Consider the following 109282-nt stretch of genomic DNA (forward strand, 5'->3'; position numbering starts at 1 on the left):
ATATTGTGTGTGTGTCGCAGACCAAATTATTTGGGCAGTTTTTAAAAAGAGAAACACCATTCAGTTTTATAGTAAAACAACAAATTACATAACATGCATGAAATGAAATATTCTGTATAAAAAAAACTGAAACTGTTAAGTCCTATATCTTTAGTAAACCATGACATGTCTGTATATAATTGTGAATCCATAAGATTGATTGTAACATTGTCTTCAGTTTGTCAGTGGGAAATGTGTTTATTTTATCTTTTAAAATCTTTTTTTGCCACTTGTCTCAGGGAAAAAAAAATCTTCTTACAAAAAAAAAAGATTTTTTTCTGGCAAAAGTAAAAGTACTCTGGTGAAAAAAAGAATTTTGAATTTCATTGATTTTTGTCTTGAGGGGATGTTTTCGTTCTTGCAAAAAAATTAATAATCTGACGAGAAAAGAATTTGGACAGCCACCGCCAAGTCCTGGGGAGAGGTTTGCCCGAGACAGACAGCACTTCCTGGGGCAGTAGTGTGATGTACAGTACCTCTCTTACACTTTAATTGTTGATATCTCAGCAATTGTTGATATATATCTGTGAACGGGTGTTTTCCCTTATGAAGCTAAACAAGTCATACCTCAGAACAAGGCTGACAGATAATAACCTGCTTGCAGTGCTTCGAGTAGCCACCACTTGACTGGAGACCAATATCCCTCCGCTGGTAACTGAGAAGAACTGCAACATCTCCCACTGATTAATTGGACTGCACCCCAGAGTGAATGTAAGTACTAAAAACTTCAGTTCATTGTGAAAAATTACCATAGCTTAAACTGGTGTTAAATAATTATATCTAATATATATATACATATATATAGGCATTGCACTTTACAATGTGCATTTTGGCCCTTGGCCAGTTGTCTCTTTCATGATCTGGCCCTCACATAAATAAGGTTGTGCACCCCTGAGCTATGGTATCAAAAGCAGCAGTTAGGTCAAGGAGGACAGAGGGAGCATCAGCATCAAGCAGGAGATCATTTACAATCCAGAGCTGAGCAGTTTCAGTACTGTGATGCGGCCCAAGCCAGACTGCAGAGATTCAAGCAGATTGTTATCTGTGAGATGTTTCATCAGCTGACTGGCTACAGCCCTTGCAAGAGTTTTGGAGAGAAAAGGAAGATTGGATATGGGACGGAAGTCAGATAAGACAGCCGGGTCAAGGGAGGGTTTTTTGAGCACAGGAGTTACTTGAGGGCAGCAGGAACCAGACCTGAAACCAGGGACAAGTTGAGAGTGTGCATAATGGAAGGAACAAGGTCAGAAGCACAGGCGAACAAGATTTGTTGGCCAGGGGTCCAGGGAGAGAGGAGAGAAGGAAGAGAGAATTATACTTTTTATACTAACATAATTTATTAGTTTTTGTTCATGAGTGTGAATATCCAAAAAGCTAACAGTGTATTAAGTTTGATATATTAAGTATTTTAAATGGTTATAGTCAAATTTAAACATCCTCGCTTGAAAACTGTAGGGAGATGAAAAACTTTTGGCCATAGCTGTACTGCTAATTCACTGTATTCTAATAGATACATTACAACTGTACATGCATTTAGCAGGGCGGTAGAGAGCCCTGTACGTATTTATTTATTTTTAGTTAAGGGTCTCCCCCTGTGCAGTGTATTTTGTATTTGTTTTTGTTTTATTTATGTATTTATATGACGGCGAAGCGCCGTATGTTTTGTTATTGTTTTTGTATTTATTATTTATGAATTTGTGACGGCGAAGCGCCACTGGGTTTGTTTATTGTTTTATTTAAAGTGTGTTCTGGCAGAGGCGAGATTGGTGCTCGTCCTCTGCCAGGAATAATTGGAAAACCCGTGCAGAATGTGACCGGGGGATTATTAAATAATAGGTAGTTAATCCCTCAGTCACTAACTGTTTTATTTTTGCTCTGTGAGCAAGTATTTTTGTTTAAATATTTATTTTATTTTTGTATTTAAATAAAACGGCGGCCAGCCGCGTCTTTATTATTTGAAAATTGCTTTGCCTGGTGTCAGTCTTTCAGTTCCTGCTTCTGTCTCGACGTCACCGCCCAGTTATCCTGTCACACGTGGTGTCCTGCGTGGGATCACCAGCGCCTCCTGGACGCAGGCAGAGTAGGATACTGCAGTTTTTATTATTTTTATTTTTGTTTTTGCTATTTTTCATTTTTTTAAATTATTACTTGTGGAGAAAGTAGAATGGGAAGAAAGAGGAGGAAGAGCTGCCAGAAGCAGCGGCAGGAGAGAGGTGAGAGGAGATGGTGGTCACGGGACCCCACCCAGCTGGGACCCCCATACTGGGACACAGAACAGGAGCAGTGGAGAGCTGAAGGGGCCCCCCTGTGTGTCACCTGCAGGGAGTTTGGGCATGGCCAGGAGGACTGCTCCTATGAAGACCCCTGCTTCTGGAAGGCCTATTCAATGGGGAGGGTGCCCTGTGCGTCTGGGTGGTTTTGGCTGCTGGAGCAGCAGACCCCATCACCTCCACAGGCCAAGGGAGAAAGGAAGGTGAGGAAAAGGAGGCAGAGAGGGGACACAGACTTGGAGTGGGAGGAGCCCGAGCGTCCTGCGCCTGAGCGGGAGGAGCCCGAGCGTCCACAGCCCGAGCGGGGGGGGAGCCCGAGCGTCCACAGCCCGAGCGGGGGGGGGGGGGGCCCCGAGCGTCCACAGCCCGAGCGGGGGGGGGGGGATCCCGAGCGTCCACAGCCCGAGCGGGGGGGGAGCCCGAGCGTCCACAGCCCGAGCGGGGGGGGAGCCCAAGCGTCCACAGCCCGAGCGGGGGGGGGAGCCCGAGCGTCCACAGCCCGAGCGGGGGGAGCCCGTGCGTCCACAGCCTGAGAGGGGGAAGACCGAATGTCCACAACCCAGGTACCCGCCAGCAGAGGGAGAATATCTGCTGGTTCCACCTCCACCTCCATGGGAGGACTGTGTGTCGCTCCCACCTCCGCCAGCAGAGGGAGACTACCTGCTGGTTCCGCCTCCATCGCCGCCACCAGCAGAGGGAGCATGCCTGCTGGTTCCGCCTCCATTGCCGCCACCAGCAGAGGGAGCATGCCTGCTGGTTTCCCCACTGCAGCCAGGAGGGGAGGAGCCCCTGCCGCCTTCGCAGCCAAGAGGGGAGGAGCCCCTGCCGCCTTCGCAGCCAGGAGGGGAGGCGCAGGAGCTGTCTGCCTCCTCCTCCACCACCCGAGGGAGAGGAGCAGGAGCTGCCTCTCCCTTCAAGCCAGGACGGACCGGGACAAGATGCTGGCGGTCCGCAGCCGCCCTTGCATAGGCTGCTAAGCAGGGCAAGGGGAAAAACTGCTGGGTCGCAGCGGGTGAGAAGAGGGCCAACCCTAGCACCACCGCTGGTCCTGGCTCGCCTCCTGCAATCGCTTCCTGAGGGTCCGCTGCCGCCGTCGCCTCCTGAGGGACCGCTGCCGCCCTGTCGTGCATTGCCTGGAGATGCCAGTTTGCCATCGCCTGGGGCTGCCTGCTGCCCCGTGCCGGTTACAGGGTACGAGGGAGAAGTGGAGCTCCCGCTGCTGCCTCCATGGCCAGGGGCTCCCCTCCCGAGGGTCCCCAGTCGCTTCCCGAGGGTCCGCCGCTGCTGCCGTCGCCTGGGGTCGTCGAGGGTCCTGCTTCGCCTGGGGTTGCTACACTGTGGCCGGAGCCCCATGAAGGGGAGCTGCTGGCCCTGAAGAAAGGGGGGGGGAGGTCAGGAGACCAGCTCCCCCAGACGCACTTTCGTGGCCGGAGATCGTGTGGTCAGAGCCCCACGGAAGGGAGCTGCCGGCCATGAAGAAGGGGTGGGGGAGGTCAGGAGATCGGCTCCCCCAGCCGCACTTTTGCGGCCGGAGATTATGTGGCTGAAGCCCCGGAAGAGGGAGCTGTTAGCCACAAAGAAGTTGGGGGTGGAGGACATTCCACCATGTCCACCCCCTGAAACACCTTGCTTCCCCCTTTTCCGGGACTTTGGGACTGAGGGGAGAGGTGGCCGTTGGGCCATGTGTGCGTTGCACAAGGGGGGGGGGGGATATGTAGCAGGGCGGTAGAGAGCCCTGTACGTATTATTGATTTATTTTTAGTTCGGGGTCTCCCCCTCCGCCCCTGTGCAGTGTATTTTGTATTTGTTTTAGTTTTATTTATGTATTTATATGACGGCGAAGCGCCATATGTTTTGTTATTGTTTTTGTATTTATTATTATTTATGTATTTGTGACGGCAAAGCGCTGCTGGGTTTGTTTATTGTTTTATTTAAGTGTGTTCTGGCAGAGACGAGATTGGTGCTCGTCCTCTGCCAGGAATAATTGGAAAACCCGTGCAGAATGTGACCGGGGGATTATTAAATAATAGGTAGTTAATCCCTCAGTCACTAATATAGAAGCCTGCAGCTCTCTGCACTCGGGGTGGGAGTTCAGAGGAGTGTAGAGAGCGGCGAGAGAGAAACGAAACTTAAAAGAAAACATAACATACATACTGGAACAGTGAAGGCTATTGCCCAGTCTGACCTGTATTACTTATTATACTTTGTGTTCGTGATTATTTTTGCTTACTGTTTTATTTTCGCTCTGTGAGCAAGTGTTTTTGTTAAAACCTTTTGTTTATTTTTGTTATTTTTGCTTAATAAAACAGCGCCGCCGCGTCTCTTTATCATTTACTTTGATCTGCAGTACTGGTGTGTTTACTTCCTGCATCTGTCCTGACATCACCGCCCAGCCATTCCTGTCACAATACTGGCAAAATACAATAAACGTAGCCTCAAATTACGATGGTCTTTACTGTATAACGAGATGTGTTTTATATATTGGACCCATAATATTAATGTTATACTTTATTACATATGATGTAACTACTGCTTGGAACACTTTGCCTAAACAAAAGCACCACAATGCACAAACAGCATCCCCAAATCGCTTTCAGCCAAAAGCCAAAATCTGTTCATGCTCCACATCGAACAAGCTGAACGTGTCAGAGTCTGTCTGCCTCACAAAATTCCACCTTAACTAACGGATGGTCAAAATTCAGTGTTTTTGTGAAGAAAATATATAAACCTGTGTTTAGTGTTTAACATATATACACATGTGACGTGTTTAATCAAGTTCTAGCTATACATATATTCTCAAAAAGGAAGGAAATTCTTTGCAAAAAACTTTGTTAATGCATCAGTTAGGGATGATATTAAAACGACAAAAGTAGGGAAATGCGATGCTAGGGTTTTTAACCCTAACTCTCCATTCCCTCCAACCCCTTTACAAGCAGTGGAAGGGGCAAGGCAACACAAGCAACCATAGACAGCCATCATCAGTTAGACAAACAGCTCTCTGCAGATAACACAAGAGACATCCCTCTGCACTTCATAAGGATGGATATTTACAGAACACGTGTGTGTTATCTGGCAATATAGTCCTAAAACACTGGAGAATACAGAACATACTGGTGTTACAGCACAACGTACACAGCCCAACTGTGACGGTAAGGCCATCCTTCCCATTAAACTGTATTCTGTTGTTCATGCAGTATGACACTGAAAAACTCAAACTGACATGGCACAGCACATTCCACTCGCCCATGTAAACAATTTCATAACCATGCACCTGATACACTTCCATTTTTGCAGGTGACAATATTGTGTCATACATCTGTTGCATGAGTGTCCTGTTCTTAAAGTGCTCCCATTCCCCCTGTCCATGTTACTACGAATGCTAATGCTGGCCCATCATCCCTTCCTCCCTTGCAAAATACTGTATTATTCCATTGAACATCTGCAATTCCATACAACAGAAAGTTATGCTAGGACATAGATTCATATTACAGCACTATTGGTAGTCCTTCTGTCATGCACTTGATTTACCATACATATACACTTCCCCTCATGTTGCCCTGCATGCAGTTCCCTTCCCAACAAATTGACACACGTCGAACATGTGGATGCCACACTAGACATTGATCATGGCAGTGGAATTCATAGAGGTACAGTGTGATGTTGGTGCCGCTATTATGCATCTGTCTCCTACCAGACCTGTATAAGCAGTGCCCAGATATACATGACCCCCAGCACACTGTCATGGCAGTAGACCTCATACACCTAGTGGATGATGATAGATGTCTCGTGTTATCTGCAGAGAGTTGTATGTTGTTTGTCTTAACTGATGATGGCTGTCTATGGTTGCTTGTGTTGCCTTGCCCCTTCCACTGCTTGTAAAGGGGTTGGAGGGAATGCAGAGTTAGGGTTAAAAACCCTAGCATCGCATTTCCCTACTTTTGTCATTTCAATCTCAACCCTAACTGATGCGTTAACGATTTTTTTGCAAAGAATATACCGTATTCCTTTCTAATTTGACACGTTTTTTTTAAACCACTTTTTGTTTCTCAAATAGCCCGCGTCTTAAATTCAAGTAAAGTATAGTGATGTGTGTATTAAAATCGCCAACAAAAGACGTGACTATCTGAGTAAACAAACAGCAACGTGACTGACTGCTGAGAAAAGAAAACAAAGACGCCTGCTCGAATACACAAGCAGCAATGTGACTTACTGCTGATAGCTGAGCAGATGGGGCATGTTTTAGAGTGACTTAATGGACCATTGGCCACATGGCTACAACATGTACCAGTCCTGTTGTACTGTGCCACTGTGGTACTGTTTTTGTAAAAATTGGTTTAAACAATAAAATTACGCATGGAAAACATAAAAATTATGAAAATTACAAAACCTCTCTGAATTTACTCTTGGTCATCCTATTTTCACCAAAATGTGTATGGTCGGTTGTTGAAACATGATCATTTTAATTTGATACAATTTAATCCTTTTAAAGGCCTTAATCGTGAAAATATTCACCCCAAAAAAGAGGTAATTTTGACTATAAAATTAGCAATATGTGGCAATTGTTAGTATTGTATTGAAGACTGTTGAGAAAAATGCTTATTTCAATGTATAAACCTAAATACACAAGTCTTTCTGATCATATGAAAGACAAGCTGGGCATATCAGAGTCTCAGGTTAACAGCAGTGTGCCCTTTAATGTTTTATGTAACTCTTCCATTTTGCTCCCTAACATTCCGCCCTTCCAGAAGTATGTTCTACTTAATGCTGCATATTTCAAAAACCCCAAAACATCGAAAGAAAGTATGAACAACAAAAATGATCTTCAAAGTTAAAGCTTTCTAACCCTGTGTTTTGTATTACAATGTTATGCTTTTTACAGAAACTTAATATTGATATTATATTTTATTATATTATGCTTATTCCTAAACCACAAAAATAGTACAAACAAAGCTTGAATACAGCAGTGAACTATTTTAACTTTTTTCCATCTCAATCACCATCTCTTCTGATGGTAATATGTAATTTTATTTGGAAATACATTTAAAATAACTGCCTTTAAAAACTGGTTTAATTCAACAATATCTGACTCACAGCCATTGACTTATAATTTTAGAAGTGTATATATATTTATAACAGCAGTGAACATTCCTACACTGTAAAGCTTTGTTCAATTTCAGCAACCTGAAGTTGGATGCTCAAATGTTAGTTTATTATTAAAATAGTGAGGTATCTATTAATTCCTTTTAATAAGTACATATGATTTTTTAAGAGACTACTGGCAAAACTATTTAATTAAGCATTGTATTTAAAAATATAAATAATACATTTTAAAAATAAGTCCAAACAAAATAATAGGATGATAAAGCAGCAATCTTGCGCAGAAGTATTAGGACCCCATGTTCAATATCTGGTATCTCCACCTTTAATGGGCACACAGTAGTTAGTGAATGTAATATTATCAATATTCTGTATTAATTGATGGCATTTATTTTTTCAGTCATCCAATTAGGATCACATATAATGGATGTTCCTGATATATCCATGAGCCCTATAAAGCTAGCCCCCAAGACAAAAAGAAACGTAACTTTTGTAAAGCCTTTAAATCCTGTCAGTCTAGTTGAAGACACTGTCCACAGAGATTCAGACCGCCCATTGTGCACGCCTGCAGCAAAAACTACCAGGTCAACAAAACCAAACACAGATTGGACAACCTGTGTTATTTGCCAACAGAAGGCCCACAAAAAAGATACAAATCTTCATGTTATACAGTCTACAGAACGAGCATCTAGCTTTCTTAAAGCAGTACAAGGTCACAATGATGAAACCATGCTTTTCCGAATTGCAGGTAAAGACCTGTTAGTACAAAAAGCTGTGCACCACTCTGTTTGTATGACAACTTGCTTGAAAATCAAATCAAATCCAACCAATAGTGCTGATCCTTATTGAATTATTTTGTTGTACATTTACATAGTTTTCCAAATACAAATTTTTCATATCCAGTAAAGCTTTTGTTGTTGTATACTTTAAGATAAAGTTAAACAAATAAATAGTTCAACTACAAAAGAATACAAAACATGTTTTATCACAAGCCTTTGTGCTCTTGAGCAGCTGAAGCAAGGAATAAAGCAGGCATATACCATACACTCGTTGACCTTTAGTGTTGTTGGATTTGACACTGCTGGAAATAAAAATGTGGCTTTCCTTTACATAGGCAGCAGAGGGTGATGTTGTCTACCAATTGTTTTGTGCTTTATTTGTACTTAACAAGAATGCAGCTCTTGAAGCCTCTTCAAAACAACAGGCTTTTTATCGTGATAGTTGGCAGTGTAACTAACAGTACATTATTTGTGTGTTTAAAAAAAAAAAAAAAAAAAAGCTTTGTTGCTTTCAGTTAGTGTTTTTTTGTGTGTATATATTATACAATTGGTACTGCCATAGACCTTTAAGGCTGAGGGCATTGCACACGTGAGGTACCCTAATAGGTTAAGTTTATAACAGAAAAAAGACAACAGGCACCCAAATTGTACAGAGGGTTCCTCGTAATCTCTAATGTGTATAAAATCCCCAAACTATTGTATTATACTGAAATGCAGTCAGAAAGGTCAATGGGAGGTTATGATAAAGGTTGTGTAAAAAGAGAAGATGTGTGCAGTTATCGTGTTCACTATGACGAGTGTGACAGACGGAGACAAGGTCCACGTGACCCTAGTGCTTCATTTATTCAATGCCTCTTTAACAATATGTCAAAAACTAAGCTGAAACTCAAGACACATGATGAAAGCAAAAAGTAGGGTACTGCATTATTGGTTAAAGCAGTCATTTTATTTTACTGTAATGTGCCCCATATTACTTTTTTGGCTTTTCTGGTAAGGTTTAGAGTGAAATCTGCCTTTGATTTGTGTATTGTGGTTTCCATGATTAATCCACAATCCATAGTAGAAATAGTCACAATAAGAATAATACAAAAAAAAAAAAAAAAAAAAATGCTGTTGTAAGCCATACATGAACTGAACAGTAACATCTGGGGGGAAGAACACTGTTATCCTACTTTTAAAGATTTATCCTAAAGGGAAATTAAATTGCATGTGGAAACATTTTAACAGCCAGGCCACCCCAATGAAGAATAACTATACCTGCAGTTAAAGTGCTAGGACTGATATTTAAATGATCTTTAACGATAGCTGAGTGCTCTTTTTTTGTTTCACTCTGGAACTTTGGGTAAAGTAAAACATCATAATTTGAATCTGATCCTCCAATGGTCTCTTTGTGAAACACCTGGTATTAACCATAGTTCATCCACTAGATGGCAGTACATGCTACATACTGGTATATTAATACTGGGCAGCAGTGTGGAGTAGTGGTTAGGGCTCTGGACTCTTGACCGGAGGGTTGTGGGTTCAATCCCCAGTGGGGGACACTGCTGTTGTACCCTTGAGCAAGGTACTTTACCTAGATTGCTCCAGTAAAAAACCCAACTGTATAAATGGGTAATTGTATGTACAAATAATGTGATATCTGTATAATGTGAAATAATGTATAATGTGATATCTTGTAACAATTGTAAGTCGCCCTGGATAAGGGCGTCTGCTAAGAAATAAATAATAATAATAATAATGTCAGCCATCATTATAATATTCATTATTATTTTACCATAATATCAGGGTAGGTTGAAGTTAAAAAAACAAAAACAGAGGAACCCATTGTTTCATAAATACATTTATAGGCTACATTCCAGTCTTTCCCTATTTTTTACTGCTTTTATACTGTCAGCTTTATATGTCTCTCTCTCTTTTCTGTAAACATGTTTCTTTTTTGGTACTCTGTTACACCATTTAAATCTCAAAAGATGTATTGGCAATTGAACTTCCATGAAAGAACGGGTAGTTTATGAACACTATTGATGAACAAACCCTATTTTGAACACAAAGTGAATCCACAAAAAGCAGCATACATATTGTCACAGACAAATGCACAGGGCCATTAAAAATGAATAGACAGAGCTATTAGCTGATGTCTGGCACTAATTCAGTCTTTCATAGGTCAACCATCAAATGAAACAAGCTGACAATAGTAGTTATATTGTTTTGTGTTTTATTCTTTATGCTGAATTATTTGTTACATTTACTCACACGACTTAACCTCCTGATCAATAACACTGCTCCTTACTCAAATATCTATTGTTCTGAAAGGCAGGTAATTTTCAACAAAAAAATGTCTGCCTGACAGTACAGAAATGCAAATAAGGCCAATTAGCCCCAGTTATGATAAAAGATGACTCTATTTTTTTCAAGCTCCCAAAATGCTCATCTTTTGTTCTTAGCTAATTAAAGACATAATCAAACCTAGTATTAAACTGCTTTCAAATGCTGCATGGGAATTTTAGATACAAGGTCAATAATGTGTCAATATGAGTTACAACGTTCAACTCATTTGCATATTTAACTGTCTCTTGGCTACCCAAAGTGCTTGTGAAAGGACAGTTTGCTGTTAATTTGGAGAAGGAATTCATAAAAAATGTAAGCAATTGAGTAAGACGCTTCAAATTTCAATTTTTTTTTTCATTTTACCCCTATAATTTTATGATATTCACAATCATTGTGAGTGGTTCATACATTCTGGGTTTAAAAAAAATATATTTTGATAAGGGGCTGTGGCAGGGCAGGAGCCCTGTATGAAGATTTTTGTGTAAATGTATATTGTAAATAGTGTGTGTATTTAGCATCATTATTGTAAATAATTAATAAAGTACCTGTCTCTCCTTGGAGAGCCTGCTTGGTGTGTGTGATTGCCAGCTGTGGAATCTAATCAGCAGGTAGGCGTGTTCCAGCGGGGTGTCTGTTATAAAAAGGTCTCATTTGTTTATCTCAGGGTTGCTGCAAAGCCAGTCCCGACAGGCTGAAGATCGTCCACGCTACCTGGACATAGAGACCGAAATACCTTGCTGAAATACTCTGATCACTGTGATGGTGAACCGGGATCGGAGCCAAAAGAAGCAGCCAAAACCACGACGGTAGGATGTGTAGCCAGAGTCGGGGTTTGTGTCTATGCAAGTAAAGATTAATTCAGCGATGGTAGCAAGATGTGCAAACGGGACCTCCATGCATTAGGGAGTAGCACACGCTGTTTTCACTGCACCTTTTGTTTTATAGTTTTTGTGCAGCTTTTTATTTTGCCTTATGTACATTCCCCTGTATGTCCTCGGTGCGCTACCATCAACATCAGCCTCCGTCTCGATCTCTTGCCTGTCAATCAACAGCAGCTGTCACATATGGTGTTAAAGTGGGATTCGCTGCGTTTTGCCGAGACATCAGAGGAGATTGATGATCAGATGTGATTCAAGGGGGGGGGGACACCTGGGGAAAGAAATGATGCCCCAAACCCCTGAAATTTTTTGGGGGGAACAAGGGCAAGCCCGCAGGTGACGCTCAGCAGCCACCAGAGGTGCTGCTGAGGGAGCCAGAGAGGGGAGTCAACAGAGACGTGGGTGAAAAGCCAAAGAGGGAGGGGGAGGAGTTACCGTTCTCAAAGGTTAAAGTAGGAGGAGCTACTGTTCTCAAGGCCAGAGTAGGAGTGAGTGGCTGCCTGCCTGTCTGAAGAGCCAGAGGAGGAGCTACCATCCCGAGGGCCAAAGAAGGAGAAGCTACAGTCCTGACAGCCTGAGGAGGAGGAACTGCTGTCCCGAAAGCAGAGAAAGGAGAGAAGTGAGTAGTTTCTATGGCAGAGGAGTCGAGGAGACCAGATCCACCACAGTCCCTACCGCCACCCCTGTGCTCCAATCCGGCGCCCATGGCTCAGCTCCCTTGGCCCGTGCTCCAAGACACCCCACTGTCGTGTCCGGACCTCTCATCGCTGGGCCTGGGTCCCAGGTCGTGGCACCACCAGGCACGGTTGTTAGCTCAGACTCCTGTTCCACTCCCCTTGGTTGACCAGATGTCGCTATGCTGTCGCTGAGGCTCTCACCTCTGCCTACAGCTGCAGCCGCCCGGTCACCAGCCTGTGCTCCGGTCGTCCTATCCACGCTGTGCAGGTCCCCTGTCACCGGTTCTCGGTCTCTTTAAGGGGGTGCCGGGATGGAAAGAGCAGCCCACACAAAGACCCAACATACCGTCCCGCCCAGCTGTAACTCCCACCCACGCAGATAGGCGTCATTCAAGGGGTGAGGTGGCTGGGATTTTTGTGTAAATGTATATTGATAATAGTGTGTGTTTATTATAATTATTGTAAAGTAAAGATTAGTTCAGGGATGGTAGATCCCCATGAAGTATAGTGCATACGGGACCTCCATACATTAGGGAGTAGCGTACACTGTTTTCACTGCACCTTTTGTTTTATAGTTTTTGTGCAGTGTTTTATTTTGCTTTAGATGTATTCCTCTGTATGTCCTCGGTGCGCTATCATTGTTGGTAGTGTCACGTGAGCTATTGTCTGTGTGCACAATATGTAAATAGATTCTGTTCGCCTGCGTGGTGTATCAACGTCAACCTCCGTCTCGATCTCCTCGCTGTCACAAAACAGCGAATGCACACACCTACACACCAGCAGCCTGTCACAGGTCTGCTCTTCAGTTCTCGTTGCCAATCATAAATATATGTAACACAGACTGGATCAGATAATGTGTGTGTGTGTTTTTTTTTTTTTTTTTTTTTTTTTTTTTTTAATATATAGAAGTGAGCCATCTTGTGATCTACCACTTTGGATTAGGTTTTGTTTTGTTTTGATAGCAATTTTGAAAGTTTTTTTGGAGTAGCATTTAATGTATCTGAACTTTCACCTTAAGGTGTACAGCTATGGCCAAAAGTTTTTACATCACCTAGAATTTTAGGATTGAGACATACTGTGTGTGTATGTATGTGTGTGTGTGTGTGTGTATAATATATATATAATATATATATATATAATATATGTGTGTGTTTTTTTTATCAAAGAGTTGCGGCCACTGTGTATTAAAATCGCGGTTTCGGCGCGGTCATAAATATGAACAGTTTGTATGTATATATACTTGCCTTTCAAGCTGCTTTTGTTAATTTGTTCAAAAACAACAAGGAAAAAACATACACATAATTCTCCCTCTTTAGCACCATTTGAAATAAAACATTTTACACTGTGTTTCATTACAAGAGTTGCAGCTAACAATAAGGACGCATAACATACAGTATTTGGATAACAGTAAAAGCTCACTCACAAAATTGAACAGCCACTACAGTATTTGCAAAACGGCAATAAACATTGTCACAAAATTTAACAGTAAGTAAGTACACTACTTGCATCACGACCCAGTCTTCTTTCCCGTTGCTATGGTTAGCAACGGGAAAGATCAGTGATTGGCAAGGCATACCAATCCCCCACTAGCAAAAGACAATGTGAGAGTGACGTTACCTTTTCTGTTTATTTTTCAGCATAATAGAAAATTGTAGTCACATTATAAGTTGCGGCAACTATAAAAAGTTGTGGTTTGTGTTAAAAGTGTGGTTTCCACAACAAATTCATGGCCCGCGATTTTCTTACAGAACAGTATATGAACATAATTTAGATCATTTATTTAACATCATGTAATCAAAGAAAGTACAACATTGTAAGAGGTTCAATTTCTTCTTAAAAATAATGAATCTTCTTCAGGTAAAGTTAATCAAAAAATAGTTTATTCAGGGATCAAAATGCAAGCAGGAACAAAGCAAATCAAAGGACACATACAGCTTAGGTCTCAGAAGGTGTAGATGTTAGTTTCTGAGCTGAGCTGACCCAACCTGACCAAAGAAATTACTTCGTACAGCACAGATATACAGCTAACTTACGTAATTTCCTTGACCAAATTTGGTCTTATTTCCCTAGCATGAGACAAAGCACGTTTAAAGTTACATTTGCATTTCTTCTTCACTTTACCAATTTCAGGAGAAACCCAGATAATAAAAAGTTACATTTAAAAACAATGATATGAGTTTTGCTCAATTCTCACAGGCAGCAAAGCGCTATACCCACGCATCACAAGGTCCAACAACAAGACTTGTGATTACAAACGGCTGATGTACCAGCTATTAAACACAGGAAAACCACACAATGTTTACAGCCAGTTTCAATGATTTCTTTACCATTGAAATGGGAAGCATAAATAACGGTAGTATAATGGAAAAGAAACACAGGCTGATGAAACAATAAGGGCTTGTGCAATTTAACTGGAACAATGTGTACCCTGCCCCACACATGGTGCGTGTTTATTAGAAAAAGCCTACGTGTTCCAGTTATATAGTGTATTATTATGCGTTCTGTGACACTTACCTAAAGTTATAGCATGGCACTTTTAACAAAAGTAAATGGTTTGCACATAGGCTCAAAACAGCTTATTAAGCAGAAACAACTGATGCGAAAACAAAAGTGTTATCTATCCCAAGGCCACAGCTGCACTCTGAGTTATGAAAAGCCAGTCACTCCCTACATGGGTGTATTTCGGGCCACGTGCCAAGCTAAAGAGCTACAGCGTCAGGGAACTACATAGGCAAAAATCCTTACATAATGATATTGCTAACGTCTACCTGAAGCCATAATAGTAGTACAGTATTAAAATCCAAATGTCACATTTTTCACTTTTTGTCAGTTTTTTAAGTATATGGCAAACTACAAAGTGGTATGTAATTCAATATGTTAACATAACATTATACAGCAGATTTCATTTGACTTTATTAAGCAAAATGAGTTAATTCTATAGGGTGATGCAAAACTTTTGGCCATAGCGATAAGGTCAGTGGATAGCTAAATCAGTATGGATACATTTGTACATGTACATAATCCCTGTGTGGCACAATAATATATATGCCATGGACAGAGGGTCCTCTTCACAAGACTTTAAGGACTGTTTTTTTAAGAAAGTTTTTATTTTATTTTAAGGAATGTTTTTTGAAGATAGTTTATAAATTCTCTTAAATTAAACCGTGCTTTGAAAAATTAACTCCATAAACTGAAAATGTGATTATTTTAATTAAAACGGGCTTTAACAAAATAGTCCTTAACAAATGATTCCTTGAAACAGTCCTTAAGATCATATAGAGAACAGAACCCAGCGTGTCCCTTTTAGAGGTAATATTCAACTCTGCGTCATGTTCCTTTCCCACAGTTCAAGTAATTGGCACAACATGTGTGATATCCTAACTGGACATGCACTCTCTGTCAAGATATACTCTAAAAAGCTTCACTTCAGAGACTTAAAAAAGGAATAAAAAGCTAAACAAATAAAACCTTGAACTGCACAATGATGTCCCATGCAGTGAAAATGGTACTCAAGCTTATAAAGGGAAGGGCGAATTCATTTGTAATACCTTCGGGACTACACCTTTAACATTTGTATTTCATCAAACAAAATGAAAAACAGCTGGTACTGCAATTCACAGACAGTGAGCTGGATGTGAGGATGGATGGTAGTAAAGAGGTCAATGAGTTTAATGGGCTCTGGTCCAATGCGTGAAAGGCAGTGTAATTATAACCCCTTGCCAACCTTTTAAATTAGATTTATCATGATTTATGAAATGTGAAATATAGTCTATCTGACTTGGACATTTATTCAATTTCATTATAATCTACAATGTGCTTTATAATGCTTAGTTGGGCTTTACCATGCTTTCACTGTGCTTTGTTGCAAGTTGCTATGTGTATACTCTTGTAAACTTTGAAAAGGGTACATATATTAAAACAGAGAATCTATCTGTATATTTTTGTTATGATTATCTATTAGCATCCATTAACACGTTACTTTATTAATCACTATTACAATCTTGTAGTTTGACTATTGAAGTAATGTGGTTTTCCTTTTCTAGACTGTTGTAATTCATTATAATGTAACAGATCTTATTCAAACCTCAGTTTAACAACAAACAGAAGAAATACAAATGAAAAATATTTTTCCAAAAGGGGTTTTCATTTTACAGACAGCAACCCAGCTAATCTGAACAAAGAGTGTTAGTAATATCTTGATTGTTTTTCTTCAATTCACGTGGTCTTTTTCTATATATATAATGACTCATTTTTTCACCAATCATATTTTAGGAAATCCATACAACATAAATCTGATGAGATTTATCTGCAAAAGTATAATACATGATGCAGAAGCAACCCTGATCCCTCTCAGAGAAAAGTCGGGGTGTTTAAAATGACGGGCACAAAAGTGGACCACTCCCCTACCCAATGGGGCACAGAGGGCATGCCCCACAAAGTCAATGAAATTCAATGCTTAACATAAGTCACAAATTCCATATAATTCAGTCACAGAGTGTTGTACATATCTTATCTGTGTAACCAGCGGCAGGTTTTTTTCTGAGATCTTTCCATGCAATCACCAGGCCCAACCCCCTTCAATCTGCTTCATTCATGGATGTATGTTAGGAGGCCTTTTGTTTGGAAAGACACACCCAGAAATTCAGCATTTCAGTAACAGCTAACCTTTTTAAATCAGCTTTTCAACAGCAACAAGAGTATTTAAAATATCAAAATGAATGTGTAATGAGATCATTACATAGATGGCATATTCTTTAACATTATTTTTTTGTTTGGAGAAATGAATCTTGATTTGCCCCATCTTTAGAGAATTCACCAATGAAGCCCGTTTTATCACTCTGTTTTTGTCCACAGTGCTTTTTCGTCTTCTGTTACTTTATAGTGTACCCTCCCCTCTTTTTGACACGTTCTTAGGATAGCAACTGATGAAAAGCTCCCAACTATATAAAATCATACCAATACTTCATTATGGGATTAGCCTTTCCAACACACTAAAAGCCTGGTTCACATAGACAGTAATTACTAAGATGAAGTCAACAATGTAATGTACATACTTTAGAAAAAAAATAAATCAAGCATGTTAATACACCAAAGAATTCACAAAAGCTATTTGTACTTACAGAAAAGTGCAGGTCCCCATTTTAGGTTTTGGTATTTTGCAGATTAGACATAATCAAGAGAACTGTAATTACACTGCTGAAGGCTCTAGCTAAAACATTTTCTATGTAAGTTGGTTTGTTAGACTTAGAAGTTTTACCTCATAATTTATGACTGAGTGTTTTTGAAATAATGGATACCTTTTTTTTTTTTTTTTTTAAAGAAATTTGGACCTCATGAAATCCATTGCCCATTAAGTTTGCCGTGGCAATCTTCGAAGCGTTCTTTTGAGACTCTGCAGATATGCCTAGCGCTAACAAATTGTGTAGCGGCTTGCTATGTGGACTACTGGCCACTGATTGTTAGGTTCAGAGAACCAAAGTCAAAGGTCTAGGCATGACAGACTAGTATATTAATTACACCACTTAGCCCCCTTTTTTTTTTTTTTACATTTCACCTAACTCCAGACTTGCTGATTTGAAGGGCCTGTTAATGGCATTAAGTGTGGGTGAATGCATTGAAAAGGTGCACCTAAACAACCTGTCAAAAAAAAAAAATATGGAGACCCTTGGCTTCTTTTCAATTCACCAAACAAGAAGACGTTTTAAAAAATAGTGGTATTACTTATTTTATTTACATTTTAAAAATGGAAGGAGTAAATATGTATAAGTTGAGATTGAGTAGCTAATTTGGGTCACCTTGAAAACAACAAAATGATAGTTATGGTATACAAGATCTCCTTTTCACCCCATTTAAGATTGCCTACATTACCGCAAAGTGCTATTTGTTGTGTTGCCAGGCACAATGTCTTTAAAACTCATCATTTAACTGAATAACATTTTGCAAGGCAATATCTTTGTTGCCTTATTTGTCTTTACATGTACATCGAAGTAAACAGACTGATGAACCGTAGAGATGAATGTTATTTCAAGGTCAGTAACAGAGCTTCATGCTAAAGCACCTGAGTCCCATCCTCCCTGGAGAACCATCTGTTCCACCATAAAAGCTGCACCCATTCTGGCTTCCCTGGCAAAGACTGAGATGTGAACCAGTGACAAATGGGATAGTAGATTTATAATTAAACTCCCTAAAACCTTGATTCGCCAAATAATTAAAGTCTATTTACGCTTTAATTATTTGGAAGTATTCTGTGAACAAAATGCTGGACATTTTGGCTAAACATGACAGATTAACAAAATCGACTGAAGATTTGAGACATGATGATATTATTGGACAAGCTATTGTGATTTAAACTTGCTGTGACTTTTAAATACAAAATCAAACTTCTATGGGAAATGGAAAGTAAGCCTTAGCACTGGACTGTCCAATTAGATACTGGACAATTTGCATATTTGTATGTGACTGTATGTCCTTTTTATGGCAAAGAAAATGCGGAATTATTTCATTTTTAAAGACTCCTTTAAATGTATGTGTGGTTACATGGCAATTACGTTGTACAAAATAACTTAGCAACATCCTAATGTAGTTTCTTATTACCACACAATCATTAGTGTAATTACCATGCTATTAATAAAATGGATGTAATATTACAATATATAAATTCATATAATAAATAACAAATACTCAGTTAATTTGAACTTTAACAGTTGCATATAGTATATTATTGTTCAGTTTCCTTGTATATTAAAATAACATTTCCTCTCTCAAGGTACAACATTCTAGATTAATATAAATTTTGACAACACAGCAATTTTTTAATAAAACATTTATTACAGAATTATATTCAAAATTAATAAATAAATGCCTGTACTGCCCTGATGGTCCAGTGACAAACAAATAACCCAAATAGCCTCCAAAGAAGGCCCAGGTACTAAATCTTAGTATTATCCACAGCACCACCTGAAAATCGCCAGTTTTTTTAGCAATGTACATGTTTCAGTTGAAAATGCGAATGGGCACTAACCATTCTCTTATGTGCCTATTTCAGAGGCTGCAGGCAAGCGAGATTTAAATCGTTCTGCTATCTTTTATTGATCTCTAGAAAGTCAATAGATGCCTTCATTACCAAAACAAGGCATTGCTTTCTGGCCAATATGGTGATATACAGTTATGCAATTGAAATATCGTAGTAGGCTTCTGCCCTAAAGAAGATGCTTAAGGGCCAGTATTATTTGTTGAATCTCTGGAATACTGTCTTGGTGGTGATTGTTGAAATGGAGGATTAAATGTGATATAATCACTCTGGTTTTTCCCACTGTCAGTTTTGTATGAAAACATCAATTTTACTCTACTAAATTATTTATGCAACATTATTTTGAAGCTATGACTGAGATTGTTGGAACATCCCAGATGTATTTGTCAGCATTTACTATAAACAGATATCACCAAATACATGCAAATGTTATATTTCTATTTCTGTTAAATGACCAGTTCTATATGTTTATACAAACTATAAGAACACTCCTGACATAAATAAAGCAAAGTTAAATAATCTTTTCAGTAGCGACAAGAGTATTAAAATATCAATATCAAAATCAATACTGGTAATGAGATCATTGGAAAATGGCATGGTATACTTTTACAGTATATTTTTGTTTGAGAAAATGTAATCTTCTGCATCTCACTGAGAAGACATTGAAGCAGGATATATTCACTAATATTCAATTATTTCCTGCCCGTTTACAAGGATTGGGTAATTAATGCTTAGCTTTACCGCATGCTGTACTAGATTGTCTTTTCCATTTTAGAGGTGTGTAGGGGGTGCTGTAGTGTACAATGACTTTAAAACTACTAGTGCCTGCTGCAATTTCACAATATTTAGTAAGCCTGGTTAAAGAAATGTCACATACTCTGAATTAAGCTCCATTTAATGATGTTTAATTTATTAAATTAAAAAAGAGCGATGCGCATATAGGCACTACTCACATGTTTTCACGTCGAAGCCATGAATGAACTGTATTTATATTATTGTATTTAGGTAATAATACAAATAAGCAAAATACAATCTTAGCACAATGGCTGCCCAAAAAAATTAACTTGTTACACTTGCTTTTAGTCTAACACGTCAGTGTAACAATACAGTAAAGTTATTTTTAATCCGTTTGTGTTCAGCAAATCAGTAGAATAGAAGCAACACACCATCTGCTCTCTGTAGCTGTGACTGAAAATTTTGACAAGATCGGAGAAAGACAGCTGTGTAATGCTGTGTAGTGTGGCTGCAGCCCAGCCCTTCTCCGGTAGTCGTGTCAACAAGGGATTTACGAATTTTAGGACTGATTTCATACTGTTGGAGGAAACCCCGGCGTCTGGAAAATGAGAGGCTATTTTTTTGTTTATTTTACTTAGACAACATATATTTTGTTCTGAAGAGATGGGATGGTTAGTTTAAGGTATGGCTTATCTGGGTGTGAATGAGAAAATAATTTAAGCGAACCGGCTTTTGCGAGAAAGCTGTGAGCTAATATGCTGGTCTCCACAGAGCTTTGTTTCTGAAGTTGATTTTATCGGTATGTTTGGAAATGAAAACAGGTTTATTTATCATGCAGCGGGGAGGCAGTTGTGGTTGTAATTTGTAGATTTCTTGTTAAGAGAATTCTAAAAGGAAGCTGCTCTTTGCATTTCGGCTATACTGCAGTATTTAAAATGTGACACTTTAACCCAGCACTAGGCTTAAGTGTAAAATCAGATGTTGCAACATGTAAACAAACGTAATTGTTTTTATAAACTGTGTCGATTTTCCAAAAAATGTATTACATGAGAACGTGCGTGAAGCCTTAGAATCCACTAAATTAACCATAGCCCATATTTATAGATTTATATATATATATATATATATATATATATATATATATATATATATATATATATATATATTGTAACAATGATATGATTAACCATTGCAACCGCGTGGTCGCGGTGTTAGCATGTTGCAGGCATTCATAATTAATGTCTGTCTGTCTGTATGTATATATATTATATTGAGCCTAACTGTGAGAGTAAAAATGCTGCAGTTGATATCATTTTATTAGGGTAGTCCTACGTGTGGTGTGAAAATGCATTGGAGACTAGACACCAGTGACAGTTATTGTAAACAGTAGGCACTTCCTATGCAAAAAAGTCTCAGCATGTTCTTCAGTAGGAAATAATAATATAAAGTAAACAGTATCTGAACTCTGCGCTTATTTAGTTCATTTTTTCTAAAATAACGATACACACATCTCTTTGTATTTATGTATTTGTAATATTGGAGGAATAGTCTCTGCATCCTCATTTGTGTCTGCTATCCAAATATTAACTTCCACGGTGTTGCATTCAAAAGCATAGCTGACTCTTGTCGAGATAGATTTGTTCATTTGCAAACCCTTTTTGTTTCTGCGCCTCAAGTCAGACTCCTGTAAAGTGATCCTTATAGTTTTGTCCGTGGCGATGGGAGACAGCATGTCAAAGCGGCTGAAGTTGGTGACAGGACCTGAATCGGAGATGGTGGAGCGGTGTTTTTTGAATCCTCATCCAGACTGGGACCAGGGCGCTTTCACGCCCGGTACTGCTGGTTCCGAAAGCGACGGTGAGCACTTTGATTCCAACGGAAAGGTAAGTATAAATGATGTATGTTTCAATTTATGAAACGAAAGCAACGGGCTATGAAAATACACAGGCTTGTTTTGTAAACACAATCAACCAGCTGGGCCCATTACACTTATAATACTTTTTTTTCCTAATATAACTGACGATTATAATTAGGGCTTCTGATTTTCGGTTTTATCGGTTAAAACCGAAAATAAGAAGCCCTAATAAAACATCCACAATACAAAAAAATGAAATCGGTTGATAGCCAATAAACACCAGAAAACACCGAAAAAACTGTGGAAATGGTGAATCAATTTAAGTTGACTACCCTTTCTCATTTAAAAAAAAAACGTACCCTTAATCATTAAAAAAAACAAAAACAAAAAAAAACTACTACAAAAATAACAATAAATACATTTCCCAGTGCTACTGGGCAAAGACCCGCCTTCCTTCGTTCTGAATCTTTTAAACCCGTCCTAACTGCTGAGGACAGCACATTACTACATTTATATTGGAGACTCCGCTTGCGAGATTTAAAACGAGATTACAATCAGGAATGTCTTGTTAGCAGGAATTAAACTGTATTACTGTTAAGATACGGAATATTTAAAACAAAATGAAATGTACAAAAATGTCTACACACAAAAACCCCAGAACAATGTGCCTGTGACCATAGTGATTTTGTTGTTGAAGACATCAAAGACTGTACAACTTAAGTGTGCAAGTACTGTCAAGTTATTACTATACATGTTTTGACAGAAACAAACAAAACAAAACAAAAAAACGCTCAAGCATTTTGAAAAGTAACCGAAAACAGTATGTCATACAGTATATAAAAAAACGAAAGCCCCGAAAATAAAATATTTACATAAAACTAAAATAATAGCTACAAATAAGTACAGAAAATACAATTAATAAAAACCGAACAACAGAAGCCCTAATTATAATCTATAGTAAGGTACACATTTGGGTGCATTACAGTTCACAAGAAGTGTGCAAAATCACTTTCATGTAACCAAGACCCAACAGAGTGGGCAGTATTGGGCAAAACCAGACACAGGCCTTCAAGCCCATGGAAGGCCCGTATTTCCCAATACCGCCCACCCTGGAGGGTCTTATTGAGCTTAGAAAATGGGCAACTGTTACGAAAAAAAGAGAGAAACAAGTTTTGAACAGAGAAGTTTTATTTTTCTAAGGCATTTTAAATGTACCCAAAACACATCCTTAAATAAGCGAACATCTACATGATAAAAGTCAATTCTGAATTATTACATTTTTGCCACATACATATTTTGAATAACAATGCTCTGTTCAGGTAAATGTAGGGATGATTGATGTTGATAACTAGAGCCCCATAAAATTCCTTTTACTTTTTATAATTTTTACTTTTCGTTTTTACAAATGTAGTTTTGTTACAGATGTGCTTTGCTCCATTAAGCGGTTCAGTGACTAACTTTCTATTTAAACAATAACTGCACTCAGACACTCAATACAATGTTGCTGCGGCCGGGACTGAAGTACAGTGTGCTGAAAGGCTCAAACACAGCAGTGCGATTAACGCGCGTTAAAATAATTAATCTCTAAAAACATGTACGTGTTAATCGCAGAAGTTAACTGCGATTGACAGCCCTAATATATATATATATATATATATATATATTTTTTTTTTTTACACTGCCCTACTATCGTGCGGCTGTCATAATAATTGCACATACAGCAATCTACCCATTAAAACAAAAAAAATACAGGTGCAGTCATTATGATTTCCCCCGACAACGCGATTCTGTGCGTTGTTTACGGTACGTTGTCACTAGCTTGGGGCTTGTTAAGCGCCTTTCTGACCGCTAGAGGGCAATACCTAGTTAGAAACTGCTTTGACTATAGATTAATAGCAGGGTCGAGGTCACGTGCTAAAACTAACGAATAACAAAAGGGCAAAGCTAACTTCTAGTAAACTCTTTTGTGTAAGGCAATAGCCCAAAATAAATAAACTGTACAGGAGCATATATCAATAAGTTAAAGCATGCTGCTTTTTCTTAAGAAATGGATACATGCATTATGCACGTGAAGGTGGTTTTACGTTTTCCTAGTTATTATAAAAAGTAAGTTGTCGTTTTTTTTTTTTTTAAGAAAACAAAAATTATACGGTAGGCTACTAAAACCATTCCACAAATATGTGTTTATATCAGTAATAGCTAATAATACAAAACTCAGGTACCCTACAGTTTGACACGTAAAAAAAGAATTTTAATTATATTTTGCCAGGACACTTGGCAGCTTTAACTTAAAATAAACTTGTTCCGTTTACAGTTTGCTTTTCTCATGTGTACATTCAAAGTTATTAAACTTTAAAGTTGATAGTTGAGCTTTTATTTGAAATACAAACCAGCGCTTGGCGATTGCATAATTCAGTACGTTTACATGCCTGCATCACTCATTTTGGAGAGCTTGATTCGGATGCAGAAGAATGGAGACCCGCCCATTCTACAGTGTACCCAAGTTTGCCCTTGTGTCCTACATTGGATATGAACCGAACAAGACTGACATCATCTTGACTAAAGATATTGTTGGAACATTGAAGCAGGGCAGCAACGTGGTTCTCTGAAAGAAGGGAAAAGAGAAGGAAACATTTCCAGTGAAAATTATGAAGCTTGGTGGTAAGCGTTTTTTTTTTTTTTGCTCGCAAATTATATTTTATTGTTACTGGGAAGCTCTCATTTTTTGTTAGGTACTGATGCAATTCATTAATCTATCTTGTACTTTATATTGTACCAGATGCCGATAAATCAAAAGCAGAGTTAGAGAGACAGCAGATCAAAAATGACGTTCAGAAGAAAAGAAAAATGAAGCTTTGTAACAACAAAAGCTGCCATCCAGATAAAAAGAGGAAGCTTGTCAATAAGCCAAAGGTACGATATTATAGGCTACACATTTTGTATTTATTTATTTATTTAACCAGTAAATTTACCCGTTGAGACCTAGGCCTCATTTACAAGGGGGTCCTGGAACACAGACAAACAAACAACACATTAATACTTGTGTGGTACAACATTTTTAAAAGATACTAAAAACAATACAATATGTAGGCTAAATGTAGTGCTCAGGTTGTATTGGGCTACTTCAACTCCAAAATAAGTAAACTCAATTTTAAACATGAAATTCCCTTTCAAGTTGGTGCTATTTGGAAAGCGTGTGCTACTGCTTATAATAAAATACGTTTTATTTTTGTACACAGGCAAATGTCATCGCCACAACCGCCCGATCGCATTTCACCTGTGCAGCAGCGAACCCACATTGTACCTGCTGCTCACCCGGCAAAGAACTCTATTCTGAAAAAGCTTGTTATGTAGAAAAACAACGGAGAAGCATTAACAGCCCGAAGCTGCAAATTGTACATCTGCACGAAGCAGTCGGATCTGTTACCAAAGTTGCGAGAGACGTGCTTGAACGCATGCAGAGTCACTATGAGAATGAACCACTGGAGAGTACACGGATGTGCGAAGCAATACCAGAAGAGCGTGGTGCATACCCTAGGCATGACAGTACAAGAGGACTCAGTGCATTTCACACAAGATCCCATTGTGGCTGCCATACCTGCCCCTTTACCGGACGTCGTGCAAAACCAGGTACTATGCAGTGCCACCGTTCTGCCAGACATTGTAACCAACAGCATTAGCCTGGAAAAGGAAGTGGAAATCCATGTCTTGAGCCAAGGAAGAGTGGAAAGATCTGCTGCATTGTTGTTCAGGGAGCTCGCTACAACTGAACGGTGTCACGAGTGGGCAAACAATGTAAATTGCGATGGATCCAGAGGCAAAAAAGAGCCGCCTACGAACCTGAAGCACATTCTATGGGGATACTTACGCAGGCGGTTCAGAGTGGAACCACAGCACAACAAACTCGTAAGGGATAGAATAAACAAACAGCTCAGAATGCATAGAAGATCAGACATCATGAAGTGATGTTGTTAAACACTGTGGTGTTTATTGTGTAAAAACTTAAAGCATTTGTTTTTGTATGCAATTTGTTCAAAATAACATTGTATTCACAGTACATTTTTTTTACGTGTATTTATTTGGTTTACAAAATAATCCTTACACACCCCAATGTAACGTAGAACACATTTCTTAACACCCCTCCCCCACAACACATTGAATAAGTGTTGATCCGCCTCCACTGATTCGACAGCATGTGAATCACTTAAATTCCCTTCCTCCAGTGTGAATATTTATTTTTGGAGATTTACATGCACACATCCACAACAGCGAAATATCAAAAGAAAACAACACGTTGACAAAGTAATCCCTTAGATGAATCTAATTCAAAACAAGAAACAGCTATCTTCACAATCTCTTAAATAAACAAAACTAGATTTTTTTAGAACATTTTCTTTTACACAAAATAATACAAACGGGTTAACTGTAAACATGTAGAAAAAAATACATGGAGGCTACGGAGTCTGTAGCCTACATTAAAAAGAAAAGCTACCAAAATTGGTTTGTCGCCAGCTGGAACAGCACAAAACAGTTTAAATTAAAAAAAAATATATATAGGCCTACAATGTATTAAAAAATAATATTCAACACAAACTATACCGCAAATGAATAGGAATCACAGAGATGTTTTCGGGAATGTGCCAATTTAAAGCGGACGGGCAATAAAAATAAAAATCTTGCGGTGTCACAAGGGAATTCAGTGATAGTTTCTAAAGAAAACGGCAGGCATTTTTAGTAAAGTGCATGTGTTAATTCGATTTGTCAAATCCTTGTTCTAAAAAAGCTCCACATGTTTATTGGACCTCGGTATTGAAAAGTAAACAAACGGCACATTGATTAGGCTAATAAATTAATCTTTAGTGTCACTATGCAAAGGTGATAAGTAGGCTATGCTATAGCTTTATAAATATGGTTTCTCGTAAAGAAAAGATGTGAACGTGAGGACCACAGATTTGTCACAAGTGTAGCCTAAATGTGCGGAGATGAATAGCCTAAGTAGTATTATTACGATAGTTTATGTCAAAATGTGATTGATGACCTTTGACCTTGTTTGTGAATATATGAATAGATGCCTTGATGAATATCTAATGAGGGAGCATAAATATAGACACTTATGTGTATTGAATATAGATGGATATTTATGGTTTTTATAAGACATATATGCTCATTGCTTATTGAATGTAACAATAAGCAACGTTACATTCAAGTGCTGCAACAGTGTTTGCCACTCCTCCTATTTTTGTGCCATCTGCAAATTTAACAAGTTTGCTTACTATACCAGAATCTAAGCCATTAATGTAGATTAGGAATAGCAGAGGACCTAATACTGATCCCTGTGGTACACCACTGGTTACCTCGCTCCATTTTGAGGTTTCTCCTCTAATCAATACTTTCTGTTTTCTACATGTTAACCACTCCCTAATCCATGTGCATGCATTTCCTTGAATCCCTACTGCGTTCAGTTTGAGAATTAATCTTTTATGTGGGACTTTGTCAAAAGCTTTCTGGAAATCTAAATAAACCATAGTCGTATGCTTTGCAATTATCCATTTTCAATGTTGCATCCTCAAAAAAGTCAAGTAGGTTAGTTAGCCACGATCTCCCTTTCCTAAAACCATGCTGACTGTCTCCCAGGATATTGTTACCATATAGGTAATTTTCCATTTTGGATCTTATTATAGTTTCCATAAGTTTACATATAATAGAAGTCAGGCTTATTGGTCTATAGTTACCTGGTTCGGTTTTGTCTCCCTTTTTGTGGATCGGTATTACGTTTGCTATTTTCCAGTCTGTCGGTACAACCCCTGTGTCAAGAGACTGTTGCATGATCTTGGTTAGCGGTTTGTAAATAACTTCTTTCATTTCTTTGAGTACTATTGGGAGGATCTCATCCGGCTCAGGGGATTTGTTTATTTTAAGAGCTCCTAGTCCCTTTAACACTTCTGCCTCTGTTATGCTAAAGTTATTTAAAATTGGATAGGAACAGGTCGACGTGTGGGGCATGTTGTCCGTGTCCTCCTTTGTAAAAACCTGTGAAAAGTAATCATTTAATATATTTGCTATTTTTTTCTTCGTCTATGATTTTGCCATTTGTATCTCTTAGACATTTAACCTCCTCTTTTGAATGTTCTCTTGCTGTTATAATATTGGAAACACATTTTGGAATTGGTTTTAGCCCCCTTAGCAATATTGATTTCTATCTCTATGAGTTTGCCAGTGGTTCTCTGACCAGTTATTCTGTCTTCGTTATTTGAAAAGACTAAATCAAGGCATGCCTCCCCTCTAGTCAGTGCCTTGACAAATTGCGTTAGGAAGCAGTCATTTGTCATTTCCACCATTTCAATTTTCGTCTGTCGTGCTCCCCACCGGTTTTTCCCATTTTATATGGGGGAAGTTGAAATCCCCCATTAGTATGGCTTCTCCTTTGCTACACGCATTTATAATGTCATTGTATAACAGATTATTTTGCTCGGCATCTGAATTTGGCGGTCTATAGCATGCTCCTATTATTATGCCCTTTGAATTTCTGTCCATTATTCTAACCCATATTGATTTGGCGTTGTTTTCTTTGTCCAGATTTAACACCTGGTCTTCAAGACTGTTTCTTATGTATAGCGCTACCCCTCCGCCTCTTCTGTCCTGCCTGTCTTTCCTATACAGTGTATACCCACTAATATTATATTCATCTCCATCACTCTCAGACAACCGAGTTTCTGTAACACCTATCACATCGTAGTTACTTGTTAGTGCAGTAGCTTCAAGTTCTAACATTTTGTTTCTGAGACTTCTAGCATTTAGATAAATACATTTAATGGCTAAAGTATAAATTTGGTTTTATAAATCACGATTATCGTGATAATTTACAGATAATAATCGATTGGTGAAAATGTCATTATCGTCCAACCCTATAAGGTTGACCATCTTACTTGTCCATTAGTGGAATATGGGTTTAGCTTGTAGAGGTTGTTAAGGTGGCTGTCTACATGGAATCCAAGATATTTAATTCCTTTAGGCTTGATTTTGAATGGAAAGAGCAATTCTAGTTGAGAATAATCTGTACCTGTTAGGGGAAGGATCTCACTCTGCCTAGTTTATCTTATATCCTGAAATACTAGTAAAATCCTCAGTAATTTCAAGAAACAATAAAATATCATTAATGATTTTTGTCTCCTATTTCAAAACCCATAATAATTTTGTTAGTCCTGATTTTTTTTTAGCTAGGGTCTCAATTACTAATGCAAATAGTAAGGGAGTTAGTGGGCATCCTTGTCTGGTGCGCCAGGAAAGAGGAAATGAGTTTGAGATAATTCCATTTGTGCAGACTCTGGCTCGAGGATTGTTATACAGGGTACAAACCCAATTTATAAAGTAGTGACCAAATTTAAAGTATTCTAATACTTTTGCATGTAGCCCCTCTTCTCCACGTCAAGTGAGACCATGACAGCTGGATTGTCTGAGCGCTCAGCCTCATGGACAGTGTGAAAAAAAGCCTTAAATTAGTACTCCTGATTCTATCCCTAACAAAGCCAGCTTGGTCTGTGTTAATCAAAGAAGGCAGGATTTTTTTTCAAGTCTGAGGGCTATTGTTTTGGCTAGGATTTTTAGATCTATATTAACTAGTGATATAGGGCGGTATGATTCACATGTAGAGGGGTCCTTATCCGGTTTGCATATTACAGAAATGAATGCTTCTTGATGCGTGGGGGGTAAGATACCATTGCCTACAACATATTTATATAATTTAAATATGGGGTCACTTCACAGAATGTTTTAACAAAAATCACTTGTATATCCATCTAAGCCTGCTGCTTTACCCAGAGGTCACGCTAACCTTTCGTGGGTTCAATCCCAGGTGGGGGACGCTGCTGCTGTACCCTTGAGCAAGGTACTTTACCTAGATTGCTCCAGTAAAAACCCAACTGTATAAATGGGTAATAATAATAATAATAATTATATATATATATATAATTTTTTTTTTTTGGCCAGCAGCTATTTCACACACACTGCAGTACATCCTGCCGTCTCAATAAACAAGCCACGGATACTTCATCTCCCATTCAAAATTATAAGAACGTATTTTTCATTTGTGTTTTTCTGCATTACTACTGCTTGCAACTGCTTCGGTTACTGTAGTCCTCGTAGTCAGAAGTAGATAGCTGAGATGCAGATGGGTGGTCTTCTTTATGGCAATCCCCTGAAGATGCTGACTGCTTAGCAAAAAAACTTCTGATTGACAACTGACTGGTTATCAATGTACACTCTGCACTGGGTATTCATTTTTATGGTAAAAAAAATCTGTCAGAACATCCCTATTAAACTAGTGGGGAAAATAACAAAAGCACAATGTTAAATTAGACGACTGCAAAAATGATATGCAAGTTAAAAGTAGGATCGGGGATGAACAAATCACGTAATTTGTCAGCTCTGTTTGAAATAAAATTAAAGGGACCAGAATTAGGCTCAGGCAAGATATGAAGGTAAAAGCAAAGATTGTTTTGTAATTAACTGCTTTTTCTGAGTTTAATTATGAAACAGAATCAGCTACATTTTTTAAAGGGACGTCAGCTTATTAAAAATAAAACCCCAAAACTTCAAGCCCTACTTGTGTGTGTTCGCATTTACTTTTTCCAAAATAATTGTTTTATTTCTTAGCAATATGGACCTGTGTTAATATGGGGCATAATAACACATTATATTAAAATAAAATACAGTGCATGGTGGGATATCATATTAATTTCCACTGTTCAGTGCTCTGCTAGGGACTGTAACCAAACTATTTTAATTGTGTATATTGTGTGTACACATTACGCCCGACTAACATTTTTGAGTATGGTTCTCGAGATCAGTTATGCAGTGTGGACAGGGCCTAAAAGTAAATATCTTAATATTGCTGCGTAAGCCAAATATGAGGCTTATTGCTGCCACCTACTGGACTGGAGTGTACCTTAATGTTGTTATACAGTCAGCACTCACATATCCGACCCTATAACATTTTGACTTCAGTGACGGTTAAACGCATGTGACGCATATCTGATCATTTCATTTTGGCCTGTTACAACGCTTGTCTGTTTTTCATGGAAAAAAAAATAAAAAAATACAATATCAAAAATACACATCTGAAAAGATTGTGTTTTAAAATAAGAAGGCTTCTATTTAGATGTACTGTGTTGGTTTTGTTGGTACAGTACTATATTTTCAACAGAAGAAGTATTTTAATTCAGAACGATATGATTCTGACAATATCACTTGCCAAAACTAAAGAGATGACACATTAACGGCAATACATACATACTTTTAATTCCAGGGTATCGTAGCAGTATGTCAAATTTCCCATTAACATCCTAACAGCAAAATTAAATCTAAATGTTACCCATGCACAGAACTGCGTAAAACATAAAAGGCAATGCAATTTAGCAAAACCAAAAGATAAAAAAAAAAAACGACAACAGTTTCCAGAATTAAAACAGTATCCAAAGTCAGTATTCAAAATTGCAGAATATAGTGCTCGATAAGGCCCTAATGTCACAGTTCACTTGCAAATGAAGATGCACAAAAACAACTAAAGATCACAGATTTAAAAAAATATATATATACATCACAGTATCTAGAACTGTTTAATGATTAACTGTTAGCTTGTCTCGTTCGCTTTGTTTTGGCTGCATTTTCGTCAGGTGAAACTGGAGGAAGCGCTGTGTGGCTGCATCATATAAGACAGACTGATTTGGCATGAGAGAGATTATTTATTTATTTTTTTTAAATGCGGGCTGTGACTTATAGTCAGACAAATTGTAACATTTAAGAGATGGGCTTTGTATCAGAAAACTAGTGACGGAGTCGGAAATCGCGTGTGACGGATAAGTGCATTCATTTGTTACATATATAGAATGAGGATTGATTTTATTCTTAATACAAGGACGGTAAAACGTGAATAGATTACTGTGAATATGCATGTCTGCGTCCCTTTTCCATTCTGTGCATCCCGCGAACGCAAGACAAAATATTTTTCCGTCTAATGGATTTATTTTGCGTCTAGGACGCAAAATTTTGCGTTAATGCGACTTCTGTTTACTGGATTGTAATGTCATGAGGGCGGCTAATATTTCCCCCTTGGTTATAGGTTGTTCTAATATCTCTCAGTTAAGAAGTTGAAAGAGTTAAGAAATTTATCAATATTATCCTTTGTGTCTCCCCCTGTTGGTGTATAAGTTGTTATAAAAATGTTTGAAGCATAAATTGATTTCTTTTGGATTACTGGTCAATAATAAATATTTTTTTTAATTGCTTAATGTGGGAGTTTGTAGTTTGTTTTTTTAGTTGCCAAGATAAAAGTTTGTGGGCCTTATCTCCCAGCTCATAGTATTTTTGCCTGGTTCTAAGCAATACTTTTTCAATTGTGTAGGTACTAATGATATTATATTGGTTTCTTTTTCAAGAAAGTATTTTTAGAGGCCTATAGATCTTGTTTTAGTGTTATTGACTTCACTATTTAATCATATCCTGATGTAACTATCACTATTATCTGCTGTATTATTGAATTGTGGTTTGTCACACTGTACTTTGCTTGAACAAAAGTTATTGTATTTCTTGCTCTTATTGTATTACTTGTATTGTAACACTTGAAATGTATTTGCTTACGATTGTAAGTCGCCCTGGATAAGGGCGTCTGCTAAGAAATAAATAATAATAATAATAATAATAATAATAATTTGGATTCCAATTGACAGACACCATCTTAAGCTAACCAAACATGCTGCTGTTGAGAACCGAAAGAGACCAATAGATAATGGTATCTGCCATCAAAATTTAATGTGGGCTGTTGGGAGGGAGGTTAGGGAGAACCAAAATATAAAACTTTAGCTGATTGAAGAGAGACAAATACCCTATTCCTATAGTTATTTGTCTGGCTCCTGTCCTAAAAAGTGATTTATTTTTATAGCTTAGAATTTAGCGTTTTTCATCTGAAAATGTTCCTTGTGAATTATTCTAAAGTGCTTATGTAGCATTTCAGTTGGCTGCTACAGTACATGGTTGATGAGTGTTATGAAAATACAAATGACCACCTATTATAAAAAAAAAAGCAATGCTAAGTGTCTTAAGAGGACACTGGCTCAAGGACCTAACAAAACTGTTATTTGCAATTAATCTCTAGCTATGCAATTACTTTGGATTTAAAATTCAATTATTCACTCACTACTATCTAACTGTGCTTTTGGTAGACAAAACAAGAGTATGCCAGTCATAACTTTTTATGAATACACAGTGGGCTTATTATCCTCTTCCAGGGATGCATATCCTCGATGATGGCTGTAGTGGAGGGGGGCATATGTATGTCACACTTTAAAAGTGATAGTATAATTGTTGAATTGTACTGTAAATCACTGTATTTCTATGTAAATCTATGTTAAATTTGAAGCTTAAAGCCTATATTCAGGTCTTTGTGGGTTCAACATAACCAGAGTTACCCTATAACTGTATGTATGAATTAATGTACATCACCACGGTTTGTTAGGAATCTAAAAGTGCTTCATAGTTGCTGGTGTAAAGGGTCATGTGTACTAATATTGTTTTTTTAAAATGTTTTTTTTTAATGTGTCAAGCTAGAGCGGACGTGAGACTGCAACAACTCCACGTTAGGACAGGTTACAAGATTAGTGGTCTGCCACTGTTTGATCATTTAAATTAGACCCCCTACCTGGAATAGTATGTCCTATTCCAGTTTCTCCTATTAGATGATAATGGGCAATTTAACCAAGAAAAGTTATATTTAAGATTCATCAAGTGTGAACAAATGAAATGTGGCTATATAAAAAAACAACTATTGGGTTGATAGTATTCACGAGCAGCACTATCCCAGTTTTCTCCAGTAAAAGCTGACAGCAACCTACCCAGTTCCTCTGCATTCAGCTTTGCACAGTCATGTTTAATTTCCTTAGAGCCAGGCGCCATGTGTATTAAAAAGGACACACTGCAGCTTTTTAGGCTGCCTCTGACTAAATCACCTGATAGACACCATCATTTAGCAGAGCCAGACAATAGGCGGGGCAGTCAATCCCAGGCTCAGAAAGTCAGAGATTTTAAACTGCTGGTTTCTAGAACAGATACAAATGTAAACCCATTTTTCCAATTAATCTATACTGTGTTAGGTACTGTATACTGTGTTACTGTGTGTTTTAAACAACTATTGTATCACTGTTTATTATCACCCGAGTCTTATTTCCATCCTGCAGTGTGCTGTGTATAGCAATACAAATACAAAACATGACAATACTATAATAATATCATAATAAATCAGATTTAACTGAATATGTTACTAAACAGGCTGTAGGGTTTAATACACAACACATGACTTTCCTAGCTTTCTGCATTGTTGTTCGTATTCCTGCAATATCTTTTTCAACATAATCGTTAGATATGTTTAGATATTTTCATTACGGTATCCCTGGTCAAAAATCAGTTTCGAGCAGTTATTTTAGTTTCACATTGGGTCTTCCCGTTAATGTCTTCTGAATTCATAGCACCGACAATTTCATTCCAACCTGTTCAATCAGAAACAATTCATTGGTTCCCGACTCCTCTCCCAAATGTCATTTGACTAATATCTTACTCAGTTTAGTGAATATATGATAAAATTAAAATGGTAGCAAGGGTTTAGTAATGTAATATCTCCAGTGAAGTGTTGTGATCTCTATAAGGTTGCCAATTTGCATCCCAGTCAATGCATACTCTACAAGCAGAGTAGAACAGGGCAGCAGTGTGGAGTAGTGGTTAGGGCTCTGGACTCTTGACCGGAGGGTTGTGGGTTCAATCCCCAGTGGAGGACACTGCTGTTGTACCCTTGAGCAAGGTACTTTACCTAGATTGCTCCAGTAAAAACCCAACTGAAAAATGGGTAATTGTATGTAAAATAATGTGATATCTGTATAATGTGAAATAATGTATAATGTGATATCTTGTAACAATTGTAAATCGCCCTGGATAAGGGCGTCTGCTAAGAAATAAATAATAATAATAATAATAACATATTAGATTGGAGTAGTGGGGTAAGTGCTCAGTAAACCCTCAATGGCTAGCAGTTGGAAATGCTTTCTCTTTTTAGATCAGTGATGGCTTCAGGAATAAGGTTAACAAGAAGATCGATGACCTGCTACAGCAAATGGAGGAGGGCCTGAAGATGGCCGACCCACACGACTTCTCTGCTTATACAGGATGGACAGGTTAGTGACTGTTCGCTGGATCTGGTACATTTTTTGTTAACTAGAAAATATATCATGCTGAAATTGAATTTCCCACTGCTGTGGCTGATTTCCTTGTGTTTCCTTTTGAAACCTCCCTGTTTATGTAAATCTGCTGTCACTGCTGGCCATGTCAACACTACAGCCACTGTCATTACTACAAACTATAATAATCTCACTTTGACCTGGGACTTGTCATGGCTGCCATATGGTGGTCATGTACCTTTTTGGTTTCCATAACGCTTTGGTATATTGGCTGCTTCATACCCTGTCAAAACATCATATCTCAGAGACATTTTGAGGTAATGATTTCCTATTGCAGATGCAGCTCTCGTCACACTGCCATATTGAGGTTATATGACTTTTATAGGTTTTTGCTGTGTAGAGACAGTACACTTTGAGTTAATAAAGTGTACATCTCGCAAACTGCAATGTCAGGTTGCTATGCCAAGTGAAATGCTTACATTTGTGTTTTATGTTGTGCTGTTTTCCAGTTTGTATATCTGCTTTTACAATATTGACATCGGCATCTAGAAATGAATAAAACATGACAGAAACTTACAGAAACAGGAAACATACAGTAGTTTTTCAGATTCTGCGTTGAAATTACAGTTGCATTTGCAGATTGTTGCAGATATATGCATTTGGTGCATATATGTATTTTTTTATTTTCTTAGTATAGTTCATATACTTTATATTGTTATGTGGCTTTTTTCAATTCATACTGGAGGGGTTATCAGACTTAATATCCTGCTAAACCAGCAGTTGCTAAAATGTTTTCCTAAATCCTGGAGTGTTGTCTGAATGCTGTACGTCTGGATATCACTGTTCTCCACTTTAAATAAAGACATTGCAGTTTATGCACTTTACCTGCTGTTGTGGACTCGGTCTTTCAAAGGCTTGTTTTTTCAGAGTTTAGTAACAGTTAATAATTAAAATTAAAAGAAACTGCCAGGAACCGACTGTGGTAATAATAATACAATTTAAAAAAATATATAAAAAAATAATAGTTCACACACAGTTTAAACCAAACTTTGTCAAAAGGGAGTTCAACATAACTACAGAATAATTAAAATAAAATAAATAACTTCCACGTCATTCCGGTTCTTTTAGACACTATGAACAAACAGCACATTTGTCTTTTGGAATAAAAATGCAGTTACAAAACATTTTTTGAACAGTCTGTCACACTCACTTTAAGACTGTAGGTTAGAATACTAAATAAATAAATAAATCCGCTGTTGCCAACCTATATTTCAGAGTGGAAATCCATGCAATCGAAATCGCGCATGCTTACAGGTGGAAAATGTGGACATGATAGATTCTCTTTTTTTTCATTAGCCGTTAACTTTGATCTGCTAAACAAAGATTAAATAAGTATACATCGTGTTTTAGAGAATATATAATACCGTTAAAAAAATTCAAGATTGTTTTTTCTTACTTTCATTTTTATTTGTGCATTTCTGAGTCGTCCTGCTTACCCCCTATGACCCTTAGAAGTACCCCCAGGGGTACGCGTACCCCCGGTTGAAAACCCCTGCTCTTGATGATTCCATGCCGACAGCTGCATTTTTTCAAAGATCGTTGGACGTGAACGCTGGATGTTTTTCAACAGTATTTACATGTAATAAAATGAAAATGTGTTTTAAAAGAAATACAGTTTTATAAGGTTACTTTTAATCAATGGTTTGATTGAGCAATGCAGGAGGCTGAACGTACTGTATATCTAGACAATCAGTTAAATGTGCTGTTTTCTTTTGCTACAGAATTAGTTTGGTCTTGTTTTCAATATTTGTTGCAAACTGCAGCAGAACTCAATGGCAGTGCTTGAGAACACAACGGGACTCAGGCACAGGAATATTGTGCATCCACGTCCAGCTTTGAAAAACTGCATCTGCACAGGCATGGAATCATGTGGGGATACAGAAATCTATGTAACATCTGTCAGAACAATTTGATTTTGAGATACATGCCTCGGTTCGAATGTCAGTGAGGTTTTTTTTTCCAGTTTAGGTGCAAATCTGTATGTGTAAAAAAACAAAACAAAACAAAAAAACAACACGTTACTGTTTTGGGCCCCTCCTTGAGTTCGGGCCCTAGGCACATGCCTAGTTTGCCTATGCGTTAATCCGGCCCTGGGTATGTGTCTGAGAGGGGTGGCTAATGTGCAGAAGTGTCTTTTTGTGTTTTTCTGTAGTGTTTACAAATCGCTAAAAATACATTATTTAAGTGACAAAGTCAGGGTGACCTGAGTATAAAGGCAGCGTTTTTTTTTTTTTTTTTGGTATCTTTACTTGTTCTTCACCCAAATCAGCATGTCTACTTACTACTTAGTAATTTATTTTTGCAGGTAATTGGTCACTCAGTTTCATAGTTACAGCTGTACATCTGCAACTGTAAAAGCAAGATGTCTACCGTCCGATACTTTTCAATTCTGTGAGGCAGCGCAGTGATTTAGAATATGTGACAAGGCTCCAACTGTCCATATCCATCCAATATACAGACAGCTGTGATTGCTCGACCAGCCCTGGATTATAATATATATATATATATATATATATATATATATATATATATATATATATATATATATATATATATATATATATATATATAATTATTATTTTGTGTGATACAGATTTTTGTTAATCTAAAAACTACTACAGTTTAGACACATTTTAAAATGCTGCAACAGCGATATTACTAGTTCATTGATGCAACGTTATTAGTACTAAAAAAAACATCAGAGCAAAGCACAACAAACACTAACTTGTAACATGTAGGCCGTATTGTTTAAAACCCCTGTTTTATGTATTAACTTTGGTAATGCTCTTGCCTTGTTTGCCATGGTCTCTTGAGAAGTGTCTATTTATTCTTTTTAATTATTAAGAAAAAAGTTAGCGTGGGCTCCCGAGTGGCGCATCCAGTAAAGGCGCTCCGCGTGGAGTTCCAGCCTCCGTTTCCCGAGTCGGCGGGGGGTTGCGAGCGGTGAGCCGAGGATACAGATAATATTTGGGCATGCTAAATTGGGGAGAAAAACCGGGGTAAAAAAATTGGCGACGACTAAATTAAAAAAAAAAAAAAAAAAAAAGTTAGCACAACTAAGCACTTTTCAAACTACCAATTAAATCCACCCCATGTATGACTTGCCTTATTACTGCTTTGCATGGTATATGTTTTATTTTGGTTTTTAGCTCTTTGTTGATGGGAAACCGCGGGATGAGATTTTGTCAGTTTTCCAAAAGGACGCTGTAACGTTTTGTTTTAATTCGCAAAGCCGAACACTTGAACTTCGCACGGCTGTCATTTTTATCTCGGTAGCTTATCCGACGTAGCAACAGTATCTAGGGCACCGGTTCTTAAATTATGAGTCGCGACCCAAAGTGGGTCTCGAACATCTTTCTGGTGGGTCGCACCGTGGGGGAAAAATATGCTGCTTTAACAGGGCTACAGGCGGGCGCGAACCTGTGTTTCTCAGGAGAGCGTACTAATCCAACGTGCGTGCCGCCGCTAATCTGAGTGCGCGGGAACACTAAATTACCAGTAGTACAGTACACTCCAATCATAGTTTCATATACGATGAAACGAAAATACAGTGACAGTTTCTTGACTTTGGGATTTATAAAAGCCATTCGGAATGGAGAGGAGCATCCTCAGTGTGTGCTTTGTGGAGATGTCCTGTCGAATGAAAGCCTTAAAATAAATAAACTGAGGCGACATTTGGAAACGAAGCATGTGGAAGTGACATCGTGGGAGAAGTACAGTCGTGGACAAGTACAACGCAGTTAGAAGCAGTTTGAAAGCAGGTTGACAGCTGCAGAAGCTAAACTAAACTTCCAAAAAAAAATGGTCTTCAAGCCAGTAATCTGTAACAACTGCATGATGTGGGAAATCCGAGAAAACCCAACAGAGCTCAACCAAGTTTGTGTAAAGTGCCGCACGATCCAGGACTTGCTTCAGCGATTAAGCCTGCTAGAAAAGGAGCTGGAGGAAATGAGACAGCAACAGGAGTTTGAGGAGCTGACACACCCACAATTCATGGAAGTCTGCACCCCTAGCAGACTGAAAGGCACCAGGGAGATGGAAGAGAGTCGAAACAGCTGGGTTCAGATAGGCAGAAGCAGGGAAAAAAAGAAACTTCGTCAAACACAACCACCAGAAATCCAGACATCCAACAAATTTGAGCAACTTCAACATTTAGATGACCAAAACCAACATCAAGAGAATGAAAGAAACAACATCCAGAAACAACAGTGCTGGCCAGGCAGCAAAAAGAAGGGAGGTCATGATTGTTGGGGATTCCATATTGAGAAACACAGCAAGTTCAGTTCGCAGTTTGGACCCCCTTACTACAACAGTGTGCTGCCTTCCAGGAGCCTCTGTCAAGCACATCACTGAGAATGTGGACAGGCTCCTAGAACGAACAGGAGACGACCCGGTAGTAGTCATCCACATCGGTACAAACAAAATTGGAAGAGACAGACCAAGACCCCTGCAAAATAAATTCAGAGATCTAGGGAGGAAATTAAAAGACAAGACCAAAACTGTGGTATTTTCTGGGACACTGCCGGCACCTTGCAAAGGACCATATGGACAGCTGGAAATACAAAATCAAAATGCATGGCTGAAATCGTGGTGCACACAGGAAGGCTTCACCTTTCTTGAACAGAGGAGCACATTCTACAACAAGGACTATCTATATAGGTGGGACGGACTGCACTTAAACAGAAAGGGAACCAATCTACTCGGAGAAAGGATCCTTGAGGAGGTCCAGAAGCATTTAAACTAGAAAGGAAGGGGGGAGAAAACAAAAAAACAGAAGGGAGACCACATCAAAACAAGGGCAACAACTCAGATAAGACAACTATTAAATGTATTTATCTTAATGCTAGAAGTCTCAGAAACAAAATGTTAGAACTTGAAGCTGCTGCACTAACAAGTAACTACGATGTGATAGGTGTTACAGAAACTTGGTTGTCTGAGAGTGATGGAGACGAATATAATATTAGTGGGTACACACTATATAGGAAAGACAGGCAGGACAGAAGAGGCGGAGGGGTAGCGCTGTACATAAGAAATAGTCTTGAAGCCCAGGTGTTAAATCAGGACAAAGAAAACAATGCAGAATCAATATGGGTCAGAATAATGGACAGAAATTCAAAGGGCATAATAATAGGAGCATGCTATAGACCGCCAAATTCAGACGCTGAGCAAAATAATCTGTTATACAATGACATTATAAATGCGTGTAGCAAAGGAGAAGCCATACTAATGGGGGATTTCAACTTCCCCCATATAAAATGGGAAAACCCGATGGGGGGCACGACGGACGAAATTGAAATGGTGGAAATGACAAATGACTGCTTCCTAACGCAATTTGTCAAGTCACCGACTAGAGGGGAGGCATGCCTTGATTTAATCTTTTCAAATAACGAAGATAGAATAACTAAAACAGAGGTCAGAGAGCCATTGGCAAACTCAGACCACAACATGGTTTCATTTGAAGTATTTTTTAAAACCCCAAAAGTAATGACTAAAGCTAAGGTTTACAATTTTAGAAAAGCAAACTATGAAGGTATGAAACAGAGACTAACAGAAGTAGATTGGAGTAAAATAGAGAAAACATCCACAGAAAAAGGATGGCTGTTTTTTAAAAATGTAGTACTAGAGGCGCAAAACAATTACATCCCAAAAGTAGACAAATCTAAATCTAAAACAAAATGGCCAAAATGGTTTAATAGATCAATTTAAAAAAATATTCAGCGAGAAAAGGCACTTTACAGAGCGTTTTAAAAGGGACCAAAAACAAAGTACACAGAAAGAGTACTTGGAACTGCAAACACAAGTCAAAAAGGAAGTTAGAAAGGCCAAGAGAGAGATAGAAATCAATATTGCTAAGGGGGCTAAAACCAATTCCAAAATGTTTTTCCAATATTATAACAGCAGGAGAACATTCAAAGAGGAGGTTAAATGTCTAAGAGACACAAATGGCAAAATCATAGATGAAGAAAAAAAAATAGCAAATATATTAAATGATTACTTTTCACAGGTTTTTACAAAGGAGGACACGGACAACATGCCCCACATGTCGACCTGTTACTATCCAGTTTTAAATAACTTTAGCATAACAGAGGCAGAAGTGTTAAAGGGACTAGGAGCTCTTAAAATAAACAAATCCACTGGGCCAGATGAGATCCTGCCAATAGTACTCAAAGAAATGAAAGAAGTTATTTACAAACCGCTAACCAAGATCATGCAACAGTCTCTTGACACAGGGGTAGTACCGACAGACTGGAAAATAGCAAACGTAATACCGATCCACAAAAAGGAAGACAAAACCAAACCAGGTAACTACAGACCAATAAGCCTGACTTCTATTATATGTAAACTTATGGAAACTATAATAAGATTCAAAATGGAAAATTACCTATATGGTAACAATATCCTGGGAGACAGTCAGCATGGTTTTAGGAAAGGGAGATCGTGTCTAACTAACCTACTTGACTTTTTTGAGGATGCAACATTGAAAATGGATAATTGCAAAGCATACGACATGGTTTATTTAGATTTCCAGAAAGCTTTTGACAAAGTCCCACATAAAAGATTAATTCTCAAACTGAACGCAGTAGGGATTCAAGGAAATGCATGCACATGGATTAGGGAGTGGTTAACATGTAGAAAACAGAAAGTATTGATTAGAGGAGAAACCTCAAAATGGAGCGAGGTAACCAGTGGTGTACCACAGGGATCAGTATTAGGTCCTCTGCTATTCCTAATCTACATTAATGATTTAGATTCTGGTATAGTAAGCAAACTCGTTAAATTTGCAGACGGCACAAAAATAGGAGGAGTGGCAAACACTTGCAGCAGCAAAGGTCATTCAAAATGATCTAGACAGCATTCAGAACTGGGCAGACACATGGCAAATGAAATTTAATAGAGAAAAGTGTAAAGTATTGCATGCAGGAAATAAAAATGTGCATTATAAATATCATATGGGAGATACTGAAATTGAAGAAGGGAACTATGAAAAAGACCTAGGAGTTTATGTTGACTCAGAAATGTCTTCATCTAGACAATGTGGGGAAGCTATAAAAAATGCCAACAAGATGCTCGGATATATTGTGAGAAGTGTTGAATTTAAATCAAGGGAAGTAATGTTAAAACTTTACAATGCATTAGTAAGACCTCACCTAGAATATTGTGTTCAGTTCTGGTCACCTTGTTACAAAAAGGATATTGCTGCTCTAGAAAGAGTGCAAAGAAGAGCAACCAGAATTATCCCGGGTTTAAAAGGCATGTCGTATGCAGACAGGCTAAAAGAATTGAATCTATTCAGTCTTGATCAAAGAAGACTATGCGGCAATCTGATTCAAACATTCAAAATATGTATAGACAATGTCGACGTAGGGGACTTCTTTGACCTGAAAAAAGAAACAAGGACCAGGGGTCACAAATGGAGATTAGATAAAGGGGCATTCAGAACAGAAAATAGGAGGCACTTTTTTACACAGAGAATTGTGAGGGTCTGGAACCAACTCCCCAGTAATGTTGTTGAAGCTGACACCCTGGGATCCTTCAAGAAGCTGCTTGATGAGATTCTGGGATCAATAAGCTACTAACAACCAAACGAGCAAGATGGGCTGAATGGCCTCCTCTCGTTTGTGAACTTTCTTATGTTCTTAACATCAACAAAAACCTCTGGAGTTTTTCAAGACCCGAGCGGCCAACTTCACCAAGCAGTACTTCGACAGTGGAAAAGTAAGTTCAAATACGATTATCTTTGGATTTTTTTCATCTAAAATTATGGGATGGCACGCGAAAGCTTTGCTGTTTTAAGCATAGGGCCGTATTTAAAAAAAAAAAAAAACCTTGAGCCACCTGCTAATAGCAAACCACTAACCTGTAAGTTCCTGCATGTCTATTTCGGCTTTTGTCATAAGCTTCTTTCTTAAGTTCTATTCATAAATATTACAGCTGTAGTTTGTCATAACGGGTAGGTTCCTTGGGAACCTGGGTTGTGTAGTTTGAGCAGCTGCAGATCTGACGCTCATCACTGCACTGAATTGTGGACATTGTAGATTTCTGTAAAAGATGACTCATAGTAAAAAAAAAAAAAAGTGGCCGAATTCATAAATAATAGGCACGAAAGGAGGGGGGAGTTGAACGTTGTTTTATTCACCGATTGTTCCAGTGGCTGAGCCTCTGTGCTCACTGAGTAAATTGTTGCTAAAGTTAACGTGCCAAATCAGTCACAGAAAAAAGCCGGTGAGATTCACCATAAACATTGTGGTTAATGAACATTGTGGTCTGTGAACAACTACAATAATAATAATGGCTTGTATTGGTATAAGTGTATTATTATATAATATACTTAATAATTAATCTGTTATTTCAGGCATTTCAAGGAAACCGTGCAGCCTTGAAAGCATCTTATCAAGTTAGTATGCGCATAGCAAAGGAGAAGAAACCGCACACTATAGGAGAGGATCTTATCAAACCTTGTGTTAAGGACATCTGTAAAAGTCTGTTAGGTGACAAAGCAGCCAGGAAAGTGGATTCAATCCCCCTCTCAAATGATACAGTAGCAAAGCGGATTCCGGATATGTCCTGTGATATTCAGAAAGCTGTTATAGAGAAAATACAGCACTACAAAAGATTTGCTCTTCAGTTGGATGAATCAACTGATGTATCTGGACTGCCTCAGGTAATGGTATTTGTAAGGTTTGTGAGTGATGGAGATATTCAAGAGGAATTTTTTTTGTGTTCACTTAGATAAGACCACCAAGGGTGAGGACATTTTCAGGTTAGTGAATTCAATCTTGAAGAACTTGCACTTGGAATGGAGTGACTGTGTCTGGATCTGTACAGATGGTGCCAAGACTATGGTGGGTTATAAATCAGGCTTTATTGCTCATGTTAGAAAACTTGCACCTGATGTAACAGTGACCCATTGCATTTTGCACAGAGTGGCCCTGGCATCCAAGTCATTGCAGTTAAATCTGGGAGAAGTGTTAGATTCAGTTGTCAAAATAGTAAACTTGATTAAGAGACGTCCAATGCAAGCAAGGTTGTTCGGTGCTCTTTGTAAGGAGATGAGGGCAGCCCATGAACATTTTCTGTTCCATATAGAGGTCAGATGGCTGTCCAGGGGGAGGGTGCTGGATAGACTTTGGGAACTGAAGGAGGAAATGCAAGCTTTTTTGGAGAAAGATAAGTCTGACTTTTCAGGCCTCTTTCTTGGTACCAGTTGGTTGTCAAGGTTTGCGTATTTGGTGGATATATATAGAAAATTGAATGAGTTAAACTTGGGTCTTCAAAGCAGGGAGTCCAATGTTCTGTCTCTTCAAGACTCCATTCAAGGGTTTGTGGCACGCCTGAAATTTTGACATTCTAGACTGGAACTGGGAGAATATGCTATCTTCCCTGTACTTTCTGCTTTTCTTGATGGAAATGGAAATTCTCTTACAGAAAATGTAAAATGGGACATACTGGAGCACATGACAAGCCTGCAGGAGAATTTTAAGAATTACTTTCCTGAAAACTTTGGCACGTTTCAGTGGGTAAAGTTCCCCTTGCTGGCAGCAACATCCTCAGACTTGGGTTTAAGTATGACTGAGATGGAAGCATTCGTATCAATTCAAGCTAATGGCAGCAGCAAAATGCTTTTTGAAACAAAGACAATAAGTGAGTTCTGGATTTACCATCTGTGACTGCAGCAGGAAACCTTTTCATGCTTGGCTAAAAAAGCCATAAACATTCTTTTGCAATTGGGAACCACTTACCTGTGTGAATCTGGATTCTCAACATTGTCATACTTGAAGAACAAGTACAGGAATCGACTGAGGCCAGAGCATGATCTCAGGGTGGCCTTATCAAAGACTGAGCCAAGGATAGACATGCTGGTAGCAAATTTCCAGGAACCTCACTGTTCCCATTAAGACTGAACTTTTTTACTGTCTTTGATTTTAACTTTTACTTAATTTCCATTAAATATATATAATATTTTAATTATTTATGCCCCCCCGTATTATTGTTTCCATTTCCAAATTTGAGATGGGTCTTGAGAAGGCAGTGAGTCGTTGTTTTGGGTCCTTAAGTAGAAAAGTTTAAGAACCTATGATCTTGGGCGTGAAAAGTGGGTGGGGCTAAAGTCGGATTTGTGATCGGTGAATTATGCCAAACTGTTTGAGGCACATGGATAGTTTTACAAAGTCATTAAACCTGTTTGTTACATTGCTGCATGTTTTTGCTTATAATTTCTCGTGTTCTGATCCCAGGCATAGCCCTGCTCTACCTGCAGCTTTACCAGGTGAACAACGAGCCGACCAATTTGCAGAGAGCCCTTGACTACGTGAAGAGGACCATGCGTAACCTGAACGGCAGGAGAGTCACCTTCCTGTGTGGCGATGCGGGTCCGCTGGCTGTGGGAGCTGTGGTCCACCATAAACTGAAGAATGATACTGAGGAAAAAGAATGCATTACAAAGTAGGCACAACAGCACAACCTGGATAATGTTACATCTTTCAAGTGCTAAGATTCAATTCTTAGTCCAGACTGATCCATGTTTTGCAAAACCAAGGGTGTAGACTTGGATTTCTGCTTGAGAATGAAGTTCTGGGACCTCATTTTACCTGTGAGCTCACAACATACATTATTATTATATTTGACGATAAGTTAAGTTATTGTTTTTGTACAACCACCACTATTTCTATGTAAGCTTTTTATTGCAATTAACTTAAATGAATGACATAGAATTTACTGTTTTAGGATTACTCAAACACTTTTTCTGACACTCTATAACTCACTTTCTCTCTCTTGGCTTCTAAGGCTTCTACAACTGCACAGAGCAGTGGTGAGCTCTGACTCCGATCTCCCCAATGAGCTGCTTTATGGCCGGGCTGGTTACCTTTACGCACTGCTCTATGTGAACAAAGGGATCGGGCCTGAAACCATACCTGAGTCCAACATCAAAGAGGTAAGAGAGCTCAGCTGCAACCTCTGAGGTTACGATTTCAACACTGTGGACTTTTTATTACCTGGACAAAGACAGTAGTTTTATAAATAGAAAGAAAGAAGAGAAAAAAGAAATAACAGAGATGAATACACAGTAAACCTTTTTCATTGTGTTCTTCAGTATTAGCATCTTAAACATTGCACATGTACATGTCTTTAATATCACAAGTACCTGTGATGTTCCAAAGTTTCAAAAATAGTGTGCTCTGTTATAAAGTAGGTTAGTTTTGTACAGCTATAAGTCATGTTCCCACCACAAGGCATCGATCAGATTTAGATCCGGTGATTGAGCAGTACAGTGTTAATTGGCAGGCCAACCAAAATACGCAACTTTTTTTCCCTATTCCTATATTAAAAAACTGAACAATGTTGAAGAAGAAATTTAAATAAATAAATAAATAAATAAATAATAAAATGTACACATGACTGAGAAACAAATACATGTTTAAGCAACACCTAACCTGATGTTAAAGGTCACACTGCTAATTAAAATGGTATAATCTGTCAAGCTAATTATATTCCAGGTTTCATGGGTTGAATTAGCTACTGTATGGCCAATAAAGTATACTTCAGCGACTCTTAATGCAGTGGATTTAAACTTGCAGTGGATTTAACTGCAACTATCAGAATAACTGTTGGTACTATTGTAGTTTCAAGGGCAGTGGCGTGCCGTGACAAAATGGACTGGGGTAGCAGAGAAGTCGTAACCAAATTAACTATGATGTCTCAGTTTTCTCACATTTTTTTTTTATTTTAGTGTAAAGGTATTTGTATTTATCAATGTATATTTATAAGCAATATCGTGCAGATCCAGCTGTCCTCCTAACTGCAGTGCTAACCAAGGAATATTTATGTTTTGGGGTTGCTCACTAATGTTTGGTCAACTGTCAGAGCTTTGACTTTCCCATTGGTTGCTAAAGCAGGCCCTTCAAGTGAGGCAGAGAATACCCTGGGAGATTTATGGCCTGCCTCTGCGCACTCCTGATTGGTCGCCTGTCTAAAAGAAAAGGACATTCTTCGACTCGCCTGTTGGTTAAACTCACTCAAGACCTTCAACTGAAACGGAGAATACCCTCAACTGTTTTTTTTTCTAGCGTCTGATCGTTGTTTTAGACTTATGCGGGAGAAATGCAGATCTCTTATTGGCTGATCACATCCCCTTCAGGAAACCCCTAGACTCTTAAAAAACCTCTAGTACACCCTGTAAGTCATCTTGGATAATGGTGTCAGACAAACGAACAAATAATAATTAGAGTAGTATGTTTCATAGTATAAGCAAGCACACTGTACGCAAGTGAGTGAGGCAACGTAATGTCATTTGACTGACGGTTTACTTGGCACTGTCTGGTCAGCAGAGAATACCTTGAAGGTCCTGACGGCACGCCACTGTTCAAGGGAGCACAACAATTGATTACAATAATGGGGTGAAGTGTTTTTTATAGGAACCATTCATGTTGTCTTATTCAAAATTTTATGTAGAAAAATGTATGGCACAGTGTTATTGTTGGTGTGGATATAGTGGTGCACATGGTATAAATTGGGCTATGTAGCACAAGTGTTGTTAAAATGTATACTTGTATTTAGGCACGGGGATTGCACAATCACTTCACGTGCAGATAGAATGTGTATTAGGATGTGGGCACAGGGATTGCACAAATTAGTTCACGTGCTGGGATTCAAGTGAATGATTAATTAGTAGTTGAATCCCAGCACAGCTGTATATATAGATGCACGAGTCACTCACTCGGGTTTGGGTGTTCTGTGAGTGGAGAACGGGAGTAGAGAGAGAGGAGATAAAAACTAAAACTAACAATTGCTACTTGTGGTGACATAGCTCAGCCCGATACTTGTTTGTTTCGTGTTTGTCGCTGTGTTTTGTTTGTCTGTCTGTTTCTTTTGCCAATTTGCCGTTTTGTTTAGTAACAGTGACTGTTTTGTTTAAGTCTTTTGTTTTGAATAATCACACAAGAAAAGCAGTTGTACCCCAGTCTGCTACTGTGCTGTGGATTCATTTCCTGGTCTGACGTCACCCCTACAGCCATCTGTGTCACATATGGTGTCAGAGCAGTGGGATAGCAACACCTCCAGAGACGCAGGCCAGGAACAGCACTGTGGGTGCAGTTTATGTTTTTCAAGAAGTGTTTTTTTTTTTAATATATTAAATAAAAATGGAAGGGAAGCTAAAGTCAGGCCAACTATGGGACTGGATTAAGGAGAATCCAGGGCTAAAGGACCAGTCCATGCCCATGGTAATTCATGCCTTGTGGCAGAGGGATGGGGACCGATGGAGGGCCTGGCAACGAGGACACAGCCCAAGGTCACTGGAGGAGGTTGTGGAGTTGATCCTCTGCTACTAGAGGCAGACATGAAGAGAACAACAGCCCAGGTACCAGTGTCTCTAGCACGAGAGGGAGAAGCCCCGCTGTCTCCAGGGTGAGAGGGAGAAGCCCCGCTGTCTCCAGCGAGAGAAGGAGAAGTCCTGCTGTCTCCAGTGCGAAATGGAGGAGCCACGCCTACCCCACCGAGTGAAGGAGAGCTGCACTAGTCCCCCATGACTGAGGAAGAGCTGCACCAGTCCCTCACGACTGAGGGAGAGCTGCATCAGTCCCCAGTGATAGAGGGAGACTACTTGCTGATCTCACCTCCACCGCCAGGGGGACACTACCCTCTGCTCCCACTTTCGCTGCCAGGAGACTACCTGCCGCTCCCGTCCCACACTGCCTGGGGCTGCCCGTCCCGCACCGCCTGGGGTTGCCTGTTCCGCACCGCCTGGGGTTGCCGAGTCGCCTTCGCCATTGAAGGCACGGGGATTGTACAAATTAGTTCACGTGCTGGGATTCAAGTGAATGATTAATTTAGTAATTGAATCCCAGCACAGCTGTATATATAGATGCACAAGTCACTCACTCGGGGTTGGGTGTACAGTGAGTGGAGAACGGGAACAGTTTATTCAGCATGGTGATGGAGCCTACTGTAAATATTGCATGCATTTTGGTAGAAAAACAGTAAAAAATGCAGAGAAACTTGACAGGTTATACACAAGTTCTTTAAAAATCTGGGGTTCAGCAGTGTGACAGGGTGGCTGGTGGTCTGACGTCAGGCAGAAGCAGGAACAAAAACTGACACCAGGGACTGCAGTTTTTAAAGAAAGAATCGGCTGGCTGCCGGTTTTATTAATAACAAAAATAAAATAAATATTTAAACAAAAAGAACACGTGCTCACAGAGCAAAATAAAAGGGGGAAACCCCGATCTAAAAATAAATAAACAAAACAATGTACAGGGCACCTCGCCCTGTTACAAGCAGTTACAAAATTGAAAGAACATAAAAAAAAATCAGAACACAAAGCAGTAGTAATATTTGCCAATGATTTTGTATCTGTGAAGCAACAAACTAAAGCACCTTTACATCAGCAGTTGAATTCAGCTTATAATTCATGGGGAACCTTTTGTTTATCTTGAAGCTACAAGGTTAGAGCCGCAAAATTCTGCAAGTTGTATTCTACTTTAAGAAGGACAAGTAGATTTTTCTAGCATTTTGTAACTTGGACAAGAAATTTTGTTAAAAAAATCCACACCCCTGATGCATTACTTAACCAGCTTTCAAAGTAATGAGCGATACAGTACATAATGCTATTTTAGGGTTTCTGAAAAACCCTGCACTTTATTAGCAAAGATTTTATTGCATGTGAATTTAAAGTGCATATAAATACTTTTTTTAGGTTGTTGATGCTATCCTTGAATCGGGAAAGAAGCTGTCCAAAGAAGAACGAAAAGCAGAACGGTGTCCGCTTTTGTATGAGTGGCATCGGAAGCAGTATGTGGGAGCAGCCCATGGCCTGGCAGGGATCTACTGCATGCTCATGCAGGTAAAGAAAGATTTCAGGGTGCTGACAGTTCAATCAGGCAGTGTGTACATAGTTTTATACAACCTGTGTGGAGAAAACATTTGTGTGTGATGATAAATAATCTTATTTTCAGACATGGGGTACAAACAGTAAGTACAGTACAGAATCTGTGAAATGTATTTATACTCTACGGCGGTGGTTCCCTATCAAGTATGAAATGTAACCATAATCTAATGGGTATTTATCCTAAAGACACTGATAACCTGAATAAGATATATCAAAGCTGCACGTGAGAGCCTGTGACACAGTCGTGCCTGCCCCTGGGGGCATAAGTGGACTGCAGACACAGATTTCCTTTCATCCAACCTGAACAGGAGAGACTATGAACAGATAAGAATCAAGTTACTTATATGTACTTATTCGCTCGTGTAATTACACTATTTAATGTGATTAACAATTACGTGCTTATAGAATTTGCTACTTACACATATTGTGCACTCTGAATTAGCAGTTGTAAAGCTCTGTGGGTTGAAAATAATGTACAAAGCACAGTTGCCTAGATCATCAGTGGCTTCGTTGCATACAATGCAAGCAGACGCAGAATCGTTCATTTTTCCATTTAAATATTCTTTGTGTGCTGCATAAACTTTAGGGAGATACTGTCATCTGAGTGTGTCACTGTTAGGCATGGCTCCACAAATCGGGATTTTTTTCATTAAAAAACATAATATTTCATTGACCAGCCTTTGTATCGGTATGTTCACTGCACTAAAGGCTTCCAGCAATTCAGACGTGTTGACATTACGTGTTTCTCCACTTTGTGTGCTATTTTTTTTTAAAACAATCCTGTGATTGTGACCTGCTTGTTCGGTAATTGTTCAGCATTAACTTCAAGTTTGATTTTCTTGTTTTTGTATACTGCACTGTCAAGATGCTTGTCAATAGTATCTTTTCTCAGATGATCCAAAGAAACATTACAAGTTGAGCAAAACCGCAGCAGTGGGCAGCAGTGTGGAGTAGTGGTTAGGGCACTGGACTCTTGACCGGAGGGTTGTGGGTTCAATCCCAGGTGGGGTACATTGCTGCTGTACCCTTGAGCAAGGTACTTTACCTAGATTGGTCCAGTAAAAACCCAAATGTATAAATGGGTAATTGTATGTAAAAAAATAAATAATGTGATATCTGTATAATATGAAATAATTCCATGTCAACCAGTCTGTGGAATTGGATGCTTCCTTCTACCTCCTGTCTGAAAGGGAGCTCTGCCCAGTGCTGGCCCTGGCATACTACATTCACCGGACGAAAAGTTGGAGGCAGTCCAAACAATTTTTTTGTCTGCTCTCGGACGAAGTCCCTTGGTCAAGCCATGGCTAAGCAGAGACTGTCCAAATGGATAGCAGACGCAGTTAGGACTGTCTATGAGCTGGCCAACTTGCCCCCTCCAGAAAGCTCACTGCCCATTCCTCCAGGGGCATGGCAACTTCGTGGGCTTTATTCCAGGGTGCCTCTGTCAAAGACATTTGCAATGCAACTCCCTATACCTTTACTAGGTTCTACAGACTTATATTGCGGAGCCTCAAAACCCTTGTTTTGGAACTAGTGTTAAGGACGGTTTCTCAGGCGACCCTTACAACACAGGCATAGAGGTGAGTTTCTCCCTCCATTTTTTAGCCCTAGCTACTTGTTACTGGGGTTCCGAATGGTAACGCACAAGGCAGCCTCGGCTTAGTCTTGTAGCATTCCGGGCGTGCAGCAATCTTGCCCTTGCGACGGCTTGGGTATACTGACCTATTCAAAACCAACCAACATGTACCTTGTTTAGCAAAGCTAGCAGTTTGGCTTTCGCGCCTGATATGTTTGATACAAACACAGCAAAGCCTTTGCAGAAAAGGGGACAGTGCATTTATCCATACTTGCGGAACATTTTCAATTGTTTCCGGGAGGAGGGAGGGTGTTATGCAGATCAAGGAGACTCCCAGAAGTTCCGGGAGACTTGGGCTGTCTGCATACAATTAAAATATTTTAAAAATAAATGAGATTCACATCTCATGAGATTTATTTTACAGTGTTTATTTTGATGTTCTTTTCAGCCAAGTGCAAAGGTGAACCAAGAAGTCCTGATAGAGCTGGTTAAACCCAGTATTGACTATGTACGCCACAAAAAGTTCAGATCTGGAAACTACCCATCATCTCTCAGCAACGAGATGGACCGATTAGTGCACTGGTGTCACGGGGCTCCTGGAGTGATACACATGCTTATACAAGCTTACAAGGTTAGTAGAGAGCTCTCTGGAGCCCTATGCTCCAAGTGTTTAAACAAAACTGAAATTGAACTTGCTGACTGACAGCGAGACCAAGTTTAGTAACATCCATTACATTTTTCATAACCTACTGTTCTTTTTCCTATAGTGTTTGCAGAACATTTTCACATGAGAATAAACTTTGAATTATCTTAAACATAGTTTGTTACATTTCTCAGCTGTTAGTTAAATTAAAATATGCTTTAAAAGACTTTATGTATTTACAACACAAGTTCAGTTCCAGGTTTAATTTTTTACGGTGCTTTTATCAGCCCAGGTAACATTTTCTGTCCACCCTTTTGTGGTTTCCTAATTTAAAAGAAAACGCTAAAAACTAAGGCCCTAACATCTAATATTCAGTTGGTATCTAACTAAACAAAGCAACACACTGGTAATTCACAGTGACCTCTAGTGGCATCATAATGAATAAAATAAATGAATAGAGTAATGAAACGATAAATATTGTTTAACCATCGGCTGTTATAAAACAAGGAAGAACGTGTGTGTGTGTGTGTGTGTGTGTGTGTGAGAGAGAGAGAGAGAGAGAGAGGGAGGAGAAACAGTGAAGTTAAAATGAAACTGAAAGTCTACGAACAGTGAAGGCAACTGCCCAGTCTGACCTAGGGGCTGTTTTTTTTTTTTTTTGTGTGTTTTGTTTAAACTTTTTATTTTCATGTTTTTTGTTTTTGTTTTTTTTTTTAAATATTTTATTTTTGTTTCAATAAAAACGGAGCAAGAGTGTGCTTTGCACCTGAGTACCTACCTGTCTGTGTGTGTAGATCCTGCTTCTGGCCTGACGTCACCACTCGGCCGTCCTGTAACAGTAACTAAAAGGTTTAAGCTGATGCACAACATGAGTGGCCACCACTGCACATGTCATGTCATTCCCAGGTGTTTAAAGAGGAGAAGTACCTGAAGGATGCAGTGGAATGCAGTGAGGTGATCTGGCAGAGGGGATTGCTGAGAAAAGGCTATGGAATCTGTCACGGGACAGCAGGAAACGGCTACTCCTTCCTGTCGATGTACAGCCTAACTCAGGATAAGAAGTACCTGTACAGAGCCTGCAAGGTAGGCCGTTTTGCTCTTGTGGTTTATGTGTCACTGGAAACCCTTGAAGGAATGACTAGAAACCCTCAAAGGATTTACAGACTTCTTATGTGCAGTTAGGTGTACATGATTCCTTATATAATACATGGTAAATGATCATTTCTTATAAACTCCTGTGTTTTAGGGTCTTCTTATACACGGTGGTGGCGTGAGATCCGTGTCTAAGAGTACCCGTGTTGATGATAAAACTGCTAACCATATGCACACAACAAAACAAACAACAATGACGTGCAGATTTCAGATTTCAATGACATAAATTTTGTAAATCAGAGGCTCTTGAGTGACAAGGAAATCATCCAACAACCATTGTTGTTAGGCAGTGCTGATTTACAAAGATCAAATAAACCCTAACTAAAGCTGCTGGTCTTTAGCTCTTCCTGAATGTCAGTGTAGGTGTAATTTACAACTTACAGTGTGTTAAGGCTGTATCTTGGACTTCCCCATTAGTTACCAAAGGTAAGCAGTGTATAAGTGCAAACTGCAACCTGAATCCAAATCATTGAATTCACTGTATGCCAAAATATGCTGTTTGACCTTTTACCAGTCTATTATAAAAACTCTGAGTCAGAAGATGTCGATTGGCAGAGCAGCCACTGCAAATAATCGTAGCAGCCATCCTATTACTGCCTTCGCAGTGCACCAGGACTGCTGACTTTCATTAATCCCAAAATGCAGTCTCCCCAAAGAAAACCAACACGGAGAAGCCAGGGAGAACAATCAGAGCAGATAATAGGTTTCAGTAAGAGCAATCGTGCATCACTATTTTATGTCCTAATTGCTCTGGCAGATTACCTTGGAGGTATTGGAATTAAAAGGACTAAGAAAGAGCATATCTGATAGAAGATGAATAAACATGCATCTCCAAAGCTCAGTTTCAATGTCACACAGCAAGGAAATGTATTATTTATAAGGGTAAATTCTACCATTGAATTATTTTTAAAAATGTAGTCATATGTATGCATCAGGTTCAATGTAGAACATGTGTTATTTGAGTTGTAGAAAAGAATAGAGGCCAAAAGAAAAGAGCTTCATTCAAACAAGCAGAACACTCCAGTGTCAAGTGGTACATCCTTAGACTTTATTTTTGTTTTCTAGTTTGCAGAGTGGTGTTTAGATTATGGGACCCACGGATGCCGTATTCCTGATAGACCATATTCTCTCTTTGAAGGTAAGATTTTAAAATATAATTGCTTTACGCATGTATGAATAGCTTGTGAGAGGTTATTATCGCAAATGGCCTAATTTGGTTTAAAAAACTATGGCAATATAGCTGACAACAAACTGATGATGTTTATGATTCTAAGTGGCAAATCCCTATTAGAAAAGTTGTAAATGCAATATCAATAATTACTTTTTTTACTGCTTATAACAAGTGTTACTTGCAAAGGTTTTAATTTTTTTTGTTTGTTTTGAAGGAATATAAAATAATTTCAATTTAAAACAATGTTATCAAATTGATATTGTTAATTTTTTCCTTTAATATGAAATTTTAACCAATGATGTTTACCAGGGTTAAGGTTAACTGTAAACACTGTTGTCTGTGGATGTAATGCAACCAGTTAGAACGCCTGATGATGTCATGTATATAACACTCTCAGCTTAGTGAAGATTGCTAGCAGAAACTACTTAGAAATCACTAAAAAAAAAAGGTTACAGTTGCCTTCCACAAATGATGCAATGATGCAGACATTTATTTTTTTTAACCACATGAACAATCTTAGTGTTCTTTCTCTAGACTGTTTTGAATAAAACACATTGCAAGGTAGTTGTTATGGTTCACAAAAATGCATGAACATGTTGCCTTTTAACCACCCAGCTACACATTTATTTTGGCAATTTCCATGTTAAAAATGCTTTTTGCAGATTTTTCATTCTTGGCCCTCTAGCAATTTGGACAGTTTTCAATACAATTTTTGCTATAGTTTTTTTAAATACACACTTTTTATTGTGATTATGATAAATGGAAATACAGTACTTCAATAGAACTTAAATAACAAAATAACAACAATGTGTTTACAATTGTAGCATTATAATATAGAGCATAACATAATTTCTTTTTCCAATGGCAGCATTATATAAGTATAAATAACATATATTTTTACAATGGTAGCATTATAATAACATTATAATACTTGTGCAAGTAAATCACTTTTTAAAAATTATTTTTTGTGTGAAAAATTTCAAAGCAGACACACACTTAACCCTAATCACGTCTTTATTATTATTATTATTTATTTCTTAGCAGACGCCCTTATCCAGGGCGACTTACAATTGTTACAAGATATCACATTATACAGATATCACTTTTTTTTTTTTTTACATACAATTACCCATTTATACAGTTGGGTTTTTACTGGAGCAATCTAGGTAAAGTACCTTGCTCAAGGGTACAGCCTATTTAAGGGCTGGTAGAAAACTGCGTCGGCTGCCTATTGGCAGCCGGCGCACCAGCTGCCCGAAGGCAGCCGGTGAAAAGATTCGGTTTGGCACCCCCTAATCAAAAGGGGGGCCAACAAAAGCCAGCCATTAACTAAGCCAGTTTTTTCCAAAAAAATTAAATGTTCAAAACAAAGGGGGGGGGGGTGGCGCAGAGCACGCCACCCAGAGCCCACTGGTCGACAAAAGCTGTCATGTCGCCAGTGGACTCCGCGTCGGCGTGCTCCAACGCCACCCGGGAACGAAGGAGGGCCCTGAACATGGCCCCACAGTCAAAGAGACCCTCCCCGGTGATCTTACGCTTCCTGGTCTTGTAGATGGTAAGTTTGCCAAGAGCCAGGAGCAGATTCACCAGGAGGTCTCTCTTCCTGGTGGAGCCACGAACAGGGTGCCCGAAAATAAAAAGGGTGGGGGAAAAATGCAGCCAGAACTGCAGCAGGAGGTTCTTTAAGAACAAAAAGAACGGCTGCAGCCTGGCGCAAAGAAAATAAATGTGGAACACTGACTCGGACTCGCCGCAGAAAGGGCATGCGGGGTCCGAGTCGGTGAAGTGACGCAGGACCTCTCCTGACGCGAGCGCTCCGTGTAGCACCCTCCAGCCCAGGTCCCCAGCGCCTCTGGGGACCAGCGGGGAGTACAAAGCCTCCCACTGGGGCCTCTCGCCCTCCGGGGGTTGGAGGGGCTCCCGCCAAGCGGTGTCTCGGCGGGAGACGAGGGCGAGGAAGTGGAGGGTGTGGAGCGCCATCGCGTACAGGGTCCTCCTCGACACGGAACAAAGGGGGGTCGAGGAGAACTGCGAGGTCCTGCTCAGGTGATTCTCGAGGGGAGGCTGAGGGGGAGCCCGATCCTTTGGTCTGATCAGCAGGGCCGGAGAGCCGGGGGTAGGGAGGGACGATGGCTCTCCGGTCCTGAGGACCCCCTCGAGATACCCGACAGAGTCTGGGTGCAAAGCTGCTTTGCACTCCCGGATCGCTCGGCGGGCCGTTCTGAGGGTCCCCCGAGTCGCCCTGGCGACCAGCGACTCGGGAGTCAGCCACGCCGAGCGTTGGTGATCCAGGAGATCCCAGACTCTGGTCACCTTGGCCGAGATCAACAGGCTCCGCACCGCGGGGGATTCCAACGCCTGCGCACCTAGATGGGGGTTGTGCAGCAGGGGCTCCAGAAGGAATTCCTCCCCCTCGGTCGGAACCGCGTCTCGGCCGATGTCAAACATGCTCCGGGTCCTGAGCAGGTCCTGGTAAAAGACCGGCAGCTCGGGGAGACGGATTCCCCGGAGATCGATCCAAAAGAGCTGCCGGTCGTAGCCCAGGTCGTGCAGCTGGCGCAACAGGAGGGACGCCAGCGTGCACCACTGCGGGGCCGGGTCTGCGTACAGGAATCTCTGCAGCGTCTGGAGGCGGAAGGTGTGCACCTGGCTCTTGATGCACACCAACCCTTGCCCTCCCTCGGCAAGAGGGAGGCTCAGAACCGCCGCAGAGACCCAGTGCTTTCCGGCCCAGAAGAAGTCCGTCAGCTTCCTCTGGACCCTGGCCACAAACTCAGGGGGCGGGCTCAGGACGGTGAGTCGATGCCAAAGCATCGACGCCACCAGTTGGTTAATCACTAAAGCCCGTCCCCTGAAGGAAAGCAGTTTCAGCAGACCCGACCACGACCTCAGCCTCGCAGCCACCTTGTCCTCCAACTCCACCCAGTTGGCTGCGACCGAGGTCTCCGCGGGGCTCAGGTGGACTCCCAGATATTTGAAGCCGTCCGCGCTCCACTTGAACTGCTGGAGCGCGACGGGAAGGGAGTCCACCCGCCAGGGACCTACTAGTAACCCGGAGCACTTGTCCCAGTTGATCCTGGCAGAGGAAGCGGCAGAGTATACACTCTGGCAGCTCCGCATCCTCTCCAGGTCAACCGGGTCGGAGGCCACCAGGAGCACGTCGTCGGCATATGCCGACAGGACCACCCTCGTGTCCGACGCGCCGAGCGCCAACCCCGTGAGCCTCCTGCGAAGGAGGCAGAGGAAGGGCTCGATGCACAGCGCGTACAGTTGTCCGGACAGAGGGCAGCCCTGACGCACTCCTCTCCCAAACGCGAGGGGCGCGGTCAGGGACCAGTTGACCTTCAACAGGCACTCGGCAGAGGCGTACAGCATCCGGAACAGGCCGACGAAACGCGGCCCGAATCCGAATGCTCGCAGGGTTCCGAAGAGATACTCGTGATCCACCCGGTCGAACGCCTTCTCTTGGTCGAGAGACAAGAAGGCGACCGACCGACCGGTCCTCCTGCAGTAGTGCAGCAGGTCCCGAACCAGGAAGATGTTATCGAAGATCGTCCGGTTCGGGACCGTGTAGGACTGGTCGGGGTGGATCACGTCTGCCAGCACGGACTTGAGCCTCAGGGAGGCGGCCTTGGCCACGATTTTATAGTCCGTGCATAGCAGCGAGACCGGGCGCCAGTTCTTTAGGCAGCGGAGATCCCCTTTCTTGGGCAGGAGCGTGATCACCGCCCGCCTCATCGAAAGGGGCATCTCCCCGGTCTCGTAGGCTTCCGCCAGGACCCGCGCAAAGGCGGGCCCCAGCAAGTCCCAAAACTTTTTGAAGAACTCCACGGTCAGCCCGTCGATGCCCGGCGATTTGTCATAGGGCATCCGACTGAGGGCGTCGGAGAGCTCGGCCAGGGTCAGCTGGCCCTCGAACTCGTCCCTGACGCCCTCGCCGACCGTGGAAAGCCCATCCCAGAGAACCCTGCACGCGTCGGAGTCGACGGGATCCGGAGAGAAGAGGTCAGAGTAAAAGGCTCTGGCCCTCTCGTTCACGCCCTCCGGATCCGTCAGAAGGGAGCCGTCGTCTGCCAGGAGGCAGGTGATGATCCTGCGGTCTCCCTTTTTCTCCAACGCGTAGAAGAAGTGTGAGCCGCGGTCCATCTCCCGGAGGAACTGGATCCGCGAGCGCACAAACGCCCCCCGGGACCGCTGGAGCTGCAGGTCCCGCAGGGTGCTCTTCTTCTCTACGTACGCGCTCTGCTCGAGTGGGTCCCCGCGAGCCAGGCGGCTCTCCAGATCGAGCAGCTCCCTTTCCAGCCGCTCGATCCGTGAGTCCCTCCGCCTGCTCGCGCCCCTCGTGTACTCCTGACAGAAGATCTTGATCTGCGCTTTCCCCACGTCCCACCACTGACGCCACGTGGGGAAGCGAGATCGTCTGCCGTGCCAGACCGTCCAAAAGTCCCGGAAAGACCGCTCAAAGCGCTCGTCCTCCAACAAGGCGTTGTTAAAGTGCCAGTAGGCGGAGGCGTGCCCGACTGGCACCAGGGCCACCGCCACGGCCACCAGGTTGTGGTCCGTGAACGGCGCCGGCCTGATGTCGGAGGAGCGAACGCAGTGAGCGTGGTTCCTGGTGACGTAGAACCTGTCGATCCGGGACTGAGACACCCGCCCCTCCCTCACCCTGGTGAAGGTGAAGGCGGGGACGTCCGGGTGATGCCAACGCCAGATGTCGACCAGAGAGAGCTGAGCGGTCAGCTCTCTCAGAGCTGCCGACGAGAGAGGGTAGTGCTCTTGAGCCCCCACCCTGTCCGCGGCCTCGAGGGTGCAGTTGAAATCACCCCCGAGGACCACGCACTCGTCGGCGCCGATGCTGTTCATGTAGGTCGACATCCGGCGAAAGAACTGGACCCTCGCCGGACCCGTGGACGGCGAGTACACGTTCACCAGGTGAACGATACTGTCGCCGTCCCGGATCCGGTGGTGTAACAGACGGCCCGGCTCGACGTCTACCACATCGAGTACCGTGGGAAGAAAGGACCCGGAGAAGAGCGTCGCCACCCCACAGGAGGTGCCGGTGAGATGGCTGAACGACACTCTCCCCCCCCACTCCAGAAGCCAGTTGGCTTCCGTCTCTGGAGTCGTGTGGGTTTCCTGCAGGAAGCACACAGAGTAACCCCCTTTTTTCAGGAAGGAGATTACCTGGGCCCTGCGGAAAGGGTCCCTACACCCGTTGACGTTCACGGTACCGATGTGATACATGATCCTCTGTCAGGAGTGGTCGGTGACGCTCACGGGAGATCCTGAGTTCTCCCGAAGCTCACCAACTGGTCGTGTAACTTTCGGGCCCGAATGTGCACGTTCGAGCCCGAAGTTTTGTTGGCGTGGCTGGCCCTGAGGAAGGACCTCACAGAGGTTAGGACCCTCTGGAAGTCCCCCCATTTGTCCAGGGCCAGCTGTACCTTGTCCCTGCGGTGGATGGTGGCCTCCAAGAACTCCAGGAGATCCGCCGCAGGGATGTCAGGGAGAGAGACGGACGGAACCTCCGAGCCCACGCTGCCCGTGGACTCGGTATCCTCCTCCCTCTCCCTCAGCTCTCCATCGCCCCCCTCGCGATGGTAAAGCACAACGCACTCACGTTGGTGGGTGAGCGCGTTGCGCCTTATTTTGAGCTTCACCGGTCCTCCCTGCGCCCCACCCCCAGGGGACGCGATGGGAGAGACCGGCGGAGGGACCCTCGCGGGGACCGTCTGCACCCTGGATTTCGGGGGCGCAGACGGACGCTCGACATATACCGCCGAGCCAGATGGTCTGGTGCCCGCTCTGGGCCCCTCCTTTGAGGTCCGAGGCACGGTCTCAGGCCCGTCCTCTTCCCTCGAAGGAAGGGGATCCACCCTCCCGGGTCCTTCCCCTCCCTCCCCTAGAGAAAGGGGATACACCCTTTCGGGTCCTTCCCCTTCCCCCGCATCAGTCACCGGGACCGCCTCGGGCGATGTCTCCCCCCCGACGGACGCGCGAGGGCCGGAGCCCTCGTCGCCGCCGGAAAGGGAAGCCCGAGGCGGTTGTTGTTTCAGGGGCTCCTCCCGCGCCCCCTCGGTGACTGGAACCGGTCCCTCGACGCTGGGTCGGGGACCGGTTTCTTGGCCCCGTTGCACTTCGGGGAGGGGATCTACCGTGAGGACACCACCTTCTGCCCTCTCTGGTTCTTCCCCTCCCTTCGCGCTCCGGAGACCAATATAAGCGCGGGCTCCGCAGAGCCCGCCGCTGCCTCAGGGGGTGTTTCCTTCTCCCCCTCCGCGGCAGCACGAGGGCCGAAACCCCCGTCGCCGCAAGAGAGGGAAGCCTGAGGCAGCTCTTGTTCTTGGGGGGGCTGTTCTTCCCCCCCCTCCGACCCCTCGGCAGGGGTCGCTTGCATGGGCTCCGCTTTGTCTGCGGAGCCCACGCCTGTCTCGGGAGCCCGAGGCAGCTCTTGTTCTGGGAGGGGTGGTTCTCCCCCCCCCTCCGGCCCCTCGGCGGAGGTCGCCTGCATGGGCTCTGCGTTATCTGCAGAGCCCATGCCTGCCTCGGAAGCTGTTTCCGCCGCCCCCTCCTCGGCAACACAGGTTTCAGGACCCGTGTCGCCTTTGGAGGAAGGCGGTGCCCGAGGCAGGTGTTCTGTCGGGGGCCCCCTCGGCGACCTCCGCTGCAGCCGGCCCCTCGGTGGTAGAGTCGGGGCCGGCTTCCGAGGTCTCTTTAGTGACGGGGAGGGGATCTACCCGAAGGGCTTCATTTGCCCTCACGGGTTCCTCCCTCCCCTTTGGCCTCTCGGCGGGGGCCTCTTCCATGGGCTCCGCTGCTTCCACGGAGCCCTGGACCGCCTCGGGGGGTGGTTCCTTCTCCCCCTCTGTGGCATTACGAGGGCCGGGGCCCTCATTGCCGGTAGAGGGGGGACGCCGAGGCGGTCGCTTTGGTTTTGGGGGGCCCTCTTTTGCCCCCCCGGGGACCCCCACCGTGAGGACGAGACGTGTGCACTTGCGTGCACACGTGGGGAGGCGTGCCTGCGCCTTCCTCTTCCCCCTGAGGCTGCCGGAGGCTGTCCCCTGCCCTGCCACGGCAACGGGGAGCCCACCTCCGGCAGCACTTCTCTCCTCGCCCTCTGGGTGGTTGAGGTGTTTGGTTTTTCGGGCGGCTTTGCCGCCCTGCCTCGCGGGGGGTGCCGTGGGGGGAGTCTCCTTATCAGGGACTCCCCCTGACCCACCGCCAGATGGTGCGGCGGCGGGCTTTGTCTCCCCCCGCTTGGCCTCCCCCGTGGACCTGGCCGCCACCTTCATTTTGCGGCGGGCGACCAAGGTCCATTCGGCGGCCTTCTCCCCCGACGCGCTTTCATGAGGCGCGGAGGATCCGGCCACCTCGGGGGCCTTCTCTCCCTTTCCCCCCTCAGATGTTCCTGGGAGGGGGGCGGGTACTGTTTTGCCCCCCTTCTCTGTGGGCCTTTTGGAGGGCCCCGGGGGCGAGGTGGACTTGGAGGGGTGCGGTGCGGGCGCGGTTGGCTTTGCGCCCTGCTGGAGCTTGGGGCACCTCTTTTTCTGGTGCCCCAGCTCCTTGCAGTGGAAGCACCGCACCTCCTCCGAGGAAAAAAAGATTACATAATTGGTCCCCTCGAAGGGGACCACAAAGCTGCCCTCCACTGTCTCCCGCCCCGCCAGGTGGATAGTCACCTGGCGGCGGAAGGACAGGATGTGGCGGAGGGCCTGATCCTTGCAGCCCAGGGGGATGGGGTGGATGGCCGTTTTCAATTCCCCCAGGGCTTGCAAGTGGGGCATAAGCAGGGCATCCTGTATGAAAGGTGGCACGTTCGACAGGATGACCCTGCTGCCCAGCCCCGCGAGGGGCTCAATGGGGACGAACATGCCCCCCACGCTGAGACCCCTCTCGATCGCGGTGTTCGCGGCGGCCTCCGATTTCAGGAAAAACACGGCTTTCCCGTACATTTTGGAGGCCGCCACGATTGCAGATGGTCCCACCGCCTTCGCCATGGCCTTGACGAAGCCCTCGATCGAGAGGGAGTCTCGCAGGAGGCACCTGACCCCGTGCCTCCTGGTGATGTTTTTGAACGGGGGGGCCGCGTTGCTCGCAGCCGCCTTCGCCCATTGCTTGGGGGGCTGTTGTGTCTGCCCGCTCATTTTTATTTCTTTATATTTATTACTTTTATTTAGTGTTTTGTTTATTTATTTCGTTTTTATTTGCAAAACAAAACACACACACACAGAGAGAAGACAGACACACCCCCGCACTGCAAAACAGTTCCCAGTGCAGGGGTACACAAAAAGACAAACAAATGTATTTATGTATTTATTTTTAAAATAAAGAAATAAAATAAAGTACAAACACGCACCCCTGCACTCCAGTAGCACAGGGGCACAAAATAAAAATCAAAACCAAACAAAAGAAGATTTTTTAATAATTAAATAAACAAAAAAATAAAGCAAACAAACAAAAATTATTTATTTATTTATTTTTAAAACAACAAAATAAAAATTCACACAACACCCTGCACTCCAATAGTGCAGGGGGCACTCACACACACAAAAAGAAAAATAAAACAATCAAAAACACAAAGGTTTTTTTTTTTTTTTAAACAAACAAACGTATTTGTTTATTTTTTAAAACAAATAAACAAATACAAATCACACACCCCTGCACTCCAATAGTGCAGGGGTAAAAGGAAAATTCAAAAATAAACCGAAGTCTAAAACTAAAAAAATAGTTTTAAACTTAAAAGAAAATCAAAAAATAAACTAAGGGCAAACAAAGGAGCACATGGCCTGTGCTCCTTGCCTGCCCTTCCCCCACTCTGCACAAGGCAGGAGCAGGGGATTAAAACAAAAGTATTTTTAAAACAAAAACTAAAACAGTGTAATGATTAAAAATGATTTTAAAATAAACTAAAGAAAGTGCTCTTTAATAAAAAATTAAAAAGCAAAGAAAAGAAACAAGTTTAAGTAAAATAAAAATTAAAAGAACAATACAAACAAAAGAAAAAACAAGCCAAAATGGCTGCCCTCCTACACTTGCAAACAAGCAAGTGTAGGAGAACAAAAGAAAAAAAGAAATAAAATGTGTTTTTAAAACACTAAATAAAAGTTTTAATTAACAAAAAAGGTGCCCTGCTGCTTTAGAAAAAAGATAAAATCAAAAGATTTGGAAAATAAAAAGTTGAAATCACTGTTTTATGAACTCAGAGCAGGAGCTCTCGTCACGCGCGACTGCTCTTGCTCAAGGGTACAGCCTATTTAAGGGCCGGTAGAAAACTGCGTCGGCTGCCTATTGGCAGCCGGCGCACCAGCTGCCCGAAGGCAGCCGGTGAAAAGATTCGGTTTGGCACCCCCTAATCAAAAAAGGGGGGGCCAACAAAAGCCAGCCATTAACTAAGCCAGTTTTTTTTTTCAAAAATTAAATGTTCAAAACAAAGGGGGGGGTGGTGCAGAGCACGCCACCCAGAGCCCACTGGTCGACAAAAGCCGTCATGTCGCCAGTGGACTCCGCGCAGGCGTGCTCCAGCGCCACCCGGGAACGAAGGAGGGCCCTGAACATGGCCCCACAGTCAAAGAGACCCTCCCCGGTGATCTTACGCTTCCTGGTCTTGTAGATGGTAAGTTTGCCAAGAGCCAGGAGCAGATTCACCAGGAGGTCCCTCTTCCTGGTGGAGCCACGAACAGGGTGCCCAAAAATAAAAAGGGTAGGGGAAAAATGCAGCCAGAACTGCAGCAGGAGGTTCTTGAGGAACAGAAAGAACGGCTGCAGCCTGGCGCAAAGGAAATAAATGTGGAACACCGACTCGGACTCGCCGCAGAAAGGGCATGCGGGGTCCGAGTCGGTGAAGTGACGCAGGACCTCTCCTGACGCGAGCGCTCCGTGTAGCACCCTCCAGCCCAGGTCCCCAGCGCCTCTGGGGACCAGCGGGGAGTACAAAGCCTCCCACTGGGGCCTCTCGCCCTCCGGGGGTTGGAGGGGCTCCCGCCAAGCGGTGTCTCGGCGGGAGACGAGGGCGAGGAAGTGGAGGGTGTGGAGCGCCATCGCGTACAGGGTCCTCCTCGACACGGAACGAAGGGGGGTCGAGGAGAACTGCGAGGTCCTGCTCAGGTGATTCTCGAGGGGAGGCTGAGGGGGAGCCCGATCCTTTGGTTTGATCAGCAGGACCGGAGAGCCGGGGGTAGGGAGGGACGATGGCTCCCCGGTCCTGAGGACCCCCTCGAGATACCCGACAGAGTCTGGGTGCAAAGCTGCTTTGCACTCCCGGATCGCTCGGCGGGCCGTTCTGAGGGTCCCCCGAGTCGCCCTGGCGACCAGCGACCCGGGAGTCAGCCACGCCGAGCGTTGGTGGTCCAGGAGATCCCAGACTCTGGTCACCTTGGCCGAGATCAACAGGCTCCGCACCGCGGGGGATTCCAACGCCTGCGCACCTAGATGGGGGTTGTGCAGCAGGGGCTCCAGAAGGAATTCCTCCCCCTCGGTCGGAACCGCGTCTCGGCCGATGTCGAACATGCTCCGGGTCCTGAGCAGGTCCTGGTAAAAGACCGGCAGCTCGGGGAGACGGATTCCCCGGAGATCGATCCAAAAGAGCTGCCGGTCGTAGCCCAGGTCGTGCAGCTGGCGCAACAGGAGGGACGCCAGCGTGCACCACTGCGGGGCCGGGTCTGCGTACAGGAATCTCTGCAGCGTCTGGAGGCGGAAGGTGTGCACCTGGCTCTTGATGCACACCAACCCTTGCCCTCCCTCGGCCAGAGGGAGGCTCAGAACCGCCACAGAGACCCAGTGCTTTCCGGCCCAGAAGAAGTCCGTCAGCTTCCTCTGGACCCTGGCCACAAACTCAGGGGGCGGGCTCAGGACGGTGAGTCGATGCCAAAGCATCGACGCCACCAGTTGGTTAATCACTAAAGCCCGTCCCCTGAAGGAAAGCAGTTTCAGCAGACCCGACCACGACCTCAGCCTCGCAGCCACCTTGTCCTCCAACTCCACCCAGTTGGCTGCGACCGAGGTCTCCGCGGGGCTCAGGTGGACTCCCAGATATTTGAAGCCGTCCGCGCTCCACTTGAACTGCTGGAGCGCGACGGGAAGGGAGTCCACCCGCCAGGGACCTACTAGTAACCCGGAGCACTTGTCCCAGTTGATCCTGGCAGAGGAAGCGGCAGAGTATACACTCTGGCAGCTCCGCATCCTCTCCAGGTCAACCGGGTCGGAGGCCACCAGGAGCACGTCGTCGGCATATGCCGACAGGACCACCCTCGTGTCCGACGCGCCGAGCGCCAACCCCGTGAGCCTCCTGCGAAGGAGGCAGAGGAAGGGCTCGATGCACAGCGCGTACAGTTGTCCGGACAGAGGGCAGCCCTGACGCACTCCTCTCCCAAACGCGAGGGGCGCGGTCAGGGACCAGTTGACCTTCAACAGGCACTCGGCAGAGGCGTACAGCATCCGGAACAGGCCGACGAAACGCGGCCCGAATCCGAATGCTCGCAGGGTTCCGAAGAGATACTCGTGATCCACCCGGTCGAACGCCTTCTCTTGGTCGAGAGACAAGAAGGCGACCGACCGACCGGTCCTCCTGCAGTAGTGCAGCAGGTCCCGAACCAGGAAGATGTTATCGAAGATCGTCCGGTTCGGGACCGTGTAGGACTGGTCGGGGTGGATCACGTCTGCCAGCACGGACTTGAGCCTCAGGGAGGCGGCCTTGGCCACGATTTTATAGTCCGTGCATAGCAGCGAGACCGGGCGCCAGTTCTTTAGGCAGCGGAGATCCCCTTTCTTGGGCAGGAGCGTGATCACCGCCCGCCTCATCGAAAGGGGCATCTCCCCGGTCTCGTAGGCTTCCGCCAGGACCCGCGCAAAGGCGGGCCCCAGCAAGTCCCAAAACTTTTTGAAGAACTCCACGGTCAGCCCGTCGATGCCCGGCGATTTGTCATAGGGCATCCGACTGAGGGCGTCGGAGAGCTCGGCCAGGGTCAGCTGGCCCTCGAACTCGTCCCTGACGCCCTCGCCGACCGTGGGAAGCCCATCCCAGAGAACCCTGCACGCGTCGGAGTCGACGGGATCCGGAGAGAAGAGGTCAGAGTAAAAGGCTCTGGCCCTCTCGTTCACGCCCTCCGGATCCGTCAGAAGGGAGCCGTCGTCTGCCAGGAGGCAGGTGATGATCCTGCGGTCTCCCTTCTTTTTCTCCAACGCGTAGAAGAAGTGTGAGCCGCGGTCCATCTCCCGGAGGAACTGGATCCGCGAGCGCACAAACGCCCCCCGGGACCGCTGGAGCTGCAGGTCCCGCAGGGTGCTCTTCTTCTCTACGTACGCGCTCTGCTCGAGTGGGTCCCCGCGAGCCAGGCGGCTCTCCAGATCGAGCAGCTCCCTTTCCAGCCGCTCGATCCGTGAGTCCCTCCGCCTGCTCGCGCCCCTCGTGTACTCCTGACAGAAGATCTTGATCTGCGCTTTCCCCACGTCCCACCACTGACGCCACGTGGGGAAGCGAGATCGTCTGCCGTGCCAGACCGTCCAAAAGTCCCGGAAAGACCGCTCAAAGCGCTCGTCCTCCAACAAGGCGTTGTTAAAGTGCCAGTAGGCGGAGGCGTGCCCGACTGGCACCAGGGCCACCGCCACGGCCACCAGGTTGTGGTCCGTGAACGGCGCCGGCCTGATGTCGGAGGAGCGAACGCAGTGAGCGTGGTTCCTGGTGACGTAGAACCTGTCGATCCGGGACTGAGACACCCGCCCCTCCCTCACCCTGGTGAAGGTGAAGGCGGGGACGTCCGGGTGATGCCAACGCCAGATGTCGACCAGAGAGAGCTGAGCGGTCAGCTCTCTCAGAGCTGCCGACGAGAGAGGGTAGTGCTCTTGAGCCCCCACCCTGTCCGCGGCCTCGAGGGTGCAGTTGAAATCACCCCCGAGGACCACGCACTCGTCGGCGCCGATGCTGTTCATGTAGGTCGACATCCGGCGAAAGAACTGGACCCTCGCCGGACCCGTGGACGGCGCGTACACGTTCACCAGGTGAACGATACTGTCGCCGTCCCGGATCCGGTGGTGTAACAGACGGCCCGGCTCGACGTCTACCACATCGAGTACCGTGGGAAGAAAGGACCCGGAGAAGAGCGTCGCCACCCCACAGGAGGTGCCGGTGAGATGGCTGAACGACACTCTCCCCCCCCACTCCAGAAGCCAGTTGGCTTCCGTCTCTGGAGTCGTGTGGGTTTCCTGCAGGAAGCACACAGAGTAACCCCCTTTTTTCAGGAAGGAGATTACCTGGGCCCTGCGGAAAGGGTCCCTACACCCGTTGACGTTCACGGTACCGATGTGATACATGATCCTCTGTCAGGAGTGGTCGGTGACGCTCACGGGAGATCCTGAGTTCTCCCGAAGCTCACCAACTGGTCGTGTAACTTTCGGGCCCGAATGTGCACGTTCGAGCCCGAAGTTTTGTTGGCGTGGCTGGCCCTGAGGAAGGACCTCACAGAGGTTAGGACCCTCTGGAAGTCCCCCCATTTGTCCAGGGCCAGCTGTACCTTGTCCCTGCGGTGGATGGTGGCCTCCAAGAACTCCAGGAGATCCGCCGCAGGGATGTCAGGGAGAGAGACGGACGGAACCTCCGAGCCCACGCTGCCCGTGGACTCGGTATCCTCCTCCCTCTCCCTCAGCTCTCCATCGCCCCCCACGCGATGGTAAAGCACAACGCACTCCCGTTGGTGGGTGAGCGCGTTGCGCCTTATTTTGAGCTTCACCGGTCCTCCCTGCGCCCCACCCCCAGGGGACGCGACGGGAGAGACCGGCGGAGGGACCCTCGCGGGGACCGTCTGCACCCTCGATTTCGGGGGCGCAGACGGGCGCTCGGCGTACGCCGCCGAGCCAGATGGTTTAGTCCCCGCTCTGGGCCCCTCCTTTGAGGTCAGAGGCACGGTCTCAGGCCCGTCCTCTTTCCTCGAAGGAAGGGGATCCACCCTCTCGGGTCCTTCCCCTCCCTCCCCTAGAGAATGGGGATACACCCTTTCGGGTCCTTCCCCTTCCCCCGCATCAGTCACCGGGACCGCCTCGGGCGATGTCTCCCCCCCCGACGGACGCGCGAGGGCCGGAGCCCTCGTCGCCGCCGGAAAGGGAAGCCCGAGGCGGTTGTTGTTTCAGGGGCTCCTCCCGCGCCCCCTCGGTGACTGGAACCGGTCCCTCGACGCTGGGTCGGGGACCGGTTTCTTGGCCCCGTTGCACTTCGGGGAGGGGATCTACCCGAAGGGCTTCATTTGCCCTCACGGGTTCCTCCCTCCCCTTTGGCCTCTCGGCGGGGGCCTCTTCCATGGGCTCCGCTGCTTCCACGGAGCCCTGGACCGCCTCGGGGGGTGGTTCCTTCTCCCCCTCTGTGGCATTACGAGGGCCGGGGCCCTCATTGCCGGTAGAGGGGGGACGCCGAGGCGGTCGCTTTGGTTTTGGGGGGCCCTCTTTTGCCCCCCCGGGGACCCCCACCGTGAGGACGAGACGTGTGCACTTGCGTGCACACGTGGGGAGGCGTGCCTGCGCCTTCCTCTTCCCCCTGAGGCTGCCGGAGGCTGTCCCCTGCCCTGCCACGGCAACGGGGAGCCCACCTCCGGCAGCACTTCTCTCCTCGCCCTCTGGGTGGTTGAGGTGTTTGGTTTTTCGGGCGGCTTTGCCGCCCTGCCTCGCGGGGGGTGCCGTGGGGGGAGTCTCCTTATCAGGGACTCCCCCTGACCCACCGCCAGATGGTGCGGCGGCGGGCTTTGTCTCCCCCCGCTTGGCCTCCCCCGTGGACCTGGCCGCCACCTTCATTTTGCGGCGGGCGACCAAGGTCCATTCGGCGGCCTTCTCCCCCGACGCGCTTTCATGAGGCGCGGAGGGTCCGGCCACCTCGGGGGCCTTCTCTCCCTTTCCCCCCTCAGATGTTCCTGGGAGGGGGGCGGGTACTGTTTTGCCCCCCTTCTCTGTGGGCCTTTTGGAGGGCCCCGGGGGCGAGGTGGACTTGGAGGGGTGCGGTGCGGGCGCGGTTGGCTTTGCGCCCTGCTGGAGCTTGGGGCACCTCTTTTTCTGGTGCCCCAGCTCCTTGCAGTGGAAGCACCGCACCTCCTCCGAGGAAAAAAAGATTACATAATTGGTCCCCTCGAAGGGGACCACAAAGCTGCCCTCCACTGTCTCCCGCCCCGCCAGGTGGATAGTCACCTGGCGGCGGAAGGACAGGATGTGGCGGAGGGCCTGATCCTTGCAGCCCAGGGGGATGGGGTGGATGGCCGTTTTCAATTCCCCCAGGGCTTGCAAGTGGGGCATAAGCAGGGCATCCTGTATGAAAGGTGGCACGTTCGACAGGATGACCCTGCTGCCCAGCCCCGCGAGGGGCTCAATGGGGACGAACATGCCCCCCACGCTGAGACCCCTCTCGATCGCGGTGTTCGCGGCGGCCTCCGATTTCAGGAAAAACACGGCTTTCCCGTACATTTTGGAGGCCGCCACGATTGCAGATGGTCCCACCGCCTTCGCCATGGCCTTGACGAAGCCCTCGATCGAGAGGGAGTCTCGCAGGAGGCACCTGACCCCGTGCCTCCTGGTGATGTTTTTGAACGGGGGGGCCGCGTTGCTCGCAGCCGCCTTCGCCCATTGCTTGGGGGGCTGTTGTGTCTGCCCGCTCATTTTTATTTCTTTATATTTATTACTTTTATTTAGTGTTTTGTTTATTTATTTCGTTTTTATTTGCAAAACAAAACACACACACACAGAGAGAAGACAGACACACCCCCGCACTGCAAAACAGTTCCCAGTGCAGGGGTACACAAAAAGACAAACAAATGTATTTATGTATTTATTTTTAAAATAAAGAAATAAAATAAAGTACAAACACGCACCCCTGCACTCCAGTAGCACAGGGGCACAAAATAAAAATCAAAACCAAACAAAAGAAGATTTTTTAATAATTAAATAAACAAAAAAATAAAGCAAACAAACAAAAATTATTTATTTATTTATTTTTAAAACAACAAAATAAAAATTCACACAACACCCTGCACTCCAATAGTGCAGGGGGCACTCACACACACAAAAAGAAAAATAAAACAATCAAAAACACAAAGGTTTTTTTTTTTTTTTAAACAAACAAACGTATTTGTTTATTTTTTAAAACAAATAAACAAATACAAATCACACACCCCTGCACTCCAATAGTGCAGGGGTAAAAGGAAAATTCAAAAATAAACCGAAGTCTAAAACTAAAAAAATAGTTTTAAACTTAAAAGAAAATCAAAAAATAAACTAAGGGCAAACAAAGGAGCACATGGCCTGTGCTCCTTGCCTGCCCTTCCCCCACTCTGCACAAGGCAGGAGCAGGGGATTAAAACAAAAGTATTTTTAAAACAAAAACTAAAACAGTGTAATGATTAAAAATGATTTTAAAATAAACTAAAGAAAGTGCTCTTTAATAAAAAATTAAAAAGCAAAGAAAAGAAACAAGTTTAAGTAAAATAAAAATTAAAAGAACAATACAAACAAAAGAAAAAACAAGCCAAAATGGCTGCCCTCCTACACTTGCAAACAAGCAAGTGTAGGAGAACAAAAGAAAAAAAGAAATAAAATGTGTTTTTAAAACACTAAATAAAAGTTTTAATTAACAAAAAAGGTGCCCTGCTGCTTTAGAAAAAAGATAAAATCAAAAGATTTGGAAAATAAAAAGTTGAAATCACTGTTTTATGAACTCAGAGCAGGAGCTCTCGTCACGCGCGACTGCTCTTGCTCAAGGGTACAGCCTATTTAAGGGCCGGTAGAAAACTGCGTCGGCTGCCTATTGGCAGCCGGCGCACCAGCTGCCCGAAGGCAGCCGGTGAAAAGATTCGGTTTGGCACCCCCTAATCAAAAAAGGGGGGGCCAACAAAAGCCAGCCATTAACTAAGCCAGTTTTTTTTTTCAAAAATTAAATGTTCAAAACAAAGGGGGGGGTGGTGCAGAGCACGCCACCCAGAGCCCACTGGTCGACAAAAGCCGTCATGTCGCCAGTGGACTCCGCGCAGGCGTGCTCCAGCGCCACCCGGGAACGAAGGAGGGCCCTGAACATGGCCCCACAGTCAAAGAGACCCTCCCCGGTGATCTTACGCTTCCTGGTCTTGTAGATGGTAAGTTTGCCAAGAGCCAGGAGCAGATTCACCAGGAGGTCCCTCTTCCTGGTGGAGCCACGAACAGGGTGCCCAAAAATAAAAAGGGTAGGGGAAAAATGCAGCCAGAACTGCAGCAGGAGGTTCTTGAGGAACAGAAAGAACGGCTGCAGCCTGGCGCAAAGGAAATAAATGTGGAACACCGACTCGGACTCGCCGCAGAAAGGGCATGCGGGGTCCGAGTCGGTGAAGTGACGCAGGACCTCTCCTGACGCGAGCGCTCCGTGTAGCACCCTCCAGCCCAGGTCCCCAGCGCCTCTGGGGACCAGCGGGGAGTACAAAGCCTCCCACTGGGGCCTCTCGCCCTCCGGGGGTTGGAGGGGCTCCCGCCAAGCGGTGTCTCGGCGGGAGACGAGGGCGAGGAAGTGGAGGGTGTGGAGCGCCATCGCGTACAGGGTCCTCCTCGACACGGAACGAAGGGGGGTCGAGGAGAACTGCGAGGTCCTGCTCAGGTGATTCTCGAGGGGAGGCTGAGGGGGAGCCCGATCCTTTGGTTTGATCAGCAGGACCGGAGAGCCGGGGGTAGGGAGGGACGATGGCTCCCCGGTCCTGAGGACCCCCTCGAGATACCCGACAGAGTCTGGGTGCAAAGCTGCTTTGCACTCCCGGATCGCTCGGCGGGCCGTTCTGAGGGTCCCCCGAGTCGCCCTGGCGACCAGCGACCCGGGAGTCAGCCACGCCGAGCGTTGGTGGTCCAGGAGATCCCAGACTCTGGTCACCTTGGCCGAGATCAACAGGCTCCGCACCGCGGGGGATTCCAACGCCTGCGCACCTAGATGGGGGTTGTGCAGCAGGGGCTCCAGAAGGAATTCCTCCCCCTCGGTCGGAACCGCGTCTCGGCCGATGTCGAACATGCTCCAGGTCCTGAGCAGGTCCTGGTAAAAGACCGGCAGCTCGGGGAGACGGATTCCCCGGAGATCGATCCAAAAGAGCTGCCGGTCGTAGCCCAGGTCGTGCAGCTGGCGCAACAGGAGGGACGCCAGCGTGCACCACTGCGGGGCCGGGTCTGCGTACAGGAATCTCTGCAGCGTCTGGAGGCGGAAGGTGTGCACCTGGCTCTTGATGCACACCAACCCTTGCCCTCCCTCGGCCAGAGGGAGGCTCAGAACCGCCACAGAGACCCAGTGCTTTCCGGCCCAGAAGAAGTCCGTCAGCTTCCTCTGGACCCTGGCCACAAACTCAGGGGGCGGGCTCAGGACGGTGAGTCGATGCCAAAGCATCGACGCCACCAGTTGGTTAATCACTAAAGCCCGTCCCCTGAAGGAAAGCAGTTTCAGCAGACCCGACCACGACCTCAGCCTCGCAGCCACCTTGTCCTCCAACTCCACCCAGTTGGCTGCGACCGAGGTCTCCGCGGGGCTCAGGTGGACTCCCAGATATTTGAAGCCGTCCGCGCTCCACTTGAACTGCTGGAGCGCGACGGGAAGGGAGTCCACCCGCCAGGGACCTACTAGTAACCCGGAGCACTTGTCCCAGTTGATCCTGGCAGAGGAAGCGGCAGAGTATACACTCTGGCAGCTCCGCATCCTCTCCAGGTCAACCGGGTCGGAGGCCACCAGGAGCACGTCGTCGGCATATGCCGACAGGACCACCCTCGTGTCCGACGCGCCGAGCGCCAACCCCGTGAGCCTCCTGCGAAGGAGGCAGAGGAAGGGCTCGATGCACAGCGCGTACAGTTGTCCGGACAGAGGGCAGCCCTGACGCACTCCTCTCCCAAACGCGAGGGGCGCGGTCAGGGACCAGTTGACCTTCAACAGGCACTCGGCAGAGGCGTACAGCATCCGGAACAGGCCGACGAAACGCGGCCCGAATCCGAATGCTCGCAGGGTTCCGAAGAGATACTCGTGATCCACCCGGTCGAACGCCTTCTCCTGATCCAGCGACAGGAAGGCGACCGACCGACCGGTCCTCCTGCAGTAGTGCAGCAGGTCCCGAACCAGGAAGATGTTGTCGAAAATCGTCCGGTTCGGGACCGTGTAGGACTGGTCGGGGTGGATCACGTCTGCCAGCACGGACTTGAGCCTCAAGGAGGCGGCCTTGGCCACGATTTTATAGTCCGTGCACAGCAGCGAGACCGGGCGCCAGTTCTTCAGGCAGCGGAGATCCCCCTTCTTGGGCAGGAGCGTGATCACCGCCCGCCTCATCGAAAGGGGCATCTCCCCGGTCTCGTAGGCTTCCGCCAGGACCCGCGCAAAGGCGGGCCCCAGCAAGTCCCAAAACTTCTTGAAGAACTCCACGGTCAGCCCGTCGATGCCCGGCGATTTGTTATAGGGCATCCGACTGAGGGCGTCGGAGAGCTCGGCCAGGGTCAGCTGGCCCTCGAACTCGTCCCTGACGCCCTCGCCGACCGTGGGAAGCCCATCCCAGAGAACCCTGCACGCGTCGGAGTCGACGGGATCCGGAGAGAAGAGGTCAGAGTAAAAGGCTCTGGCCCTCTCGTTCACGCTCTCCGGATCCGTCAGAAGGGAGCCGTCGTCTGCCAGGAGGCAGGTGATGTTCCTGCGGTCTCCCTTCTTTTTCTCCAACGCGTAGAAGAAGTGTGAGCCGCGGTCCATCTCCCGGAGGAACTGGATCCGCGAGCGCACAAACGCCCCCCGGGACCGCTGGAGCTGCAGGTCCCGCAGGGTGCTCTTCTTCTCTACGTACGCGCTCTGCTCGAGTGGGTCCCCGCGAGCCAGGCGGCTCTCCAGACCGAGCAGCTCCCTTTCCAGCCGCTCGATCCGTGAGTCCCTCCGCCTGCTCGCGCCCCTCGTGTACTCCTGACAGAAGATCTTGATCTGCGCTTTCCCCACGTCCCACCACTGACGCCACGTGGGGAAGCGAGATCGTCTGCCGTGCCAGACCGTCCAAAAGTCCCGGAAAGACCGCTCAAAGCGCTCGTCCTCCAACAAGGCGTTGTTAAAGTGCCAGTAGGCGGAGGCGTGCCCGACTGGCACCAGGGCCACCGCCACGGCCACCAGGTTGTGGTCCGTGAACGGCGCCGGCCTGATGTCGGAGGAGCGAACGCAGTGAGCGTGGTTCCTGGTGACGTAGAACCTGTCGATCCGGGACTGAGACACCCGCCCCTCCCTCACCCTGGTGAAGGTGAAGGCGGGGACGTCCGGGTGCTGCTAACGCCAGATGTCGACCAGAGAGAGCTGAGCGGTCAGCTCTCTCAGGGCTGCCGACGAGAGAGGGTAGTGCTCTTGCGCCCCCACCCTGTCCGCGGCCTCGAGGGTGCAGTTGAAATCACCCCCGAGGACCACGCACTCGTCGGCGCCGATGTTGTTCATGTAGGTCGACATCCGGCGAAAGAACTGGACCCTCGCCGGACCCGTGGACGGCGCGTACACGTTCACCAGGTGAACGATACTGTCGCCGTCTCGGATCCGGTGGTGTAACAGACGGCCCGGCTCGACGTCTACCACATCGAGTACCGTGGGAAGAAAGGACCCGGAGAAGAGCGTCGCCACCCCACAGGAGGTGCCGGTGAGATGGCTGAACGACACTCTCCCCCCCCACTCCAGAAGCCAGCTGGCTTCCGTCTCTGGAGTCGTGTGGGTTTCCTGCAGGAAGCACACAGAGTAACCCCCTTTTTTCAGGAAGGAGATTACCTGGGCCCTGCGGAAAGGGTCCCTACACCCGTTGACGTTCACGGTACCGATGTGATACATGATCTTCTGTCAGGAGTGGTCGGTGACGCTCACGGGAGATCCTGAGTTCTCCCGAAGCTCACCAACTGGTCGTGTAACTTTCGGGCCCGAATGTGCACGTTCGAGCCCGAAGTTTTGTTGGCGTGGCTGGCCCTGAGGAAGGACCTCACAGAGGTTAGGACCCTCTGGAAGTCCCCCCATTTGTCCAGGGCCAGCTGTACCTTGTCCCTGCGGTGGATGGTGGCCTCCAAGAACTCCAGGAGATCCGCCGCAGGGATGTCAGGGAGAGAGACGGACGGAACCTCCGAGCCCACGCTGCCCGTGGACTCGGTATCCTCCTCCCTCTCCCTCAGCTCTCCATCGCCCCCCACGCGATGGTAAAGCACAACGCACTCCCGTTGGTGGGTGAGCGCGTTGCGCCTTATTTTGAGCTTCACCGGTCCTCCCTGCGCCCCACCCCCAGGGGACGCGACGGGAGAGACCGGCGGAGGGACCCTCGCGGGGACCGTCTGCACCCTCGATTTCGGGGGCGCAGACGGGCGCTCGGCGTACGCCGCCGAGCCAGATGGTTTGGTCCCCGCTCTGGGTCCCTCCTTTGAGGTCAGAGGCACGGTCTCAGGCCCGTCCTCTTTCCTCGAAGGAAGGGGATCCACCCTCTCGGGTCCTTCCCCTCCCTCCCCTAGAGAAAGGGGATACACCCTTTCGGGTCCTTCCCCTTCCTCCGCATCAGTCACCGGGACCGCCTCGGACGATGTTTCCCCCCCGACGGACGCGCGAGGGCCGGAGCCCTCGTCGCCGCCGGAAAGGGAAGCCCGAGGCGGTTGTTGTTTCAGGGGCTCCTCCCGCGCCCCCTCGGTGACTGGAACCGGTCCCTCGATGCTGGGTCGGGGACCGGTTTCTTGGCCCCGTTGCACTTCGGGGAGGGGATCTACCATGAGGGCACCACCTTCTGCCCTCTCTGGTTCTTCCCCTCCCTTCCGCGCTCCGGAGACCAATGTAAGCGAGGGCTCCGCAGAGCCCACCGCTGCCTCAGGGGGTGTTTCCTTTTCCCCCTCCGCGGCGGCACGAGGGCCGAAACCCCCGTCGCCGCTAGAGAGGGAAGTCTGAGGCAGCTTTTGTTCTTGGGGGGGCTGTTCTTCCCCCCCCTCTGACCCCTCAGCAGGGGTCGCTTGCATGGGCTCCACGTTGTTTGCGGAGCCCACGCTTGCCTCGGGGGCCGGATCCGCCTCCTCCCCGGAGACGGGAGCCAGAGGCAGTTCTTTTTGTGGGAGGGGTGGTTCTTCCCCCCCCTCCGGCCCCTTGGCGGAGATCGCCTGCATGGGCTCCGCGTTATCCGCGGAGCCCATGCCTGCCTCGGAAGCTGTTTCCGCCGCCCCCTCCTCGGCAACACAGGTTTCAGGACCCGTGTCGCCTTTGGAGGAAGGCGGTGCCCGAGGCAGGTGTTCTGTCGGGGGCCCCTCCTGCGCCCCCTCAGCGACCTCCGCTGCAGCCGGCCCCTCGGTGGTAGAGTCGGGGCCGGCTTCCGAGGTCTCTTTAGTGACGGGGAGGGGATCTACCCGAAGGGCTCCAGCTGCCCTCGCGGGTTCCTCCCTCCCCTTTGGCCTCTCGGCGGGGGCCTCTTCCATGGGCTCCACCGTTTCCGTGGGGCCGCGGACCGCCTCAGGGGATGGATCCTTCTCCCCCTCTGTGGCATTACGAGGGCCGAGGCCCTCGTTGCCGGCAGAGGGGGGACGCCGAGGCGGTCGCTTTGGTTTTGGGGGGCCCTCTTTCGCCCCCCCGGGGACCCCCACCATGAGGCCGAGACGTGTGCACTTGCGTGCACACGTAGGAAGACGTGCTTGCGCCCGCCTCTTCCCCCTGAGGCTGCCGGAGGCGGTCTCCTGCCCTGCCACGGCGACGGGGAGCCCACCTCTGGCAGCGCTTCTCTCCTCGCCCTCTGGGGGGAGGAGGTGTTTGGTTTTACGGGCGGCTTTGCCGCCCTGCCTCGCGGGGGGTGCCGTGGGGGGAGTCTCCTTATCAGGGACTCCCCCTGACCCACCGCCAGATGGTGCGGCGGCGGGCTTCGTCTCCCCCCGCTTGGCCTCCCCCGTGGACCTGGCCGCCACCTTCATTTTGCGGCGGGCGACCAAGGTCCAGTCGGTGGTCTTCTCCCCCGGCGCGCTTCCCGGAGGCGTGGAGGGTCCGGCCACCTCGGGGGCCTTCTCTCCCTTTCCCCCCTCAGATGTTCCTGGGAGGGGGGCGGGTACCTTTTTGCCCCCCTCTGTGGGCCTTTTTGAGGGCCCCGGGGGCGAGGTGGTCTCGGAGGGGTGCGGTGCGGGCGCGGCTGGCTTTGCGCACTGCTGGAGCTTGGGGCACCTCTTTTTCTGGTGCCCCAGCTCCTTGCAGTGAAAGCACCGCACCTCCTCCGAGGAATAAAAGATTACGTAATTGGTCCCCTCAAAGGGGACCACAAAGCTGCCCTCCGCGGTGTCCCTCCCCGCCAGGTGGATGGTTACCTGGCGGCGGAAGGACAGGATGTGGCGGAGGGCCTGGTCTTTGCAGCCCAGGGGGAGGGGGTGGATCGATGTTTTGATCTCCCCCAGGGCTTGCAAGTGGGGCCTGAGCAGGTCGTCCCTCAAAAAAGGTGGCACGTTTGATAGGACGACCCTTGTGCCCAGGCCCGCGAGCGGTTCGACGGGGATAAAAATCCCCGCCACCGCGAGACCCCTCTCGATCGCTGTATTCGCGGCGGCACGATGGCCGATGGCCCCACCACCTTGGCCATGGCCTTGACAAAGCCCTCGATCGAGAGGGAATCCTTCAGGAGGCACCTGACCCCGTGCCTCCTGGTAATGTTCCTGAAAGGGGCTGCAGCCTCCCCTGCAGCCACCTTTGCCCATTGATTGGTGGGCTTTGCTGTCTGCCCACTCATTATTAAATTTTTATTAGTTGTTTTTATTTATTTATTCATTACAAAACAAACAATAAATAAAAAATAAAACAAACACAAATTGCACACCCCTGCACTCCAATAGTGCAGGGGCACACAAAACAAAGTTTTTTTGTTTTTTTTTTTTAATAATTAAATAAACAAAAAATAAAACAAACAAACAAAAAATTATTTATTGAGTTTTAAAACAACAAAAATAAAAATTCACACACACACAAAAAGAAAAATAAAATAAAATAAAAAACACAAAGGTTTTTTTTTTTTTTTTTTTTTTTTATAACAAACAAACGTATTTGTTTATTTTTTAAACAAATAAACAAATACAAATCACACACCCCTGCACTCCAATAGTGCAGGGGTAAAAGAAAAATTCAAAAAATAAATCAAAGTTTAAAACTAAAGAAGTTTCAAACTTAAAAGAAAATCAAAAACCAAACTAAGGGCAAACAAAGGAGCACATGGCCTGTGCTCCTTGCCTGCCCTTCCCCCACTCTGCACAAGGCAGGAGCAGGGGATTAAAACAAAAGTATTTTTAAAACGAAAACTAAAACAGTGTAATTATTAAAAATGATTTTAAAATAAACTAAAGAAAGTGCTCTTTAATATAAAATTAAAAAGCAAAGAACAGAAACTAGTTTAAATGAAGTAAAAATTAAAAGAACAAAACAAACAAAAGAAAAAACAGGCCAAAATGGCTGCCCTCCTACACTTGCAAACAAAGCAAGTGTAGGAGAACAAAAGAAAAAAAGAAATAAAGTGTGTTTTAAAACACTAAATAAAAGTTTTAATTAACAAAAAAGGTGCCCTGCTGCTTTAAAAAAAAGATAAAATCAAAAGATTTGGAAAATAAAAAGTTGAAATCACTGTTTTATGAACTCAGAGCAGGAGCTCTCGTCACGCGCGACTGCTCTTGCTCAAGGGTACAGCAGCAGTGTACCCCATCGGGGATTGAACCCACGACCCTCCGGTCAAGAGTCCAGAGCCCTAACCACTACTCCACACTGCTGCTAGCACATACATAACAATTTTCAATCACGTCATATACAGTATCTTCCCCAGTTTCAGGCACAGGTGTATAGTGCTGTTATGTGAATTATTTTCTGTGAAATACAATAAATAAATACAGGGTTCGACATTAACCATGGCCCGGCGGCCCAGGGCCGGTAGTGAGCGCAGTTTGGCCGTTAGTTATGAAGCACCACAGGCCCAACTGGGCCGGTGACATTTTTTAACTGTATAATGTATATAGTATAGTGCACATGGCTTCCGTTTCATGAACGTAGGAAAATGGGTCAGTGTGCCAAAAAGCTGAAAACCGAATTTACAAACCCATTTTAAAAAACATACCCACCCCACCCCCTCGATAACGGCATAATCGAAACTCGTCCAAACTTTCCCGCCACACGTCGTGTTTGTTGTATGGTCAGCATCTGAGACTACGTACTGAAGTGCTGTTGGTAATACTCGTTACCTCGACATGGCAGTTTTTTACAATTCGTTTTTTTAATTTTTTTACAACGACGCAACCAACTGCACCAATAAGCCAAAAGTAAAGCCTTTAAATCAATAATGATAAGAAAGAAACTATTAAAAAAAAATTAAAAATATAGAGTGGAGTGGAAGAAAGACATAATCTGGCATCATGATGACAGTGAAACAAATGTCAGTTTCCTTGACTTGCAGATAAAACAATAGCTTTTTGTTGGGAATTCAACATTTAGTTACCCTGAGTCTCACAGTAATATTTCACAAGATAACAGGTGTTTGTCTGCTGCTGTGACTGCAGCGTAAAAAGATGCACCGATGAATACCCAGATACGCCACATGGAAGCTGGACAACGGGATCGAATTGTCTAACGTTTTGATTTGGGGTACAATGTGTTCAGGTCAGAAATGCCATTCACAATCTTTACAGGACTCATTCACATCAGCAGTAAGATTGGTGCTGACTTGGGAGAGGCTACAAGCGACAACGATCTGAGAACGATTATTTTTATTTAAACACGATTAATAATGTTTATTATTAGGATTAGTATAAATCTGTTAACCTTTTAGCGTTGCTGTTACCATGGTAACAGCTCGGTAGCAAGTTTGCTTGTAAAAAAACGAGTATCATTTGTATACATACATTTTTAAATCTTGAATACAGTATTTTTATTTTCTGACAAGCACGCCAACGTATGCATGTTAAATGGCTGAAATAATACAACAGCTTTGCTTAGCCACTTTTCTGTATTTGAGAAGTGGACTCTCTTTGGTTAACGTACACATTACTAAACATACATACGGAAATGAAAAACCATCATGAAAGAATATGCATGCAAGCTAAAGTTTTTTTTTTGTTTGTTTGTTTTTTCCCCCTTTCGGTTTTTTTCAGGACCGAGTCCGTTTGTGTTCACAATGCAGTTTGCAAGTGAACTCGGTTCTATAAGGTGTGTGAACCGGATGTTTACAATATCCTGCAAGGCATATTGAAAGATGGCAGTTATTGATGTATTGCTTCTGTTTTTAATATAGCATGTTTTAGATTCTTGCATATTTCTGTGGAAGAAAGCACTGGGGGAGCACTTCGCTAACTTAATGGATACATTTCTTGAATGCCTACAGTAGGAGAATGCAGTTTACGCAATTCTGCACGGTTCTCCTAATGTTGGCATTAAACAAAGTAATTTGAGAAAAGATCAAATATAATTTACTATTTTGTGAGTTTGTCTGAAGCCAAAAATAACAGTATTTATAGTAACACAATAATAGTTTAAAAATTAAACATCGGGTGAATTTATTCCAGATGATAACTTGTTTTATTTTTATGTTGTCATCTAGTCAAAATATGTTAAATGTACAAACAGCCAGATTTAAAAAATAGATCAGCTGTTACCATTTAAACATATGGAATACACATAACTGGAATGGTTAAACAAATAATCCATAAGATTGTTTATTTTATTTTTGAGTGGTGCTAACACACAACCTAATACATTACTCTGCTATTAACTTGCCAAGCAGAGTGATACAGTTTTGTACTTACTATTGGGTCAGTTAAAATTGTATCCGGGCCAGTAGTAGAAAATCTAAATGTAGAGCCATGAAAAAGGTCGTTTTGACCAGTACCAAACCTGACAAGGCTTCCTTACAACCTGTAACACCAATAAATAAATAAATAAATCTCCTCGTTTTATTCTCTGTAGATAGACAGGCATCCATTTTTCACTCTCAGCTGTGTGTATACAGATGACCCAGTCTGCCAAGCACATTTCTTAGGGACTGCTGTCATCTGCCAGTAAAAAACAAAACTGCATATACTTTTACAATACAGTTTTCTTATTCTTTCATTGAAGCACATTAAAAAGATGTGTTAAACTTTGCAGATGCACATATAAGTGCCTGCACGCTGTTCTCATGGGAGTGACAAATCTGGACTTGCATGCGCTCCACATGGAAATTGTGGGATAAGCAGCTGGGTGATTAAAACCTTTTATGATGTCACGTCACTGCCTGTGTCTGTGATGTCATGACAGAATCTCATGGGTGAAAGTCCGACATTGATACATGTGTTTTTTTTTTTTTTTTTTAAACACAATGAAATGCACCCTACATGAACAGTGGTTTGACCCATAGTCCTGTAAAGTTAAATACTGTAAAACAAGAACATTTCATGAGCAAGAAATGTTTGCTAATTTTGCGTTTATTAAAAATCTGCAAAATTAATATGCCATGAAATATATTATTCATGCATGTGCCGTACATTAAAAGAAAAAGAAGCACAAACATTTATTGCAGCAAAAATGGACCTTGAAGGCCATTAGCGAAATGAAGTTGTGGCAAACATGACATATCGGTACTGTACGTTTAACAGAGAGCCACTTGCGTATAAAAGCTGAACAATTAGCTTGTTGAGGAGGCTTGCTGGAGGTCACTACGGGTGCTGTATGGAGGTTGGCGGTTCCTGTTTGCTATGCAGTCTGGGATGGAAGGCATTGTGTGATGTCATCAGGAAGTTTGGAGCTGAGTGCTGTGACTGATGGCGTGTTCGAACGAAACAATTTTGAAAAGGAAAAAGTTTTCTATATTATCAGCGGCTGCATGAGGAAAACGTTGACTAAACTACTTGCCAAGTATTTGGAACAAACTACGTGCCGGAGGCCAGATGAACAAACAAGGTTAACTAACCTGTTTGTTCCAGCGGAACAGGTCGTACAGCTTTGAAATTGGGGAGTTTGGTTTTAGGTCATTGAAAGGATTCCCGCATCGTTGTTTCGATTGCTAAAGGGAAATTGACATTTTTGTGACTGGTTCAATATCCAATTCAGTCGCTGTAAGGAAGAGAAAATAATTCGAATATAACTGACTTGCAGCATATTAAATGAACATTACTCTGTCTATCAGAACTGCTAGAGAATTACCGCCAATCCTTGTGTGTTACAGACTCGTGTGTTATTTTCTGTACTTTATTATTTTTCTTCTATTTATTTATTTTGTTTTGACCAGTAAATAATTATAAATATTGCTTTATAGTATACTGTTTTTTTTGTTTCTGTATTTTATTTTAGTAAATTGTTAATTAACTTTTGCTTTGTTGATTAATTGTTGGGTATGTATATTGCGTTGTGTGTGTTTGCTGAGACTATTGAAACCCGGCTTGCAGTTTAATAGTGTAAATTGGCTCGTGAGGGTATATTCCCGCAACCACTGGCGTTGATTACTAAAGAGGTGTCTTTGGTAACACGATGGTAAAGTTAGTTTGTCTCTTGGAAGGACCGTATTTAAAGCAGGTTTCCAATAGGGATGAAAAGCTTTTCATTGTTGTGTACTGTTTGTTACTACCATAGCAATTAACTGTTATTTTTATGTTTGGTTAATTAATATTTTGTTCTGTACATGTTTTGTTTCTTTGTTCTGTAAAACTTGTTTTTTTTATTTTGTTTATAATTTGGTTTCATTATTTTGGGGTAAATGGACTTAAAGCTGGAGCCATCTAAATATATATATATATATTTTACCTCATAAGCAACTTGTTTGATCATTCAATTAATTACTAGTCCCCTTTTACTCTGGTTGATATAGGACTTGAATAGGATAATGGGTTTTCTGGTCTTCTGGTCCTGGTAATGTGGTTAAGTTAAATAATTTGATAGGACATTTATTACTATCTGGCACCCCAGAGCTTGACGCCGTTACAAAGTTGCCGCTAAAAAATCATTTTTTACAGTAGGTTCTTTTATTTCTCAAAAATAATAATTCCGGTCCTCTTGATGCGATTTTCAATAAAAAATAGTTTAATTCTGGAACAGGGGAAAAACAATGATACACAGTACAGAACGTGACCACATATGAACTGCATGGACAAACGTAACTGTAGGTTTGGCCATACAAGACCCTTCATCGCTGTATGGTGAGCTTGATGCAAGAGTAAAGAGTACAGAAATACATAGGTTTAAATAGAAGGCAAAACCAGCCCCCCTCCTTCCCCCAGCCGAAACCTGACACCTTGTCTGTGGGAACCTGTCTCTGTCGGGCGTGATCGTGTTTTTAACACCTATGCTCAAATCCGCTCTATACAGGGGAAATAGCACCTTGAAAACCAGGATCTTCTGCCTGACTTCAAAGGGTACTCTGAACTTCAAAGTAACCAGATCTTATCCTGTTTCCCCAGACAGACAGGGCCCCTGGTAGTGTGTGAGATTAGAAGGAGAGAGACAGTTAAGAATGTATTCCTTCTTACTATAACAAGAGAATTGTAAAATAGTTAATACAATATTTAAAATCTTACAGTCCGCACTGCACTGTTTACAACAGCTAACATTAGCGGCGGTGTGACTGCAACAGAAGATACTGGGCAGTTTGTGGAGACTACAAGAAAATTATTAATTAAATATAAGCTAGGTACAGTGCTCGAATTATGGGACAGAAAGTAGGTGGGCCCAAAAATGTGATCCCAGTAATATAAACGATGGAAACTATATTTCACATCCAGCGTGAAACAGGGACATATTTTTTTCTATTGTCATCTGATCAAAACATACAAAAAGCCAGGTTAGAAAAATTAGATCAGCTTTTACCATTAAAAAAAAAAATATATATATATATATATATATATATATATATATATATATATATATATACAAAAAAGAAAGAGATTGGAGTTTTCCATTGAATACTTGAAGAAGCCTGATGATTTTTCAACCAAATTTTATGGTCAGATGAATCCAAATTTTATGGTCAGATGAATCCAAAACTTTTTTTCACCAAGAAAGCAACAATATGTTTGGAGGAAGAGAGGAGAAGAATTTAAAGAAAAGAAAAGTTAATCATTCCCAGTGTTAAACATGATGGAGGTTGTGTGATGGTATGGGCTAGTATTTCTTCCTCAGGCACCAACGACCTTCATATTGTAGAAGGATCAATGAATGCTGCAAAATATCAAGATATCTTGCACTCTCATTTGTTACTCGGTGCTAGAAGGCTCATAGGACAGAGGTTTGTAATGACCCTAAGCATTCTGCAAAGTCTACAAAGGAATTTCTGAAAAAAAGAAAGATTACAGTTATGGAATGACCATCTCAGTCCCCAGATGAATCCCATCGAGATGTTGTGGATTGACTTGAAGCCTGATGTTGCAAAAAGGAAACCAAGTCGATTGCGGAACTCAAGGCGGTATGTGTTGAAGAATGGGCAAAAATATCTCTGGAAAGAACTGGTTTCAAAATACAAAAAAAGAATCCAAGCTGTAAAGGAAGCAAAGGGTGGGCACACAAAGTGCTAATTTAAGGGTGCCCAAATACTTTTGTCAAAGTATGAAATTAGTTTTTGCATGTTATTTTTCATTTTATGCATGTTATGTAATAATTTGTTGTTTTATTATAAAGCTGCCTCTCTACTTTTGCCTGTGACTGTATATATTGAGCAAAAACGTTTATATACAGTATATGCTGTGACAACAGTGTGGTTTTTTTTCGAATGTGGTTTATAAGTTACAGAATGAGAGATACATTGCAATATTACAGAGGAAAGCAATATAGACTCAACATGCGTTCATTACTAGACAAAAAACCAGAGCTCAACAAATAAACGCAGATTTTTTTGTAATCTGTCTGGAAGTACACCACTTTTTTTTTACCCCAATGTATTACAGTGCTTATGAATATTTCAACACATATATTTTATAATACCAGATGCTGGAATAAATCTGCATAATTGAAATAAGACACTCATTGCACTGCAGTTTGAGCCATTTCAGGTTTTACGAGAAATCCACCTCAAACGACTCCGCAGGAGAATGGAAAACAAAATATAGTTAAAGTTATTTGGTCGTGGGTCCCTTCCCGCCAGCGGGAATCTTCCTCTACAGTTAGCTGAAAGCAGCTTCACTTGCCCCCCGAGGGGACTGTTGCAGAAGTGATGCAGCAAAGTGAAGGGAGGATGGAGGAAACTGAAAAGGAAGACAAGAATTAGGAAGTTGGCTACGGTTTAAATAGGGTGACTGGCAGGTAATTAAAGGTTGAATGACAGATATTTTAGCGGGATGACTCAGGGGAGGAGTCCTGTCTCCAGACCCCCAAAATACACAAAAGTTCTACTTATAAACAAGATGTAAGGGCTGGGTCTGCATTGAAAAATATAATGTGAGGAATTGTTATTGTTCCCCATGTAACTATAGCTTATTTGACCTTCCTGTGAAAATTACAAGAAAAACTTTTTGGAACCTTTACAGGAGCTATTTATTTCCTACATAAAGTTATCTGTAATAATGACAAAGAAGTAAGAAATAAACAGGAACATTGTAGGGAAACAGCCAGCAACAAAAATGACAATGTCTGGTTTACTGAGGAGGGTGCTAAGAAATGATTGCCTTCTATATAAAAAATATATTTTTAATAATATTTATTATTTTGCAGGTATGGCTGGAGCTATTCATTATCTTTCCGACCTGTTAAACCCAGAAACATCTCACTTCCCAGCATTTGAACTTTGACCAGTGGAAGAATAAATGTTTTACGGAAAAGGACAGATAGCTGAAGGCAGCTGGACAGCTTAGTGCCTCAAATGCCAACTTCTAGAACAAAACTATGAGCTTTTCCCAAGAACCACAGGCATGGAAATGGACATAAGAAGACGTCTTCTGCCTATAATTTCTAGCAGTAACTAAAGCCCATGTAACTTGGAAACAAATCTGCATGCTTCTAATGCTGTTGTCAGTGGATGTACAGTGTCTGTGTTCCTGTTTGTAGCAAGTTCCTTAATTTGTGAGACCCACTCCTTTTATTGTTGTCTTCTTGTGTGCATGAAGAAAGCAGAACTTAATTGTTGGGATGTGCTGTGTGAAGATGCAGTACAAATTTCAGTCTATATATTAAAAAAAAGGGTCTCTATTAGTACAGCCAGGTCTGTTTTCAATTTAATTGAGTATCAAGATTGCCAAAGCAAATAGGTATGTTTAGAGTAATAATGAGTAGTGGTTAACATCTATTTTTTTTTTTCATTTAAAATGGATAAAACCTAGAAACACACCACGATTGATTTGTAGTTGATCATTTGATCTTTAAAAGAGCACCATGGATACATCGTACACTGTTCAGCCTCCCCAAAAATACTTGTAGAGCAGGAGCTTCAACTGGATTAAGATCCAGGAATCTGGCAGCCTCTCTGTGCTCTTAAAACCATTCCTGACACCTGGTCAGATAGATAACACATACCCCACCCCAAAGATTGATGAGTAGCAGCATTGGCATCTTTCACCATCAGTCAAAGATGACAATACCCCCAAGATATTCAGGTACAATATTATTGCAACATTACCTTGACTGAAGTTGAGGTAACCCCAATCAAAAATGCTGCCCACAGTATTAACCCTTTGTGGTCTTATGTCAGACAAGGTCCAACATTATAATTTTCCCTTTCCGCTCCGACATCATCAAAAACACATAAAAGACAGGTCTCTAGTCATTTTTTCTCTGGAAAAAGCCAAGAAAACCATTCAATGGCCGAGTGAGACCGATAGGAGCCGAGGGAAGCCGTAAAAAAAAGAAAAGGGGGGGGGGGCGGATCTGAGCAATACACATAGCCCCGGCACCACAGAGATAACACGGCCATAAACAAACAAGATAGCTGCTTATGCATCCAGTGCTCAAAGAATATCACGGACATTTGCAGAGCTTTTTGAGATGTTATAGTAATAAAATAATGACGTGGATCGCATTATTGAGGAGTTTGATGATTAAACGAGTGATTAGGAGATGATTTATCGGTATGCGCAACTATGAAGAGGTATGTGAAAAATACAGTGAACAGGGGTGGGGCGGGGCTGGAGATGCAGTACTCTGTGTGTCCTGTTGATATGCAGTGCCTTTTAAACCTGTTTTACTGTGAAAAAACTACTTTTAAAACAGCGTGTCTAAAATAAACTGCGCATATGAAAATAAATTGGACCTGACGCGCCTGAGACGCGCTGAATAAATGGACCGCAAAGTGTTAAGTATTGGTAAATGGTCACTTGTAAAGATTCTGTGGCCAAGCTACTGTAGCTGCAGCAGGCCCTGTTGTAATTTAGGATGACCACTGGAAATTGTTTTCTATAGAACAGTGGATATCTCTGATTTGTTAAACAGTGCTAGAAAAAGTAACCTGGTCCTTCCTGGTTTAAGATATATTTTCCAGGATTCTAACATACTGGAACATTTCTGGGGTTCTTATACTGTTACTTTGCTATGGTTGTAAAGTGGTTGCACGGTATTATTTATGCAAGTTGTTAGAGGAGATGAAGATCAGTAGGTCAACTTGTGAGTCTTCTAATTGTCTAAATGTAATGTCACTGTTGTTTTGTGATGTGTTATTGTGTGCATTTAATGTGTGCATGTTTAAAAGGGCTAACATAATCAGACCGTACTGTGGGGAAATAGTGCCAGTGATAGCACCTGGAGACTATACAAATCTGGAGAGATTTGGGCTAATTGGAGAAAGGATGAGAGCCACAATAATTTATTGTGTACTTTTAAAATCTCCTATCTGAAAACAGAAAGTTAAAACATATTAGACAGGGGTTAAAACATATTGGGGGCTAAAAACAATCTTCCAGGCACCATCTACCAAAATAAAAAAAGACCTAATAGTATTGTTTTAGTGTTAAACATACTCTGAGTAGCATTAATCAAAGTAGTTGTAGGGAACTTCAGTTCGTAAAGTGGTCAAAGTTTATTGGTTAATCTGGCTTGGGTTAGCATTTTAATGTGGCAGACTGGAAGTTTTGCTTTTTACTTATACTATATTTTAGGGGAAAGTAAGCTGGATTTCTCAGGACATTGAGCTGTTGGGATTTTTATGGTTAACCTTCTTTTTTGTTTACAGCTTACATTGGTAAACTTTTAATAGTCCCAGATTTATGTGCGCACCCAAATACATTCTTGGAGTGCTTGAGCATAGCCATTTGTAATTGTATTTTCCATTTTCTAGTGCTGGCACTCTGCAGTAGGGTGCAGAATCAGGAATCCTTAGCAAAGGTTTAGTACAAGAAAGCAATTGCATTTTTAAATTGCAATGACAAAAAAAAATACTATAACATTTTCTAAGTCACCTATCTGGATTTGCTTTTAGTGGAAAATTTAGTTCTTAATCTGCTTGTTAGATTGAACGCTTCCAAGTTATAACATCTATTTTTATATGGTTCAGTAGCTTTACAAAGGCTTTACAATTCTTTAGATGTTCATTAGATTGATCTTCCAGAATTGAGGATTAAGTTTGAATAAATTGTGGTTGTTAACAATAATGGATATTTTCAGCTACAGCTTATTTGGTGTCACCTAAATATACTTTAAATGTCCCTTGCTCTTTTTAGATAGCATATCTTATTACCTTATGCTAAATTGTATTAGAATTTCCTAGGAGTTGCAATTATGGTGTCCAGACTTCTAGACTTCTTTGCCCTTGTCTCATTACTTCATTTGTTAACCTTTAATTTGTTCCATCCTCTTATGTTGTATATATTTGTGCACAGCATGCACTACTGGGTGTAAAGTTAACAGTGTTACTGATAAAAAGGATATCGAGGTTTGTGTATTGTATGCTTTAAAAGCTTTGGATACAATCTCAAATCAGTTTAGAATAACAATGGCCCTCAATAGGTTTTAATATATTTACATTTTTCAATACAATAGTATTAATAATAAAACATCAGCTAGTTTTCTGTCTTTGGTAATGGGACAGAAACACCCCCTAATGTTTGCATTTAATTCACTGTAGTATATTACTTTTAAAAAATGAATAGATTAGCAGGAAAATATGTAGGCCTAATACAAGCTACTGCCCAAAGAATCCACCTTTGTAAGTATCCATGCTTCACATCTAATTCAGTGATATAAAACACTTTTCCTCAAAAGTTGTATTGCTTTGTACAGATTTCATTTTCCAATAAAATGCTACACCATTTCACCTGTCTTGAAACTTAGACTTCATTATATGGGGGTGAGCAAAATAAATGTGAACAATGGAGTAGAATGGTTTGAATTAAAACAGTTTACATCCGTGTCTGATGTTCTAGAAATGCATCTTGGGGTTCCTACAGTGCAGCTCTCCATTTTATTAATGGTATAAACTTTGTCCAGCTGATAGCACTGGCCGACTGCTTTTTGCAAAGCAACGAGAAAAACAAGTATTGTTTTAATTGGCATTCAATGTTATTTTTTTTCCTTGCTTGTTTTTGCCTGTTTGTTACGTTTTTTTTTTTGTTTTATATAATATATGGCTGTGTGACAGAAATACAATGATTCTTGGTTGTAAATTTCCCTCCCGACCTGTGAGGGTGCTAAGCAGCTAGTTCCCTAGATGGGCTGGCCTGACAGTTCTTTCCCAGGGTTCAAGGGAAGTCTGCCAGCTAGAAAGACATTGACCCGGAAGGGAAACGACATGGCAGCCGCAGATTGGAGAGGTAGTTTCAGTCGTTTACCAAGGGGTCATGTGTGACGGCATAAAAGGGGATGGAGAATCGCAATCTGTTCCTTCGCTTTGGTTTGAGTTTTAAACCTGTAAGGACTGTGAGAGACCCCGTGAGAAATTACGTACCGTGAGTGTTTTGTTTGTTTGTCTGCAATTGTCTTGTCTTGGGAATTATGTTTCCGGAGCTGTCGCCGAGGGCCAGCACAAAGCAGGACCAACACTTCACCATTGTCGCAAATATAAACTTGTATCACCCACCACAAGCACTACTGCATGCACCCAGGACTGGTGACCGTGTATGTATTATTGTGGGGCGGATATTGTTTATTATTTGGGACTGCAATCCCCTTGTTATTTACCCCGTGCAGTACACATTGGTGTGTATTGTTGGGGGATTATTGTTTGGTCGCCAGACCTGGAAAATATAAATAAAACCCTTTTCCAAACGGATTACAAATCTCTCTGTCTGTTTCATTCACACACTGCATCACTCCTGCACCTGTATCCACTCAGCCACATGTTCACACGTGGTGTCAGACATGGGGCATGGATCGTCATGCATTGGCGGAGCTGCTGGAGGTGCTGGACAGCAGACGGGAGACAGAGGAGAGGAGCACAATCAGTGAACGGGTTGAACAGCAATATCGGCACCGAAGGCTCGGGCAATGAAGATGTCGGCGGAGGATGACCCAGAGGTGTACCTGGTCGCGTTTGAGCGGCTAGCCACCACCGCTTCATGGCCGCGGGAGTTCTGGGCGAGCCAGCTGGGACCCTGCCTGATCGGGGAGGCTCAGGCAGCCTACCAGGCTATGAGCGACATCAATACTGCCAGTTATGACCTGGTAAAGCTGGCCATCCTCCATCGCCTCAACATTACGGCAGAGACTCACCGGGTACGGTTCAGGGAGTACCGAAGATCCCCGGAGGGTGGTTGCGGAACAGTTGTGTGACCACATGGTACACTGGCTGACCCCAGAGAAGAAAACCAACCTGCAAATGGGGGAGGCGGTGGTTGTGGAGCAATTCTGCCATGCGGTCCGAGCCGATACCCATGCTTGGATACAGCGCCACAACCCCGACACCCTGGAGGACGCCGTGAAACTGGCAGAGGATTTCGAGGACTCCCTAGTCTCCGCCCAGACAGGGATACTGTCGGTTCCCGCCCTTCGGAGCAGCCGAGCCCTTCCTTTCTATCCTCCACCACCACCATCAGCCCCGAGACCCAGACCTCTGAGACCTCTGACCCCAATGGGCCCCCTTGTCTCCCCGACTCATGGAGACCAAGACTGGCCCCCAGCTGGGGTAGAGATGATGCTTCTGCCCCGTTGCCATACCAGCAGCGGGAAAGATATCTAACCAATGCCCCCTCTGTCCCCCCAACTTGTTTTAGGTGTAACCAACCGGGACATCTGGCCAGGTCATGCCCTGCTGCAATGGAGTGCGACTTGGCCGCATTCAGTTGGGCACCTGAGATAGATAAGCGTGGGGAAAATGGTCTGGAAGAGCATTGTATGATTGATGTGGTTTTAGGGAATGTGAAAATCCACGCATTAGTGGACACAGGGTGTGAGCAGACCTTGATTAGAACAGCTCTCTTGGGCGGTGTGTCGTGACGGCCACAAGGTCAGGTGGCCATCTCCTATATCCATGAAGACACGACGGCATACCCCACACTAAAAGTGTATTTATCGTAGGACCGATAAAACGTCACCTGGTAGTAGGGGTGGCGGAAAGGTTGCCACACCTACCAGAGAGAGAGAGAGAGAGCCTTAATGATGTATCCCCCCTCCTTTGCCATTTAAAGAGTTTGTAAAATTGTCACAATTAATATAAAACCTTACAATCTTACATATCCCCACTTTTAACCTTTCACAAACAAACAAACAGAGGTTCACACAAATTTAGAGTAGCAGTGTGGCGGGCTTGTCTGAGGTTGTCAGATCCTTTACTATCTGATCATACGCGTCAAGGGATTGTCCGTCACCTACATTCAGCTCAGTATATTGCCACGTGGTCTATAACAAAAACTTCACCTGTCTTTTCCGAAGGTCTCCATGCTGTTAACAGTAGCCTCGAACCGGAGATAACATATTAGGATTAGAATCACCAACAGCACTATTACAGATGCTCCTCTCCCTTGAACAACCAGTCCCAATACGTATCTTGATAGTCAGTTTTCATTACCACTGGTCCATTGGTGTAATTATCTATTTGCTGTATTAACACTTTCTCTTGTTCTTTTAACTTAATTAGTTGCAACTTTAACTGATCTTCTTTTGATATTAGGTTGGGTTGCACATTTTTTGCATATTTGTCATGCAAATCCAAATTGAGCTTTTCTTTCGTGTAATATAACTGTCTATCCCCAATATTCATTGTATAATTACTCTGTATAGAAAACATGACTCGGGGGCTGACATTGCACAAAATCAGCACTTAAATGAGTATACATACAATGAATACAGTAAGTATTTTTTTTACAATTCAGCTTATATCATTATATCCATGTTTTAATGGCTCGATTGAATGAAGACATTCATTATTAGTTTGATTAGTACATTAACATTCTTCAATCCACATCCCAGATATGACTTTAATCAATCACCTGGACACATAATTACAGTGATCCCCATATTACAGCCCTCTAAGCTTTCAACTTCTAATTCTTGTGTCACATTATGTATTATCATGCTGTGTCCTCTGTGAACTTTAATTATCGTATCATTATGCAATATCCCCATGTTAATCATGTTAGTATATATATATATATATATACATCACTCTGTTCATACACAGGTATAACCATAACAAAGGCTAATTTCTTACCGGTACGATTATATTTCAATGGAATGGTTAAAACATTCTTAACTATGTGTTCAAATTTAACAGGTAATTCACACTCTCATACTTTTTACATGTACAGATCCCTTTGATATTATTTTGTGTACAATTTCCGCAAACAGTTGTATTATCAACGCTACTACCATCAGCACATGCTATGTTGCCACTCCAATGTGTCTTGTTTCTGGTTGGTGTGGAACACAGTTTTTCCCAATTACTCACAAAAAAACATTCCTGTTTACTTTGTAAAATTGCTGCATGTTTTGTTTTGGTCTCGTAGGGATTGTACTAAATCAGTATTGTACCAATTTACATCAGACCATGTACATACTCCTAAATCACTCCCTAACATTTCCTGTGTATCTTTTTGTACAGTTTTTTTCCAAATATCTTTCATGTCTTCTTGTTTAATAAAATGTCTAGGGAACCTATTAGCTATTAAATCAGTTGCAAAATCCTGCACCAACATTTTCATGTGTCCTGCAGCAGCCAAGCAAAATTGTTGTTGGGACAGTTTAAATAGTCCTTCCATAATGTCTCTGTTTAATTCCATCTATGCTTGCATGTGCTTAATGATAATTGCATTTACTTGGCTAGTTAACTTAGCCTGTTCCTACAGCAAACTACCCAATTTTGTTTTTACGCTGTTCATGTATCCCTTTATCAAACCTATTTGATGCCCATTGTACATGGAATTTCCTGAACCAAACATTCCTTCCAGATCTTTTTCCGTTTACTGGGCGTGCCTTTCAGGGCTACCACTTTCCATTCTCTTTGTATTATATCCTCATATGGTTTAGCAATAGCAGAATGATTTCTATAAGCATCTGTCCATTGAGTACTTAGCTCCAATACATTTAACACCACTGTTACAAATTCCCATTTTACATTATTGATGTAGTGTGGCAATGTGCTCCGCCCCTGTGTGCATTTCTGTGTTGTATGTTGCGTGTGTTAATGTTGGTGTATAGAGATTGGTACATGGGATATAAACAGGTCTGTGTTTCACGTGGTATTTAAATTGTATAATTGTATTTAGGCACGGGATTGCACATCACTGCACGTGCATTTAAAGTAAGTAATATGTGCGCACGAGGTTGCACATAATTAATTCACGTGCTGGGATTCAAGTGAATAATTAATTAGTAATTGAATCCCAGAACAACAGTATAAATAGATGCACGTTTCATTCACTAGGGGTTGGGTGTTCGGTGAGTGGAGAACGGGTGTGGAGAGGAGTTAAACGAAAAGAATAATAAAATAGTGAGTGTTTTCCCTCACCGTGTTTGTTCGTTTGTCTGTACATCCACCATTTGTTAATGTTAGTGCGTTTTGTTTGTCTATTTATTTTGGCGTAGAGTGCCGTGTCCTGTTTTTGTGTTCTCTTGTTTTGTTTATTAAATGCTGAGCACAACCAAGTGCTCAGCTTCACCAACCTCGCTGTCTCTGTCTGTCTGTCTGTTTCTTCCGGGTCTGACGTGTCACCACTCAGCCAGCCGTGTGACATATGGTTGTCAGAAGCGGGGTAACAGCGCCCCCCAGACTCAGGCCGGAAAGAATAACGCAGTTTTTGGAAAGAAAAAAAAAAAATGGATTTTTTTTTTGGAGACATGGAGGGAGGAAAGACGCTAGAGAGGAAGCAACAGCAGCACCCATCCTGCAGGCCAGTGACAGAGGAGGTGATCGACTGGCTGCTGGATCGGGAGAAGCAAGGGGGCCCCAGAGTAACATCAGCGCAGCAGCTGCAGGCGGTGTTAAAAAGGTGCCCCGCACCGCTACTAGCAAGACTGTTGTCCTCTCTAGCGCCCAAAGGGGAGGAGCCCGAACGTCCTACGCCTGAGTGGGAGGAGCCCGAACGTCCTACGCCTGAGTGGGAGCAGCCCTAAAGTCCATGCCTGAGTGGGAGGAGCCCGAACGTCCTACGTCTGAGTGGAGGGAGCCCGAATGTCCTAAGCCCAAGAGGGGGGAGTCGGTGCGTCCACAGCCCAAGAGGGGGGAGTCGGTGCGTCCACAGCCCAAAAGGGAGGAGTCGGTGCGTCCACAGCCCGAAGAGAGGGAAGTCGGGGCTTCCACAGCCCTAGGACCGAAGCTGCCAGCAGAGGGAGAATGCCTGCTGGTTCCACCTCCACCAGCAGAAGAACAATGCCTGCTGTCCCAGTGTCCACCAGCAGAGGAAGCATGCCTGTTGATTCACCTGCTGCTGCCGTCCCAAGAGCCAGAAGGGGATGAGTTACAGGCTCAACCCCCTGAATTTTTCTGGGGGGGGGGAGAAGGGCAGGATGCTGGTGTCCCCCAGCAGCCTCTATTTATGCTGCTGAAGGGAGCACGGCACACACCAGCCCAGCCGCCACAGCAGAGGGAGCCAGCACCGCCACAGCCTCCCTCTGAGTGGCCAGCATCCGCCCCATCGCCACTGCCTCCACCACAGTCCCCTGCAAGTGAGGCAGAGCCGCACCAGTCCCCTGCAAGAGAGGCAGAGCCGCACCAGTCCCCTGCAACGTCAGGAGACTACACGCTGCTCCCACCTCCATCGCCAGGAGACTACACGCTGCTCCCACCTCCACCGCTTCCGCCACTAGGAGCAGAGCAGCAGGAGCTGCCTCTGCCTCCACCACCGCCAGGAGCAGAGGAGCAGGAGCTGCCTCTGCCTCCGCCACCGCCAGGGAGTACGGTGGTCGGAGCCCAACAGGAGGGAGCTACCGGCTACAAAGACAGGGGGAGAGGTCAGGAGTCCAGCATCCCCCGCAGCAATTTCGCTGCAGGAGTGGACCAGCATGCTGTCAGCCATGCCACTACCGGCCGGGGAGGTGGCCGTTGAGGCCATGTGTGCTGCGCACAAGGGTGGGTATATGTGTGTGGCAGGGCGGAAGCCCTACACATGGGGAAATATGTAGTTTTATTGTATATTTTTGGATTATTTGTTGTAAATTGATTTAATTAACTGTTTAATTGATGTTGCGCTCCGCCGTGGACGATTACCTGTCTGTGTGGAGCAGCAGCTGAAAGCAATGAGCTGTTCCGGCAGGCAGGTGGGCGTGTCTCGACAGAGCGTCAGTATAAAAACATAGAGATCACTATGATCGGGGCTGCTGCAAGGCCTACCGTTTTCACGGCACCTTTGATTTATAGTTTGTTGTATTGTGTTTTATTTTGAGTGTTTGTACAGTCATGTATCGTCCTCTGTGCGCTACCATCGCTGGTAGTGTCACATGACATTATTGTTTACTTTTTGTTTATGTTTATTGATTAAATCCTGTGCGCCTGTGTCGGCGTATCAACGTCAATCTCTATCTCAGTCTCGTCTGTGTTCTCCTCGGCTACCTGAGGAAAGTATACCAGGACTCTATCACAATGTGGCAATGTGCTCTGCCCCTGTGTGCATTTCTGTGTTGTATGTTGCGTGTGTTAATGTTGGTGTATAGAGATTGGTACACGGGATATAAACGGGTCTGTGTTTCACGTGGTATTTAAATTGTATCATTGTATTTAGGCACGGGATTGCACATCACTGCACGTGCATTTAAAGTAAGTAATATGCGCGCACGAGGTTGCACATAATTAATTCACGTGCTGGGATTCAAGTGAATAATTAATTAGTAATTGAATCCCAGCACAACAGTATAAATAGATGCACGTTTCATTCACTCGGGGTTGGGTGTTCGGTGAGTGGAGAACGGGTGTGGAGAGGAGTTAAAATAAACTAAAAGAATAATAAACTAGTAAGTGTTTTCACTCACCGTGTTTGTTCGTTTGTCTGTGCATCCACCGTTTGTTAATGTTAGTGCGTTTTGTTTGTCTATTTATTTTGGCGTAGAGTGCCGTGTCCTGTTTTTGTGTTCTCTTGTTTTGTTTATTAAATGCTGAGCACAACCAAGTGCTCAGCTTCACCAACCTCGCTGTCTGTCTGTTTCTTCCGGGTCTGACGTGTCACCACTCAGCCAGCCGTGTGACATGTAGGTATGTGGATCATGTGCCGTTACTATCCCATTAGGTGGCATGGGCCACATGGTTGTTCATTGGTCATTTTCCATCCAAAATTACATTGACATTCATGTCTTCCAGATGTATTTACACAATTTTGGTTGTTGCATAGAGGCGCTGTGTTACATCCAGCATTGAGTTATGTTGTTACCAATGTTACAGTTTTGCCAAACAGATCCACTACCACATATGGCCTTTCCAATTGGCTGTCCCTTGGCCCTTCTACTCATAGTTTTTTACCATGGCCATGTCTCCAAGTTCCAATTTCTCTCCTCCCTTTATGGTTTTATCGTAATTGTACCTCTGTGCTTTCCCTATTTCATTAGTCACGTGCTCATATACTGCAGGCAGCTGTGTCATCATGTCTATGTATTTGTGAGCAGACCAAGCATGCTGCATCATGACCGGCACATCTACCAGTAAATGCTCAGGTAACCTAATTTTTCTCCCTGTCATCACTTCATAAAAACTGTGTCCTGCAGATTTGTGTTCTGTGGCCCTGACTGCTTGCAAAATAGCCGGTAAGTACTGTACCCAATTTGGTCCTTTTTCCAATACCATTTTTTAAAAACTGTTTTTTAGGGTGCGATTCAATCTCTCAACCATGCCCTATGACTGCGGGTGGTGAGCGATATGTAGCCTGTGTTGAATACTCAATACTTCTTGTCACTCACTGACTACGTCACCTGTGAAAGTAGTGCCTCTGTCACTTTGCATTGATAATACCTGTTCCCATAAGACCCCTGTGGCTCTGGCCGTGGCAGCCTTAATTGTAAATTCTTCCACCCCCCTTTGAAAATGTGTCAGTTATCACTGAGGTATTTATATCTGCCTCTTGCAGTGGGTAGCGGGCCTATATAATCAATTTGTAGATTAGTCCATGGACCTTTTGATAGGCAGACAGTTTTAATTGGGCCTTTCCTTGTGTAGATGGCTGGGTTCATCTGTATACATACTAAGCAGTTGGTACAATATTCCTGTATGTCTCTCTTCCCTATTGGGCCACCATACCGTACTGCTTAGTCTTTGAAAAGTTTTAGAATAACCCAAGTGCCCCCCGCCCCCCCTTAACTATAAAACCAAGGATGCCAAATAGCAGTTCAACTTAAATGTTGTTTTGTTTATTCCCGAAATAAATAGTGTATAAAGTTGACACTGCATTTTATTTATTTATTACTTTTTCATTCCTTGCTATTGCTGTTTCTTCACAGTAAACAGTGGCCATAGACACATTTTCGTAAAGTAACTACCAAACGCTCATTTTAACCAGTAGCTATGATATGATAATGAAAGACCAACAGTCGTATAAAACTCAAAAGTTTTATCTATGAATGTCAAATCAAACATTTGCATAGCAGAAACACCATATTTAAATGGAAAACAAAACATAAAATATTTTGTAACGGGTCTCTGTACATAAGAAATTGTATAAACATTTTATTTGTTTGTAAAAATAACATCAAAGGGTAGTTTTTTCAAAAATAGTATATAATGCACTACTTCAAAACAAATAACTATAATACAATAAACTATTTACATAACATATTTTTTTAGTCTACATACTTGGCAGCTTTCTAACCTGTACAGTCCACACACAATACATGCTTCTCCACTTTCCCTGATCATTTACCACACACTGCCCTTCCACAACCGGTGCAGACATCCAAAGTTTTGTTGTCGTTGCGTTTTGGAACCTGGCACTGTTTCCTCTTGCGTGTGGGTGCAGCACTGCCAGAAGGGGCATCTGTCTCTGCCCTTTTCTGATCCATATGTGTTTGCCGAAGCTCCATGGCTATCTGCAACATGAAGTCCTTCCTGTTGCTGTTTTCCCCGCTACATTCCCTGTACAAAACCTACGCATTGATGGCTGCCAGGTTCAAAATGTTATAAAATACAGCCACAGGCCACCAACAAGATCCACCTTTGACTGAATACTGTCGTGCCATCTGGTCCAGCACATCCACACCGAACTTTGTGGCATTGTAGTATTCCACTGTCTCAGGCTTTTTTTTGCCATCAGTTCCGATCGCCACTGTTTTGTGCATAGAGCTGAGAATGAACCTGCACTGCTATACACAGGGGGGTACCTATGAATCAGAGAGGCGTGTTTTTCAAGCACTCAAAGAATGTAGACAGGTACACTTGATCACAGGACTTATTGTTTTGAAAAGGACAGGCATGATTATAGGCTATATTTGATAAATAAATATGTATTGAAATAACCTGTTAAAATGTCCGGTTTTGGCGCTTCTAGGTAAACATGCTTATAATTATCAATTTCCTGCAAATATGCAGCTCAAACGCCGCCAGTATATCTAATACATATATTTAGGAAAAGTCACTAACAGGCATGCGCATTACATTCCACAACACAGAGTAATTTAAATTTTAAAACCCAAAATGGTCAAATTGACTGGCTTGGCGCTTCTAGTGTTAAACACTTCAAATAAAACAAATGTGGAAATGGCATTGCAAAATGAAGGGAAAAAAACTCATAATTTTGGTTCTCGTTTATTACATTCCACATAACAAAGTCGCAACAAAAAATATATAATATATACAATTATATAAAAATCATTACACAACATTTCCAGCAAGTTGGGCACTGTTTAAGCGAGGCATTTCAGAATGACATGCTTGCTTGCTTTTTTTCTGTCCCATGAGATTCTGGCTCGCTTTAAAGCAGCACAGCGAGTTTTTGATGGCCTTCCATAGAGATCACTATGTGTGTGTGTGTGTGTGCATAATTGGGTTTGTTTACTTTTTGCTGTCCTAAAACTTTTAAATAGAGGCTCAAGAACAGCTGTGTTGATCCTGTGTTTTTTTTATTTTTTATAGATTAATCTCACAAATCACACAGAGCTCTTTTTCATTTGCCATTTTTGTCGCGCAACTTCTGGTGAGGAGATAAGAAGTGCAAGGTATTTTTGTCATTTCTAGTGAATATGAGCATCTGATTTATGTATCCAAATACATGTAAAAAAAATACTTTGTTTGAATATTCAGATAGTTGTCCCAGCACGAGTTAGAATAAGGAGACGGAAGTGAGGTTGTTCTCGGAAGGTCTGTAATACATTGTTGTATCATGTCGTCAGACCAGTGTGTGTATGTGCAAGGGAAAGGAGATCACCTGGCTGTAGGGCAGCATTAGGATAAATGGAGGCTGGGGAAGTGTAGAGTGTTCCAGTCAAGGCAGCTTCTTTGGCCAGTGCACCAACCTTAATATTACCGTCAGCCTCTTTTGATGAGCCTTGTTTTTGGTGAGCTTTGATTTGAATGAATGTTACTGACCGACTCTCTGCTAGTTTGCATGTGTGCTGCAGTGTGGGTGCGTATACACTGGGTTCTCCATCTGCTGTAACCCACCCCTTTGGTATTCAGTTTGGGAGTTAACCACAAACGCTGAATCAGAATATATGTTAACAGGGCCGCTATGGGGGATCAAGGTCTGTAAAACTGCATCTACTTTAGCCAGTTGTGCTGAATAGCTAGGTGGGCATTGATATAGTGAGTCTTGTCCCTGGGAATGTATAACAAACCCAGTGTGATACTGGCCTTGATCCCAGAAGTATGATCCATCAACATACACTGAGGTAGCTGTAGAATCCTATAATGTTGTGAAGGGAGAGTGTGGGTGTGTTGGTGGAAGGTATGTGCAATCATGTGGGGTGCCAGTGTATAGCAAGGCAGAGGGAAGTGACGGCGATACGTAGGCAGTCCTCCAAAGATTCTTGTGTCAGCCTGTTTCGTGCATCTGTTTTTAATATTGCATTCATTGTAGAATAAGCCGCTTCGCCTGTGTAAGTAGATCAAGACATGGAGAGCACAAACAGAGCCAGTGGTATAGGCAGACCAGAATGATTCCAGATTTGCTTTGTTAATTAATTCAGTTTTCAGCAATGACGATGCCTGCAAAATACATTAATAGTTCTAGTTGCTGCTTCTTCAATTGTGGGAAGCACTTGCTTTGCTTGTGATGAGAAATCACCATCGGGGCTGATTGAAAACGGATCACGGACAAAATGATTACGTACCTGGGAATGCTCAAGTTGTCAAAGTGAGCACAGCTGTACAATAAAGTCTGTCATCATTAGGAGTCATTTTGAGTTACGTTTCACTTACAGCATATCAGAATGTTAAACTAAACTCATTTGTCTCAATAGACACAACACAGGTGCTATGTTATTTTACTAATATTTATTTGGAGGTTACAAAGACATACTATCACAATTCTTACTTCTTTTTTTCCTTTTTGGTTTGTTTTCAACTGGCTTGACCAGCTTATTTTAATTGACGAGCCGGTATGTCTTGTGCTGTGCTGCAACACATTTTTGGGGCGGGGGGGAGCGGGGGGCGGCGGGTGGGTGGAGGGGAGGGGGGGGGACATTGCAAGTGGCCTGCTCTGCGGCTGCCCGTCAGTCATTTGGCCCGCTGTCAAATTTAATTGCCGACCACTGCCTTAAGAGATTCAAAAGCATTTTGATGTTTGGTTTCCCATACCAGCACATCTTTGCCTTTCTTGGAACCTTTCAATAAATCATAAAGAGGTTTCGGTTTTGCTGCAAAGTCCTCTATGAATTCTCGATAAAAGTTAACCAGTCCTAAAAAAGAACTTGAAGCAATTACTGAAGTTGGTACAGGCAGCCGCTGAACTATCTCCACATTATGTTTGTCAGGAGACCTATTTCCCTTTTCAATGAGCACACCTAGAAGAAGTAACAGATGGTTGCATTAGTTGCGCTTTTTTAGGATTTAATTTAAGCCCTGGTTTTTCCGTAACTGACAGGAGCTCTTCCAACAGTTGCAGGTGTTCTTCCTCTATTTTTGTTTGCAATAACAAATTGTCAGCATACTGTATGAAGCACTGAGGTTTAGAAAAACAGGATAGAATTTCAGCAAGTATTTCATGGAAAAGAGTAGTAGAATTGTGAGAACCCTGGGGAAGATAGTTCCATGTGTACTGGGTGTCTACAAAGGTAAATGCAAACTTATAACGAGATTCTGGTTCTCTATCAAGTATGAAATGTAACCATTACCTAAGAGCTTGTGACTCAGTCGTGCCCGGCTCCGAAAGCATAACTGGACTGCAGACACAGACATTGTCATAATTTTTCCTTTCATCCAACCTGAACGGGAGAGACTACGAACAGATAAGAATCAAGTTACATATATCTGCTAATTCGCTTGTGTAATTACACTAATTAATGCGACGTATTGTTACGTGCTTATGTGAAAATTATATAAAATTAATGGTAATCGAGTTGTTACTGTTTTGTGTGAGAAAATAGTTTCTCGGTATGTATTTTTCTGTTTTGAATACTCAAGCCCCGAGATGACAGCTTCCCAAGCGGCCAACCCCAGTGCACAATCCAGCGTCAAAGGCCCCCGCAGCCTCACAGATTGGCAAAGCTGGCTGCTATGGCCAGAGCGGGTTTTCATAACTGGCCCTCTGCTGCACAATGGGGGAACTTTAACAAGTTCCGCCATCAGGCACACAGGCAAAAGACTCAGGCTAAGCCGCAAGCCAAGCACCAGCCCTAGCAATTTATTGCCACAAACCCAGGGCACCTTTTCAGGGAGTCAGCTGGACAATTGGTGTCAATGCACCATAGACAACTGGGTGCGCACTACTGTACAGACCGGCTGTTCTCTGCAATTCAAACACTGTCCCCCTTCCTTTCGGGGCGTGACTACTATGTTAGTCACGGACCCAGGAGATGTCGTGGTGTTGTCCCAGGAGGTGACAGCTCTGCTACAAAAGCGGGCTATTTGCACAGTACACCCTCTTCACCTGGAAGAGGGGTTCTACTCCAGGTACTTCCTGGTGCCAAAGCAGGATGGTAGCCTCAGACCAATCCTTGACCTCAGACAGGTCAACCTGTATCTGAGTCGACGGAGGTTCAAGATGTTGACCATGCAACTGCAGTTGCAGTCAATAATGCTAGGTGACTGGTTCACCACGGCAGACTTGAAAGACACTTATTTTCATAGCCCTATAAGACCAGGGCACAGGAGGTACCTGCAGGTCGCATTCCATGGGACAGCGTACAAATTCCGGGTACTGCCATTTGGACTTTCTCTAGCTCCCCGTGCCTGGAGGCTATTCTGGCCCCACTGAGACTCAGAGGCATCATAATACACATTACCTGGATAACTGACTCATTTGTGCTCAGTCTCTAGTGCAGGCACACAGAGACCCACACGGAATGTGTCACTGATCACCTTCATCAGTTGGGCATGTTGGTGAATCTTGCAAAGAGCCAGCTCACACCCTCGCAGACAGCCTTCTCTCTGGGATTGCTCCTGGACTCCAGGTTGATGCTGTCCACTGTGTCTGGCCACTGGGTCTGGCCCCTAAAAGTCAACATTTTAGCCGTCTGGGGTTATCCAATAGGGTCATTGACACCCTGCAGAATGCCAGAGCAGCATCCACACAATCCCAGTATGGGTACAAGTGGGACGTTTTTCAGACATAGTGCCTGTCTAAGGGTTTTGACCCCACAACCTGTCCCATGGCAGTTATACTGGAATGTTTACAGGACCTATCTGATGAGGGGAAATCCCCCTTTACATTAAAGGTCTATTTGGCAGCCATTTTGGTTTGCCATATCAAAATTGATTCTGTCTCCCAACGAGCACATTTCTTGGCTGGGCAATTTTTAAAAGGAGCTCGGAGGCTTTGGCCGCCTATTAAGGAGATTGTCTCTCGTTGGAGGCTTAGTGTGGTGCTTGAAGCGCTTATCAAGCCCACTTTTGAGCCCTTGCATTCAGCTGAGCTGAAATACTTATTGTTGAAGGCGGCTTTCTTGCTTGCGATCACATCCACTAAACGGGTGGGTGAGATGCAAGAATTTTCAATTGCAAAAGCCTGCTTAATTTTTGCAGAAGCAAGGACAAAGGTTACGGTTCGTACCAATCCTGTTTTTTTTGCCGAAAACCATCTCGGCATTCCACATCAACCAGTCTGTACACAGGCTTTCCATCTGCTTCCTTTCCAGTCTGACAGTGAACGACAGCTAGCTAGCGGGCACGAACGTATTATGTGGACAGAACACAGAGTTGGAGGCAGTCTGAACAATTTTTTTGTAAAGCCCTGTCGAAGCAGAGGCTGTCTAAATGGATAATGGACACAGTCAAGACTGCCTATGAGCAAGTCAACTTGCCCCCTCCAGAAAAGCTCACTGCCCATTCTACCAGGGACATGGCAACTTTGTGGGCTTTGTTCCAGGGTGCATCTGTCAGGGACATTTGCAATGCAGCAGTGTGGGCCATGGCCCATACTTTTACACGGTTCTATCTGCTGTATGTCATAGATCCACAAAACCCTGGCTTTGGAACAAGAGTGTTAAGGGCGGCTTCAGGGTCAACCCTTACAACATAAACACAGAGGTTCGTTCTCCCTTAATTTGTGTAGGCCTAGCGATATTACCTTGCGACAACTTTGGTATTTATACCCATTAGGAAATGTAACCATTAACCTTCAAGGTCACTGCATCAATGATTGTATTATGCCCTCAGGGTGGGCACAACTGTGTCACAGGCTCTGACGTGCAGCTTTGATATATCTTATTCATGTTATCAAGGTCTTTAGGATAAATATCCATTAGGTAATGGTTACATTTCTATTTCAGGGAACCATGGTGTTGTTTCAATGGGAGTGACCAGAAGCCTTTGGAAACATCAAGTGCACTGTAATAGCAAGCAGAAGAGGAAAGTTTAGACAGTACATTAGGGATGGATACCACGACTGGTGTACAAATCGGCGTATGCTTATTAAGCTCTCTGTAATTGATAGCATTATGTAACACAATTTTTGTTCCTGGGTAGTAAGTGTTACTTCTCTACTTTTCGTTCACATAAGGTCAGAAAAAAACAACATATGAATCCAAATTAACATGTATTTATACTAAAGTAATACAAAAATGACTACAAAAGATTTAGAAGTGAGTAGTTTTTCAAGATTTACGATTATACTGTAAATCACTTTCACGAATCAGCCCCCAAATGTAGTCTCCCATCATGTTCTCGTTATACTGTCCTTGGTAGCGGCGTTCAAAGTCCAGTATATCCTGGTGGAAGCGCTCGCCTTGCTCCTCCGAGTACACTTCCATGTTCTCCTTGAATTTATCAAGATGAGCATCAAGGATATGGACTTTGAGGGACATCCTACAGCCCATTGTGCCGTAGTTCTTCACCAGAGTCTCAACCAGCTCCACATAGTTTTCGGCCTTGTGATTGCCCAGGAAGCCCCGAAACACTGCGACAAAGCTGTTCAAAGCCGCTTTCTCCTTACTAGTGAGCTTCTTGGGGAATTCACTGCACTCCAGGATCTTCTTTATCTGTGGTCCGACGAAGACACCAGCTTTGACCTTTGCCTCAGACAGCTTAGGGAAGAAGTCTTGAAGGTACTTGAAGGCTGCCGACTCCTTATCTAGAGCTCTGACAAACTGTTTCATAAGGCCCAATTTGATGTGCAGTGGTGGCATCAGCACCTTCCGGGGGTCCACCAGTGGCTCCCACTTGACGTTGTTCCTCCCCACAGAGAGCTCGGTCCGCTGTGGCTAGTCCCGCCTGTGGTAGTGCGCCTTGGTGTCCCTGCTGTCCCAAAGGCAAAGATAGCAGGGAAACTTGGTAAAACCGCCTTGGAGACCCATCAGGAATGCCACCATTTTGAAGTCTCCTAGGACCTTGATGCCATCTCAGAAAAATGCAGATATATATCCACTTAGGCAGCTGGAACTAAACTGAACTGGTGGGCTTAAGGCCACTATATTTATACTACTATTTATATTACTGGAAAGTTCTAGAAAGTTCTAGAAGTTACTCCAAGTTTACTCAGCACTGACTCTATCTGGAATGTTCTGGAAAATAGGTAAATTTCAAAATATCACTGTCCTGGTCACAAAAGTAAAGTTTGTGGGGAATAATAGCCATTTTCTATACTTTTGAGTCATAAGCAATTAGGAAATAACACTTACTACCCAGGAACCAAAAAAAAAAAAATAATAATTGTTACACGGTGTATTTAGTCGCCAAGAACTGTCTGGTTTCTTGACTGGCCTGATGGGAGCATTCACTGAGGAGAGACAGGGACTAATAACACCCTGTCACAACAACAAGTGCACTGTGCTTTGTACATAAGGCACAGCTTCATTTGGATATTTATATTGCTTACAAGGGGGTGAATCTTTACCAAGAATCTCAACCTAGTATTTTGTGTTATCTACACTACTACAGTCATGTTTGAGTAGCGAATGCCATTACATGTTGCTGGAGCAGAGTGGTATAAGTTTGTGGGGAAGCAAAAACCAAAGCCTGTAAATCATACACGTCAGCTTTCTTTTTTGTGAACAATTTATTGTTTTAGACAATTCACTACAATACTATTCAATATAATAATAGTAATAGCAAACTATTTACAATGCTAGCTGGGACACAGAACAAAACAAAAAAAAAACCTATACAGAATTAAAGTAGGTCTCTCACAGCTGTGACAATTTCCTACTATGATGACATAGATTTGTGCTTAGCACCGTGCAGCTTGGCTGTAGATCTTTCTAAACGTGCGATGGACTGGAGATGTAATAACCAGGTATGATATAATGGAAGGTCAGAATTGAACCAGGACTGTAGAATCGTTTTCTTTGCAGCAGTAAGAGAAGCTAGCAGGAGCCTACGATTAACTAAGGATGGACAGAGTTTGGAATCATCATTTAGTAGAAATAAAGTGGGTGTTGGTTTAATTTCAGTCTTCAATAATTTAGAAACAGTAATAGCCACACATTCCCAAAAACTGCACACTGCTGAGCACTCCCAAAACATATGTAATGTAGTACCCATTTCACCTTTTTTACAAATGAAAACAAAATGGGTCCGTTGATATTTTCATTTGAAAACGCTTGAGTGGAGTGGTGTAAGCTCTATGTCTAAATTTAAAATGAATGAGTTGGTGTGCTAAATTTTTTGGAGAGATAAAAGTATTTTCCCACCCTTTATCCCAATTAGGAGTGACACCATATTTACAGAGTTCTCTATCCCAAATAGTTAAAACTGTCAGAGGTTTTAAAGTATGTTTTATAAAACGATCATATAGAAAAGACACTAACCCTTTGGTCAAAGAAAACCACCCTACAATTGGATGGGAAGGTAACCCAGTGTCCAGAGGTATTCGACAAGCAGGGACAGTGTCCAGAGGTATTCGACAAGCAGGGACAGTGTCCAGAGGTATTCGACAAGCAGGGACAGAGTCCAGAGGTATTCCACAAGCAGGGACAGTGTCCAGAGGTATTCCACAAGCAGGGACAGTGTCCAGAGGTATTCCACAAGCAGGGACAGAGTCCAGAGGTATTCCACAAGCAGGGACAGCCGAACGGAGCCGCAAGTACACAAAGTAGGACGAACCGGGGAGAGAGTAGGTGTCCTTAAGGTCCTGGAAACTGCGTAGGCCCTTCTCATTAAAAATGTCATTCAAAGTGAATATGTCTTTGGATGACCAATCTGCATACTTAAATGGTTGCCCCTCAGTCATTAACAAGGGATACACGTCAGCTTTCTTAATAGCATTTACAGCTTGAGAATAAGAAATACATACAGTGCTATCTGCCTATCCTTTCCAAATACATTGGTTATCATAATCAATTATATAGCCCCTTTTTCTCACAACATCTGAGCCCAGAATGTTACGTGTCTCACTTGTAGGACTGAACCACAAATGAGCTGAAACACTGTCGCTGCCAGTTGTACAGGGAAGGGAAGAAGATTGCACTGCCACTGAGATATTATCATTAAAGCCCTCATGCGTAATAGTTTTAGAAGAGGAAGAGGCAGGAGGTTGATCAAAATATACAATAGTCAAGTAACCACACGCTAGACTGGCCTTTTAGACTAGCATTGACGACAGGCTGACCATAATGATCTCTATGTAAATCCACCACCGTTTACACACGTACCCATTTTTCCTTTGTTTATTAGGGTTGCAAGGAGGGGGTCTTCACCCTTCACCACTCCTACGTCTTAGGATAGTGTTTGCCTTTCCCTTCATTTTTCCAAATGACTCTTTCTGTAGCTGCCGCTACAGGGTGTTGTATTTCATTAGCTGCACAAAACGGTACATTTTATTCATGAGATCATCATACAGTGTGGTTGCTGAATACACGGATAGGGCTTGTCGCAATTTTTGCACTGAGTTTTGAATTAAGAGCTGCGTATACAGCTGGTGGTTGTGATCTGCTACCTGAATGTCGCTGGATGCGCGTCTCTGTCTCTTGTTATTGCTTGTATTTTTGCCCAGTCTGTGGCGGGTGTTCTGAGAAAGGTGATTTGAGTTCTTTGTGCTTGATTTGCATTTTTACTCTTAACAGTGTCATCAAGGCCATTAGCGACGATGGTCCTAAACAGGCACACAACAGTACACAGGGGTCAGCATCGGTTAGTCTATTTTGATCCACGACCATTTCCAAAGTACTCAAAAATACTAATGAGTCGTGTTGATTTCGGCTAAACATTCCTACTTGCTTAACTCTATCTCGCTCAGGGGCAACAGCAATGTGTCCTCCTGTACATCGTAACTTTTTGTTTTTCTTTTAACTGCCGAATCACACTCTTATCATCAGTTGTGCCTCTTGCCTTGCCTGCCTTTATGTTTAAACATGTCTGTGTTAAACAGTCATACGCTCCTTGTACTTTTTAACCTGCCTTTGTAATTCACAATTCTGTCTCTCTCTGCGTTCTCTGTTCTTAATTTCAACTGGATTGCTGCATTCAAAGCACTGTCCTGACATTCCTTTCAGCATTTTTATACATTTTCCGAACTTATCTTGGTAAAGCCAACTTTTGCTTCTTATTTTAACATTATTTCTTCAAATTATCTATCATGAATTCACAATGATCACCATTTTATTTTTACAACATTCTCCAGTATTAATTATCACTCAACTTTTCAATTCAATAAATTGTTTAATTCAGGGCGTGTACACTCTGAATTTAACAATTACCACAACATGAGAACTGGTCTAATTTCCTTTATTTGGCTTGACTTTCTTTTTACTTATGTATTTTTCTAAGACGTGGATATACCTGGGCTTCTATTGAATTGCCCTCTCTTAATCGGTCGATTTGTTCTCCCTATATTCTGGAGTTTATATTCAATCACTCCTTATTATCAAAGATGGTTTTGATGTGTGACTAAGGCTTATATTCAATTGCCTCCTATATGGACTAGACACACTTTGTGTTAATGTCAGTGATTCTGGAGTTTATATTCAATTACTCCTCATGTATTTTTGTTGATACAGTTCATTCAAGAAAGACAAGTCAATCAATTTTTAATTTCTGGTGCCAATATCCCCAGTGGGACAAATACAGTTATTCTTCAAGACTACTCAGTCCTACTTCTGAGATTCTGCAGAGTAATATTTCATATGTCAAATGCCATTCTACAAAGTAGCAACCT

At 43.8% G+C, this 109282-nt stretch overlaps 1 protein-coding gene across 2 annotated transcripts; it reads left to right on the forward strand.

The window, feature by feature from the left end:
• The first annotated feature begins 20281 nt into the window (after nt 1-20281).
• Nucleotides 20282-90459, forward strand: LOC117399661 (lanC-like protein 2). Of its 2 annotated transcripts, XM_033998971.3 has the most exons (10): nt 20282-20515; nt 21510-21716; nt 34785-34902; nt 45201-45408; nt 45751-45898; nt 49658-49804; nt 51874-52056; nt 52975-53151; nt 54286-54358; nt 85980-90459. In XM_033998971.3, exons 2-10 carry the CDS (start codon nt 21552-21554, stop codon nt 86054-86056), a joined length of 1296 nt encoding a protein of 431 aa, XP_033854862.3. In that variant the 5' UTR covers nt 20282-20515; nt 21510-21551; the 3' UTR covers nt 86057-90459. The 2 variants fall into 2 exon arrangements, with proteins under 2 accessions (XP_033854862.3, XP_033854863.2); XM_033998972.3 differs by lacking the exon at nt 20282-20515 and having other exon boundaries at nt 21102-21716.
• The last annotated feature ends 18823 nt before the right edge of the window (nt 90460-109282 follow it).

This window comes from Acipenser ruthenus, chromosome 4 (assembly GCF_902713425.1).
Source record: "Acipenser ruthenus chromosome 4, fAciRut3.2 maternal haplotype, whole genome shotgun sequence".
Classification (NCBI taxonomy): domain Eukaryota; kingdom Metazoa; phylum Chordata; class Actinopteri; order Acipenseriformes; family Acipenseridae; genus Acipenser; species Acipenser ruthenus.

Coding starts and splice junctions, on each gene's coding strand:
- LOC117399661 (XM_033998971.3), top strand. CDS start 21,552: ATGGGAGACAGCATGTCAAAGCGGCTGAAGTTGGTGACAGGACCTGAA. Junction 21,717..34,784: donor ACTTTGATTCCAACGGAAAG/GTAAGTATAAAT, acceptor TTCTCTTTTTAG/ATCAGTGATGGCTTCAGGAA. Junction 54,359..85,979: donor ACCATATTCTCTCTTTGAAG/GTAAGATTTTAA, acceptor ATTATTTTGCAG/GTATGGCTGGAGCTATTCAT.